Source organism: Ammospiza caudacuta, chromosome 1 (genome assembly GCF_027887145.1).
Source record: "Ammospiza caudacuta isolate bAmmCau1 chromosome 1, bAmmCau1.pri, whole genome shotgun sequence".
NCBI lineage: Eukaryota > Metazoa > Chordata > Aves > Passeriformes > Passerellidae > Ammospiza > Ammospiza caudacuta.
In genome coordinates this window covers 114,913,012-115,057,190 of record NC_080593.1, presented here as the reverse complement: position 1 = coordinate 115,057,190, position 144,179 = coordinate 114,913,012, and the positions used below count along the sequence as shown (strand labels likewise).

The following is a 144,179-nucleotide window of genomic DNA, read 5'->3' as shown; positions in this document are numbered from 1 at the left end:
GACTCTCAGTTGCATATCTAATTTTTTCTTCTAAGACTGTTGTGAAGTTGTCAAATGCCTATCGGAGTCGTGGTACACTGGAGTGATTCCATATTGATTGCAAACTTTGAAAGACAGATCAAGCTTTTGGAGACACTTGGTTCCAAATATTGATCACTTGGCTTTCTTTTTTTTTTTAAAGAAGTGGTGAGATGACTCACTCTCAATGTGAGAACTGAACTTCAAGACTGGGTTTTGAAGGAACCTTAGAGAAATCTTTTTCTTTTATTTGCAGTATTTCTGTAAAACTTCATCTAGAACAGAATTCTCCTAGCAAGTTGTAAGGCCTCCAGCTTCTCTGGTTTTTAAAAGCAAGTAAACAATTCCTAAGCTTCCCTCCCTAAAATCTACAAGATGGATGGGATTTCTTTATCAGAGGAATGTATTTCAAGTGTAAAACTGTGTCATGTGTACATATTTCAGGTCATACTCATCTAATTTTTCACTTCCTTGAATAATGAGTAAGCATTACTGGGACTCCTGCTTGATAATTACCTCCATTTTGCTCTACTGCCTTGGTAGCATGGCTGCTCCTTAGATGCTAACTTGCTAGAGACAGTTTGTCTGGAAATCCAATTTGATTTTGGCTACAGCTCAGAAAAAAAATTCAGCACTCAATAAAGTTACTAATGATAAAGTTTTGATTTTATAAGTTTCTCAATACTGTCTTTTTAGATGGAAGTGCCATTTTTCTGGCGTAAAATAGTTCATATCATCTTGTAGGTGATTTCAGCCTATAGGCTCACTACTTTCTAGGTAGATGAGATTTAATGCCCTGTGAGGCTTTTCTCTTCCCTCTGAGGAAACAGACAAAAAATAATTTATTGAGTTACCTTTCAGCGATGTTTTTTAAATGTGTTGGTAAATTTCTGCTTCCTCTTTGTATATGACAAATCCTAGTACAGTTTTTTCATAATTCTATCGGTATAAAGGGTGCCTTTAAAAAATTATCTTTGTCTTTTTTTTTCTTTTTAAATGATTTAACATTCTGTGATGTTTGAAGGATTTCTTTTATCATTCCTAATGTGACTATTTCAACAAATAAAATGGTTATTGTTGTCTTTTATAACACTTCATACTGCAGTTTTTCACTTCAGTAAGGCATATAAACTCAAAAGTACAAAGATTTCATGGGTTTTAAGTAGCACCTGATATAAAAATTATCCATTAAATTCAGAATAGAATTATAGACATGCACAAAGCAGGTCTGAGGCCTGATTAAACTGATGTTGAATCTTCAATTATTAAGATTTAAGCGTTTGGTATGTCAATTAAATTACACTGATTACATTGCTTAAAACATTTTTTCCCCAGCTATTGAGAGTGTTAAAGTCATAAAGCCTAACTGTTGGACAGCAACCATCATTTCCAGACCAGGCTAATAGAGTATCAGTAGCAGTAGTTGACACAAAACTTAAATCTGCTACAGGAACTCCAAGGTGGAAAGCTGCTGTAAGGAGCAGCAGTTCATCAGGGACTTCCAAACCTCGTGCTGTTTACTTAGAAGCTGATAAATGTGTCTCTTCAGCTCTCTCCTCTGCATGGTGTCCACCTTATTCTCCTCATCTTCCCTGCTTGGTTCACCTTCATTCAACTACAAGATAAAACTCCTGCAGACTTGATCCCAAAATGAGCCACTCTGAATTAATACCCATGATTTAAATGCAGTTCCTGAACATTTTGGTATTAAGAGTGAATGTCATGATGGAAGATTTGGTTCAATAATTACAGCCTGTTGAAGTCAGTGGGATGTCTGACGGAGCAAAAACTTACTGAGCATTATGCAAATGACCCCAAGTCATTATACAGTTATTAAATGACTACATGCACCAGGAAGGAAGAAAAACAGTTGGTGGCCATAAATGCTTATAATTAAAACTGATGGAAAGTAATGGAGCAAAGGGAAATCTGGGCTGAATGCTAGAAAAAACACTTAATGTTAAGGTCCATCAAACTGCATAAAAGTTCACTGACTAATGGAAGCAATTTTCAGTTATTACACAGAACTGGACAAAGAACTGAAATGTATTCTAGGAAAATTTTCTGACATAGTGAGCTGAATAGTGACTTTTCAGAATATGTGAATAATTATTTTCTCTAAAAATCTTGTTAGCCAGTCTGTAGGTTTGATCAGGAGCTTCCTTTCTGCTTAAAGGTTTTGTATTCTGAGTTGCAGGTGTAGGGAAACATGTAACTTTCAAAATATAATTCTGGTTGTGTGACAGGTACAAATTTCCCATTTGCCTTTAGAAAACAAAAAAAAAAAAAAAAAGAGATTTTCAGGACTTTGAGGAGAAATGTTTTGTGCAGAATTGAGAAATGGGAGAATGACCACAGGCTAGACAAAATTGTATTTAATTCTTTAATGGTTCCCACAATCACTGAATGGTTGAGGTTGGAAGGGACCTCTAGAAAGCACCTTTGACTCAAGCAGGGTGACCTAGAACTAGGATTGGGTCCAGTCAGCTCTTGATTCTCTCCAGGGATAGGCTCTACAAAACCTTCCTGATCAAAACTCCTTGGTCATCCTCACAGTCAAAAAGTATTTTTTGTTGCTCAGAAGGAACCTCCTCAGTTTCAGTTTGTGTCCATTGCCTCTAGACCCACCACTAAGAAAGCAAATTACCTGGTAGTAACTTCTTGGCTATTGGATGCTGTTTACTAAAATGGCCAAAACTGACCTGCATCATTTTTTCCCCCTTTATTAAAGTCCAATTCCACTTTCCAGCAGAGAACTCTACTTAAAAAGAGAAGTAACTCTGTAGCTGTGCTTTCAAACGGTAATTAATAACCTGATTTGTGAAAAGTGATAAAATGTAAATTGTGCACGGATTTCATATCATCTCTGTGAGGTGATGCATTGAAGCTTGAGAAGGATTCTGAAAAAGCTGAATTTGTAGCCCTGGAGTCTGAATTGTTCAACCATGTGATGTTCAGTCCTTAAGAAGCTACAAAATACACTTCACCCCACCTTAAAAAATAGACTGGTAATACCTGTACCTTCTGCTTTTATGATTAATACTTCAGTTGGAAGCATCTAACATCCCTTTCTTAGATGGTGATAAAAAGAACAAGAGGTTGGGATAAGAACTCTGCCACTACCCTAAGAAAATGCATCTTAGAAGAAGGTTTCACATGACACTGTTATTAGTATAGACCTGGCAACAGCTTGTCTTAAGTTTTTACATCTACATAGATATGTTTGTGTGCAAGAGGCCTTACATACATACTTTATCTTTACCATAGTTATCAAGAGAAAAATTAATCACCACAGAAATACCCTGAGAAATTCAGTAAGCAATAATTTCATAGCAAGCACTATATATATATAGATTCACACTTATTGGTGAATAAATATGCAGAAACAATTCCATAGAAGCTGATTTATTATTCATAACAAATAAAAGGACTTAGCAGTAATTCAAACACAGATCAATACAGAGTAACTTTTTTCCAATATCAGTGACAGATGATTTTTATCTTTAGGTGATATAAAATATTGGAACATGGTACCTAGCATATAACTGCTAAGATTTAATGGTGCTGAACAGCTTGCTTGGATGCCTTTCTAATGATTTGTAAAGTTCTGATGATTTCACAGTGATTAACTCTAGCATATGTTTTTTTGCAAAGGCCAATTTTGCCAGGCCATCAGTTTATATGCAGATTAAACTGGCAAGTATGAACAAACTTTTAGAATAAAGTCAATGTTAATTGCTTGTAACTACTTTTAGTTTTCTTATTACAATTAGAAAGTAACAAAATAAATAAGACAGGTAATAAATGAAATTCCCATTTGGTATGACAGTTGGAGTAGCAGAAAATTCTCCTGTAGTCATGGGATATAGCAACCAGTTACTTTACATATAAATCTTTTCTCTCATCTCTAGTTGGCAGGATTTCATGGCATCACCAATATTTACAGTGGCTGATTCTCTTAGAGAAAACTGAGAAATATTTTCCTTCCTCACTGCTTAAGAATCACTTGTATTTGGTACCAGAAAGAAGGCAGATTTCCAAGTAGACAACAGATGTTTTGAGCCCTGGAAATAGACAGAAACCGGCAGGTATGAATAAATACACCATGAGATTAACTCAGTTGGTTAGAGCACAGAAATAACCCCAGGATCATGGGCTTCATCCCTTTATGGGTCCATCGTTTAAGAATAGGACGTGATGATCCTTGCAGATCATTTCCATCTCAAATATTATGTGATTTAACTAGCAAGGAATATGGTTAGAGAAATCCTCCTTCTGCAGCACCCCATTGTCCAATGAGAGGATAATAAGTGTTACCTCTCTGGCCATAGAAAATAAAGTGAAACTTCTTACAAACTGGTTTGTGAGAAAATGTGAGGTGTCTGCCATAGTAGGCTTAAAACCAGGGTCCGGAATTCAGTAATCAAAAAATATGCTTCATTACTATTGTCTATAGCTCAATTAAAAAGTACACACAATCTCATATATATATATGTGTCTATATGCATCTAACAGACTTCCAATTTATAAATTGGTTGGTGGATAATCTCCTGCCTTTGTCTTGAGATCTCAATCTCTTTCTGCCAGGAAGGAAAGAACATTTTGCTCTCAGAAAACTCATGAACTGCTTATATTCACTTAGACAATAATGTTTTCCTAACTTATGAGTATGTGAAGAAGTTTTCCTGAGGAAAAAGCTGAATTCAAAGTCTTGACTGATTTCTGCTCTCAGAAATCCTTATGCTATGAAAAGGGACATGTCTAAAACAAAATCCAAGGAGAGATTTAGGTTTAGAATTTACCTGTGTTGTCAGATTGCAGAACCCTTCTAGTGTGTCAGTTCTAAGGTTTATGTAAGAGCAGACACACAGCTGAGCTTGTGGTTAAATGACAAGGGAGATAACTGCTAGACGACAAGAAAGGAGAGATCTGACACTGATACTGATGAAAGCCTGCAGCTTGTTTTATTTCTCTGAACCTATTCATTAAACCTTTGTAACTTTATTGTCTAATTCTACACGTGGAAATGAATTAGTAATATTTACTTATTCTATGTGCTTTGCAAACACTAAAGCATGTAGATAAATACTTAATAAAACTTCTAGGGATCCTAAAGGAGAACAGGGGCAGGTTCTTGTTTAGAGGAGTTAAAATATCCTGTATTTGTAATACAGCTTCTCTGTGGTGGGAATACTTCCATGTGAAAAGACCCTACAGTGACTCCCTGCTGATGGGAGAAGCCACCAGAAATCCAAGTGTTTACAGTACGTTTGTAGATATCTTCCTGCTCCTCTAGACTGGAGACACTTAGAAGAGGTACTGAAAGCATCCTGGTTTACATTAGTAGATCCTGGCACTAACTTTTATGTTCTAGCAAAAGGTTTCTATGCTGAACACGTAACACACATTCAAAATAAGGGGAAGAATAACGGTGAAAAAAGTTAGCAGGCACAACAGGTATTCAGAAGGTGAAGTTTGTTTCTGCAGGGAGAGGTGGGAAGTTCAAAGACTGAAATAGATATCACAGCTTAGAGGGGTCAAAAATTTAAATTAGGGGAGCAAATGAACGCGGAATAAGAAAGAGGAAATGAAGACCACAATTTAATGGATTGCAAGGAAATGGAAATATTAACTATAATTAAACACTTATCAGGGGGAGACAGAAAATTAAGAAAGGATGAAGGAAATAAGTGATTTACTAATCAAATCATCTAGGAGAAATCAATAAATGCATCAAGGAGGTACATCCTAGAAAGAAGAAACTGCACCATCATGAATATAAATGACTCAATAAGAAAGAAGTCTATCCATAAATATTGAGAGTCTAAATAAATAGGAGATAAATTATACCTCATTAAAGGGCAGGTGTAGGAGTACGTGGAAATACTGCCCATATTGATCATTTGAGACAATATTCCCTTCCCATGATACTGGTTAAAAAAAATCCATTACAGAATGAAATTGGACAGAGGGATGAACATGTCTCAAACTTTAAACCAGGTTAAACAATAAAATTAGAATACGTTTAATGTCAGTCCACATTTAGAGGTACATATCTTAAAGATGTAATTAATTTAGTTAAAAGCTGTAAACTCTGTTTTGTCTTAAGAAAATATGCTGTATATTGTAAGAATTTGCCACACCTCAACAACTTTTAGAGGACTGCCTTTTTTGTTTCTAAAGGTATTTTTTTCTTTGAGACCAATTCTAGGAAAAAAAATAGGTTTAGCAGACTAAAATAGATTATGAATAAATAGTAAGAATATAATTAAATTAATAAAATATGTCAGCAATTCTTTCTTTGTTGAACTACAGAAGCTTTCTTGAGGTGACCAGAAGGTGGAGGAGGAAGGTCACTAACTCTGAAGAAATCTTTATTGTATGAGGGAATTGACCAACAGAGAACAACATTTCTCTTTTGTTTCGACAGCATAAGAAAACATGAGGGTTGTGGGAAACTGAATTGCTGACCTCAAGATTTCCTTTTTACTTGTGATATCTGTCAAGGAAAATGGAAAAGTTCAAAATCCTTTGGATAGTTTTTTTACTTCCCACTATGTGTACACATGTACACAAAGAGAAGACATGACATTGGAAATGCAACAGCAAGGAATAAAGGAGGAAATAGAAAGAAAATGGCAATAAAGAAGAAAAATATATGTACCAAAATGCCAAGGCTCGTGGACATAGTAAGGAAATAATTGAATTGTATTTCACCAGTATCATTATGCTAGCCCTTGTGTTAAAAAAAAAAAAGACGTTTTAATGAATATGCTGAAATACTGCCTTTATTTTTGGTTGTCATCTTCAGAAAAAGGGTTAGAAAACTCTCCTTGTTCCCCCTTTGTCTTTCTGCCCTGCACAGGAGAGGCAACCCAAAAGCACAAGTTAATGCTTACTGTGTCCTTGTAAAGGGATACACAGGAGGAAATCTTCCATTCACACTGAGACCCACTTTGGTGGAAAATGAGTCATGAATATATAGCCTAGTGTAGCCCACAATAAATTTATCATCTGCATGGTGTTGCAAATTAATTTTAAACTAATCAGTCAGCATCTTGAGAAAGTGGATGTGTCTGAAATAAAATTCATGTAATACCTTGATTGCAGACCTAGTAGCAGGAAGTCACTTAGAGAGCCAAACACAAATGGTTAAATTAAAGGTACCTATTTTCATGCTAACCCTATGGAGACAAGACAGGTGAGATTGCTACAAAAAAGAAAAATTTTGATTCACTTTACGTTGACCCTAAATGTTTGGTGATCTGGAGGTATATTTATGAACAAGCCTCCTTATAATTTCTGATACCATGGCATGGTAGGTGGGTCTTGATGTAGAAGTTAAAACAATATCTTCCTACTGCAAAACAGGGAGATAATCTTCAAACCAGAAGCATGAATCTTGGTCTTCTCTATTTTGCAAGACCCAGATGGCTGAGGCTGGAAAGCAGTTCTGGAAACAACAGTCCAGCCCTCAGTTCAAACCAGGCCAGCCAGGGTAGGATGCTATAGGTGGATCCCTCAATCCAGAGGTTATAAAGAATGTTCAATTTCCTTCTTCAAAGCTTCAGAGCTGGAGAAAGAGTAGTGATGTGTTTTTAGAGAAAAAACATATCATGTAACCACTTTGTTTATGTGAGTGCTGGGAATCCAGGAGGTGTACCAGTAATCAGGTAGAGGAGGTAAGTGGAAATTTTTTGGATTAGTGTTCCAACAAATATGCTACAGCTTGAGGCAGGCTATTCTAGACAGAACCCTTCTGGGAGAGAAGAGATTCCCTTGTGGCTCTTGAATTTGTTTAAATATACTAATTACTTATTAAGCAATGTTATTGGTGGGTAATTCTGCACATATAGCAGAGCGGTATTTGGTGAAATTAGGAGGCAAACTCCCTCCCCCACTTCCTGCTGGGTTTTATGGAATCGTTGATTCCCCAGGATGAGAGAGCAGCTGGATGGAGGTTTCTGGGGTTATTTTGGATTCAGGGAGAAAGTTAAGTCACTCCCTTTCACTTTTAGTGCATTTTTAATTTGAGCTGGTTGCTGAAACACAGTTAGGTAGATGCCAATATAATAATCTGTAAAGTTGTTCTTTTTTGCCCTTTATAAGGACATTGACAATAGCAGATAAACTGAATTCACAAGCAATTAGAATGAGCTGTTAATTGCTCCAGTGCAACTTGCCACTCCAGCTGATTGATTTGCCCAGAGACAATCTTCTAACATTTTCTAAGGGCCCTGGGGGATGTGTGGCTGAGCACCCAGCTGACCTCCCTGCCGCCCCAGTGAACTGCAGGTTGCCTGAGTGATTTGTGAACCCACATCTCACTGCACCTTTTAAATACCTGCTCAGTTGGATTGGCCACTGGTGAAGGTGAATGAATTGAAGCTGCTGAGCCATGATCAGGGAAGCAAGGTAGAAGCATATGTTTCCACTTCTTGTCTCGCTACAAGGCTATTTCCTCAGGGGTGAGACAGAGAATTATTGTCATTTCTGAGTTGCTGAAGGACATCTTGAATCACATATATGTGTGCAGAATAAGAACAAGAATCAACTAGTAAAAGTTGAATCTGTCTCTCTTAGAAGTAAAGGGACTGAAATACTGAAGAAAGGAATGGAGTCTCCCTGTTAGTGTATCAGGTCTGAAACAGAAAGATTCAGAAATTTGAGTCCTTTCCTGCTGTTATCTAGACAGGGTTAGGAGACTTTGTTAGGGAAGAGGATGTGATGGCCTGCAGACCCCTGCAGACCAAAGTGATCCGGGACAATCACACCAAGGTCAAAGTGAGTGAAGGATCAGGGTTACATTTGTTCAAACCCCAGGGCGGCTGTGGTAACTCGGTAACAGTGAGTGGTGCCTTTTGTTATGCACTGTCCTATCAGGCAACAGGCCAGAGGTGAGGTAAGATAAAATCTCAGTGTGTGTGGCAGGAAATACATAAAATATTCCTCTTTACTCAAAGTAGAAGGCTAGGTAATAGAAATGGAATATATATAACCTTTTCTACTTTGCCACTGTTATATGATGAAAAGAATGGAAACTGTAGAGCAACAGTCAAATAGAAAGTATGGAAATGGCACAAGGATGGAATGGTTTTAACTGCAAAGAGGAGCGTTGTTATATTTCATATTTCTAAAGTCCCATACTGTTGCAATCATATTTCTAGTCTCGCACTAGAAATATTCTTGGCAATATTTCTTGGGGGCAGTTCTTCACAGCTCTGACTTCTTCTGCTTGCTGCTCCTTCTTAATCAGAACTCCTGCCAGGCTCTCCCTGACTGGCCAAGCCCAGCCCCTTTTATCTCAGTTATCTTCACGAGCCACAGCTGCCACCCAATCAAGGACATCACAGCTGCAGCCCATCAAGAACAACTGGGGTTTATCAGGGCAAGGCCTATATACAGATATTCAAATACAATACAGATATTTTACTAGGACTCCTACTATAGAGGAGAGATTTAATTAGATGTTAGGAAGAAATTCTTTACTGTGAGGGTGGTGAAACACTGACAGGAGATGCTCAGGGAAGCTGTGGCTGCCCCAGCCCTGGAAGTGGTCAAGGCCACTTTGGATGGGGTTTTAAGCAACCCGGTCTAGTGGCATCACTGCCCATAGCAGGGGAGGTGGAACGGGATGATCCTTCAAGTCCCTTCCAACCCAAACCATTCATTACCACGATTTTATGAAACATTTTGATTCAGGCTGAAAAGAAGTTTCAACACAATTTGGGGGGAGGGAGGAAGGGAAAGAAAATCATTGATTTTGGATAAATTTTGGTTTGGTTTATGTATATTTGAAAGAATTTTCTGTCCTTTTAAATTGATAATTTGAAATTGAATTTTGGAAAGATTTTTCAACCTGGATAACAACTTCCAAACCCACTTACAAATAGCCTTTTCAGAAAAGCAGAATTCTGGTTTAATGAAAAAGTGATATTCCAACTCTTGGTTTTCTTCCACAAGAAGAAGAGTAAAATCAAGAATAAACTTTATTCAAAAGCAGCCAAAAGCCTGCTATTTAGACACTCAAATACTGCATTCTGAACCAGAGAAAACATCTTCTTTCACTGCTGTTATTGTTTAAATTATAGACTTCCATAAAAAGTATTTTTAGAAATTTGATTTTTTTCAATTTCTCATACATTCATCAAAGAAGTGCCACTGTAATATAGCATAAGTTTTATTGGAAATCCTGATTATACCAGATATTCATGGAAACTAAATTTCCTGTTTTATTGGTCTATTTCTTACACACATACATAACATATTTCAGAGCACAGCAGGACTGCATAAAATAAAAGGGATGGGTACTGGTTAATATGAAAGGCTATCATTAGTGAAAATTAAATTAATTGTATTATGCCTTATGTGCTATTGGTTTTTAATGAAAATACTAGAACAAAACAGCAGGATTTCTTGAGAAGGGAAAAATTCTGTAAACAAAGCATCAAATACCTCACCAGGAAGCATTAAATTTCTGAAAACGAGAAAGAAATCAACCATAATTTCTAACCTATTGGGGAAGTTAGAACCACAGTCTCTAAAACACTGTCTGCACTTTCAATTCATATCAATGACTTTGCTTAATCTTTTTAGCCTATTGCTGGTAAATTCAGGTAGTGCTCAGAGTAACTTGTTTCATGCCACAAGAAGATTCTTCAAACTCTGGTCAAATGGATAAGACTAGATCATATTTAAAGACAATTTCCATATTTGTCATTTACTTAATTCTGCTTCAGAAATTCTTGGAATAAACTTTTAAAATTTTCCTGCTTGTCTCTGTGTGTGTAATTTTGTATTGATTACAGATATATTGAATTGATCCATGGACTTTAAGCAAGGTAATTGCTGTGATATATAGAATGTCCATTAAATAAACAGAGGTTAGTAAAACTTGCTGTTATACACCAAAATATCCATGGACTTTGAGTCATATCCCAGTTGGGTTTTTCAGTGCAAGGGCATAGATTTTGTGGATTAAATTTGTACTGTGCCAAAATGGAGCTATTAAAAGTCTTTTTAATTCATTACAAAACCTGTACTAATCTGAAGCCTGAAAGCTGCATACACCATAAATCTTTCCTGAGTATTTACAACAAAGTTGCCAGAAGGAAAATTACCTCATCTGAACACTTTTCCAAATAGAAGAGAGCCTGAAGCATCTATTAGCATTTATCAAATTTTTGGTGAAACCTTTAATCCAGTATTGATACATAATATTTACTAAAATGTGAAAGTGTAAATATCTAGGCTGTATACAATGAGGTGTTTAAATCAAATGGGTATTAAGAAAACCAGAGTACTTCATTACTGCAGTAATCTGTAACTGTTCTTTGCTTGCTTAGCTAATTTCCTTTTTCTTTACAGGTGAAAATCTATGTAAAACCATAAATTTTATTGTACTAATTTTTTCTCAGGTATTTAATTTGGTGTTTCACTATATTACCTCCTCAGCTGCAAATTGCACTGCAGATCGTTATGACACAAAACAATATATTTTAATGGAATAAGAAGATGTCCAAGAGTTGTTCAAGTGGAAGAACAAGAAATCAGTTGGAGCAGAAACAGAGAAGGATTCTGAGGAGTGGCAGTGATACTGACAGAAAAAAACAATCTGTAAAGCAAACCTTTTGACTTGCATCTGTGGAGTGAACTTGGAGTAAGAGCACTTTCCAAGACGCACTGCCTACCATGATGAAAAGTAGGACAGCTGGCCAAGGGCTTAGCTTCATGTGGGGACTGATATTTTAAAGAAAGAAAAATAAAAAAGAAAAAAGAGCCTTTTATAGAAACAGCCAAATCACTGACAAAATGTAATTAGAAAGCTTTAAATCCTACAGAATTCAATGAAATGGTTTGATTTTTTTTTCCCCCAAGTGATTCAACTGGATTGAGAGAAACAAAACTTCCAAAAGTAAAATGAAAAATATTTCTTTTTTGGAATTGATGATCACCAAAAGAGGTGTAACATAAAATACTTTTAAAAGTTTTTGAAGATTATTAGGTCTCTGGTGTTTGTAGAAATGCTTTTAAAACTGTTTTAAGGCTGATCCACCAGTGACTAACAGACTAACACAGAAAAGTAGAGATGGGATGCTGTGCCACATGGTTTTCAGAGACATCACAGCTAAAAAAGGAAAATAATACAAAACCTTGGCAAGGTCTCTGGTGTTGAGATAACCCTGAGGTGTTAGAAAGTCTCTTTTTTTCAGCTCTGAGAAGGCAGAATTCTTTGGCTCTCATTCTCAAGGTGGTTTATTTGCTTTTATCCATAACATTCTTTCTCTGACCTGCTGAGCTCTGTCTAGCATGTTGGTTCATGCACGCAGACTGCTTTGGGGCAGTGTTATCTTTTTATACTAAAAATTACATGTACATTATTTACAATAATTTTCCAATACCTATCACTTATGTTAGACAGTTTGTCTCTACTCTAAACTAATCCTTCTTGTCCTCCACCACTGCAGCAGAAGATGGAGGACAAGAAGGAGGAGGAAGACAACATGCTTAAATTCTTCTATGTTGCTTCTAGAACTCCTATTCTAAAAACCCCAAAATTCTACATTTTCACTTGGTGATAAATTCAATAACATTCTACTCAAACTCTTGCGGCTTGTAACTCCTTGCACAAAGTTGGTAATTGTTTCTAGGGGCTAAAATCAAAGGCACAGGTGTTTTTGACTCTGTGCCAAGGTCTCTGAGCCCCCTGTCAGGGACTCAAGTCCTCCAGGGCAGTCAGAGGAATTTATTGGGTTCTGACAAACCTGACAAATCTTATATCTGTTTTTAATGGATCTTTCTGGGGAAAAAAATGTTCAAACTAAATAACTAAATTCCTGCAATATCTGTTTCCTTCTGTTTTCCTTAGATTTTGTTGCTCAGGATCAAGAGACTTGTTTTTTTTTGCTTTCAGGACACTGTAAATAAAAACTTAATAGGTGATTTGAGATACGTAGGTTTAAATCAGATTTAAAAAGTTGCATTTATGCATTTAATATATTTCCAATAGTGTGCATCATATGGTAACAAACCTTCAAAAATGTGGTAGGCAGTGCTAAGCACAGCAGGATTGTTAAGCTTAAACAACATCCAATGCATCAGAGTTACCTGAAGATAAGTCAGAACTACTGACATTTTCTTTGACTTCAGTAGGTGCTAAAGAAGGGTTAGTTATGAGACTCCTCATATAATGACCCTTAATTTTAAAATTAAGGTCTATAAATGTGTATTTAAGTGGTGGCTGTGACATTCTCATTGGCAGGGAACACACAAAGTGTTGTTCCTAAGTGCTTTCTGCAAATTACCCGCCAAGCTGCCTAAAGGTGGCATCTGAGTGAAGCAGATGAGTAATAAATATCTTTTTTAAGGCTCAGAATTAAAACTGGTCTGTGAGAAGTGAATGCTGGGGCATTTTCAACATTTTCACAGGAACAGTAGGATAGAGTAACACTACTTCAGTAATATTTATTCAGACCCAGTGGGACCATTCCTTGTGGCAGATGGTAGGACACTCCCATGCACAGAAGGATGGACCCCTCAGACATCTTTGGCATTTTTCACTCCATTTCTTACCATTGTAACTCTGATATTTTTTCAGTATCTCTTAGTTTATTTTGAATTTTATTAAGCTTTTGCCTTCACTACCATTTGTGACAGTTAATGACAGCATACAAGACATTTGCTTACTCTGTGAAAATTACTGTTTCTGCTGTGAAATGTAGATTTGGTGCTTCTGGTTTCATGCGCTGGCTAAGGACTCTCACCTTGGCATTTCATGCTTATTTAGCTTTCTTTGGGTGTTTTTGAAAACTCTATGTATGTGGTTTTACAACTACCCCACATACAGGCACAGTTTGCGTATCTATACTGCCTTTGACAACTAACTTGATGTGCATCCCTAATTTGCTCCCTCTAGAGGGATTTAGTTTACAAAGCCTTTGCAAGATTCAGTCCTGAAACACTGCATGTGCTTAGGTGCACTGGATCCATGCCTAACTCAAACAATAAAAAGCAGTGGCATTGTCTTGGAAATTGCTAATGGACAAGGATCATTAAAGAAGGCAACAGTCACACAAAGGTGATTGTCACAGTACTCTTCTATTGCATTTCCATGCCTACAGAAAAGTAATTTTACAAAAAATTCAGTTACATTGAAGCACAATTTAATTTTGAAATTATATCCTCATTTGATTTTAATTAATGAAAATACAAATGCATTTACATTCAGTTTCCTTTATTATTTTTTGTGTAGATCAGAAATGCTGACTTGCCATTCCTTGTTTTTTGAGGCTGATTCTCTCCTCACGCTCATGGTGATAGCACTACACTTTTTCACAGATATAATAGTACTTGACCAGATGGATGGAAACAGATGGGCTGGTTTTATATCTTCTTTTTTTTCCACCCTTTTAGTCCCTAAATAAGCCTAAATTTCCTGCACCTAGTAAATTGCTCCTACTTTTGTAAGGGAAAAAATAATCAGATCTCTAATAAATTAATTATTTAGCCATAATTAGCAATTCATGCCTGAAAATTTAAAAAAATTCAGAAGGAAGTTCATAAAAAATTATGCAAAATCCACAAGTCAATACATTTCCTCCACTGAACTGTAAGAAACTATTCAAATGCAAATTCTTTTATTATTAACCTTTTATTTAAACTTGTGGCTTATAGTATCACTGATGCATTTAAGAAATTCAAATGAGTACTTAATTTTATTAATTCCTCTTAACAATACTCTTGAAAAGATAAGTTGTACAAAACTCTGTGAAACCTAGCACTTGTGTTGCCTTTAAATTCAGATTTGTGCCTATGAAAGTCTTCCTTGGTCCTCATTTTATTCTTCAGAGGGAAAACAAAATCGTTAACTCCTTCATCAAAGAAATTTTATGCACTAGTGAAGAGCTGACCAGGTATGTGCAGTTTCAGACATTTTTGCTGTCTGCCTCACAGGAAGCAGCATCTTCTAAAGAGAAATTTGACTGATTGTCTGCTCCAGCCAGCCCAGATATGATGTGTTTGGTACAGCGAAGATGTGGGCAGAGCTGCAGGGAAAGCAGCCACTGCCACAGGCTGCCTCTGCCATGGTCTCTCTCTGTGTGAAAATACAGTTCAGCTTCTTGTGGAACAAGCAGCTGAGCCTGAAAGAGCTGTGACCGCGGAGAAGATCTGCCTGAGGAAACAACTACATATGCAAGAAGAAGCTTTTAGTAAGGAGGCTGGAGGTAAACACAAATGGGTTTCTCTTGGTTTTGATTTGTTTCTGTTTCAACAGCAGCATGTTTGCAAGAAGCAGCAAAGTCTTGCAAAAGAATATATAGAAAGGGTTAGCAGCTACAGAAAGTAGCCACACCACAGCAATTAATAAAACACGAAGCCTTTTGGAAGATTTACAGAATCATAGAACCATAGAATGGTCTGGGTTGGAAAGGACCTTTAGATGTAATCTAGTCCAACCCCCCTGCAATGAGTGAGGACATCAATCAGGCTGCTCACAGCCTGTCCAACCTGACCTTGAAGTCTAGATTTGTTACCTCTAATGTGCTCCCTTTGGGAGAAGCACAGGGAAAAAGGCTTGGACCTGGCAGGCTTTTGTCACAGTCCTTCACTGAGGTAGCTGGACACATCTGGACAATCTCCACCTCTAGACTGAGAATCTTGTCCCTTTTTGGGTGTCAGAAGGTACTGAGAGGAAGCCAAGAGTGCACATTTGCTGTGGTATGTGGTGTTCCCCTCCAGGACGATTTCAGACCATCTGAAGCTCTGACTGGAAGGTCAGTTCTCCTGAGAAGCATTTTACAAATGCTTGAAATGAAACTGAGCCTACTCAGTCCTTGCTGAACAAGGATTTTACATTTTAATGATAATAAAAAGCCCCCCTACAACAAATCCTTTGATAACATTTTATTATCTTTTTCCTTTTGGAGAAACTTGCAAGGCATCAAACATGTCTTAATGATGGGACTAGGGAGGAGGACACTATGACTGAAATACATTTAAGAGTGTCCTGATTTCAGCCATGACAGAATTAATTTTTGGAGCAGCCAGGAGAGGACATGTCTGGGACACAAAGTTTACTCTGTACCATTTCATGTTATTTTCCAGGATGAGGGAAGGGCTACCTTCTGGGTCTTGTATTGTGGTGGAGGGGGCGGTTGGGTATTATGGGGGTTTCTGTGAGAATAATTTCCCTGTTTCTTGTACCCTGTGTCATTAGTATTGCTGTCACTGTTCTGTTTTCTTGTCTCATTGTTGGTTCCAGTAAATTGTTCTTATCTCAACCCCTGAGCTTTGTGCCTCCAATTGCCCTCTCCAGCCCATTTCAGGGAGAGAGGGAGGGGGAAGTGAGTGGCACATGGTTTGGAGAGTCTCAGTAGAAGCACTAAATTGGGGAGTACCATTCCTAAACCACAACAGCTTTATTTGAAAATTAACCCTGTCTTGGCTGGAACCAGGACAAAGATCTATTCCAACCACCCTACATAAAGATCCTGCTTTTGGCAAATGTAGTTGTGATGGTGCCAACTCTATTGAAGCTGTTGTTCAGTAGAGTTGGACTTTAGTGTTTTTAAAATATTTTAAAAATGCCATATTCTTAACCTTCCTGGGCATAATTTTCATGTATTCCTCTTTGTAACCATCAACTTTATTTGTATTTCATTGTTATAAGTTTGAATTTCTTGCCTCTATTTCCTGTGTGCTGTATATTGGACTTTTGTTTTCTCACAGTTTTCTTTCAAACTCAACAAGTACCTAGTTTTAATTAAAAGGGCTTTCCTTCTCTGGAACATGCTAAAATATTTTAAAATAATTTCCCTTTTTTTAGTCACATTTATAAAATTTTACTTTTTCTCCTCTTCAGTCTTGTATATATTCACTTCCATGGTAAATTTTAAAAAAATTACCTTTATTTGTGTCTTATCTTTCTACATTAAAAATTAACCATCTTTTCACTTATTACTGACCATATTAGAAATGAGTTTTCAGCTTCCAGACCCAGCAGCACAATGTCAACATTTGGGTATTGGACTAACATCAAGTGGTCATAATTTTGTCATGAAAATATTCAGGACAATGTAAATAATTTTTTAGAAATTATATATAAATATAAATCAGAGGGAAAACTAAAGGATTAACCCACCTGTTTACAGCTGTTAATAAAATTGTTAATTTGCTGCTTGCTCAAAAAATGAAAATCATCAGCATTTTGATCCCCACAATTTTCAGTGACAGACAAAAAATTACAGGGAAGCAAAACTTACAACAATTCTAACTTGGTTTAGTGCATATATTTATCTGTCTATCCACACTCAATTAAACAATGTGGTATGTGGCTCATCTAATTTCCTTGTTCCAGCACAAAGACACTCACCACTGAAGTTAATGGGGTTTATAAAATTTTACAGTTTATACTATTCTAGCTAAGTTGAATTAACAGGAACATTTTATTCAGTGCTGCAGTGGAGAGTCTCTTGCCAATCTCAGGGGCATTACAGCTTGGTTCACACAGAGGGTGTGCCTGGTTAAACACTTCCACACACTGATATGTGCTCAACTCATCTCATGAACACAGACAAACTGGCTGAATTGTATCGCATGATCAGAGCTCCAAGAAGCTTGGGTTAATGTCAACATTACCTTTCTTGTAATTTTCAATCTGCAGAATGAAATCACAGCTGGAGTATTTGGAAAAACATGTCTATTATTATTAATCTTTGGAAACTTATGGATTGACCACTGGTAAGGCTAAGGTTGAAATCACAACAGTTTCTTTAGGGTTTAGAAAACAACTCTTCTGAGCAACAGCTCAGGGAACTGGGGTTCTTTAGTCTGGAGAAGCAGAGGCTCAGGAGTGACCCCATTTCTCTCTACAATCACCAGAAAGGAGATTGCAGTGAGGTGGGGGTGATTCTACTCTGCCTTGTCTCAAGTGAAGGGACGACAGGAAATGGCATCAAATTGTCCCAGGGGAGGTTCAGATTACATATTAAAAAAAAAAAAATCATTGAAAGAGTCATCAGGAATTGGAATAAATTGCCCAGGGCAGTGGTGGAGTCAACATCTCTGCAGGCATCTGTGTGTGGCACTTGGGGGTATGGTCTTGGGGTGATTATGGTGATTCTGGGTTGACAGCTGGATTAGATGATCTTGAAGGTCTCTTTCAACCTTGATGATTGTGAGATTCTGGGATTCTTGCCTTGCTGTACTTTCTCCAGCATGGAGGTGTAGTTTAATTCTCAACTGTAAATTGTGAAACATTTGATGTTTATTTTTTTGGTAATTTTTAGGAATGGTACCTCAATAAAACATCTAATCTTAATGTTCTCTTGTTCAGTAGAAGCATTCTTGTTAGACCTCTTGTATTTTCCTGGATCACTTCCCATCAAAGATGAAGTAGAAAAGATACAATAGCATCTCTTCCTGAAAATAAAATTCACTTAAGCGAGCTTAGTCTGAAGTCTTAAGTTATTAACAAATAACTCATCACTGTATATCTAATAGCAGGAAAGTCTATTTTGGTCTTCTGGAAATAATAGAATTACTATTTGCTATGTATTCCTAGTCTTCAAAGATTGCATCAAAATCACAGGAAATGTGATTGCATGAAACGTGTTTAAAGAGTATATCTTCACACTAACCACACAGAAAAAAAAAGTTCTTTACTTTCACACATAATACCCAAGATACCATCCCAGGAAGATAGAGACTGGCTCTTCATAATGGCACAGGGGGAGTATGAGAGAGCACAGGTACAACATGAAACAAGAGAGGTGCTGCTTGGATATGCAGAAGAACTTTTCCCAATTAAGACATTATCCATCACTTGGATCTGGTAAAGCACATCCTGTTCAGCTGCACCATGTGAAGTAACTAAGCCTTGCATGTGGTTTATAGACATAAAATCAGGATAGGTAAAAATTCAAGCTCTCCTTTGGAGGGTTTCAGTTCTTCCTGAAGAATTCTGAAAGATTTATAAGAAAAATAGTTCAAACTCAAAAACACCTTAGGGATGCTTTAGATAGCTAAAGCACATGGAAGAGCCTGTGTGTGAACATTTTATTTAGGCATTTGGAAAGGCATCAAAAACCCCCTAATTTATTGCTCTATACTGATCATCTAAAAAGAAGAGAGACAATTCCATTTCTCTTCTTTAAGATCTTGGGTAATTTCTTTACTTAATACTCTCTCCTCTTCATTAATAATAGCAATAGTATTTCATAGGGGAAAAAATAATGGGAGAAGTATTTCAGAGTCATTTCTCTTAAGAAATGACACAAGTGTTGCATTGTACTGACCCAAAATGTAGTCTGAATTTTGTATTTTATCAATATTAATCAATATATCTAGGTCACTTGCTATTGTATTTCATGAAAATTATTGTTCATTCACACTTTCAGTCTTCAAGAGATCAACTTATCTTGCCAAGTGTTTAACACAGCTTCTCAGTGTACCATGACCTCTTCCCTCTGGGTGAGCTAGAGGAGGATTTGATGTGGAATGAAGGTAAAAGTAATTAATTTTGGAATTTTCTGCAGGATGGAATTTCTGTTTTTCAGTTCCTTTTAAATCCAGTAATTGTTTCCTCCATAATTCTCCCTTATCATGTTATGAGAGGGTAAATAATGTGATCAAGTTGCACAGACAGATCTCAAAGGATGAAAAATACTAGTGGAGAAAATTTGCAACCTGAAAACATTTTAACCAGGTTCCCAAGCAGAAGGATTGAAGCTGAATTCAAACAGCAATTTCCATGTCTTGTCCATTCCAGATGCCAAATTGTACCAAACTCCAAGTAACTACAAGTAGAGTCAAGTAATATTAAGTAATTTCTTACAATAAAAGAATGGGCTGCTTCCAATCCTGAACCCTGCTTCTGTCCCACTGTCTTGTTAATATATTGTGATCAACTGGAAGGGGAAATTCATGGCTGAAAATTAAACCAGTAGTGAAAGCAGGCTATTTTTAACTTGTCCCTGCTCCTTGCCTATCAAAAAGCTCCACAAACAAAGTGATGCAAATGAAGCAATGAACGGGAGCAATTGCTGACATGACTGTTCAAAGAAAAATAAATATAAATTCCTAATTTTCCTTCATCATGATGAGCTGGGTGTAAGTGCTTGTGAGTCTTTCCCCTTAAAAAAATATCTTTTGAGACCTGTGAACTGTGAACTAATTTTAATGAAATACTAACTCTGAAATTTAAAAATGTTAAGGTTCATCCTGCACATTGCTTTGTCACAGCTCATCCTAGCAGAAGCAGCCATTTAATGGGATCCTCTCCTGATTCTGCATTTCCATTTCAAATATTTGGAACTCAAATGTACATAAAACGCTCAGCAAAATTACCAAGAAATTCTTAGGTTCCTGTTCCCTCACTCAATTTCTTTCCAGACTTTATGGATGCATCTGTTATTGAACAACTGGAACTATGACTTTCCTAAATACACATATATGGTGAAATGGATATTAATATTGGTTCATGCTGTCTTCTCCCCTGAGCATATTTTTGTGCAAAGATTAATACTGAGTAGATATTGTGCCATCTTTTCAGAACTAGCTAACTCCTAACTGCATTCTTCTCTCTTGCTTAAAGTTATTCTTTTTTTAATCTCCTCAACTTTTCTGCATGTTTCATTTTTCTTGCTGTGTGATGTGATTATTGAATTGTCTTGAAGACAATTTATCTCAAAATAGCAGCAATCTCCTGGCACCATGTACAAGACAGACAAACAATCTAAGATGGTTTCTTTCTGCTCTCATTAACATGCAGCACTAAGGTCTTCTCAAGCCAGTAATGAAACATTCACTGAACATATTCATCAGACACTGAGAAAGCATGTGAATAACTCTCTAAAATCATATAGCATATTTTTCTCTTACAAAGACATATTTCTTATTAAATAATGTAAATGCTATTACCTAAAGGAATCCTTAAATACTTCCACTGTAAAAATTAGTTCTACTTGTAAATGGATAAAACAAAGTTTGCTTTGCAGCAGTCTTTTGTAACTCAAAAAGTCATACAACTGACTTTTTGTTGTAAAATTTAAACTTAGGTAAATGGTCAGGTTTTAAACTCTTTTAGATCAAATGCATGCAGGAGTAGGACCACAGATTTTGAGTTGGTTTTGATTTACTAATTAGTTTAGAGGGAAAGAGGTCTACTTTGCTCATACAAAATGTATGTGACCATAAATCTGTATTTAGTGATGACTTGTGAAAGTGGTGCATGCTCAGTTTATATTTCAGCCACAGCTGTACAGAGCAGTGTTGCTTCTTCCACATTTGTCATTCCTATTTGTGCTCCTTTGTGCAAAGTCTATGTTGCTACAGTATATTGCCCTTATTGCTCAAAAATTAACTTCAATTTAAGTGTTTGTTTTTAAAGAATGGATTTGAAAGTACTTTTTCAGAGCATTTCTTTGAGCCTGGAATTTCATTGAGTATAATTAGTTTTCAGTCATTTATCTTTAATAACTAGAGATATTTAAATAAATATCTGTAAGTAAATCTTCTAATAAACCCCTTAAGAAATTTGGAAGAAGAAGCTGTGCAAATATTTTATCTTTTAGTTAGAATAATCAAAGAAAGTTTTTTTAAAAATTAATTTTCTCCCTTCAACTTTTTTGTCTGTATCCCATCTGATTCACATTATATACATGGGAAGACAAAATTTTTTTAGACAACTATTTCTCACATATCCCTTATTTTGACATCTCTAAATCAACTTGAGCATGACTTTCCATACTAAGAAGTTATTTTTCACTGAGTTGAACTTCATTCACCTTTACTAGCAGCAGAGTGAATTTCTGGAGGGGAGGAAAAACATACTTTTAAATAGATTTTGTACTCAGGGATGGAAAAATGAAGAAAACAAGTTATCACAGTTACAGTACAACTTTTTCATTTCTCATGACATGGCTGCTTTTGAACCTGCAGGTTAGCTTTAGGTACTTGCATGCAGGCATCAATTTGGAAAGAATTAGCTATGGGCTTGAGTGAATTCATTAGCCTGATACCACTAGGAAGAATTTCTAGTGAATTTGCTCTAGCACCAAAACTGTTGCTGTTCCTTGTCAAAATTTTAGCTGTTTCAGTAACTCAAGCAAATTTTTCAACTTTCACATATTTTGCTAAGTCAAAACTATGGATCTAATCAGTGGAAGTGTCTTTCCTTCATAAATGCACATTGCATTACTTGGTTTTTCATTACCACAGACTCATCTCCTGCAGAAAATCAGCTTTTTCTCACTGACACAGTTCCAAGGTGCTGCTGTTTGAAGGAAGATTATTCAGGTTCCCAAACACTTGTTGCTATACCAACCCATCTGATGCACAGCCTTGTTGCTGAGCAGCTGGCTTGATACAAATTGAGGTTTTACAAGCTAAACCACAAACACATGGCTTTGTTCCAATAAATGTTTTACTAGACAATCTACAGCCCCTGAAATCTGCCTTAATACATTTGCTGAACTAAAACTCGAAGTTTTCATTTAAATAATTCAATTTCTATTCTCAGGAAAAATAAGCTGTATTTATGAAATCTAGTTAACAAAATATAATTGTTCTGTAACAAAACTTCCTACTGTCATTGATCTTTATGATCTGTTAAGACACTGAAATTAAAATTAGAGAATTTTTATATCTATAATCTGGAGAAAAATCTGATTTGCTCTTGCAAAATTCTCTGCTCTTTTATCACCCAGGAAATTATTTGATAAAGTCTCAGTACAAGAATGAGGTAGTATTTCAGAATCTCAATTAGAGCTGACTTACTCAAACAAACATAAATTTTTTTATTATCTTATTTCTTAATTAACTAGTGTGCTTTATTACCTCTATGTTATAAAGGATGTGCAGTCCCAAATAAGTCAGGAGTAGAGGTTTGGCTCTGGCTGACTGAGGATTAGCCCTGCAAAAAATGGCCTGGGAGGATGGAAGACAAGAATTTAGGTGAGGTTGTATTGTCCCCCTGTAGTGGTGGTGTGGCTGCATTAGCAAGAATGCATCAAGAAGTCGAGGGAAGTGATTATTCCTTTCTAGTCACTATTTGCAAGCATCCTCCTCCTCCCCAGCACAAAAGACAGTCTGAGGCACCAGAAAAAGTCCAGCAGAAAGATTCTAACATGGCTGTGGTGCTGTAGTGTAACATGAGGAGACACTAAAGAGGATGGCTTGTTTCAGGCTGGAGAAGACTAAAATGTAACTAGTCTTCAGCTACATAAATACAGGCTATAGAAGACTCCGATTCCAGCTTCTCTACAGTGCATAGAATGACAGGCAGTACCCTCAGGTAGTAGCAGGGGAAATTCTGACAGGTACAAGGAAAAACAAAAATAAAAATGAGAGTGGTTAAGCACTGGAATATGTTAACCAAAGATGTGATTTCTCCATCCTTGCAGATATGTAAAAGGTGACTGGACAAGGCAAGAAATCCCTTCTGGACTAAAATATTCTGTGATTCTAAGGTCAAGTTAAACAGAGAGGATATCAGCTCTTTCCCAGGACAGTAATAAATGGCTACATTTAATCACTCTGATAAGGTCAGCGAAAGCAATAAATGCCTCCCTAGAACTGCTGAAAATGGATTAAACACTGCCTTCAGCTAACCCAACATTAGAGCTATCACAATCTGTCTACTCTTTGCAGCTCATTGTCTAGTGACACAGTTTGGCAGTGATGATTTGTCAGATAAATGTATCAATTGCAGAAGTGAAAGTTCTTTTAGTGAAACTTCCCTGAACATCTCTATCATCTCATTGACGCTCCAAGTTCTAGGCTTACAATTAGTCTGCCTCAGAGATGAAAGGTTTTGTGTATCTTCTATCTTTTTACAACTATGGAAAAGGCACTACTGTACTGCATTACACTGATATTTATGAATTTAGGTCTTCATAATAATGTAATCTTGACCTTATTGAAACGAGTGGTTAATCCCCACTAATTGCAGTAAGGAATGCACACCTCTTCATGGAAATGGTGTATGGGGAACAGTCTGGAGAGAAACACCCACAATTATTTCCAGCACTTGAAATAAGGAATGAGTAATACTCTTCCCAGTCATTTATTCAACAGTAGTAGCTGCAGCAGTTTTATAAATCAGATTCAGAATGTCTCTCTGAGAATATGTGTCATAAAAATGCCACATGAGACTGTGCTTAATTATTAACCCCAAATGTATAGAAATTAAAAGTTGTTTGTCCACGCATAATAAGTTTCCTTTTCTGTCAAAATATACTTCATGCTTTTAAAAGGTTGCATAAAATTTTTTGAGTTCAGCATTATTTTATGCATTATCTATGAACCATTTCTTTTTGTGTCTAACTTGCTTCTACACCTACAACAGCATTATGTCAGGAATGCCTTAAATTTGAATCTTTTCCAAATAATGACACAAACCAGCTGGACTGTATTTCCATTTCCCAGGAATACTTCCTGACTCTGTTTAACAGTTTTATCATTTTTAAGTCTGTGAAATAAAACTTGAGCAAAAGGTTAAAAAAAAATTATTCCCAGGCAAAAATCCCTGGCACATATTATTCGCTATCCAGACAGTGACTGTGTCTGTCTGTAGCCCTGGAGCAACATCATTTCACCATTTTCAGGTTACCTCTGAATACAGAAAGACTTTTTGACATTCCTTAAGAGGACTTCTGTAAGGACTCCTCACTGACTTGCAAAATAGTATGTAGCTTGGAAAGATATCTCTGTGTTTAGTTTCACTCACTTTTCAGAGAGAAAAATATGGGGCAACACTGGTTTAGCATATTTCATTCTGCCTTAAAGTTTCCTTGACTGAAAATAGCCAGTCCTCTCTTCAGTTTTTTAGCTGCCTTTTGAAATCATAATTTTTATCAGCATTTACCATTAACCTTACATGAGTGTGACAGTAATGAAACAATTCACCCATCACTTTTGCATTATTTGTTGTGCTACAGTAAGAACTGCTTGCTGGAAATGAGAAGCTCTTTGTACTATTATGACAACCCATACTGCTCTGTTGTACTCAATATACTACTCCACTATCCTGAAACCAATTAAATCATGTGCATATTAAAAAAAAAAAGACATACTTTCACTCACATGTTGATTTAGACTCACGGAAGAAATCTAAGGTAATTCTGTTTGTCATTTGCTCTAGACCATATTTCATAAAAATCTCAATATTCTTGAAAGACATCTTGTGTGTAAATTTGTCACTTTTTAATAAGACTGGAAATAATATTTTCTAGTTTCCCCTCTACAGTCTAGATCTGCCTCTCCATCTGACTCTCATATCAAAATACTCCAAAGTTTTCTGAGACCTGGAGAAGGGGTTCTGATACAACCTCTGGAGAAGGCTTCCTTTTTAAGTGACAGCTATATGTTTGAAAAAAAGATTGTTAACTAGTATTTTCAAATTAACTTTCCAAAATATACTGTTTCCATTTTCCAAAAGGCATCAGGATTTTTAAAATTAAGTTCTGGTAGTCTTTCTCATCCATCTAAAATGCAGTGTCCCATTCTTACAGATTAATATAACTTTTCCATTTTTATTGCAAATAGCATATTTCTTTTATGTCTGCCCTATTATTTTTTCTTGTTTTCCTCTGAAACAGAAAACTGTTAACAGTTTCTTGGCTTTGCCACATGTTTAACTATTCTGACTGTTTTTATTTTGCTCCTTCCAAAGATGCTTATTAAAAAGTGTGCTTTTATTAATCTATTATTACATTGGATTTAGTATTAATAGCAGGAATAGCTCAAGGCAAGAAAAAATTGAATGAATGCTTTTTCAGACTGCAGAGTTGTGTTGCATTTGAATTCATAGATAAAGTACCTGTTTTAATCTAGTTTTCCAAGTCCTTAATGATGAGAATGCCAGTGATGCAAATTTTTTTTTCTTTCATACACAATGGAACATTTTTTTTGACCGAATAAAGAATTCAGAAGCAGACCTGAGTATACTTTACGTTTATCTCATTCTCTTAACTCTGGCTGTGAGTTGGATGCAGGAAAAAGGAAATTGGAAATGATGGAATGGTACCTTAACAAGAGTTGATGTAGACACTCAACATCTAAGATTTCGGATACTGGATTAATTTCAGAGGTGGACACTGAGTTTTAAAATGACTGTGAGCCAAAGCACAAGCTCACTTCACCCAGAAGCTGTGATTTTCAGAAATAGCCACGGGCTAAAACAAAAAAAATCTTTGGCCTTATCAAGATATGTTAATTAGAAATAAAAAGAATGTTTCTTTATTGTCCATGCAATTACTTTTATTTTTTCCTTCTATTATCAACCTCTTCTTTCAAGTCTAATATGAAATGAAAGTGCAATATGGGTCCTGTCATTCTGTTGTACTAATTCAGCTCTTAGCTGTGTCACAGGACCAGTAATCCCATTTATCTTTGAATCAAACATGCCACAACTTTCTAAGAAAAGAAATAAAATTCAAAATACTGAAACAAAAACATATTTAAGCAAAATTGACAACATCCATAATATTCCTTTTTATATGCAAAATATCTAACACCATAAATACGATCAGTGATCATAGTAGAAAAACTTACAGAATGTGTTTCCAGTTATCAGTTATCAAAATCTTGTTTGCAATTACTATCTTTCACTGTCATCTAGTGTACAAAAATATTTTCTGCAAGTGCTTGGTGAAGAAGAAGAATGCAAGAATGCACAGAAGAAACACTAATTTTCCCAACTTAATTTAAAAACTTTTTAACAGAAAGTAATTCCTAAGGTTTACTTCTGTCCATCTAGTTACTCAATCTTGAAAGGTCTATATTGCGGAACACGCATGGCCAGCAAGGAAATATGAAATGGAGAGGAAAATACAGAGCTTTAAAGACCAATACCATTACAGAACATAGTGGAGCAGGGATTTCAGTCTCAGTTGTATCAGGGCTCTAAGGGCTACAGGAAAGTACAGTCAAATTTGTCTGTCAATTTAAACAGAAGAAATAAGTACCTAGTGAAGAAAACCATTAGAATATACTGCTAAATAAAACCCCCAAGCTCCTCCACACCAACAACTAAAAATTTAATTGCCCAAACAAGCATTGAATATATTTCATATGTTCCCATGAATTGTTCATTTTTTTACATAAAATAGCAAAAAAGCAAACATGGGAGGTTTGAGTCAAGCTCTCCTAGGGCATTTGTGAGATATTTCAGTGAGGAGTGTTTCTGTTTGCACAGTGAAGAACAGAGTCATGCTCATAGCTTATATGTTTGAGCCTTACCTTTCACAAACACCCATGTTTATAATTTTAATTAGCAATATTGCACTGAAAGTATCTGATCACCTTTTCAAGGAAATACTTACAAATTTTCAAAATGAAAGATCATATGTAACTATTGCTTCTACATACACGCTCTTGCCACAGCCACATGATCAAATTCAGTTTTCACTTCACAACATTCAAAGACTGCACAAGTTATTCTGAGTAAAGTCAGGACTATATTCACACATCCAAAAGGAAATAGGTTTAAAAAATAAAGGTGTAACTTGAGATGATGTTAATCTATTCAGTCCTGGTAAAATTGGCCTCAAGGAGCCATGGCACCAGATACTTAAAATGACAAACTTAATGCAGAGCATTAATATCTGTTCTTAAGTGTAAGGTTGGTGCCAAAGGCAGTATAGTGAAGCTAAGTAACCCAAAATTACATAAGGGCAATTTATTAACATAAAAAACATTAATAAAAGGTTGATTTTTAAAAATAATATCTAAAGAAATTGCCTTTGCAACAAAAATCTCAACCCAAAAACCCACAAAACAACAAAACCCTGCCAATTATTCTTTGAGTAATAATAATGATAATTGAAGAACAGATTAAAGTTGTACTGATTTAAAGTTGTACAATAATGGATTCATATTCATCTTCTCATCCTTGCAAAGTGGCAGAAATATTATTGCAGGTTCAGCTGTAGGAATCTGAATTGGTGCCCATACAATTTAAGATTAAAAAAAAAAGTTCTCACAAAATTTCATTTTAAAATAATAATATTTGCAGTTAGTGGAAGAGTAAAGTAAACTGAACATTCTTGATTAAGGTAGATATTGAACTTAAAAGGGTAAGGAAGATAAAATTTTGAGTCTACTTAATATTACTTTTCTTAATTAATTTTTTCTTGTATTTACTATATCTAGAAATAATCAGTGGCATAGATCAGTTTTCAGTGAGCAAGAAAACACTGTTTCTATTTCTCTACTTAGTAACTAACAAAATTTCATTAGTTCAAGGTTCTGAAAGTATTTAAACTCATTTTCTGTAAAGAAAACAATTTCTTCAAATTTGAAGTGTCATTTCCTTGCATTTTTTTTTGGCTATGGTTATCTTTGAATTATGAACATGGTAATTTTTAATTGGAACATAACTTGAAATCCATTAAGCAGTTCAATCAACTTCAATCCTTTGTGAAATTAAGTACATGTATCTAGAAAAGTATCTCTGTATTAATACTTGAACATTTGATGTCACACTGCATTGGACTTCTAAATTTCTGCTTGCTGTTTTTTAGTGCATTAGAAATATTCATGGATCTAACTTTTATAAATAGTAAGAAAAGAAAAAAAAAATCAGACAACTTTGCAATTGTTTGACCATAAAAGAAATAGAATAAAGTTAAAATAACTTTCTGAAAACTCTCCTGGCCTCACAAGGGATTCTACATATGATATTCTGAATTGGAATTCAGTAGATATTCCTAATATTGTCCTATTATGAAAAATATCAAAAACTAAATGCATCCTTGCTAAATGAGAGTTTAGAAAAATACTTAAGAACAAATTAGAGAGAAATAAATAAATTGCACAAGACTGGCATGCAGGTTGCTAAGACCATTATGCTTTTTAATGTATAAATTTTCTTGTCTCTTCTGGGATGGCTGTCTTACTCCTAAAAATAATAATAATAAAAAAAATAAATATAGGAACTATTTTAAAAATTTTTCCCAAAAACTCCAAAAGGAAGTGTGAAAACTTATGAAATCATACATCAAGAATGGATATTGATACCAGACATACTCCACACCATGCATGTTTAGAAAATTTTAAAAAGTACTTCCTGTAACCAAACTGAGAGCTGCCAACACTTGCGTTCAGACAGATTAAAAATGTAAAGACCAGCAATGACCTCTAGTGTTGTGGTTTCAGTACTGCAAAATACTCCTGCTAGCAATAAACCACAGCATCCATGGAGCATCCAGGGAATTTTAGACTGCATTTTTCAGTTACTAGTGCAGCACACAAAAAGCTCCTTTAAAAAATAGAAAATGTTTTGTCTGTTACCTAAAGCTAACAGCAGCAGAAATACTTCACTATTTCTCCAGTTAAAAAAAAAAATGTAGTTTACAGTTTGAGTTGAAAGTTTTTGCATCTGATGATATAGTGGGTAATTTTCTGTACTATTCTTTGCACCTGTTTCAAGAGCAAGGATTATGTATCAGGTGAAATGTCACTCTGGCTGGTAATTATAAGCCCAGGGCAAGTAGGACAAGGGGAGCAGGGGATAGTGAATGAAATTTCAAGAGGAAGAGTAAATAAGAAGGCATTATATTTAATACTATTGCTGGACACACATATTTTAAACCATTTGCAGAGAACAGACAAAGCAGTATTGCTTTCTTAGATGACCTTCATGCCATTACTGTCCCCTCCACAGGCATATGTCCATGCTGTTGTGTATTGGTTTTATTAGCTGTGAGAGTAAACAGAAAAAGCCTTGATACACAAATGTTGTTATAAAATGACAAATGACAGTACTGGGACTTAAACCAATTGCCCACTGAGGCTTGAGAGGAAATGCACCACTTGTCTTTGGTAATACCACAGAATTATTGGCCTTACTCTTACAGCTCAGACCTTGCTTTTAGATTTTTTTTTTCACCTATTTAAGAAGCAGGACCTTTTCTTTTTTCTCTACTACATGTTGAACAAAAAACTCCACAGCTTCAGTGAAATATGAAAAATTGTTTTAGGGACAAATTGCCACAGCAGAATAGTTAAAAAGATCATACAAAATTTGCTGAGAAATCCTTGTGTGGGTTACCTGATGATTGGGGGATACATCCCAAACACAGATGAACTGAAATTACAAAGTGATCTTCCAAGGTTTTTCAGGGCTTTCTCTTGTCACCAAGCTCTGAAGAGAGTAATGTTTCTGCATTTAATTCCACTTTTGGATTTTTCTTACTCTCACCTGTGCCTCATTTTTGTCCTTCTTAATATTTTCTTATTTTTTTCTCTCTAACAACAATGTTAAACACACTGCTGAGTTGTTCCTTACAGTAAGAGTTTTCATGTGCTCTTTTTATCACTTTGGTTTTGTCTAAATGCCTCCATTTTACTGCTAATTTCTACATCAACGTGGATATGTTGTTTTTTTCAGAGCACACCTGTTCAATACTCTAGCCAGTCTTTATCTGCGATTTGAGATTATTTTTATCACAGACTTTCAGAAATGTAATCCTGTAGTTAGACACCATAGAACCTGCTGCCACAGGTTTGACTCTGCTAGCTGTAAACTGATAGCAGCACCGTGGTGCCATAGCTGCAAGAACACGGAGCTCAGGCTGGGCTGGCCCTTTGTGGATTTCTCCTTCACTCACTCAGCCTTGTCTGAGCCACACAATGTTTCCTGCACTTGTGGGCAGCAAGTTCCCCTCTGCTTTGATGGTCTGAAATCCCATATAGAGCATTAGCAGTGTGTGCTCATCCTTAGACTAGCTGCCTGCAGTAAAATCACAAAACACCCCCCTTCATGTTAGAATATACATCACAAAAAATTTAGTAAACCCAAGGACCTTAAGGCCGTGTGGGGGAAAAAAAAGGCTTTTTGAGATGGTAGTCTGGAGAATTTCTGAATTATAGATAATTGCATAAAATTCTTGAATATCTATGTGGCATTGGAGAGCATAATGCAACCCCAAATTTAGGTAGGTTCAGATTATAAGAAATATTTGGGACAGACCAAGGTTTTTCCTCTTCTGCATCCTAAGAAAACTCATAAATTGAGTTAGCATGGAGAGAAATAATAAACAAAAATTTTTATGACAGTTTCTCCAGCACTGTCTTTAAAAAATAGCCTCATAACTAAGCTGGAAAGAAAAACACCAACAATTTCTTCTTTAGATAAATCCAGATTAACTGAGTCTTTGTGACTGTTCAGTGACCACCAACAGGTTTTATGTTACATTCAAAACAGATATATTTTGTTAAGATTTAGGGACACATGTAAACTTAGCAATTACTTTTGACTAAGTTTCCAGAGATCAAAGTACTGAGAACAATTAATTGAGAGCACACATACAAATTAAAACACAGACAAAAATTGAGTATCTTAAAAAGGATTTAATAAGCAGATAAAAACCCCAAATTTTGCAATCTAGAGAGAGCTACTGCTAAGAGCTTTTCCAGATTCATCACCTACATAAAAATACAGTTCGAAATTAAACAACAGCAGTAACAAATTTAATCAGTATTATGTAACAAAATATAGAGGAAAACAGAGGAAAAGAGAAACTGATAGGAGTAATGTGAACTCGAAGCTATGAAACATGGTCCATAGCCAGTCAAGGCAGGGGTCAGTTGCTCTTTTTTTCCCTAGAGTCCTAGAACTAAACATTGAGCTTAAAAAACATGGCTGAAAGTATTAATGACATGAAAATTATCTGCTGCTAATTAAGAAAGTGACTGGACAGAGTTGGAATTTAAGGAAGTTGATCTAACTTGGGGTTTTACACTGTGGTCTCCTAATGTTATTATTAATTAAAATGTGAAAATCAAGGAAACTTCAGAAAACTGCAAGTATTAGTATTAGGGAAATGTTCAAAAAGGGCATATAGATAAAACTGCTTACTTTATAGTCTGATGTCTACAACCCACTTTTCCTTTATGCTGGCAATGGTGCAATTCAGTTACTACAGATAAAAGGATTAAGAAGAGTGTTGCTCAGAAAGGTTTTGTGAAAATAGACTCCAACCAGTAAATTTTAATTGGCTGTAATTACATATTTGAGTAGAGCACATACTGCTCACTGAAGTTAATTTCTTCCTTGTTAAATGAGAAACAATGCCAAGCTTTATGTACAAATCCAATTTTGTACCTAGAGTGCTTAAGAAAAAAAAGAAAATCAAAACTCCAAAGCAGTCTTCAAGGAAGCAGGAATATTGTGCCAGGAGCAGGGATTTTGGGCATCTCTAGCTGAAACCTCAAGTCACAAGCCAGCCAATATTGCAGCAGTCAGCCTGGAAATGTACATTACCAGGCCCTCCAGTCAGCCAGACTTGGCTCTACAGTTTTGACACAATTTTTCTTTCTTTCTTTCCTGTGCTCAAATAATTAGGCAAGTATTGATCTCTATTACCTCTAACTTGCTTATTTCAGTAAAAGAGAGTAATTTGTAATTACTAGAGATTTGCATGTGTCAGTTTCTATTTGGTTGTCCTTCATACACTGGCATAAAAATGTACTAAATGAGATAATTTTAGAAATCTATTTTATAAAGACATTAATTTAAGAGCCTTGGTATTTCTAACTGCAAAAGAGCCTACCACAATCTCCATCTATCCAAAGAATTCCCTGTCTACACAGATTTGAACAATTTATACATGCTTTTAAAATGCATAGGAAACATAAATGATGCAATCAAAGCAGAAGCCATCTGAGCTGCTGTGTTGGAAAGCTCAAGTGAAGAGCAGATTCCAAAGCTGCAAAGCTCTGAAAGAGGACTCCACCAGCACCCACGCCTGAGCTCATCAATGAATATAAAAAAGCTAACAAGAATGAGTAATGAATGCAAGTGCACTTAGGATAGTCAGATTTCTTTTTTTCTTTTTTTTTTTTTTTTAATGATTTAAAACCTAGTTTAAATCAGTCTACTCCTACAGTATCTTTTAAAATAATGTAGCTAGGTATTTAGGAATATTTGAAAGGTATAGTCTCTTCTGGAAATGCAAAGAATCACCATTTCAGTGGACTTAGATCATCATTTCAGTTTACTCTGTAAATTGAGGCCAGTGACTAATGCTTTAAATTGAGACCCTGGGAGCTGCAAAAAAAATGAAGATGGTTTTGTTTCTATTTCATTCAGAAATAAAAGTGAAAGAAAAAGGATTGAATAGTATAAGTAAGCAGAACAAAGGACAAATAGTATTCAATATGTTAACAGATTATATTTTCAGTTAGCAATTCATCTTTATGTAAGTACACAGTGGGTTTTATTTATTTGGTTTAAGGCTCTTTCTAGTTTTTTAAAATATGTTAATAAAACATATTAAACAAAGAGTTTTGGTATCATGAATTTCTAGTTTGCATTACTAGAAAGGCTGGGAAGGAGAGGGGAATTTAGATGCTCATTTTAAAAAGGCAATTAGTATTATTAAAAAAATGTAAAAAAACCCCAAATGTCTAAATTAGTGACTCAGATTAAATATAACCATACTTTTCTAGCCTCTAAAAATAGGCTGCACATTAAGAGCTAAATATAGAAGGAGTGGACATAGTCTAGAAGCATTTGAGTTTAACTCTCTGGAGTGCCTGGTGAGGTACATTTCCAGGCCAGCTGCTGTGATGCTGGCTGGCTTGTGGCTGGCTTGTGGTTTCAGCTGGAGATGCCTAAAATCCCTGCTCCTGGCCCAGCACGGCCATTTGGATCTGGATTCCCATACTGTTCCACAGGTTACAGGGAGAGACGAGTCCACTGGCATGCAGGGCTAAGGGAGAAGCTGAAGCTTCTATCCCTTGCTTTACAGATTCTGCCTTTATGGTTACCAAACCAGGAGAGGGAGTGATGTGAATGATGAAAGGATCAGAGTATGTCATCTGTGAACAGAAGATCATTAGAATGCTATTTTGTAAATGGGAACAGTATATTTTTTTCATGACTGTAAAAAGAAAAAAATACATCAAGTTTCTAGCAGTACAGGCCAAACAAATTCCTGGTATACCTTCTTCAACTGAAATATCTGCATATGTCATAATTTTTTGTTAGCAGGAATTAAACTTAAATTTTAAAAACATGATTTTATATGTGAACAAGGAGACCTGCATGGATTAACAAGGAGCTCCTGGACAAAAGCAGAAAGGGGAAGCTGACAGAGGGTGGAAGTGAGGAACCTGAGAATGCTGGCAAATTGTCCCAGCAACCAGAGATAAGGTTAGGACAAGTAAAGCCCTGAAAGAATTTAACAGTAAAAGCTTCTCTAGGTACATAAGTAGTAAAAGGAAGACTAGGGAAAATGTACATCCTCTCCAGAAGGGAATGGGGGAGCTGGTTACCCAGGATATGGAGAAGGTTGAGGTACTCAATGAATTTTTTTTTGCTTCAGTCTTCACTGGCAAGTGCTTCAGCCACACCACCTGAGTTGCAGAAGGTAAAGGCAGGGACTGGAAGAATGAACTGCCAGCTGTAGCAGAAGAGGTTTGAGACCATCTAAGGAACCTGAAGGTACACAAGTCCATGGGACCTGATAAGTTGCATCCATGAGTCTTGAGGGAACTAGCACAGAGAGCGGCTGAGCTACTTTCCATCATATTTGAGAAGTCATGGCAGTCCAGTGAAGTTCCCATTAACTCGGAAAGAGGGAGCAAATCCCTTCAAAACAGGAAAAATGGACTACAGGCCTATGACTAATACCAATTTTCTTGCTAATGTCTCCCCAACTCCAGTCCTTATTAAAGCTCTAAGATTTAAGAAAGAAGTTCTTTACAACAAAGGTTTTAAAATTATGGAATAGCCTTCCTGAGAGGTGGTAGATACCCCATGCCTGGAAACATTCAAGGTCAGGTTGAATGGAGCTCTGAGCAACCTGGTCAGGTTGAAGGTGTCCCTACACACAACAGGAGGGTTGGAAGTAGATGCTCTTTAAGGTCCCTTCCAATCCAAACCATTCTAAGATTATATGAACATTACTGCAGTGCTTTAATATAAAAAACCAAAGCTGACAGACAGTAAAGAATGGGAATTCTATTCTCAGTAACACTAAATATTCACTCATGCTTACACAGCTATAAGTTTCTATAAATATTACTAACAATATTACTGTTCTACGTAGTCTGTGCTGTAATGCTTGTTTGACCTTGTTGTACCCATTATCATCTGAGTGCTGAGGAGAAGTGGTGGTATTGGAAGGTCCCTTACACAAATGGAGCCTCTTAAATGAGAATGCACAACAAGGGATTTTTACAGGATTATTCAGGCTGCATGTTTCCCCTTGAGAGCTTTTGTCCATAACCACTTCTGAGGGTATGTCCACTCTGACTTTTAAATCTGAGATTTAAATGCCCTTTGCATATTTCTGCACAGGACCAAGGACTGATCTCGTGACCTAGATGTTAAATTGAACCTAACTATTCTCTTCCTGCAAGAAGCTCTCACAGAAAACAAGAAAAATCACTTGTGAATTCAAAACTTGTGGAGTCAGAACTACTGAAACATTGGGAAGCCACACGATGTTAAAATCACCGGTTAGGAATGATCCATAACGAGGTCAGAGGGAGTGGCATGCTTTCAAAATGGCATCAGCTGTTCTTGAGTCACTGACCATTCAAAAACAAATTAGTGATTGCTTATGGACCAGTCAGTGCTCTCAAAAAGAAGCAAGAGATGAGATAGGACTTGGTGTTTGCCATGGACTGCCAGGCTACGTGAAAGGATAACAGAAGTTCTTGAAGTCTCTGTCAAAACACGCAGGAGCACTGGTGTTGTTGGATACTGCTGTTCATTTTGCATATTCCAGGTCAGAACAGTACTTTGTCCTTGAAAAATATTGTTTTCTGAAGTGGTTGTTTAGTTGGAGGAAGACTTAAATTGAAAACAAATACTTGTTGAAAATCACTTTGTAAGATGCCACAAAGCGTCAACAGAGAAGGAAGGAACTTGGGTTTAAAGCATCAGCCTGACCTAGCAGAGGAATGAATATAGCTGTTTTCAGTATTTGAAAAGGGGGAAAAAGAAAAAACAAACAAACAAACAAAAAAAACCCCAACAAAACAAAAATCAAGGGACATTGATGAAGATAGCAATGTGTTTGGTTTTGACTGGGGCAGAGTTAATTTTCCTCTTAGTATCTGGTACAGTGCTGTGGTTTTTTAATTTAGTGTGAGAATAATGTTGATAACACACTGATGGTTTAGCTGTTGCTAAGCAGGGCTTATCCCAAGTCAAGGACTTTCCAATTTCCCATGCTCTGGCAGTGAGCAGGTGCACAAGAAGCCAGTAGGGAGAATGGCTGGGACAGCTGACCTGAATATAAACTGGGGGGAGTTGAGGCTGGGAGGGGCTGATCACAGATCAAGGCAGGGCTGGGCATCTGTCAGTGGGTGATGAGCAACTGATTTAGGCATTGCTTGTCTCTTTCAGGTTTTATTCATCTCTCTTTTTGTTGTCTCTATAATTATTATTATATTTATTTGAATTATTAAACTGTTTATATCTCAACTCACGTGTTTTACAATTATTTCCTGCTTCTCCTCCACATCTCACCACAGAGGGGAACAGTGTGAGCAAGCAGCTTTGTGGTACTTGGTGGCTGGCTGGGGTTAAACCAAGACACAGCAGTACGGGAAGCAGAAGTACACAGGGCAAATTTCTGGCAAGCAGAGCTAAAGCACATAGGAAGATGTGGGTTTTGAAGTACATTTGGAACTAAATAAATACTGACAGTATCGGTCCCTTACCAGCATGCAGATAACAATTGTACAGAAAAACAGGCACCAGAACTCACTGATTCTGTGGGATTGTGCCCCTTGTCCATGACAGTGCCCCTTGCTGTCAGCCTTGGCTCCCAGTTTGCTTTCCCTTAAAGAGCAGCCTGCTCTTTTTGCTCTCTGACTGCAGCTGCATAAATATGTAGTTTAAGAGACACGTTCTTTGGTATGCCAAATTTAGCACCCAAAATTAAAAGTGCACAGTGAAAAACCCCTTCAACCTTCTTGCTTATTTTATAGAATGTGAAAAAAAGTATAGGGGGATCCTAAACAGTATCTTGAAAGAATAATAACCTACATTTTGTACAGCACCTTGAAAAAGTGAAGAATTCTCAGTAACCCTGATTCAATGCTTTCTTTTTGTATATCCTAGAGCAAAAACTTCATAAAATGCTGCTTTTTTTTTTTTAGGATAGAATATAATGCTACATTTTAGGTTTTGTTCAGACAGGCTCATGAAAAAACCCTGTAATTAGTTGTTTGGCACGAAGTGGCTCTGGAACACTTTGAGAGGAAGCAACATAATGAAACGTTACAAGAACAAGCCAGAACGACCTGCTCTGCTAGCAGCACTTTGCTTACTCCCCAGAACTGAAGTTCCTGCTTCAGTCCTGCCTGAGCTGCCTCTCAAATCAATCAACAGTTGTCCAACACGTGCTGTAAAAACCAGAACCATGCTTAAGTGCCTGAAGCCTCACTTTATGCAATTGTTGAGAGCCTGACTGGCAGAGGTGCTTTGCCAGAAAACTACAAACCCTGTTGGCACTGCTGCTTCAGTGTTTGAAGAGGTGCTGCTGGTTCTCTTGCCAATGTCTCAGCTTCTCAAACTTCAGGAGGTCACCCGCAGTAGTTTCTCTGCAAGAGAATTTTAATGATACTTATTTGTGCTTCAGGCTTACCAAACCTCAAAATTTTGGTTTTTTTTTCTTGACTTCTGACAATAGCGTGCATGCCACTTGGTCTGTGTTATACTTCCCATTACACTACATCTATTTGAGTACTGCTGCCTTTCCTGCCCAATTTATTGTTGTAGTCTGAAGTGCCACAGGTGTCTTTCAGAATTTGTATGCATCTCCCAACAAGCTGCAGAGTTGGGGAGTACTTGTTTATGGGGTGCCACAAGGTGGCAACTGGGGGTTTGTTCTAAAAGGCCAAGAAATTCCTGCCTGGACAGGCTGTGACTATTCAACATAGTCTTTAATGTGTCAAACAGGCAGGAAGCTCTCCAACATAGCAGAGGTGGCCACTACAAGTTTACTGTGAAAACCATAAGCTTGGTCCAGCTTGTGAGCAGTACCTTAAGGTATGGAAGGCCACAATCAGGTCATCCCAAAGCCTTTTATTTTCCAGGATGAACAAAGGAAATTCCCACAGCTTTTCCTCATAGGAGAGATCCTCCATCCCTCTACTCAACCTGGTGGCCTCCTCTGGATTCTTTCCAGTATGTTGATGTCCTTCCTGTGCTTGGGACCATGACATGCAATTCTTTTTTTGCAATTCTCCTCTTATGCGCAGAGTATATTCTATATCTGAATATACCCTGGCCACAACATTATGAAAGTGTCATCTAAAACCATCTCTTTTTAAGATTTCTTTTTATAATTCCAAATGTCAGTGAAGCGTGTGAGTTTCTTCAGTATATCTCTTTACAATAAAACTCAAAACACACAGGACATATATTTAAACCTCTCTGTAGATTTCCTAAACTTTTGACTGTTTATCATCCCAGATTAAAAAGAAATTGAATAAGCCCCCCACTCGGATAAGGCCATGGGCCTGACTTCCAAATGCCAATCATGTCCTGGGTTGGATCAAAAGCAGCGCAGCCAGCAGGGCAAGGGAGGGGATTCTGCCCCACTGCTCTGGTGAGACCCCACCTGCAGTGCTGTCTCCAGCTCCGGGGTCCCACCAAGCGAAGGACATAGACCTGGTTGGGAGTCCAGAGGAGGCCGTCAAATTCATCAGAGGGACGGAGCACTGCTCCTGTGAAGAAAAGCTGAAAGAACTGGGATTGTTCAGCCTGGAAAAGAGAAGGCTTCATGGTGACCTGATTGTGGCCTCCCAGGATCTTAAGGAAAGGAAGGAGGGAGGAAACACGGGTCGGGACTCTTTACAAGGGCATGCAAGGACAGGGTGAATGTGTTTAAATTGAAAAAGAGTAGGTTTACATCAGTCACTAGGAGGAAATTCTTTAGTGCGACGCTGAGGAAGAAATGGAACTGGCTGCCCAGAGGTAAGGTGAAAAGATCTTGAACACATCCCTGGAAGTATTGAGGGTCGGGGTGGATTGAGTTCTGTGCAACCCGGTATAGCGGACAGTGTTCCTGCCGTGGGCAGAGGGGCTGGAACCGGAGCCCTCCAGGGCCCCTCCACCCCCAGACTGCCGTGGGCAGAGGGGCTGGAACCGGAGCCCTCCAGGGCCCTTTCACCCCCAGACTGCCGTGGGCAGAGGGGCTGGAACCGGAGCCCTCCGTGGCCCTTTCACCCCGGACTGCCGTGGGCAGAGGGGCTGGAACCGGAGCCCTCCAGGGCCCCTCCACCCCCAACCCCTCCCGGTTGCGCCCGCCCGGGCCCGCGCGCCGCCGCCGCTTCCGCCGCGCGGTCCCTCCCGCGCGCCGCCCCCTCCCGGCAGCCCTCGCGCCGGAAGCGGCTGACGACAACAACAAACACCGGCGGCGGCGGCGGCCGCCCCAGGCAGGGCTCCCCCGCTCCCCGCGGCCCCCAGCCCGCCCCGCCGAGCCGCCTCTCCCCGCTCGCCGCCTCTCCCCGCTCGGCCGCAGGCCCCGCCGAGGCGCTGCGCGCCCCCGCGGAGCCGCCGGGCCCGGCCGCGCGGCGCGGGGGGGGACACGCCGCCACCGGCGCAGGATGAGCGGCGCTGCCCGCGCGGGACCCGGGGGTGAGTGCCGAGCGCTGCCGGGGACGTGTGGGCTCCCCCCGCCGCCCCGTTCAGCCCCTCCCAGCCGCGGGGAAGGCGGGGACTCCTGTACCGGGAGGGCGGCCTGGCGAGGGGCGGCGGTCCCGGCGCTGGGCTGCACCCGTGGGGCGGGCGACAAAGAGCTGGGAGGCGGCGGAGCGGGGGTCGGGGAGGACCGGGATCCCGCGGCCGGAGCCGGTCCCGGGGCGGCGGAGTGAGCCCAGCTGCTGCTGTTGGGTGGGTGGGTGGGGGGGCGGTGGCTGCCCGGCGTCAGGGGGAGCAGCGCCGCGCGGGCCGGGGTGCTCCTGCCTGCCCAGGGCTCCGCTGCCAGGGCGAGCGATTCGCGGTGAAGTTACTACAAGGAATGACTCAGCCTGGCAGCGCCGCCGTGCTCGCCGTCGGCGGCGGTCGGGCGAGCTCCGTGCAGAAGCGTTGAGTGTTTACAAACGTTGTTCTGCCTCTCCCTCGGTTGTTTACTTGGTCCTGCTCCCGAGGAAGCATGTGTCCTGTAATGAATTGTCTCTTCGGTTTTTTCTTACGGCTCTGTAGTAGGCTCGCAGGATGTTCTTTGGATCAGTGCTCGCTTTTCTTTCTCACTGACCCCCAAAAGTACTGGCTGCCAGTGATCCAGAGGTAGATAGACTAATATAAATGCTGTGAGAATTAAATGAGCTGACCTTTGTAATGTTGGTGTTTCTTACTTAACATCACCTAGACATGAAACAAAAAGTCATGTCTGCTCCCGAGAAACACAGAAATGTTAGTTTAGACCTCATATGACCATAGCTTTTTTTTCTCTTTTGTCGTATGTTTTTGTCTGAAGGAATTACATGGTATGTCCTGGCCATGAGCCATTTCTTGTGGTTCATATTTTAAGCTTTCACCTTTAATTCTTTGTGGGGAAGAATGAGGAGGTTGAGGTTTGGTTCTTTTTCCTTGTATTCACATATATGTGTGTCAGAAGTAGTTTGTGCTGTTGGGTTTATGGGAGGACTTACACTTCTGGAGGTGTTTTACTGTATGGTAAAAGGTACCTCAGCAATGCTGGAGAAATGGCAAGGATGGAAAAACATGTTTCAAGCAGTTGAATTTCATACAGCCGAGAAGTATTGTGAGGAATAACACTATAAATAGAATCAGAATTATAGAATGGCCTGGGTTGGAAGGCACCTTAAAGATCATCTAGTTCCAACCTGTCTGCCATGGACAGGGACACCCTCCACTAGACCTGGTTGCTCAAAACCCCATCCAACCTGTCCCTGAAGACTTCCAGGCATGGGACATGCACAGCTTCTCTGGACAACCTGTTCTGGTGTCTCACCATCTTCACAGTAAGGAATTTCTTCCTTATGTCCAATCTAAAATTATACTCTTTCAGTTTAAAGCTATTGCTCCTTGTCTTCCATACATACCCTTCTAAAAAGTTCATCTCCATACATCATGGAAGTACTACATAATAATAGTGATAATGAAAACATGCACTATTATGATATATTTCAACTGTGAATTTTAAGAATATTTAGTATGTAGTACCTTGGGAAATTTTTAAAAGATGAAGCACATAAAGAAATTACTTTACTCTTATCTTGTGGTCTAAGACAAACTTTTGTGCCAAGAAGCAAATATTAACAAGAAAGGATTTAGATATTCTAGCATCATTAAGTTTAGATTAAAGTATGCAGAGGATGTATTTGTACTTACTCTAAATGCTGCCTGGAACTTAAAATGGCTTTATATTATTATGCTGAAAGTAGTAAAGAAAATTACTTGCTGAAGAACATGTAGTATGCCAGTTTTAGAGCAGGAAATGCAAGCAGGATCTATTGGGATAGTGGATTATTGTAAGATAGACCTAATTGTGCTTTGGAAGTCCATTATTGTTGTCCACTCTGTACAAGTAGCTGTGTCTTTTGTAGATTGTAAAATAGCAATCTATCTTAGCCACAAATTGTGTTGCTCTAGGCTCAGCACAGATTTGGGTTAGTAGTTTCTGAGATCGTGTCCAAGGGGCTGTCTCTCTCCCCATGTCAGGTTACTATATTTATAATTAGAAGTGTTTGCAGCAGACTTGTGCTCTGACTGGAGGAGAGGGCAAGGGTTATTTTGAGGTCTTTTGTGGTGTCTGTTTAAAAAATGGTGTGTCCCTGCATGTTGTCTGAACACAGCTGTTACATGGCCTTGCAGAAACTAAGGCAGAAAACAATTTCTAAACTGAAATTCAGTTATTTTGTTTAAATAGGGGACTGAGTGTATGTTGGGGATAAGGGAGTAGCACAAGTTGATTTGTTTTTGATAAGAGTGGCAGTTACAGTGGAATCACTGGAAAGAATTTTTCTTTATGTTATCAGTGTGTCCTTAAGTCTTTATTTGCTTTTAAACTAGCAGTTACTTTCTGTGACAGAGTGGTGTGAGAGTCTTGAGACTTAAATTGCACAGGATGGGTTCATTAGCATGTTGAGGTAAAGGGGAAACAAGTTCAAATGAAAAGCTATAGTGTGTGTACCCAGTTGTTACACGAGCTACTTCAGTCATTTGGACAGTGCCCAAGCAGTCATGTGTCTCCTTCTGCATTTGCAATATTGCTCAAGAAAGTTGTGCTCCTGATTTGTGGTCCACATCTCAGTGACATTATATGAACGGTTTCTGAAGATGAGGAGGGGAAAAAACAATTAATACCTTACTACTTTTAAGGAGCCTATTAGTAGGTGGCATTCTGGTGCAAAGTTGCTAATCAGTATTACTGAGTAGCAAACACTTGATTACAAGATGCCAGCTTACATAATAATATTGTATTATACTGCAGGATGTGATTGAATGCAGTGATACCAAACACACACACAAAAAAATCATTAATATGTAAATTACTAATCCAATTGCAAGAATTACAGAGTGCCGGTTTTCTAGCTGCTTTGCCAGACTAATGTTTTTGGTGTACAAGTTGAAAGATCTTCACATGAATTGCGTGTTGTAAAAGCCTATAGCACAATTAATGGTAATAAAGAAATTGCTAGCAATTATTTTTGTGACCTAATTAACATTCTGTGGTTACTGAGATGGTCACTTGTTTATTTATGAGTTAATTCATCGTGCAGATCCACTCTTTATTTCGTTTTAATTTAACTTTTAGTACTTTTAATGTAGTTCAGTTGAAAGACAAGTTGGAAGACATCATGGCCACATACCAGCTCTAAAATTTTTTCTATTTGTGAGCAGGGTTGGAAGTAGATATGCTTTGTATTTTCTAATAGGATTCATCTTGTTAGTAATACATGAATAATTTTTCAATACTGGTTATTGGAAGTTGTCAATAGACGCATCTAAACAAATTTATTGTTATCATATTTATGCTCATAGATTGAGGCAGGGCTGGTCAGGAGAAACACCAGGGCTGTCAGGGCAGTTCTTGCTACTCTTGTGTCCATCTCCAAGTGTATATTTTCCTTTAGTTCTTCAGGTTTGCTGTCCATGGTTCAGGAGGGTTCTGAGCTCAAGCAACAGCTTAGTGTAGCTTTTCATGTCCATCCAAGATGCTGACAGTTTCTTTTGGAAAGAGATTTTGCAGCTGGGCCTGCTGTCTTTATCGCATCCAGGTGAAATGCTTACGGTGTGCTATATATAAAGCTCTGGTAGTTTGTGCATCTAGAAAATAAACTGTGGTGGACTGTTTGCTATGAGTTAGTACAAATAAGTAAAAAAAAAGGCTTGTTTGGGTGCTGTATGAATTTCTTTCTGACCTGTGTAAATTACTTGTTGATGGAAAGTAAAATGTGAAACTGCTTTGTTGGCTAGCTGGGTTCCAAGTGTCCTGCGTCTGTCTTGCTGTGTAATGCTATAGGATCAATGACAAGAGTGCTGAGTGAATATTTGAGAGCAGCTTTGCCCAAGTCATGTTCTAAGGATTTTTTAACTGACTTCAGAGCGTGGATGTATTTTCTTTTTATGAAATAACTCATGTTTTCTTACCTCTTAAGACTTTCTTTTGAAACAGAATTTTTGCTTTTTCAGGAGAGTAGGAAAGCTCTGATGGCAATAGTGAAATAGTGTGATCAGTGTTTTGATTGCTTGTTGCTTTTATTTGGAGGGATTAGGTGGAATTAGTATCTGTATGATACATCAATCTTCATTATTTTTTTGAAGAAGTATTTGACAGGCCAGTATGCTGTTTTCATTTTGAACAGATTGAAAACTCTATGCATTTTAGAGGTAGAAGACAGATTGGAGAACTAATTATAGGGAGAGTTTTACTTACATCATAGATTCAAAAAAATTATACCACCCTTAGCAAAGCAAAAATATAAATTCTGTAAAAATTGCACTTTGCTGAGGTCTGATTTTTGAATGTTTGAGGTAGCTGTTTTAAAGTTCCCATTTTCTATTTTGATTTAGTTCTATGATTGAACATGTTATGCTCCTTTTGTGTTGTAGTTGTAGCTGCAGTACTTTTTGCTCTTTATCATTTGAATAGTGTTTTTTTTTCCTGATATTGCAGGGACTTTCAATGTCAGTGGTTTATCTTGAACTTTATTTCGAATTTGTTGAGGCCAAGTAGCTGTGCTGGTACATCCAAAGTGTGAAAATTTGACCCTTATTTATTGTAGTTGGCTTAGGATAAACAGGTCATACTGACAAAATGATGCTTTTGTTTATACAGTTATTCTTCCATCCTCCAGAGTGTGTATTTTTATTAAATTCAGATGAAGGGAAGATTCTTACATAAGAATATATTGTGTAACAGGACTAGAAGCTGTCTTCTAATACACTCTGCTTATGCTGTGTTGTAAGTGTTCTACTAGTAAATTCAAGATGACTTCTCTATTTAAAAATATTCTTCACAAGTACTTGTGTAGTCTGCTGATTGAAAGAAACTTGATTCTCACCCAGTGAATGGTTTGAAAAAATGACTCAAAATTCTCAGTTCTTTCTGAATGAAGGGGGGGAGGGGTAGTGTGTAAACTTTCCTTTTTAAATGAAAGGCTTGGTGGTAAAATACCTATACATTTCAAAAAGCAAATGTATTGTGACAACATTTTCGCATGCATGTATGGCTCTAAACAGCACAACCAGGGTTCAATAAGGCAGGAATATAGTTGTAATGTCTCAGTCATTGTAAGTTGTGGTTTTCTCTGGAGATTCTTTGGTGATTGTATAGTTCTTATATTGGTAAAACTACATAAGAGAATTTATTGGTGCATGTTGTTCTCTGTTATAAGCTACCAATGATTTATATTCCAGGAAGGTAAAGAAGGGCAGATGAAGATTAGAAAACACCTTCTTGAGATTAGAGGCAATTTAATATTCTGCAAACTATCCTGCAGTTTTTCTCATTTCTCAGCACATTGCTGTTATCTTCTTTCACACTGTTGCCAGTAGAGATATGAAGGTGATTTGTAAATGTGTGATATCCAAAAAGAGTTAATAAATCGATCTGAGAAGAATCTAGACATTTCTGAATATGTATACCTAGGGAGACTGGGGTTTATATCAGCTCTGCATCTTGCTGATGGTCATTTACTTTCAGATACCACTAAAAATAAAAGAACGTGGATGAATATGTATGAGGAAGTTGGTAGGTGACATATGAGTTATAAGTAACTTAAAAAAGAGAAATTTGATAAATTCTATCTTTAGATCTTGAAAGTTCATATAATGATTTTATAATTAATGTAGGATAAGAGAAGTTTGAAACAAGTTGTAAAGCAATTAAGCAGTTTACCAAGATGGTAGAGGATTTCCTTATTGCTAGAAAACTTTAATAGTTCTTTTAAAATCTGATTGCTTATGAATAGCAATTAAGGAAGAACCTGTGACTTTTATGTAGGCAGTCAGACTAAATCACAAGAATCTTTACTTGCCTTACATTTCATTATTGTCAGACTTTGACTGTCTTTTCCATCTGTAGTGTTTTCATTCCTGTGAAGTAAATGCCATTTAATCAGTCCTATGTTCTGTATTTTCATATTTTAAAGAGTTCTGGCCAAGATTTTTCTCTTTTCCATATAAAAGAAAACAAGAAATAAAAAAAAAAGTTGTAGCATCAGGATGTTGTATCTGAAGAGGGAAGAACAGGGGAAATGGCCTCTTGGACTAAATTTTGAGAAACTCTGTCTTTGGTTGCATTTATAGTAATTGCAAATTTTTAAGTTATCTTAGCCTGCTTTTTAAGAGGGTACTGGTTTGGGCTTTTTTACTAGGTTTCTAAGAAGTGGTCTATTAGTAACTGAGGATGGCAAGGGCAGTTAGAAATATGAATGATGCCTTCTGAAAATTTTTACTTGTCTTCTTGAGTGATGGTTCTGATGTTGAGTAACTGCTGTATTCATTGGCTTTTCTCCAGCCTTGGTTGAGTGTAGTTTGTGGAGTCTATGTGATGAACCAGATCATGGAACCAATTTGAGCTATCAGTATCCTGGAGAATGGTGTTTCTAACTTAGTACAGCAAAGTCATCCAGTTTATTGCACAGATATACAGGTAGTTGCACCACTGAAAGTTGATGCAGGGAAAGGAGCAGAAGAACAACTGGCTGAAGAAGGGGAAGAAGTCTGGTGCACCTTTTGTTTGTGTTCCAGAGTTGGTGTTCTTGGTTGATCAGAGAGAGTGTTAGTGGAAGCAGTGTTGGTGACTTGTCTGAGTTGGGTATAAGAAAGAATGAATTTTTTGTTGTTTGTTTCTTGCAGTATTGTTTGCAAACACTGGAAGATTTTACATGCTAATTATTTTAAAGAGTATGTACCTACAGGAAGAACCTTTGCACCACTATGGAGTCCGTCAGTAACTTGAATAAAACCACCTGAAGCTCCATGTACCTGAGAGTACCAATCTTTGCAAAGAGAATGTATTAATCTCTGTAATTCATGGGAGGCTTGCACTCCACAAATGCTCTGAAATGGCAAAGTTATACATTTAAAAAAGGAAAATCTGACAAAACCTTCAGTTAACTTTGTCAAAAGTAAGGCGCAGACAGCTGTGGAAAGACTTGTTTCCATCAATTAAAAATAAAGAAAGAGAAGGGATACTTCTGTAGGCTGTGGGCTGTTTCCTAGCAATAAGATTGTCAGAAATCCTAGGTTTGTTTTCTGGCTTGTACCTGTTGACTGAGGCACATAAGTTTCACTTTTTATCATGTAAGAGATGCAAGGTTTTGAAAAATGGGGTAAAATTGTATTTACTATTGGAAGAGGAGAGCTTTTGTCTGGTCTTTTATATGGACTGTGTTTTGGCAGCTCCTCAAATCAGTGAAAACAGCAGTGTGAATAGATGCTAATCATCAGATTTGAAGCTTTACCATCTCATCCATATGTAGTCATGACCCAGTGCCTGATCATGTGCTTGTTGTCTTATGAACATGTTTGAAACTATCGCATTCCTAAAATTCAGTGTAAGTTTTGTCTGAACTTGTGAGAAGCTGCATTGTTTTGGCCCACACTGATTTCAAAGCACTCTTTAATGCACAGTGTTTTCTTACCTGCCCAGATTTGCTTTTGATCTGCTCTTTCACCCTTGATATTGCTGAGGACTTCTGAAGGCATTGCAGCACCTACTTGGCTGAATGAGGAGCTTCCATGTAATTCAGAGTTGTAGGAGCAACTCTGAATATGATGGCCCGTATGTAACTGAAGTATTAGGGTAGTTATATATATAATGATTCATCTTAAAGGAGGGGAAGGAAGGAAGAAGCCTCTTAGACTATGAAATACTGAATTACTGACTTCTGAAATTCCTCTTTAGTGCATTGGGAAGTAGGGGTTTAGGAATGTGTCTTGGCTGCTCTGCAGGATTGCAGCCTGGCTCTTGGGTTGAGTGGAAAAGGCTCCCTGTGCTGCCCAGCAGCAGAGTGAGAGCTGTTAAGAACACAGTGACTGTTGGAGATGCTGTAATTAAGTAACCGCCTCTGTGCCTGATGCACATCTCAACATATAAATAGAGCTCCAGATGGCTGCAACCTTACAGATGTCAGGGACTGACAGCCTTTCTTTGAGACTGCAGTGTGGCTTGAACATGAGGTTTATAGGCTTTGGTACAAGATAGGATCTCCACCTTCAGTAATATGTATCTTATGATTAAATGTGGTCTTCTCATTAAATTTATTTTGAAGGAGTAGGAGAATTAAATTATTCTCTGTACCTGGGTCAGGAGGAGCCCTACTACTTATTAATCACATGGCTTAGGGGTGTTTTTTTATTTTTTAATTTTTCTTTTAAGTTCTTTTAGTGCCTTTTAAAGCATATTTCCTTTCAACAGTTGGCTATCCAGAAAATTATATGCATTTGCACTGTATTTTAGAAACATAGCCATTTCTGTTGCATAAAGCATTACTAAAGAATGTATGCCCTCACAATGAGGTCATACTTTCTATTCTTTCTATTTCTTCTTTGTGGTAGTAGTAATGTTCTGCAAAATTAAGGTATTTCTGGTTAGATGCATTAGGTTGTTTGCAGTATTGAAGAAAGGTCCTTAAAGCCTACTTTTAGAGAGGATCTTACAACTGACATTAAGAAAGGTGTTAGTTGGATTAAATTTAGCTTCAGTTTCTATTTTCATTTTCATTTGATTTATGTGCTATAAAATACTGTGCTTCTGGGGTCTGCAAGTTGAAGCAAGAGAGCATTTTTTGAGAAGGGCCCTTGGAAAAAACAAGGAAAGTGGAGGTTGAATGCAGGTTTATAGAAGAAAACAAAATGAATTGTAAGGAATATTCTGCACTGGTCTTGTATCTTTGTCTATTATAGAGTGTATTAAGTCGAGGTGAAGCAGGAAATCCTGCTCTGAAAGGTGAAATCACAGAAACTGTAGCATCTGAGAGGCAAACCTTAAGAATTGTGGTATGGAAATGAAGCACAATTTAATAACATGGTAATGTGCTCCAAAGTTGACTCAATCTTGAGAGGTAATAAAGGTATATTTGCCTTGAGGTGAGATGTTACCCAGATAAGATATTTACTGAATGATGAATAGCACTTTAGTCTTTTTAAACATGTCACGGACTTGTCAGCCTTTGCCTCAGATGAATTGCCCTTTCAACAGTCAGGAATTCTGTGGTGGTGTCCTGTGAGACTCCTGACCCTGGTAACTGGGGGTAACATTTATGACTCATGTAGGAGACACTGTTACCTGTGGTGTAGCCTCAGCGCTTCTGCAGTAAGGGAAGTGAAACTTCTTTGTCAGGCGCACACAGATGGTGATCACACAGAAATATGTCAATGTCTAGTAGCAGTGTGGAAGTGCAGGCACTGAGTGAACAGTCTTGCCTTGATCAGGTAATTCAGCTAGTTCTGTCTGCTTTCAGACTTGAGCCCATTTTGACCTGGAGATACCCACAAGGGGAAAAGAATTTGGGCCTCTTGGTTCTGTCTGACCTGGCAGATGAAGCACTGATGAGTACAACACTTAGCATACAGATGTGGAGCCACATTTCCCTTCTCTTCCCTGGCAACAAAAAGCAAGATACCCTGTACTGCTTGTGTGTTGCTGTTGTGGATGGAATTTCACAGCACTGGGTTTAAAGGAAAACCATTCCTTTGGCATAGTTCAGTTTAAATTTTATGGTGTTAAAGAAAAATTTATCAGTATCTCTGTTTGCTCAAGTTTAATTTGTAATCCATATTATAAAGGAAGTATGGAAAGTGAGATGTCAGAAGCATGAGCGTGAACAATTAAGATAATACAGGGAATTTAATGACCAAAGTGAAGTTGATTAATGTCCCATTAAACCCAAACAGCGTAAGTGTTGATTTCTGTCTTTGTCCCACTCTGAATGCCATGATTCAGTGTTTGAGTTTGTGAAGTTGGAAAGAATTGTACCATGAAACAATGGAACAGTCAACATTAGGTAATTAGAAGTAGGGATTCTGCATTTAAGGGCAGAAATGGATGGTTAATGTAGCCAGAGGATTATATGTAGGGTGGTGTGAAACCTGTGATGCCTCTGCTGTAATTACAATAAGAGTCTGTAAGCAGACATTAATTTCCTTTTAGAGATGTAACAATGAGCAAGTTCTGAACCAAAATACATCTGAATGCTTTTAAACAGCACGTGTTGAAAGTATTGATCAACACTGACTTCAAAAGCAGTTAGTTGTTGAAGAGTTTATATTATACAAGAAAAGATTGCAGTAATTGCATTGCAATATAGAGTGTAGAGCAGTGAAATACATAGGAGCCAGCACAATGTATTCATGGCTGCTTTTGCTGTTTTATTACCTAATGTGACACTGTACATATTTTCAGTTAATTGTGGAAACTTTTTATACTTTGTGCTGTTCTTCCATTCTTGTCATCTCATTGATTTTCTTTTATTAATGCCTACCATATTCTGTCTGATCTGGCAGCTGTTAAAGAAAATTTCAAATGTTCAGCTATTTTTTTTTTGATATTACTGATAATTCATGACAGTTGGTCAGACTTCTATACTATAGTGTGAAGGATCTAGTTTATATGATAGCATGAATTTAATGCTGCAAGTCACACAGTTTAAACAAATAATGTGAGTTGATTATTGTTTGTGGTTTTGTTTGATTACACAGGTAGCATCTCTGTCTTCATTAGCTGTCAAATTGTGTAGTTGTTGAACCTCTATTAAAACAAATAAAAATAATTTCAGCTATGTAACATTATAAAAGCCGTGAAACTTTTAACACTACCTAAGAGTTTAAAGCTAAAAATGAATAAATAAAGCCTGATACTCTCCTAATGGCCTGTTGTGGTAATATAAACAGAAGAAGAACAAAATGTGTGTGGATATATTCTGTTGTAACTTGATGGTGTGACTTTCACTCCATGATTATGTTAAGAACTTGTGTTGCTGCTGGATGATTCTGGAATATTGGGAACAAACTTAAAGGCTAATTTGTGATATGTAGGTGACCTTGCCTGTAACAATCAGCAATAACCTGGCCTTTGAAAGAAAAAGAAACTTAGGCAACTGTGATAGGTTTTCATGCATGCCCCCTGTAACTTTGAACACAGGGAGATGTTGTCCAGAGATGCAAGACTAGGGAGAGCTCTCAAAATTAGTTTTGTTCCAAAGCTGTGAAGACAGGCAGCTGGAGAGAGGCAGTTAACATAGTTCCTGCTGAAGGGAGGAAGGACATGCTGCAGCATGTGTTTGGACATCAGTGAATCTGCAGGAAAGGTAGCTGCTTAAGGCATGTATTCTCTGGAACTTTGCTTTACATCATTCCCCTCATCCCTGAAGTGTTCACTGAAATTTATAACAGCCTTGAGAGTAGGTAAATTTAGTGGAATTTTGTGAATTCTATCTTCTTTTTTTTTTCTTAAAGAGAAGTTTAATACAAATTTGTCCTACCTGTGTTAGTGTAGTTCTTTTCCCCCAGCATGATTTGATGAGATGTTGGGTGAAGAAACAGCACCTGTTTTTTCTGTCGTAGTGGTTGCAAAGCAATTACAAGGCAAGAGATTATTGGGTTGTATTCCTGGTTTGTGGCAGAAGTATTTCAGCAGTTTTGTGTTTATGTGCATTACTTTAACCTAAGGCAAGTATTCAGAAGTTCATTTTGCTCAAGTACAGCTACTGACTGCTGATAGCTAAACAGGAGGAGGACAGTTCAATTACAGTTTTTTTTTAATGGTAGCACTTAAGCACACTGGTTATTTCCCTTTTATTTTACCTTTGCTTCTGATAAAATGTCATGTGTGCATTTTGCATGGGTTTGAGGGAGTGGACAAAAGGGAGGAAGATAATTCTTCTATTCCATGACAATAAAATATTTTTTTCATTTATTAAGGTTTTAGAATGTAGGGTGGAGTGTTTTTGATTTATCTGTAGTAGCACAGGTTGTGTAAAATCGTTTACATGTTCTAATGGTTTTCAGGCTTCAGCAAGCCTATTTTTAGTAATGGATTATCACCCTTTATAGTGCCTGATCATCTTCTCAGAAAGCTTGCTAGGGCATTAACATGATAGAAATAATGTTTGTTTGCAGTCTGGAATTTGTGCACTTGCTTCACTGCCCTGAGCCCAACAGGTCACCCACATGTTCTTTGCCAAGGCTCCTTCTCCTTTGGTACTGCTACTTAACTGAACACAGTTAAAATGAACTAGGGTAACTTAGAAAAGGTCACCTTTGCTGATCTGGCTCATTTTGTAGTTTAAGAAGCAGTTCTGGGAGAGGAAGCCCCTGACCAAGATGTAGTGACAGTTTGGGAGTGGTAACATCTTCAGTGTATTTAAAAAAATAGAATCAATAAATCTAACACATGCTTTGAAAGTAGGTGAGTGGCTTAGCAAAATAGGTAATGTGTCAGGTAAGGAAGGTGATACTGATTCCTGAAGGAATCTGGGGGGGGCAGCTGCTAGGTAAGACTGTTCATTCAACAGCAGTAGCATGTATACCTTATAGTGCTGGATTTTCTTAGATAAATTGCATTGTTAAGACTTACTCTAGTGCTCTCAGCATCAGTATACCGGCATTCTGCATGAGTGCTGAAAATAATTTCGGTTAATGAAAAAGCAAACAGTTCTTTATAGTGAACTAAATTTCTCTCTTTGTAAACACTCAAAATTTTGATTAACAATTATTTTAAACAAAAATGATGAGCAGAAGTATTCAGACATATAGCAGATCTGGGCAGACTTGTGACTGGAGAGTATTGTTAATTAACAAAACCCCAAACAACTACCGCATAATTATTCTTCTGGCATTAACATACACTGATTTCTATATTAAATGCAATTAGGATCATAAAATCCTGACATTTTAGTAATAATTGCATTCTGAATCTTTTCTTTGCAGATCTTCTTCTCCGGCTTTGAACAGCCATGCTACTCTGTTGCCAAAAATCAAGGAAAGTGAGTGTGTGCTTGAATTTGAAGACGGTAGCTCTGTATAATGCCTGAAGGTAATTCTTTCTTTGTCAGAAGTTAAAAAGTAAGAGACTCCTGATGTATGGCAGATGCTGTCATAAATAGTGTTGGTCTTAATAATGTTTCTTCTTTCTGTGTTTTAGTTAGGTTTACTGTTGTGTTATGGATGGGTAAATGCTTGATTAAAATTCTGCTTTGTGTGTGTCTTGGACACATTCTCTCTTGAATATTGCTTTAGCTTGGGTAGCAATGTTCATGTGAAAAGTAGATACTATACAAGCCTTTGCCTTTTACTATGCTTAGATGGGAAAGAGCTTTTTTTTTTTTTTTTTTTTTTTTTTTGTCATGTGGTCTGTGCTTGGAACATTGTATTATTTAATCCTTGTTTCTAATTCTACCTGGATCACAGTCATGAATACCCTTTGGGAAAAGTGTGCATGAGACTGATAATTCTGAAACATAGTCCAAAGAATTTATTAATAGAATAAAAAACTTTTACTTTGTTCTTGGTGTTCAGCAGTTTTTACCTGTCTAATAGCATAGTTTATAGAGTATGTCCTTTTTCTGATTCAAAATGAAGTTGGTGCCACTGAGTACAGTAGAGTTCAGGTATAAGGACAACAAAACTCTCTTGAGATCAAATTATTTAACTGGTCCTTTTTTATTTGATGTGCTTCTGTTTCTGAAACCTTTTTGTAAAAATACATATTTTAACTATGTCTATAGTTAAGGCTTGAAAAGCATGAGGGTAGCTGGTCTCTTGTAAGCAAACTCTTTTGATTTTCTGGAATAAATAATCTGATAAAATCTCTCCCCCCTGCTCATATTAATGGCATGTTTGTTATTTTTCTCTGTGGTTTGTCAATTTTTCTTTGTCTAGACAAAGAGATAAATGCACATTTAGAGTAATTTTCAAGTAATATGATTAGCTGCATGGTTAGCTGTGTGTCCTATTAATATTTTAAGGAAAAAGGGATGACTTATATTACCTGTGTAGTGATTTAATCCAAAAAGTAATTTTTAGAATTATATAAAAATATTGCTTAGTGGCTAAAATTTACAGCTTAACTTTCTGTAATGCCTTCCACATAAAAATCTCAGGTCATTAGTGGCTGCAGTGCTTGTATTTCTGCAGCAGCAGCTTTGGTAGTGTGGTGGAAATTACTCATAAGCTTCCTAGCTCCTAAGGAGAAGAGAAAAAGGCTCAGGAGAGTGAAGTACTTTAGTAATAGAATCTCAAATTAAAGTTCAGTGCTTTATGAGGCAGGTTAAAGTTTTTCATCTGTCACATACACTGGAAAAACACATGCATAGAGTTACTCATCCAAGTTCTTGTAGGGCACAGGACTGAAAATATGTCTTGACCTTCTTGCTTGAATACTTCATGTTTGCTATCAGTAACAAAGAAAGAAGCTACAGTTTTAGCTAATGCTGATAATAGAAGAAAAGATTTTTAAAGCTGTTACTTATTGTAGAGAAATACAAAAAGGGATTTTGCCTTTTTTCTTTTTCTTTCCTTTTTTTTGCCAATGCTTCAATTTCTGAGGAAAAAAGTATGGATAGGGATAGCAGTTAGCAGATAGACTTAGTAGCTGTAAGTTGAGGAGTTACTAGATTGTGTTGCTGTTTGTAAAATCTAAAAAAAGATGTCTGGAAATTGCTATCTGGGGTTTTAAAAGGTATTTCATAATTGAGAAAAGCCAGGTGATGATCTGGGATGATGGCTTCTGCATTTGGAAGTCATATTTTCTTGTATTTTTCTAATTTAGTTTCTTTTATTCTTCTCAGTGTATATTCTCATGTATTCTCCTAACTGTCTGTGTATGCATATGTATGTGTATATGTTACCTTGCCTGTGTTTCTGCCTCTGTCTTTGGTAATGAATAAGGAGCTGTGGCATGTGAGCACTGATGTATTCACACACTATATATCTGAAAGAGTGTTTTTGAAAACATATGTCTGTCTTTTTCATAACTCCTGTGAAACTAACACTTGACATTTTTGTTTCAGTTTCTAAATGATTTTAGCAGTGGAAGTTAAAAACTTCAGAGACCTAAAGAAATCATCATGAAGCTATATGTATTTTTGGTCAACACTGGAACTACCCTTACATTTGATACTGAACTTGCTGTACAAAAGTAAGAGAGTAAATTAATTGTGTATTGCTTGTTTTAAATTAAGAAGTGTGTATACTTTTATATAGTAAGTATTTGAAAGATGAAGATTAGGGTTTTTTTTAATATGTCATTGTAGTTTTCTTCTAGATTTTCTGGTATTTGAGTGAATTTTGGTGTGTTTTTTCCTTAATTTTTTTTTTTTTTTTTATGATTAGCATTTTCATTGCCTTGCCAGGTGATTGTGTGTGAAAGAGTAGAGAAGTTACTTTCTGGGATAGTGGCAGAGGCTGACCTGCTCCTCACTGAGTGTGGTGTGTTTGGTGATTTTTGAAAAAACTGTCTGAATGACTTTTGATGATTTGTTCCCTTTTTTTTTGAATAATATTTTTATGTGGAATTTCTCTAGTAAAGGCTTCTTTTTTACTGTCTGACATCATAGAGGGAGTTCTGGAGGTTGTCCTTTCTCTTGTCAGTACATTCATCCTGAAGAAAATGTGTGCTCTGGAATGTTTCTAGGTGCTAAAGAATTGGCAGGATGGTTTTTGTCTCATGGCTAGATGGGTAAAAGTTGGTTTTGTGCCAAGTTGTAAGGCTCCAGACTATTTTACATGGTTTTATATGTAAACCGTGAACTTCTGAATGCCCATCTGCCTGGAGCATGATCAGTATTAGAGGATCATGGTTAAGTCCCAACAAATTTACTGTTTCTATTTTTTTTTTCACTGCATGCTAAAAGCATCTTGTAAATGTATAGATACTTTTTTAGAGAGGTTTGTATTGTATCCTTTTTCATTGTTCTCATGTGCAAGACCTTGGGGGTAGCAAGCTCACCTGCTGTCTTCATAGTTTGTTGGTTATGGATGTGTTGCAAGTAATAGGGTAAGAAAGTTTTCTACCATGGATTTTTTTTTTTAATAATTCATTGTTTCCTTTCTCTTGGATTCCTGTTTGTAATTTTCATGACTGAAAAAAGACTGTCCAGACTGTTTCTGTGTGCTCTTCTCTAAAGCCAGCTGACAGTCAGGCTATTACTGAGCATGAAATAGTGTTTCAGCCATTCTGTTTCTGCTAGGTCATTTACAGGTGTGCCCACCCCCCTGTAAGCTGTCTGATACAGTTAGACATTACATTTTTAAATCATGATAAGTGAGGTGCAGCATCTAAGCTGCCATGCCAGACTCTTAATAGTTTGCTATGGGCCCACTTTTTGCTCAGTTGAATTGTTCTTTGAGAAAGCTTTCCAACAACTGGACCATGCAAAATCAGACTCTTCAGTTGAACAGTATAACTGCTTATTCTGTATATCTGCATATATAAAATTGCATTTTCTAGTAAGACTGACTTTATTGGGTTCTTCGCCTGTCTCCTTGTACATGGACTGGCCAAGTTATCTTCCTAAAGCCCGGGGAAGTGCTAGGTGAATGGCTGCTGTAACACAGCTAGCAAGTACAAGCTTGCACTCATGAGAGGTTTGTAATGCATTTGTGAAGTCATGCTGAATCATGGTTGTTTTAAATAACAGATCTTTATGATCTTTTTCAAGTAACAGTAACACTGTTATTCTTCCTACTAGTTACATAAAAACTGTTGATGCTTATATTATTCACTTCGTATTCTGAAGCTTTTTTATACCTTTGCACAGATGCTACCACAGTGTGTTATGTTAGCTGGGGTCAGTGACTGTATCAGATTAGTGAAATCTTGTTTACTTTGCTGTTTACAAGTGTCTTAATGACAGTCTAGAACTGTCTAAAATATGCAGTAATGTTAAGATGTTGTCAGCTAGATTTAAATGTGTAAGGCTGGTGAAGGAAGACCAGAAATGGTCTATTGCTACACTGTTTCTCTGTTAAAATCTGTGATATTTATGTTAATTTGTTATATACATATTGATTGTTGAATTTCCTGTTATTGTTAAGTGCTTTATGTACAGTAAATCAGTCAGTTTATTAATTGTAATTGTGCTGTGAATAATGAAGTGTTGATAGTCTTGACTTCTAGGGCCTTAGCAAGTCAGCTGTTTGGTTGTACAGTATAAATTCAAGGAACACAATATGACTTTTACAGTTGCTATCCTAAATGCTTGGTGTGACTTAATCCAGAATTTCAGCATGCCAGCAGATCTGGGAAAAAATATTGCTGGTGATATATCAGCAATGCAGAGGCTGTTTTCTTTTAGCTGATAGCGTATTGATTGGATATCCAGAATGCAACACATCATAGCACTTATAAAATTTAGAAATATGTAATTGTGCAGAATAAAAATACTTCTTTTAAAAATGTTCTGCTTAGACACAGATAAGTCACCTGTGTCTCTTACAGAAATACGTAAAATTAGACATGAGTAATCTGATAGCGTCAACTTCTCTTCCCATTTTTTTTTCAGTGTGGCTGATCTGAAATATGCAATTCAAACAAAGTATAAGATTGCCATTCAGCACCAAGTACTGGTTGTCAGTGGAGGAGAGTGTATGGCACCAGACAGAAGAGTGTGTAGTTACAGTGCTGGAACAGTAAGTTCATGCTGCATTCTTAGCCTAAACTTTCATTTATAGGGGAAGAAAAAGAATAAATAAGGACCATGCCTTAATTTTTCTTCCATAGTTTGCTGGATTTCTTTCATTTGAGAAACAGGTGTTTATGTATTCAGCTTCTAAGTGTAGATTTTAACTTGTTCTCAAGACACATTACTCACATGAGGAAATAATTGATAATTAAACAGCAAGTTACCTTTACTCAGTGTTTGGTTTTGTTTCCTTTTTGAGTGTAGGACACCAACCCAATTTTTTTATTCAACAAAGAAATGATCTTGTGTGAACGTCCACCAGCTATCCCCAAAACCACATTTTCAGCAGAGAATGAGATGGAATTGAAAGTAGAAGAATCTCTTATGATGCCTGCAGTGTTTCATACAGTAGCATCACGAACACAGCTTGCTGTGGTAAGTAGATTGTTACTGGATTTGCACACCAAAGGAAAATATGTCAGAGGGAAAGCTTGATGTAAAACATGAAATAGTTTCTTCAAAAGGCAGTAAAAATGCTGTATTAGCGGTGATGTGCTCTTCAGAGCCTTTGTCTCAGAGTTTCAAGGTAAGTTTTGAGAGATGTGCTTGCTTCTTCAGCATGTTCAGAGCTTCTTTCAGAACTGTAGTGTGAGGCACCTTTTGAATGTGTACGTTTGCAAAAGTATTTACAAAACAAAAATGATCAGATTGCTTGGACCATGCCTTAATGCACTGCCTTATTTTCCAACAACTTTTAGTCTGCCTCAGCCTGAAATGAGAAAAGTAACTTTGGAGGCGATGTTAACTCAAGTAGAAAATTAACACTACTATTTTTAAAAGCATGTTGCCACTCTTCTGTTTTATGCTCATATTTTATGTCTAAACTGGTGAGGAATTAATAAAACAAAGCTTTTTCCCACAGTTCAGGTTGCTTATTATTGAGTACTGCCTCTTACTTGCATATTGCATATATTTACTTGCAAGTTGGTCAGAAGTGCAATTGGATTATTTCTGTGTTGTTTTGATAGGGAAAAGTGGCTCACTGCAACATGTTCAGTTAAATACTCATGTGCATGCAGTAAAAACCAGCTGCATGTTCAAGACACTGACACAATGCCTTCAGTAGTTATGTTTTATTTTTACAGATTGTTTCTGTATTAAAAACTGATCTCCTTTTCTTTACAAATTTTACGTTTAAATTTATTAAGCATTTTTCATATCTCTAAAGATTATTCCAGTTAGTGGCAGCAGGAGAATGGTTATGTGGAGTGCCTCACACAAAATGAATAGTGATATCTTTTTTGTCTTGGTAAAAAGTTTCTTAGTTTTAGTGACAACTCTAATGCAGCTAAGAAGAACATGTAGCACTTGAAGTGGCTGGGATTTAATACTACAAAGCAGAATTTAGAGAAGCTTGTTAACTGTTGTATAGAGAACAGGGATTTTGGCATCCTGGCCTGTCAGGAGGGGGAGGGTTCTCCTGAATAAAGTGAAATAATGTGACCTTGACATACTGTCTGATTTAAGGCAAGGATTGAGTCCCATAGACTCTCTTTCTCTCTCCCCCACCTCTTGACAGTTAGAGCTGACTTTGTAAGTAGGACCTTGAGTTATTAGGTGTCTGTGAGTCATATGACTGTCATAGGCAAGAGTAGATACCAATGTGAGTTCAGCTAAGGAGTAGGAGGTTTTCAGTTGTGCTCTGGTTTTACCAGCTGAAACTGAAAGTGCTTTAAAACCATTCTTTGTGAAGTATTAAGAGGAGGTTATAAAAGTAAGGAAGACTGATAGCTTCTAAATACTTCACATTGATTTGATGTGAAGGTGGGGCTGTAGTAATTGCTACAGTCTTTGTGTTTTGTTGAGGATAATGGAAGTGAAGGGTGATGATACTCAGTTTCATGTTTCTCACTGTTGTTTTATCTGGTTTCTCTGTTCTGTACCCTGTTTTTTGCTCTTAGATTCTTAATTTGGCTTTCAGTTTGGTAAAATTACTATACAACAATGGAACATATTTAGTCCCTCTGGAGTAAGCTTTTTTTATATTCCAAGGTTTTATAAAAAATACTCCTATTTAGACTTGAAAAGAATTGTTGATGCTGCCTAATATTCCCCCTTTGAGTCTGAAGACTGTATTAATACACAGTGCATGCAAGTTCATTTCAGTGTTTATGCCTTTTAAATATGTTACTTAGAAGATCTTTCTAAAGATCTAAACATATTTATAGTTGTTTCTACATTCTGGGTGCAGGTCTATAATACTATTAATATTTAGCTACAGACTGGAAACTATACAAGAGTGATCATGAGTTGATTTGCAAGGAGAAAATTAATCTTTCCATACTCAGTGTCACCTATTAGTAGTATTGCAGGACTGGAGGAAGCGGGGGCAGGAATTGTCTTTAAACAAGGGTCCAGGTAGAATTCAGGTGTTATTTTTAGCTTGCAGATTTATTTTCAGGAAGGTTATTATTTGTTCCCCACTTTTGAGAGTTCTTCCCTCCTTATAAAATGGTTATAGTGATGGTATTTGTTTTCTTATGAAAAACTTGGAAATTTATGTAAAGATTAAATAGGTAGTAATATTCTTAAATCTGACTCACCTTTACATTGACATTTTATTTTATCCAAGATTTTAAATGTTCTAAAGCCACAGGCTCTGTGTTAGGCTGTGAAAATGAATTGAGTACTTCTCTGGAATATCAGGGGACTGATAAATCCATCATGTGTAATAGAAGATTAGTAAATAGTCTGTTGTGATTTTTAGATGTACCAAGGTGTGAAACCTGTGTAAAGAAGTATTGCAGTGTTGTACTAAAGTAGTTTTTCATGATGCCTGCTTGAAGAATATTGAACAGTAATTCAGAAGAAACTGAGGGAGGACTGGGAATGTGGTTAGATCATTAATCTTCTCCAAGGTTCACCATAAGCCTCTTGCCTGGGAGGAAGAAGGAACATGGGATATTAATCCTTCTCAAAATTGATTAAGATCTGGGGAGAGCTAAAAAGGCTCTGAACCTCTGTGGTTGTGTGATTGATGCACCCAAAGTCACACTGAGAGTACTGTATGGGAGAGTTCCTACAAAATAATCCAAGCTTTGTCTTTTTATTAATTCTAGAGAAATGGTAACCTGCTTTACCAGAAAAACAGAATGGCAGTACTTGATGATGGAGAGGTTTTTGCCTGTTGTAATTAGAGCATTTTAATTAATTAAATTTGACTAAATAATATTTACTACTAATACATGTGCTATTATATGATAATGTAGTAGGGAAATAAAGGTTACATTCTAAATTATTGCTTATGAAAAAGTCTTACCTGTTTTTGTCAACAACAAGAAGCAGTGATGTATAAATATTAAAAGAAAGGAAGAATATTTGTTTCTATTTAATCTGGTATCTGCTCTGCCCAGAGACTATAGGATATGATCTTTAAAATCAGACTTGATAGGAAGTTGAAAACATAGAGTGATATATGGCCTCTAATTTTTTTTCCTCTCAGTAAAAGTAGTTCTAGGGTCTCCTTTAACAAGTATTTTTATGAATCCATGCATTGTGGCCTCTCCATCATTTTTTCTATGTCTGTTATTTTTCTGTCTGTTATTGAATTAAGTTATTTTTTTGCTTTCTGCCTTTTTTTTCTGTAATCTGTTGTTATTACTCAGGTATGGAAGTCATATTTTAGTTCATAGTGGAAGTCTTGGCATTCTTATGGCCTGTTGCATATATATATTTGTAGGATATAAGTATATGTAAAACCAGCCATTCTACCCCCCCCCCCAACAATTAACACTAATTTCTTTGAGTTACATAAAAATTAAAAAAAGCTGCATCAAAAAAGTTACAATCTTTTTTTTTGTTTCATAACTCCTAAACAAAAATTATTCCTGTGCAGAATGTATCTTGCATTTGGTTTTCCATGGTACTGTGTGTGTCAGACATCCATTTTCTGTTTCTTTGTTTTCATGATTTTAACATTTATTATGGATTTTCTTAAGTTCCTGTTCACCACCTATGATTCGTTATGTAGAATTCAAAGCATAACGATTAGGTAGCTTTAAAGAAGCTACATCTGTTCCCTTAACTAATTCCTTTACTATTTAAACTGAAATTCTAGTCACAGATTTTTACATTTGCAATATGATGTCTTTGTTCATATGGTTTTTTAAAAATCTCAGTAAAGTCAACTCTCTAAGCCTGTTTTCATTTTATGTCTTGGCATTCTGGTTTCTCCTGGGCTAAAAACTTACATTTGAGATGTCTCTGCCTGAAGGGCTCCAGGTTGCCTTTTTTGCAGCTAGCCTGGTCTCCCACCTTTCTTGCAGTTGAGCAGTTCTTGCAGTGAGCTGCAGTATGTGGACAGTGAGGTGCACACAGTGTTTGCAAAAAGTTACATGCACACCAGCTGAGAAAACAAGCTGTTCTCTACACAGAATATTGTGCAATAGGTTGTGTTGTGTCAATCTCACGGTCTTTTAACACCACTACTTAAAATAATTTCTGGTAGCATAGCCTTTAGGAAAGGATTTTTTTTTCCAAGTGATCCAACTGAAGTTTATTTTTCTGGGAGGGATATTGAACTTTTTGGGAGTGGGTATCTTTCACACTTCATGGGATGCTGCTGCTGTCATAATCAAACTGTCAATTCCTGCCAGTTCTTCTTTGAGAAGTGGAAATGAGGATGAGAAACTGTGTGGTCATTTCATTTGGTTGTGTAAAACCGCGACTGTAGTCATAGTACATAGTCATAGATCATTCTCAGTTTAGTTTCAAACACTTCAGATATTTAAGCCAAGAAGTATAGTCATGCTTCCTGAAAATTGTGGATCTACTATTTAGAGAAGTGCTCTTTTCTTCTAGAAAGTTGCTTTGAGACTCTCTGGAAATAATTATTTTAAAATATTAATGTTCTTCATGGTGTGTAGTGTTTGAAATAGTTGTGTGGCCAAGTTAATTTTGGCTAAAATATTTGTCTAATAGTCAGGGACACTTCTGGCTCCTCCTAAGAAGCCCAGATTTCTCTGTAACTCAGATCAGTCTCAATCTTTTAAAGTAATTGAGCAGGGTGTGGTAAAATGGGCTTTAGTTTATCCCAAGGTATAATGAAAGATTTACTCCAAGGCAGATCTTTCTAAATGCTACTATAGAATTTTTTTTACCTTTGTAACCAAAATTTTAGATCAAGCTTTTAAAAAATTGAAAAAAGTTGAGTGACTTGGAATCAAGCTAGTGGAAGCCAACACTTACCTTATACCATGGTTTGACTCCCTGATGTGGTGGTTTATATAATTTCTCTGTTTTTTGATGGGAAGTTCTGTCACTTGACTTCTCCAAATCTGCTTATAATATCAGAGAGAACTAGTGAAAGCATTAGTGAAGAAAGGAATTAATCTGTCACTTAGAAAATTACTTCTACTGTGCTATGCTGGTGAAATAAGTACTTTCTGAGTAGGAAATAAGTTATGAACTGTGTGGACAAATGTCCAAAGGACACAGTCATCAAAAATAACCAATATTAAAGGAGAATGGAATAAACAGCTGTCTATGGAAAGAAGTTACCATGAAATATCAGTCTCCCTCACAGTGAAGTTAACTGCTCCAATTACAGGGTTTTTTTACAACTTAAATGTTGAAGTGTACCTTAATTTAGTAGTTTCATGTTACAGCTGTGTGTGTATTAGAGATAATGGTTACTAATTTTGGTAAACAAGGTAACAATTCCTTGTTGTGAAAGCATTTATCTGCTCTTGCAGTAAGTCTGTGGAATTTTACTTTCAAGGATCATTTCTATTGGTCTGAGGTTGATTGAAACCTGTAAGGAGTCCCTTTTACAGGATTCAGACACATGGCAATAGAGGACTTTGACTTATTTCCTTCTACTACAGGGTTTTAGAAAATGGAAAGAACCCTGCATTTCCTGAGAACTTTTGTTCTTTAGAGGTAAGTCCAAATACCACTTTAGACAAAACAGACTGTTGTCCGATTTTGCTCATTCAGATGAGCAGAATTATGACAGCAGGATGCAGAGACAGTCTTGAAATACTAAACACTTCACCAGTTAATTTCTGCTTTAAATAAAACATACTTTGTTGATTCTACTGATTTTTGGTTGAAACCTAGGAAAAAGAATTCATTATAAGAAGATTCTTCATCAGAAGAATCACCTACATTTAATTTGTGATTCTCAAAGGAAATAGTTCAGCTACACTCTCTGTTACAACACCTAGCCGAAGATTAAATGCATTCTGGTGGCCCTGTGGATTTCTTGAATAATTTGGTAATGAAGATGTCATTATTTCCTCTTCAAATAACAGCACGTAGGGATTAGTCTGGGTCTTGGTATTCATGTTCTGCTAGTAGTTCTCTTTTAGGTTCTCATTCCAGTGGTGCAGTGAGGCAATTGCTGTTCTAGACATGCTGCTGTACCTCTGTAGGATGATTGTAGCCCTACAAGGCAACTGAAGTTAACTTTTGTGCTCTGTGAAGCATTGGGTGTCTGCCAGTAAGACTTGAGTGTGTCTGTGAATAGTCAATGACAAAAGCAAGCCTGTTGTTAGGCAGGCTTCCTTTTCTGTGCTGGAGCTGGCAACCTTACTGAGAAGCATTAAAACATATGTTGGATTGCAGGCCTTTATTTCTGTGCTTGATATAATTCAGTTTTTAGACTTCATTTAGCAGAGAGCTGCTTAATTCTTTCTTGTATAGAGCTATACAGTTATATAAAATAAATTGGTCTAGTGCCTTTTAAAGTAGCTTGAGATGTCTCACAAAAATGTTGTCTATGGAAGTAGACAGCATGTAGGAAGAACAAGCCACATCACCTGAAGGTTTATTTCAGAAGTGATGGCAAGATAAGAAAGGTACATTTGTGTAGCTTTTAATTTCATAGCTTCAAAGAAAATAGCTAAATTGCATAGATACTCCAAATGATGCAAAACAACTTCTCTGCTGTGTTTTCTTGCTGTGTGCTTTCACATTTTGAAAGCAGGATGACTAAAACAAAACAAATGAAATATTCGTTTAACATAGTGTTCTTCTTGTATGCACTAGTATCTGCTTAGTATAGTCAAAGTCTGAAACAGTTCTGGCATGTGCACAAATAGTTACTCCATGTGGTTTGACCTTCATTAGAGCCATCTGTTTGGACCCTCCTGAATTCAGAGTAATATTCTTTACTATTTAATGTAATGAGCTTATTTCATGATATAGCTTGAGAAACCAACATCAAAAGCACTGAAGGCACTGCTGTGTTTCTGTGGACTCTAATTGCATGCCATGCTGACATAATTCTCCTGTTTGCCTCCTACCACCTAGACAGAATTTCTTTGGCACATGTAAAAACAACTTTGAGGGGATGATAATATGGGGTGCTGTTGTAATACCTTGCATGTGTGCCCTGAAACATGTCTGTTCATTTGTACAGTCTGATTTGCAGTCTATTAGCATATGGATAACTTTGAATACATTTTACTTGAAATAAACTTTTCCAATGAATTTTGATCTCAGAGTTAGCAAAAAAAAAAATCTTTTGCCTGTGAGAGACTTAGTATGTCTCAATGCTTATGATTGAGATGATTTATGAGCAATATTAATGATGGCTTTCATAAGAGGATTTCCACTTCTCCTGTGTATACATTAAGAAGCTGCAGCTCATCTGACAACGAATACCTGGTTGCATGCTTAGATGGCCTTGGAGTATTTTTATATTATAGTTCCTTTGGGCTTGTATCTGTTTCTTTGAGAGATTCTGACACTTAGTAGAAGTCCTCCTGTTACAAGGTTTCTGAAAAATTAACAAGTATTAATTTGCTACTCTGGGAAATACTGTTCACCCTTGCTTTTCTAGGAACCGGACTGCTGGGATAGGAGCTCCTGTTTGGGTTAACTTTTAAATTGCCACCGGGTAGACTTTTAGATACAAAGTGTCAGTGCTGGTTTTCAGTTGTGTACCAAGTGGTCTCAATTGTGAGGATTTTTTTTCTACTTGTAACTTCCGTTTTGTGTTTGAAAGTGTTTTGCTGGGGAAACAAGCTTGTTAAAATGAAAATATTAAATTTGCAACACTTAGGTTCTGAAACGACTATCAAAAATGACATATAATAAAGCTTCATAGAGCAGCTCTGACTTGTAACTTTTGACTTCTGTTGTGAACACAATAAATTGATCTAGCTGAAAAATCAAACATTACCCACTAGTTAAGAATATGTCCCAAGGGGGAAAGTGGGGTCATATGAAGCCTGATGCATACTTTAACGTGTTAAACACATGAGCTGTGCTGTGCTAAGTGAGCTTGTCCAAAGGAAAATAGAACTGGCAAAAACGACTACACAGGGCATTTAAAGGAGCAGCTGAGCCCAGTCTTTACTTTGCTTGATACTCATTTGGAGGAACTGCATAAAAAGACTTCATGATTAGCTTTGATTTTGTAGGTGGCTTATATTGATTTAAACTGTTTAAAACTAATGTGTGTTTTTGTATATTCTCTCACTTCTGGGACTGTGGCTCATAGTGGTTTGGAGAGGTATGGCTCCTCATTTGACAGAAGGTTGACTTTGAGAGAGAATAATTTTTGTGAGTTGAAAGTAAAATGTTTGTGTACATATTCAGGATGTACATTAGAATTCAGCAGAGGCATTCAGTTACCTTTTCAGCTTCATATTATTGGTATAAATTTTTGTATATCTTAGGGTAAAACAGCCTGTTCTTTTGGTTCTTAACATGATAACTGAGGAAGCAGTAATTCAGCTTTTTTTTATATGCTTTGCAATTTGCCTTTGTACTTGTATACAAAGTCAATTTAAGACAGTAAAAAAATGTTCAAATGTTCAAGTCAATATTACATTAGTCAGCTTATGTACATTTAAATTTTACAACCAAACATGGGATAGTTGGAGAAAATGACTTGCAGATTTCAGCATTGTCTGGATACCATCCCAGTTGTGTTATTGGTTGATTTTTGACTTAGGAAGCAAGAGTTCCTGGAGCAATTAAAATAACCATTCTTTTCAAACTGGAAATCATCATTCTCACATGCACAGGAAGCTGCCAAAATTCAGAAAACAAGAAGAGAAATGCCACCTTTACTACAAAGTGATAGGAATTTGTATTGACAACCTAGGATTTTCTTGGAGTTGCATATATGGCTTTTTTGAATATTCATCATTCATCTGCTGATAGCTCAGGTATCAGTGATTTGAAGGACAGTAGAATTTTGTCATGTTGCTTGAAACACGGCTTGGACTTCTGAAACAGGGAGGATGATCATAACTTTCAGTATGATTGTAGAATGTTTGTTTAAAATGCCATGCAGTTTTGTGGTTTATTTCAGAATGTAAATGGTGTTGGTCCCTAAATTTTTTTGAGTGTGCATATGTGCTGCTAACCATGTGTTCAGCAGCAAATGCATTCTGAAATACACGGATGTGTTAGGTTTTTAACACTGCTTTCTCACTGTGTTTTGTATAACTTGTTTTTCCATGCATGGTTTTCTCACATGTATGATGGCACAGGGGAGTTGTGTTCAGTCCTGATTTAACAGCATGCTCAACCTGCAAAAAGTGAAAAGACCTTTTTCTTGTAGGTTAGATAGATACTAAAACCTAAAGTACAGGTGTGTGCAGGAAAGTATTTTCCAAAGAGTCTGCAACTGGTAATGTTCTGAGCTGAAGGATTTATTCTATACCTTTTTATTACTTTTTGATGTCTTGATAGGCTCTTTGAGGGGAATAGCCTTTTTCTTAAATTGCCAAATTTAAAGTAGTTTCTCTTCCTACTAGTTGAAACTTCGGAATTGATTATAATGGGCATTGCTGTTAGTACACTTTTATTAAGATCTGGTAATTGCCATATGTAGACCTCTGTTTTAATTTTGCCAAGTGGGGCAGTAAATTCTCACTCTATTATGGCAGCAAAATGCCTCTCTGTCACCCAGTGCTTTAACAGAAAACTTTACTTCCACATTGGTTTGCAGATGCCAAGTTTCAGGATATGTTTTAGAGCTTTGTGAACACTGTACTGCTTCTTATCATGTTGCATTTGGTTTATTAATCAATGAAAGACTTAAATTATTTGCCCTTCTGTTTCCTCATGCATCTGTTCTTGCACCTGATCCACCTGTGCTTTTTGCTGGCTGATTATGCTTTTTATTGTCTTGTTCGGAGCTTCTGCTTGGCTCATCAAAAATGAGCCTCATTGGACCTTGATTGCCAGTTTTTTGTACCATATTATTAGTATGAGGGTTATTATTCATGTGTGTGTACCCTGAATATTTCATATTATCAGCATTTGATTCATTTTGTAAGGTGGTTTTGGAGCTACAGTTTTCATCTTTCTGTTTTGAAGAGTTCTCAGTAAATAGTACATACTTTTTTGTCATCTAATTAACTTCCTTTATTCTTAATTCTTTAAAAAGTGTTATTTTTATGAAGTTTTAAGGTGTACAACTTCCTAGCTGTCTGAATTTCATGCTTTTATGTTAATATCTTAAATAAAGCTACAACAACAGCCTGATTAGTATTTTATTGATTGTTTTTTCAGGAAATGTATGAGGTTGCCAAGAAGCTTTGCTCCTTTTGTGAAGGTCTTGTACATGATGAACATCTACAGCATCAAGGCTGGGCTGCTATAATGGCTAATTTGGAGGATTGTACAAACTCTTACCAAAAGCTGCTTTGCAAGTTTGAAAATGTGTATTCAAGCTATTTGCAGTCCATAGATGATATCAAATTGAAACTTACACAGTAGGTTTGCTGTTAAATTCATTCTCAGTTTCCAAATTTACTCAATTTTAAACTTAGTTTGTTCAAGTGTTTTATGTCTGGTGCTTATTCTGATTAATCAAAAATGTCTTTCTTTGATTATGTGTCATGGAGAACATTCTTTTTGTTCTATGCTAGTGACTTTTTTTAACTGACATTTTCCCCTGTATTTGTCAGCACAAAGAAACCTGTATTGAATTATGTGGAAGATAAGCTCGTTAATGAACAGCTGCTTAAGAGCTGGAGTCATTCCAAATGTCCACAACAAAAAGCTGGATAACAAATTTAGACATCAGCATCTTTAAATAACTATTTACACTTTTGAATTAATTGGTTTTTAACAGCTTGAACTGATATTTAGACTTACAATCTGTGTTGAAAGTATGAAGTCATAGCATAAACTTTGAGTGGATTTGTACACTTTTGAAAGGGATGGGGGTCATGTATGTAGATACATATCTGTTGTTTGTGTGTGTGTCTGTACTTGTGTCCTGCAAACTCCAGGTGTTACTTCAAAGAAAATCTTTTATATATTTGTATCCACTGTAGTATTGTGGTATTTCTATGAGTGCTTTGCTTAACAGAATATAAATGGATATTGGATCCTTAAAAAAATGTTTTTAAATATGTTTTGTCTTAAAAACAAAAGTTCAGCTTCATAGCTTTTACCAAATAGAAACTATTCAAACTCTGCAGAAGTAGTCAGACAGAGGACACTCAAAGCTCTGATAAGAACTGTTGATATCCATGCATATGGGACACATAAGTCCCAGTTGTGCATTTAAACAAAGAAGTGGGTGTCTCTGTTTATCACTTTTTTTCATTCAGTATAAGCAAAAACTTTGACTTCTTTAACTGTCCTTCCATGATGTTGATAGTCAGCACAGCAGTTTTAAAGGGTAGTAGCAAAATAATTATGAAATCTGCTTCAATTCTAAAATGAATAACAATTCATGTTGTGGGTGATTTTTAACTAAGATTTCATATCATGTTGGTTTCTAGATACTGATGGTTTTTTCTTTTCACTTTTTTAAAAAAGCTTGGGTTCTGCTGTTTCTATCATGGCCAAGATACCACTGCTGGAGTGCCTAACAAGACATAGTTACAGAGAGTGTTTAGGAAGGCTGGAGTCTTCACCTGAACATGGAGGAGCAGAAAGTGAAGAAACTGAGGATGGGAAATCTCCTGAATTGGTGCTTTATCCTGATATATCTAAAGTGAACAGTAAATCAATGTTAGCATCATTTTGCAAGTCAGTTGAACATTCAGCTTTGGAAGGCACAGATCCTGAAAATGTAAAAGATGATAAAGAATCTGGTCAAAATGCTACTGTCCAGGACAATGAAATGTCAGTAGAATTGAAAGATGATGATCAGCCTTCCTTCAATGTGTCTTTGTTAGACTGGATAAATGTTCAAGATAGACCTAATGATGTTGAATCCCTGGTCAGAAAATGTTTTGATTCCATGAGCAGGGTAAGTTAATGATTTTTTTAAAAATCAAATTGCATTGCATTGAAGGCTGCAACTTTTTTTTCCCCACATGCAGGTGCTTTTGAAGTGACTGACTCATCTCTTTTGTGGCTTGTTTCTCGGATAACTTCCTGAATGAAAGCCAAAGCAGAGACTGGGGGGGATAAGTGTGGGGAAGGTGTTTTATGAGTTTGAATGTTAAGAATTTGATCTTTAGGAAGATGTATAATTTTATGAATGCTTGTTGTCTTGCTTTTTCAAATAGCCATTTCTTTTTGAAAGCCAAAAGCTTCTTGTAGCGTACAAGCAAAGTGACACTACTATTATTTCTTTGTCTTTTTTATAGAAGCTACATTTATAATAAAAAGATTTTCCTGGACCAAATTAATGTTTAGTTCAAAATAGTCAAGTCTTTATTAAAATATAAAAAAATATGTGGTTAATTGTGATAAATTTATAATTTATATCTTGAACTTCTTTATTACCTGATACAGAGTTGCTCAGAAGGGCCCAGTCAGCCAGTTTGTATTTCTGCTGCTGGAATTATACAACAGTGCTTGCTTTACTTTCAAAATTAATATTTTAATCAGTGAGCATTATAACCTTTTAAATTTTTTTTGCCTATAATTTTTCTTCTCTCTTTGCTTTCACTGTAGCTGATATTTCTTACATTGTCTAGCCTTGTTTGCATAGGTATAATATACTATTACAACACAACATAGCTGGAACAAAGAAAACATTTTCTGTTGTCTTTGACACTTTATTTCCTCTGTAAGGTAGGACTGGAAGACTGAATCAGTGATTTCTAAAACTCATTTGTTGTAAGGAACATCATGGTATGGTCAGTTCTGTGCATTGATATTTTGATTCTTTCTTAAAATTAATTGGAGAATTTGGCTTAATTTTAAGGGCTAAGATTTTAGTAGTGCAGAAAAGGCTAAGGAAAAGATTGGGCGTTATAAGTTTGGTTTTTTTCTTCAACAAAAACAATAATTAATTTTGTGTGCTAAAGACTTCCTATTGGCTGAAGCCTGAGACAGTTCTCCATGCTGTTTTTCAGTAAGGCTGTAAGGTGCTTTCTACTATTATAAAGCAAGAGTAACAGAACCCGCTAGATGCGTTGTGAGACAATAAATTCCATTTCTACATAATATTAACGGTACACAGATGTGTTCTAAAAGTTTTAAAAATCAGTATTGATGAGATGGATATTAAACAATTGCTTCCAAATAAATTATAGCATTCCAAAAGAAACAAAAATGCTAAGAACACTGTGGTTAAGTACATACTCTACCTTTTTTGATCAGCTTGTAGTCTTATCTGACACATATCATGTGTTTTAGAGGCTCTGTCTTGTACTTGGTTTTTCTGTCCTTGTCTTATTGAAGATTAGGCAGAAATCCTTTATTTTGACTATTGTAATTGTTTTTTAACTGCAGTCAATTTTTATGGGAAAAAGTTGTGATTGAACCTGCAAAAAATGCAGTTTCTTTTTGTATTTGTGGCATAAGCAGAATTGGCAGGTAGGGAAGGTGTTTCAGTCTGAGTATTCTGGCCATCACCAGAGCAGTTGTGATTGATCAGTCCCAATTCATCTTGGTTCATGAAAACTCCCAGAGCTTTGAAGTAATGCGTTCCCGATTCTCCATAGGAAAACATTGATTTACTTTGTTTGGATAGCAGCAAAAGCAGACAAAACATTGAATCTTTGCTTACCATTGGTTTAGAATTAGTTGAAAACAGAAGTGGCTTGCAGCTGAAAATGAAAAAAAAATCCTAAATAAATATCTTGCAACATAATTTTTCTTTTAATATTCATTTGTGGTGACACTTTAATATAAAAAAAAAAATAGAATAATAGAATAAAATGGCACTAGCTTTTTAAAATTGTTTTGCTGTTCTGCCTGCATTCTCCCCGTGCCCTTTCCTTCTTAGAAATATGAGCCATACAAATGGTTTGTAATTGCAATTCTTATTTCAAAAACTGAATTCAGGTAAGATTTTCCTGAAAGCTTAAAGCACAAGAGTAAGAGGTAGTCTTGACATAATTGGTGTGTTGCACAGAGTGCTGCTAAGTTTCTGATGCTTCTAGCCTATAAATGTTTCTACGAAATGGCACTTCTACTTCTTGGCTGCAGTAAAAGCACTGGGTAAGTAGGAGCTAACCAGATGTTTTTGTTAAGTGCTGTTATAGCCTCTTAAGTAAGAGGCTAGAAATGGAAGTTACTTTAAAGTGATGAAAAGAGCAGTATTATCTGCCAGTGAAAGTAGAGATGGATGCTTCAGGTGCAGTTAGGGTAAAGATGGGATAAAAAGAGTGGATGGAAGAAATAGGTAAGAAAGGAATGAGAGGAATAGCCACTCTTTGTAAAAAGAGATATCACAGCATAAGTTTAAGAACATAAAAAGAAAAAAAACCCACTATATTGTTCTTTAGTATTTTGTTTTTAAGAAACTTCTCTGGATTCTGCAGTGGACTAATTCAGGATGTCTTAGGGAGTAATCTTGAATAGGATGGCAGTGAAGATGATCCTGTAAAATCAATCTGGTTAAATACTTCTGTTACTGTTTCTCGATGATGGACAAGTGACTTGAGAAAAGACTAAGATTCAGAAGACATTGCATATGAAAAATTAACCTTTGATTGCAGAGAGTTTGCATGTATTTTGTCACATTAATAACAGCACTTGGTGTTTATTCTAAGGAGTTCTGGGCTATTACTAGGTTTTGGTACTTTCCCATTAAGTTCTTGGTTGGCTGTTTTGGTTTTTTGTTTGTTTCTTTGTTTGTTTGAAGTGAATGCAAGACCTATTCTTTATAGTCGCTCCTTAATTTTTAATGTTTTTCCTCTCCAGATTGCTCTCTCTAGCCCCTCCAGAAGGTTGTTTCCAGGATGAAGTGTTGTGTGTGAAAACTTTGGTTAAATAGTTGATTGAGGGGGAAATACACTTTTACTTATGCTACTGAGTCAAATAATTGCTTTTTTTTTGAGGGTGGGGTTCATTTGTATGCTCTGTAAGTGGCATAAAGCCTGCATGTTGATGAAAGAAACCAGTGCTGTAACAGCCAGTGTGACCTCACAAATGGCATCCTTTTCACTAGATTCTCATGAAAGAGATAGCATACCATAACCATTTTGGATAAATTTGGGCAAATTTGTTCATCTTCTGCTATCACCTAATGGTTTTAACTATATTCTTAACTAATGTATTTCAGGTTTACGCTAAACTCTGACCTTCATAGGAAGCAGCAATTGCCTATGTTGTTTCTAGAACTGTTATTTTAATTCACTACTCTTACAGTGAAGTGTAAAGAGTCACCCTTAATATATGTAGATATTGGTAGACTCTTAATGTTTCCAATACTTCTTTTTTTTTCTCATATATTATGAAACAACTTCAAAAACATGTTTCTGTTCGGAAAAAAACCTCTAGCTAAAAGTATGACAAATATGCTCTTTTTCCATTAGGTCTTTTCCAGTTGCTTAGAAATTATCTGCTTTAAGTAGTCAATTAAAACACTCATTTAGTGGGAAAAGATTTGCAGTTCTTGCAGCTTTTTCTGACTACCCTCTCTTTTTCATTTTCCATTGAGCCACAGTCATGATGGGTTTTCATTGTAGCTGTGTAGAGTCTGTCACAGGTCAGACTGTCCATTAGCTACAAAGTGCCTCTTCCATCTGCACCTCACCTTGTCCCAGTGTTCCTTCTCTTTATAAGGATCCACATTGCTCTGATGGTCTGGTTGGAATACTTCAGAAAAATTCATGCTGTGATACAGAATCCACATACTCATTTACTCAGAATTCTGAAACAGATGATAGATGTAGTCATACATTAGATTAAAAAAATTAAAAAGGAAAATATTTGAGGTTAAAAAAACCTCATTTGGCTAACTTAAATCACCTTTCAGTGTGTCAAATACTAATAAATTTCTTTTTTTAGCTTGATCCAAGGATCATCCAACCCTTTCTGGCAGAATGTCACCAAACTATCACCAAACTAGATAATCAGAACATGAAGGCTATTAAAGGTCTTGAGGATAGACTCTATGCATTGGACCAGATGATAGCAAGCTGCAGCAGACTGGTGAATGAACAAAAGGAACTTGCTCAGGTAATATACAGTTGTGTGTGCAGCATGGAAAGATGGTGGGCTTTTCATATGTGTATGATGTTAAAGTTACAATGAACCAGTTGCATGTCTTTCTGCAGGGTAGTTTTCAACATATCACACAGGGTAAATATGGTGCTATTTCATTATAATGACATTTAAATATTAGCAATTTTTACATCTTGTCATGTTTTTGTGTGGTCTAAAGCTACAGCTAGAAAATCAGAACTTCAGTTAGAGATAGGTGTTAAGTGTTAAGTAGATCAGTTTTAATTTTGAAAGGAGGTATTGAATCCTTGGTAATTTATCACTCAGTCATACAGGATCAGGGAATAGGTTGATTGTTGATCATCAGTGTTATAGTAAGAAAAAGTAGTATGCCTTCACTGGACAGTGTCATTTTAAGTGATAAGAAATTTAGTTAAATACTAAATATAAAATATGTAGCTCCTATTTTTAATGAACACTTCAGTATCATATGAAAGTTATTTTATTAAATTGAGTTCCTGTAAAAAGCTTGTTGTCTTGATAATTAGGATTGTTCTTTAATGTCTTGTTTGCTACTGAAAGTAAATAAAAGTCTATTTGGCAATACATGATGATGTTCAGATTTTCACCATGACCTTGTAGTTGACTCTGAAAAAAGGCATGAGTTTCTTACTCCTGCTTACACACTGATATATTATTGGTAGGGATAAATGAACAATCTTGCCTCTCTATTTTGAGGGAGCTTAGAGGCCTCTTTTGAGGAGGGCAGTGCTGGGCTGAAAATTGTGTAGGACCATGCTCCCTGTTGCCTCTTTGGTCTGGTATATGAAGGTGGATACAACCAGTACTTCTGGCAGCATTGTTTAAAAGTGGAGCCTCTCTCCCAGTAAATTCAATGAGTAAGTTTAGAAGCAAATGCTGAATCTCAGTCTTGTGGAATTTATATTGTAGGCCAGTACTAAACTCAAGTAAATTTAGCATGATGGCTAAGCTAGTCTTCCCATCCCTATGCTTGGTTGCCCTTTATTGTGAGTGGTGCTTTTTAGCTATTTTTTCCTTCTTCACTTGGATGAAGAGCCTGCCTCAAATTTGAATCCCACTTTGGAGTAAGAAGCGTTACAGTCAGCTGGAAAGAGACTTTGTCACCTTGTTTAAATGCTACTGTAAATTTAGAATTTGTACCTTTTCAAGACTTGGCAGAGACTTCAGCTTTCAAACCTCCTTCCTTGACATTTCCTTTTATAAATTGTCTATTCCTTTACTTATGATGTAAGTGTACAGTTTGCATGCAGATAAGATGTGTTGTGCTTGATTTTGGCTCTTGAGAAGAATTAGTTTCATGTGGGAATTTCTTTATGCAAGAAATAGAAATTCTTTAGCCCACGGTAGTATTGAACATGCTCCAAGTTGATGTTTAATCTTTCAAATGCCAGAAGTGGGAGGAAGGTTGTTAGCAGAAGTTAGAATGATGGTTGATCCCCTCCATCCTAGTAGCTATGTTTCTGCTGATTAAGTTTTGTGGTCTTTCACTGGTGTTGGTTAGTTATGTGAAGTTCTGTTAGGGTTGTGTTGGTAGCTGTTTGGTAGGGAAATACGGAACAAAATTGATTGGACTTGATTATAGAACTGAAAGAAAGCAGCTCTGACACTTGCTTTCTCTATGTATCATTCTGTTATACTTCTCAATGGTTACAGTAAGTTTGTTAAAATTCTTGGATTCTTTGTTCTCAAAGATGTATCACTTTCACACTTCTTGATTGTCACAAAGCTTGTGTAACAATGTCTCTCTTCCTCTAGGGATTTTTGGCTAATCAGAAGAGAGCTGAGAACTTGAAAGATCCTTCTGTGCTGCCTGATTTGTGTTTGAGTCATGCAAATCAGCTGATGATTATGTTAACTAATCACAGAAAACTGTTAGATATTAAACAGAAATGTACCACTGCCAAACAGGAGCTTGCAAATAATCTGCAAGTCAGACTGAAGTAAGTTAAAACTTCTCAACTTTATAGTACTTCCACTTGCAGCAAGTCAGTTTAAGGAATGTGTGTCTGAAGGAAATCATTACTATGAAAAGGTCAAGAGTGCAAATCTTGTAGTGTCTCTGTTAGTATGTATTCCTAATTGTTTTCTGTTAGTATATATTCCTGATTGCTTGATGTTGACTTGTTTGTATTTGTTGTTTCACTTTTGCTTCAGTTCTGTCAGTAAAAGCAATTCTATGTTTTTTGTTACTTGTGGCATATACTTCCACCTTAAGTCTTTTCTGGTGGCAAAGTTGCTGTAATATTTCTCCTCAAGCACACCAGTTGATCACCTTTCCAATAGTTATCCTGTGGTTTAGTTATATTGATGTCTGTGCTTGAAATTTTTGTATTTATTATATGATTAAAGGAATTGAAGATGGGGTTACAAAATGTGAGAATTTGTTACAGTGGCTGTTGCTTGTAGTGTGTGAGTACATTGTGTGGACTTCCCAAAGAGTGTTATGTTCTTATTTCTTTGATAGCATTCTAATCTTTAATACCTTTTGCTAAAGCTTTTCAGTAAGTATTTTTAAGATCTATAAACAAGAAGTAGTCTCTTTTTTTTTTTGCCCAGGATGTATCAGCGGTTTTTAATTCTACTGGAGAAAGTTGCATTAGTACTACTCCTAAAGTTATTTATGCTAATAACTTGAATGTCTTACCAAGACATTCAAAAACAATGACTTAACTCAAATGGTGGTAGATATATGTTTTAGGTGTCTGGATATTCTGTGTGAGAAATTAATAGGACACTGCAAGGTGACTACTGAATTCTGTACAGCTTGGTACTGTTGTTAGCCTGTTGTTGTCCCATGTGAAATGATGACATTGTTTATTTCATCCAGACATGTTGCTCATCTAATTTAAATGAAAAAAAAAATTGGCAAGATGTGATCTTCTAAAGTGTAATCTACTTTTGTAGGTGGTGTTGTTTTGTAATGCTTCATGCTGACCAAGATGGAGAGAAACTACAAGCACTGCTTCGTCTTGTAACAGAGCTCCTAGAAAGGGTCAAAGTTGTGGAGGCTCTCAGCACTGTTCCTCAGATGTACTGTTTAGCTGTTGTTGAAGTTGTGAGGAGAAAAATGTTCATAAAACACTACAGGGAGGTAAGTGAATAAAACTTTGAGACCAAACCTTTATATCAGCATATAAATTAACAAGTAACTATGTATTTTCCCCTTTCACAGTGGGCAGGTGCTTTAATAAAAGATGGGAAACATCTATATGAAGCTGAAAAGGCAAAAAGGGAATCTTTTGGTAAACTCTTTAGTAAGTACTTTCTCTTCGGTGAAGTTGAATTGTGTTAAAGTATGTCTCTTGTCTTTGTAGTTAAAATAATTTTCATCATATTCTTATTTCAAGACTTGAACATTTTCTTTTATTTAAATAGGAAGTGCATGCTGGTCATATTATTAAAAGAAAATATTTTTCCATTGATCAAATCAATTAACTAGTTCATAGAGATTAATCAAAAATAATGTGAAAGTTGTAAAATTATTATAAAAGATATGGTTTCTCATTATCACACTTAAATGCAGTTTGTGCTTAAACATGCCTTGTGAGCTTTTATGAGCCTTATTGTTCTTTTAAATAACACTTCTAAAACCATTACTGAATATTTGGGTACTGCTATGACTTTCTCTGTACTACTCCAGGAAAATCCAAAAACTAAGGCCCATGTCTAATGACCTTCACCATAAGTTTTAGGAACATAATTAAAAATAAAGATTCTACACAAAGAGTTTTGATTACTTTTTCTGCAAAGTCTGCCACTTGTGTTCTGAATAAACAGCTAAAATAAGAAAATCTAATGAAAGTTTATAAATTTTTTTTGGAAAGGAAATGAGGAAGATTACAGTGAAAATTTCAAAAATAAGTTAAGGCTTTTGCCTATGTGTACATTAAGCAAAAAGAGACTTCTGTGAAGGGAGTTCTGCTTGAATGGTGGGTTTTGTGTGATGTTCTGTGGTTGTTTGCGGTTTTATGTGGACATCAATATAAGTAGTAATGCTTCCAAATGTAGGTCAGCTACTAAACTGCAATAACTTCAGTTGATTTCTCTTGAGATGTTGCACTTCTTCCTTTAAATGAGTTATTTGTTTGGGTTTTTTCTTCAGGGAAGTCTTTTCTAAGGAATCGTTTGTTTAGAGGACTTGACTCCTGGCCTCCATCCTTTTGTGTATGTATTCATATTTTTGGGTTTATTTCATTTCTAAATGGTTTTATAAATTAAAAACCTGGGCTTTTCATTGAAGCTATATGCCCTTTGCATTGCTGTGACACATGAAGAAACTGGGAGCTAGTGTTCTCTGCCATTTCAAGTGACCTATATTAACATTGGCTTGTAACTTGCAGTGCAGTGGGAGAGGAAATGTCAGCTCTCCTTTTTAGTAGTGCAGTCCTTTTTTAGTCTGTGATATTGAAAAAAAATTAATCGTAATGATCAGAAAAAAGAAGCCAGGAGGAATAATTTGATTATCTAATTGTCTTGTGAATAATAGAGCAATAAAATTAATTGGATGGTAAAAGCAAGTAAAAGTTTTCCATGTAATCAGTGGATGAGTGGAAAAGCATTTTTGCCTCCTCATTAGCTGATAACATGAGGGCACTGTAATTAAGTATTGCCTGTTAGCTTTGATTTCATACAGCTTGGTTAATTGAAGTAAGCTAACTCCTTGATTCTAATGTTGCCATCTCACTTTGCCTTTTTAACCTTTTCAGCTTCTCCTTTTGAGCCTTTTTTGTAATTTAAAGGATACTTGGGAAATAAGAATTTTACTCACTTCAGTATCTCAAATACCAAACTGAATTAATATTTGTATGTGTAGCAGCACAATAAATAAAGCTTCAGTGCCATTTCATATCCCTTAACTTCTAAACACATCTATAGTGTTTATGAAGCTTGGTAATAGGGAGGAATTTGGACTAGATGCTCATTGTAGATCCCTTCCAGCTGGAATACTCTATTCTACTGCTGCCCAAGTACTATGCATAATTAATCATTACAAGTGTAAGGAGTGTTTTTTAGGGGCAAAGGACCAGACATGATTTCTTAAAAATTAAAATCTTTTTAAGATTTTTAAGAGGAAGAGATCAGTTTACTGCTGACTTTTCCGTGTTATTTATTAAGCTCTTCTTGATCCTTCTTTAGTCATCTGATACTTTACAGCAGTGTGTAAATTAATATCTTCTTTACAGACACGAAAACCTCGCAGATTTGACAGTGAGCTTCCAGATATCTCGTTGAGTGACTTGCAGTTTTTGCAGTCTTTCTGTCCTTCAGAAGTACAGCCATTACTCAGGTAAGGCACCTCTTTACACTTTGTGTGTTACAGAAATAGGTTTCCTGGGGGTCCTATCCTCATCAGTTTTCCACCCCCTTAGGTCATTTTCCATAAAAAACAAGCAAGGATTTTCTGATCTTATTACCATTCTTAAGCAATGATCTTCACTGACTTAATGCAGATACATATGTATTCAAGTTCTGATGGTTTGAACATATCTATTCTGTATTGAGATGTAAAGGATTTTAGGTGTTCCTTTGATCTGCCTAAAGCTAAAGACCAAAAAAATTGCTATCAGTTTTAAACTGAAATAAACTCATAACTATGTTTTGTCAGATCAGAATGAGATTTGATACTTTTTTCTTTGTGTGGTATTCTGTAGGAAATAAAATAAATGTCTTTAGCTCAGCATGAGATCATAGAGATCTCCTATATTCAATTACTACTTTTTCTCCAATTTTATTAGACTGAATTTGCTAAAAAGTGTATTTTCTTAAGTGCCTCTGCTGTCAATGGAAATCCATCATTTTGAGTAGAAGCTCTATTTCTATGTTTTTTACTTCCCAACAGTGAGGCAGACATGCATATGTAGACAGGAAAGGTACTGGTTTGTCTCAAAAGCAGTTTATGGGATTAGTTCCTTATCTAGAACTTGGAGATATCTTAGTGAAAAAGATGACTGCTAGTGTGAGCTTCCAAACTCAGAGCAGTCAAGGTGGAGAAATGCCAACCAAGATAACGGGCCAGAAATGGGTAACAACAAGTTGTGTGTAAGGTCCTGCCTAGGAGGAGAGCTATCAGTATGACCACATTCAGATCATCATCCTCTTCCTAAAAGAGATCTGCAGTTAGAGATTTGAGATTTGCTGTGATTCCTCTTTTTTAGTTTTTTATTTGTTTGTTTGTTTTGGATTTTTTTAGCCCCAAGGCCACAGTCCCACAAAACTGGGATTGCATTTACAAGGGTAAATGCAAGAGGAGGATGCTTCACTGCCATTTGTCAGGTCCACCAACAGTGTCAACCTAATACCTGTTATTGGTGCATAAGGCAGGAGCTGGATTCACAGCCTTTGTTCACCTGTCTTTTGGACTGGCATTCTTTTTGATTTAGAATTCCTGGCTATCTGTAGGGTAGCGTTGGTGGAGTTAGCGAATGTAGTGAGCTTAGTCACCATCATAGTGGATTTGCCATAAGTAATTTTATAGCTGATGTACCCTTTTAATTTATCGTGTTCTGCTCCTTGGGTTGCTCCTCATCAATTTTGTGGGGAAAAAAGTGCAAATATAGGATCTTATTCCTAATGTTTACCTGATTTTTTTAATCTGCAAGAATTTTACAATCTTCCTGGAAGTTTATACTGAGTTCAGGAAGAATTTTGCCCTGCTATTGTCAGAAAAGCAATCACTGACTTAAGACGTGTCATTTGGTTTGAATTGTAGTGACATAGCTTTCCACTTGATGGCAATAGAGGTGGGATTATGTCATTCCTCCTGGTTTCTGGGCTCATGGTTGCATTTGGTGAAAAATATAGAGGATAGTGTTGAGCTTTAAACTTATGTGGGTAAAAGCTGTCACACACCTTGGGTTGATGCTGATCTTCAGAAGAAACTTGAGAGCAGTACTTTATTTGGTGTTTTCATTTTACATGTAAAGAGTAAGCAATAAGCAAAACTGAGACCCAGCACAAAGTCTTTTTCTATCAGCACTGAACCTCTCAGCAGCATAATTAAAATGATGTTTTAATTTACTTACAGTGCTTCTGTCTTCTGAAATTGTGTTTGAGCAATGATTGAAATCTTAATTCTGCAAAAATACACTTAATGCCACTTGCCCTATATATTGAATAGAGAATGCAGAATACATTGAAGTGTAATCTGCTTTTACTATATTGTTAGTCTAGATGAACTGTTGCTTCATATTTTCAGCTTATCTTGCCACACTTGAAATGTGATCAGGATGCATTAATTTTAGGTTACCTGTCATGAAAATAAAACAGTAGAGAATTAATTGCTTGTTCAGAGGAAGAGCTGGATTGGAGAGCATCCAACTGGAGACAAAATATAGTCATTTGCAAACACAAGTGCTTCAATTAGATATCTAATCACATCTGTTACTGTCATTGGAACTCTAGGTACTACTGGCAAATGCTTTCCTTGGGAGGAAAGACTGGAATTACTTGGTCATTACTGTGTTTATTGTTATGGACTCCTTAAAAGTGCCTAAGTTTTAAATTTTAAACAAAAATACCAGGGAGTCTTCATAGACTTTTTTTTTCATATAAAATAGATGAAATTAAGAAAATACAGACCTTATAGAGAGGCAAGCTTAGTATTGTTGAAATATACACATAATAATTTAGTAAACAGTGTGGAAAAAAGTAATCCTGTACTGTTTTTAAGGGTTCCCATACTTTGTGACTTTGAACCTCTTCACCAGCATGTACGTGCTCTACATAACCTGGTCAAGGCAGCACAGAGTTTGGATGAAATGTCACAAACTATTACAGACCTGCTGAATGAGCAAAAGGTATTTTTGCTTTTCTTTATCAATAAAAAAGAGAATATTAAATTTAATACAGTAGAATATTTTCGTAACATTGTTTTATCAAACACTTTACAATGCATCTTTTTTCTTGATGTGAAGATTAACTGCATAAGTTTTCTTTCTAATCATGAAGTAGTAAATATTCTGAGAATATTTTATAGATGTTTGTATTCCACAGAAGTTGTAGGGGTAGAGTTGCTCTGTTTATATTTTTGTTTTCTGTCACTTTCAAATCTTCTGTCTGCAGAATGCATTGCTTTAGTTTGTATTCAGTGAATTTGTTACTTCTCTGGATTTCTGCGTTGTTTCTTCTTCTAACTCCTTTTGGCACAAGCAGTTAAGGAGATTTTAGGACTTTGGTTGGCTGTTGTGCAGTCTTTCTCTTTGAGTGCAGAAGGAACAGATGGGAAAAAAGATCCCTTCCTAGTTTCGCTCTGCCTGTCAAGCGGATTCCTTCCCCTAGAAACTGTGTTTCTGCCAATCACTTCTGCTTCTGTGCATGCAGCCTCTAAATTCCATAGTACACCCAATAGGTTCCTTTTAGCTTCTGACTGTGGCCTTTCTCAGGGAAACACTGGGTGAATTTAGCAATGCTTAAGATTTTTTTTGTGAAGTTAACTGCTTCAAACTGGGTTTCTTTTGCTGTAGAAAATCAGTAGGTTTTTCCAGGGTCTGTGTTATTGTCTGCATTGTAAATTCTTGTATGCACTTGGCTAACTGGGAAGCATCTTATATAACAGATAAAGCTATGGTCATGTTTAATTTTGAATAACAATTTCCTGCTTAAACCAAGTGACATGAAGTTCTCTGGGATTTGAACAGGATATTTATTGAAAGTCTTTTATTTATGTAAAATATGAAATCTGGGCTGCTTTTTGGTCTGTAGTATTGAAAAGGTGTATTACTTAAATATTATTTCCCAGCTATTTTCTCTTTTTATGAAGATTGTTTTTCAAATGAAGAGCCATTAAGAATAAGGCTATTAGGGCCTGAACACTGTGACAGACATTGAAATTGCTGGAAGTGAAATTCTGTGAAATTTTGGTGTTTTCTGAACATGCCCTTACAACAGACCTTGCTCTAGAATATAGGCATTCACTCCCAATATGGAGTCCCAAATCCTGAAATTTATCTCATAAGAAATTAGGATAGTAACAGTTGTTCTAATAAATTAATTTTTTCACAAAGACTTGCAGTGTCAGAAGAATGTGAAATTTAGGTTTTAATTCAAAATATACACAAATACATTAGAAAGATAAGCAGGAAATATACCTGAATTTGTGAAGTTTATAATTTCCCCTTCTTTCTTCAGACTTACTTATCTGAAAAAAAATTCTAAGTATCTGGCTGTACTGAAAAAAGTGTTTGCCAAATCAGGAAAATACACTCTCTTATTTTGCTTTTGTTTGACTAATTTGGATTCTTCAGCCACACAGAAATTTCAGGTGCTTAGACAGATTTGGATAATTGTCTCTTTCCTTGGAATAAATTGCATTGCACAATCAGAGCTGGGCCATTCATGATGTCAGCTTGAAAATGCCCATCTCTGTGTGTCATTTCAGTGATTCATTTGAACTCTTTTTGGAATTGAAGCAAACAGATTTGTCAGAGATTTTTTTTACTTTTCAAATGTTCTTTTTTGCTACTTGATGAAAGACACAAGGTCTTTCTCTGTGTTGATTTGCTCTGCAGCTAATATAGAAGTGTTTTTTTAAATTATACTACTTTTGCCTGTGTAGAATTACTGAAGTAATTTTTAAAATGCTCCTTTTTATATCTTCAATATTGCTGAGAATTCACACTAAATAATTAGAAGACTAAATAAACATTTGATAATTGTCATGAAGATACCTACATCTTCAAGCATCCACTTTTTCTGGTGGTGAACTGTCCCAGCTTGGTGCAGAGTTGGCTGTGCAGGTGTTGAATGCTGCCCATATTATTATTCTCATACTCTACAAAAGAGACACTGGCATTTCCCTTTTCATACTAGTGGCAGCAGAAGCTTTGTTCTTCAGATTTGACTGGGATACTTTCCCTGGCTTGTTGGTAGTACAGCAGTTTAATTCTGTCTGGATCAAGTGGAAGTTCATCCTACTGCATCAGCCACAGCAACTGTTCTTTGATAGTTGCTTTAGGCAGGAGGGAAATGTTGTGGCTGCAGACAAGGGAATAAAGAGCAAGTCAGAGGAGATTGAATTACTTACTGGGGGTGTTGAGAGTATTTCTTTTCAAGTGTCTCCATAGCTCTTATTATTTCAGTTTTCAAGTTCATAGAACATCAATGATAATTTTTTACTTTAGTATTACATCGGAGTAGTTAAATGACATTTTTGTGGATATTTGTTTAATTTGTTAATACTTTGAAATCTGTTTTCATTTTTAAGACCTTCTGCTTGTTCTTTGTAATTTAATAGCCTCAAAGATGTTGCTGTGCCCTCTTATTTCCATAATACAAAGTTTAAGCAGGTCAGCAGTTGGGTTAAAGGTGTCCAGGAAAAGCTAAGGTGCCCATGGGTAAGGTGATTAAGGTGTCTTCTCGGTGATTAGTAGGTAATTAACATATGCAGTCCTTTGGTATTAAAAGTTTTTGTTATAAGGGAAGCTGGCTTTTCAAATCAGATCATAAATGTACCATTTCTTCTAGTTGAGTTTGGAATTTAAACACTGCTTGTAATCTTCCTGAGAATTGGAGCATCCCTGGTTATTTTTTTTTTGTAGTAACATAATTAGAGCAAGGCACGTAGTCTTGCAATGCCTGAGAACTTGGAAATTAATTCTGGTTTTCTATCTCTATTTTTTTGTTGTTTGCTCTTGACTCCTCTTCCTTTGTCATTACAAAAATTAGTCTATGACATGTGCATACATTGCTGCCTGTAGATTGTAAACAGAGTAGATGGCAGGCTCAGGCTCCTCAGTAAATAAAGTCTTCATAGAGTTTCAGATACTCCAAATGTGAGGTTTAACTCTTCTCTAAGCAGTAATCTGGTGCTCTTACTCGACTCCCAACTCACCAAAGCCACTGCTGAGGCATGTAGTGTGCTACAGACCCAGGTCATGAGGAAACAGAGTTCATCATTGCTCCACAGAGTGACTATTTTTTTTCTTCTTTATGCTAAGTCCTTACTCTTTATCTTCTAGGATGATTCTGCAGGGTTGTCAAAAGCAGATACTATCATTCCTTTGCATGTGGGTTTCTGTAAGACTTTCCCATATTCAAAGTCTTTGAATTGCTTTTTTTAGTGTGTGGTTGATACCTGTGATGATAGTTTTTGTTACTGTTTCTGGTATATTAATGGTAGATATTTGTCACCTAAAGTATGCTTTGAACCTAGATTAATGAGCATACACAGTACCCTTCAACATATATTATTGTAAGTTTTCTTAGATAAACAACAAGCTGAAATGAAGTCCAAGGGAAATGCCTAAACATGGGCTAACAGAATAATTCAAAAAGGAGCATTTCCTTTTCATTTTTTTTTGTCTCATGTCCTGTTCACTTTTTGTAAATACAGTATTCTGTATGCAATGATCACAAGGATTTTTTACAATGTATTTAAAAATCATTGTATGATTTAGATTCATAAAGATGCAAAGCTAAGAGAGCTGAGGTGCAAATTCAACTCTGCTAAATAGATGAGCATTGAAACTGCAAATAGATTCTTCTTAAATCACAGCTGAAAATTGTTAAACATGCTATATCTCCTTTAAGGAATATTTCCTTGGTGCAGAGGAGGGTAAGGTCCCTTTTTGAGTAACAATCATTTGTACAAGATAGAAACAGCAAAAAATGGCTATTTATACAACAGCAGATCAATGTCTGTCACTTTCTGGGATTTTTGCTGTTGCTGAACATGTATTGCTGAGCTCCACTAACTGTTGCCAGTCAAGTAGCTGAATTCAGTGGATGGCAGAGGTTTTTCAGTAATAGCTAACATAGTAAATAACACCAGACGTGCATTCTAATTGCATTGAGGCAGTGTAGATGGTTTGGGAAAGAGGCATGAGCAAGATCACAATTATCAGCTGGAGGCAGTGTTGGAGTGTTGAAGAGCACCCCCAGATTTCCAGCACTTTGAGACTGAACATTTTATGGGAATTTTCTGCTAGAAAAATTCCCATGAGTTTTTCTTCAGGAACTATTTCTTTTCAAGGTTGTTACATTTCTTAAATGAATAAAATCAAGCAAGTTCTTAGTGATGAAGGATGGAAGAGCAAGGAGGTAATAGTTGAGCTATGGTGTTACAGAGAATGCATCTGGGATCTTCCAGAGCACTGATATGTTCAGAAAGCTTTGCATCTCTTCCAGTTTGTGATCCTGATGATCCTGTGCATACCCCTCAATTGTGTGTCACACTACTTGCCATATGTATTTTAACTGTGTGTGTTTCACTATAATTTTCCTAGGAAAAATGGCTTCTCTATCCATCCTATTACAGACTTTTTCAGGAATGTGTCCTTGGTGGATACTGAGGCTGTACATTGCTTTTTGGCTTACACTGGAAAGTGTTCTGCACTTGCTGAAGCTGAAGTTTTATATTTTTTTCTTAAGAATCTATAGATGTATCGTTGGCTTTAGGGCTTCCATATTCCATGTTGTGTATAATAGTTAATAGCATAAAGGAGTTTTTAATTACAATATTGGCAATAATAGAATAAAAATATTTTACTAATGAAATTATTAGGAAAACTGAAATACGTAGGCTGTAAAGAACCAGTGCCTATTTCTGACTGGTAAGATACAGTTGACCATGCTCTACATAGGACTTTGGGGTAGGTGAACATTTAGTATTTATGTGTTTACAAATGATGCTTTTCTGAAACTTAATGGAAGATCTCCTTGATTTTTCTGCAATTTTTGCTTAAGTTTTAGTAGTACATATTTTGAATCCTTACAAATAATAAGGCTGATTTTTTTTAAGTTCTTGTTTTGCCTTGTGATTTTGAATTAATTTTTAATATTAACAGTTCTGGTTATCATTTGATATTTATTTCTTGTTTTATAACTTGTAGGCCTCTAATAGTCAAGCATCGCCACAATCTGCTACCACGCCAAGGACGGAAAGTGCTACAGGAACCGCAATTGCTACCTCTTCAAGAACTCCTCCATCACTCAGTCTTCAGGGTCCCCTGTGTCCTCCTGTGTGTCCCCCAGCTCCATTGGAAGAATTGTCTCCAGACAGCATTGATGCTCACACGTTCGATTTTGAAACTATTGCCCATCCAAACTTGGAGCAAGCTCTTAAGCAAGGATCATTAGACTTGGATTCATTGGCAGAGAGCCCAGAATCTGACTTTATGTCAGCAGTAAATGAATTTGTAATAGAAGAAAATCTAGTGTCTCCTAATGTCGTAAGTGACCCACAAAGCCCAGAAATGATGGTGGAATCTCTTTATTCTTCAGTTATCAATGCAATAGACAGTAGGCGTATGCAAGATACAAGTTCTTGTGTAAAGGATGTTTCAGTAGAAAATGCTTCTCTCAGTGTTTGTGTGGAGAAGTGTAGAGTTATTGCACAAGACTCAAAGGTACATTTAAGAGGTATAAAAGAAGATCTTTGCCATTTCAAAACACTTGTACAAAGAGAACAGTGTGACTTTTCTAATTCTTTAAAATGTACTTCCTTAGAAATAGTAAATACGATTGAAAAGGTAAAGCTTTCACTTGAGAAAACACTAAATGATAAACATCAAAATGAATTACAGTCTTTGAGAAGTGAGTATGAATCTAAAATTAACAAATTACTGGAGGATGGTGAAGAAAGTAAAAAGAAAATCAAAAAGTTAAAAGGTGACCTGTTAGGTCTTGAGGAAGTTCTTCAGAATAAGAATGATGAATTTGCAATAGTAAAGAATGAGAAAGAAGCTGTGGTTTGCCTTCAGAATGAAAAAGACCAGAAATTACTTGAATTGGAATGCCAAATGGAGACACAAAATTCTGAAATCAAGGAGCTGAGGCAGTCACGTGAAATTGTACTTGAAGACTTGAAAAAACTTCATGTTGAAAACAACGAGAAACTACAACTCCTGAGGGCAGAACTTGAGAGTTTAGAGCAAAGCCATTTAAAAGAACTGGAAAGCAACCTACAAGCCAGGCATTTACAGGAATTTGAGAAGGTCCTAGCTGAGCACAAGGACTGTTTGGATAAGTTAAAAAAAGAGAACGAGCATAGACTTGAACAAATGCAGGAATCTCATGAGGTAGTTATGAAAGAGAAACAACAACAAGTAGAAGAGTTACAACTGAAGGTTTCAGATCTGTCTGATTTGCGGTGCAAACTAGAAGTTGAACTTGCCCTGAAAGAGGCAGAAACTGATGAAATGAAGCTTCTTTTGGAAGAAAGCAGAAATCAGCAACAAGAGACCTTAAGATCTCAGGTTGACAAGGAAACTGAAAGCTTAAGAAAGGAGATAGATAAATTAAACAATAAAATACAAATCAGCAGTGATGAACATCAAGTGGGCTTATCAGAACTAAGGACTCTGATGACAATTGAGAAAGATCAGTGTATTTCTGAGCTAGTAAATAGGTATGAAGAAGAATCAAATTTGCTTAGAACTGAGTTAAATAAAGTAACGCTTCTTCATCAAAAAACTGCTGAGGCAGAAAAAAGACTTTCAGAGCAAATAACAGAACTGCAAAGTAAGTTAGAGTTGGAAATGACTGCCCTAGAGAAGGAAAAAACAGAAAAATTGTCTCTCTGTGAGCAGCAGGAAAAATATGAAGCTATTATCCATAAGCTAAAGGAAGAGAAAGAACTGTTAATATCTAACCAAGAACAAGACAGGCAGTTGCTCATTCAGAAGCTCAATTGTGAAAAAGAGGATGCAGTACAAACTGCTTGTAAAGAGTTGGAATTACAGAGGGAAGCTGCTGAAAAAGGACTTTTGGAAAAAATACTGCAACTTGAGATGCAAGTGAATCAGAGGTACTGTAAGAATTAAGTTACTGTGTTTTCCTAGTATTTTAATCAATATGGTATATTTATTACATGCTGTGCAGTAACTAAGATTGTTGTATTTGTAATAGTGTTTATCTGTATTGGTTTCTATATTCACATTTCAAAATATTTGTAGGTAGTGGTGTTCTCATTTCTGTAGTTCATTTCAAGGACTGTAAAATATGTTACACAGGAATATTTCAAGACAGCAACGAAGGTTTTATATTTCAGTCATGTTGAAGGAGTGTTTTCACAGTAGCAAATTGCAATTTTGATGGTCTCAGCCCCTCTCTTTTCCCATCCTTGCTCTGCTAGCACTGTGGGAGCATGCAGCGGCTGGCTTTTGGGTAGCCTGATAACTTTCCTCATTGGCTAACTGTACACCAGCTTGGTGATAATGGGGCATGAAAACTTGTGTGGGAGTTTATACAGGATTGACTGAGAGCTGTCCCATGGCCACATGCACTTCCAATGACCTTTGCTGCCCCACTTACCTATTTCAGTGTCTTCAGTTTGAGTTTCATAATGAAACACAAAGGTGCAACATATTCTTAAAAAACATCCTAACATCACCATTTTTCTTTGTTAATTTCTGGAGAGATTTTTCCATTTTAAAAATATGTTTTTCTCTAGCCAAGAATGCGTAGAATTACTCTTTCTATTGTATCTTACATACTTATGAGTTTGTAATGCCTGCCAGCAGCCTACATTATGTTATAGAATGGAAATAGTAGAATTTTTCCATGTGACTAAGGCTAAGGCTTAGCAACAGTATTTTTTTTAAATGCTAGCATTTTATCATTTATGTTTGTGTGGTGTGAATCAATGCAGCAGATCAATCTTGTTTGTAAAATATCTTAATAGAGAAATTTTTTCCCAGGTATTAGGCTATACCAAGTATGTGAAATGGGAAAAGACCAATAAAATGGACAGAATTGACATAAAAGCAAGAATATTGCAAAAAATTAGTACAGACTTAAGTTAGCTTTTAAATTTTTAGTATCAAGGTACTGTTAAAAGAAAAAAAGATAGGAGAGGGGAGGTCATGCAGAGTCCAACAGCATAGTCATAGTCCAAGGGAAATGAGAATATCTGCTTCACTGGAATTGTCTGCTACCTCAGGATTTTCATGTGCAAGCAAGTGCATGATTATGTGATGTTGTGTTAGTGCCTGTGTTTGCTTGTCAGTGTATAAAGAAATGCATCAAGATAATATTGCTTCTTTGAATTAAGTTTGGGATAATGAAATCTAAGGACAGCCCGTCTTAATTGAAGAAAATATTCTCTTAATGAAATATGGTGTGATGAGAACAAAAAAAGATAAATTCTGCATTCTTTTCATTTTCTGTGTATTTATGCATTGTAGAAATTTGAAGAACTTGACTCAACAGGAAAAAGATGTAGCTGTGTCATCAGACTTTTTTAAAAATCCACCTACACTTAACTTTCAACTTGTGATTACAGCTGTGTGTATTCTTATCCAAACTGGATAAAACAGATAATGTATTTCAAAGAAATATTATCTGTTTCAATCAAAAGAAGTGCTGTTAGTTTGTTAGAAAGTTCTGTAAAGTAATTTAAGTTTTAGTGTGACATTGAAATATATTTTGCCTCCTCAGGCTTCTTTTTATGCCTTTGTTCTGCTGTTATTTTTTTTTTTCTCTAGGAATCAAGATATATACTATGTTTTTATCTCCAGAGTGGTTATATGTTGAGTAAATCTGTCCTAAGATTTCAAAGTCACTATTTACTTGTTTGATTTTTGAATTCTTAAAACCCCAAGCTATGTCAATAACTCAGGTTGATTTGTTATTCTCACTCATTGTTTAGCAGTTGTAATGGTAGAAAACAACTTTTATTTGGCATGTGACTATACGTTTGTTGTTTCCTGCACGAGTAATGTTATGTAAGCCATTCAGAAGGTACAGATGAAGAGACATATTGTTAAATTTTACCTGGGTACTGTACTGGTGTCAGGAATTTAGGGTTTTCCATGGAAATTAACAAAAATATTAAGAGGCAACAAAGGAATGTTTGCTATCCATGCATTACCACAGTATAAAAATTAACATAGTTTGGTGTGTCTGAAAATCAAGTCATTTTGATTAAGAAAGATAGTAAACCTGCAAGGCATTTGTGGTTTCATTTCCTCTTTCTGCACTATGTAGTAGTGTAAAACAGTAGAGAAAACCACAATATCTTTAATGACTTGTTGTTAAGCATTTTGAAGCAGGTTTCTGGTTAGTTAAAATATCTATAATACTCTAAAGAATGTTAAAAGTAGAATAGGAATCCCAACTGCTTTAAAGATGGAATTACTGCTTTGGTATGTTGCAGTCTTAGTATTGCCCAGCCGCTTCTGTCACACCACCATATGTAGTGGAGCTTCACAGAGTGCATGTCCTCTCTCTCCTAGCTAGGCTTCCCTCAGAAATAAATTGAAATTTAATCAAGCATGAAAATCTTTACTTGGTGGCACAAAAAAATATTTGCCTGAGTGTTTCATGACTTTGTTTTCTCTGCTTATTTTACTTCTGACTTCTAGAATGTCAGAGGCTGTTTAGCTACTCTTGAGAACTTCAGTTGGCTTTTAGAGCTCTTTTATTTAGAGCTTCTTATGGGCTTTTTGAGGGCTTAGCTGCTGCATAATAGTTTGTATATTCACTATATCCCCATGTGGTAAAACAAGTAACAGTGTTGTTAAGTACATTCATCTTAGAGCAATGCAAGTGTTTGCTTGCAAAGAAACCCCACATATCTCAAGATATGTGCTTTTGGTATCTTGAAAATAATAAAGTTAGCCATTGTCACTGTTGCTGTAGTTGACAAGACCTTTTCAGAGTAAGTATTTAAACCTACTGCCTGGTAGAGTGATGAGGTATGAGAACTGGTAATGTGCTAGCATCCTTTGCAGAGCAGCAATATCTTTTACTTGGCTGTCATTTGCAAGCAGTAGTGCAGGCAATCCATCTGAGAGGCAGATGATTTCTGCTTTGGTTTAGTTCAGCTAAGAGCTTTGGGTTTAAATATTATTTGTTGTAATATCAATATGGTTTTAATATGATTCTGGTGCAGATGAATAATAGAAACTTAAAATAATACAATTTTTCACAATTGTTGCCCAACAACAGGGTTTCTCTATTCTAAAGTTCTTCAGAGGCATTCTTGATAACTCAGGCCAAAGCACAGAAGAGTGTAGTTAGTTTTGCTTCAGTGGTGAGAAATACTTGGCTTATGTAACATTGTGTCAAAAGCCATTTAAGGTCATTATCCTGCCTTTGTGACTGTTGATGGTTTCCTTCTTTTATGATCATCACTGCTGTCCTCCAGATTCTGCAATCCGGAGTTTTGAGTTTCAGATCTGGATTCCTTAGCATCAGATTTCCGCTGAATTATTTTCCTTATGTGATATTTCTGAAGGCTTTGCATTTTGACATACTAAGTATTTTTGTGAAGTTGATAGTTTCTTTTTACCACTTTCCTGACTTCGTTACATTACTAAAAATATAAACAAAAGTCCTCCCCCACCACAAAACTTCAAAATTAGAGCCAGCATGCTATGCTAAAAACAGAGAAAACTCGAGTAAGAATTGGTGAGATGCTCATGATTAAAAAGTAGAACTGAAGTTAGTGATGGTTTATTTATAATATAGTATTTATTAAATATTTCAGAAATAATGTCTCAAAATGAACGTCTGACTTTTTGTGTGTATGTTTATTTCATGTATTGTGGGGCTTGGTATGTGCTGCACATTTAAAGCCTAAACATTTTCTTTTAAGTCCTCCTGCTGAATCATCTGCTGAATCAAACTTAGTTGCTGAACTTCAGGAGAAGCTTCAGGAAGAAAAAATGAAATTCTTAGAGCAACTTGAAGAACAAGAGAAAAGAAAAAATGAAGAAATGCAGAACATCAGAACATCACTCACTGCAGAGCAGCAGGTAAAGCTGAATTTTTTAAAAATTATTTTTGCTTCCAGGACAATTGTGTTCTTTTGCTGCTTTGAAGTTAGAGTATGGTTTTCTCTTTTGCTCTGTAACACTTGCACATTCTAAACTTGTGTGATTATCTGAAGCCAGGATATGATGTGTTAATGTAATCAAACATTTAAGCATTAAGGAAAAAAATACAACAAAGAAACAAACAAAAACACTCCACTAGAAAAAAAAAAACAAAACCAGAAGGCAAAACCAATTACCAAACAACTGGCAATCCAGATTCAATTTTTGTGACTTCTTTTGCTGAAGTGCTTGGAATCTATATTCATTCATTTCTTTAACTGCAGAAAGAGACCAGGTATTAAAAAATTTGTGGACAACACAAAATTTACTATTTGAAATACTAACTGATCTGGAATCAATTAGTATTTCACTAGCTTTTAAAGTATATTACCATGGACAGGTGGTGTTTTGAGGTTCAGAGCATAAACATATTGTATTTTGAGGTTCAAGCAATGTATGTTGCATTTTATGTAATAAACTTAAAGCCACTGTGTAGTCCTTATCTTGATAAAAATCACATTGCACTGGATTATTATTTTACATCTGAATCCACACATTTTTTCCTTTCAAAACATCTTGGGGTTCTTAGTTTCTGTAGAGGAGTCTCAAGTTCTTAAATTAAATCTGTTAGTAACAGCTATTATCTGCAGCTTTGTTGCATTTAAACACTGAGAAAGGATTTTCTGTTTTAAGCACTTCTCCCTACTGTAGCTGTGGTAGGATCACATAAGGACATAGAGACAAGGGTGGTGATCAGCCAGCTTGGTGAATGAATGCAATTAATCACTTGATACAGGGAGTAGGGAACACAAAATTGCAGATGACTGTAAAGAAAGGGGTCTTACTGCAATTGGACTACAAGCATTAATGCTGAAGTTAGCCTTACATAGTAGATCTAATAGGAAATTTTTTCCTAGATTGGTAATAATTTGATTTATTTTTCCAATATTCCTTAGTATTCCATTTTCCTCATTATCTAACAGTATTCTTCATTTCTTGAACAGAGCGTGGAAGGGAAGGTTCTGAGGCATTGGCAGCAAATTCCAGGGAAAGCTGGATCTTTTTAAAAAAAACAACAAACAATGAACAACCCCAAAAGAGACCCCAACCAAAGCAAACAAACACTCCAAACCCAGAAAAAGGGTGTATCAGTCAGTGCTGACAGTTTACTTCACTGCCTCTGCTGATTACTGAATACTTTGTCTATTTAGTCTTGCCTTTGTCTTTTTTGAGTTTTGTTTTTTTTTTTTTCCTCTGGGAAGTTTCCTCAGAGGTGTCACTTATGCTTTTGTTATGTAGACATATAACAAAGTTATATATATGTATAGATGTTATATATATGTATATAACAGAGTTATGTTATGCAGACATCTAAAAAAGGCTGCTGTGCCCTATGTAAGTTGTGTAGCCCACCAAATAGTTTGCATTTTAAGAGTTGATAGGCATATATCAAGAGAATCTTCAAAGTCACAGAAGAATTAAAAGTAATTTGAAATATCCTTTTAGTAGATAGTTTTTAGTAGGTTTTGTCTGTCTCTTCAGCAGCACCCTAAGAGTTAAAGGGCACAATGATCAGTAGAAGTACTGAAGAACTGGAAAGATTTGTTAGACTGGTACTGAAGGCTATGCTGGCCACTTCTTATGTTCACCTATTCAAGCTATTAACCAGGATTCCTGTGTATCTTTTGCAATAATTAATTGTTCACTGAAGAATTAATGCATGACTTGAAATGTATTTTTATTTCAGTTTATAGTGTATTCATAAGAGTATTTTTTCTTTTTCATTTTATGTAACATATCTGGATGCAGTTCAGCTTTATCTTAATAATTTGAACCCTTCAAGTAACTGTTTTAAATATAGAATGCTCAAGTAATTTACATTAACTGGAATAAAAAGTATTAAAGAAAAATCAACAACTTATGGTTTTAAAAAATTATTTGTTGCTGTACTGCTTGAATGTATCAGGCTTGAGGGAATGAGAGGGTTAAAAATAAAATTAATTACTAAAAAATTTTAAAGAAAAACATAAAAATAAAATGTACTGATATTTCTTCACCAAAGCAATAAGTAAAAAAGTTTTGATTTCTTCTTTTATTGTAGAAAACTGAAATGCATGCTGTCTTTTTGTACTATCTTGCATTACATTCTTACAGTATGTTCCTTATTTCAGTAATACTTCCTCTCTGTTTTCAGACCAACTTTAACACTGTTCTGGCAAGAGAGAAAATGAAAAAAGAAAACATAATTAATGATCTTAGTGACAAATTAAAAGTGCTTACACAACAGCAAGAAAAAGATAAGGGTAAGCAAAGTTCTGAGGAAGTTTCATCCTTTCTAATAGAACTGTTCCATTCCATTTGCAGATTGGCTTTGATCCTTGGTGTTGCTGTAATTAAAAGAAATTCTGTTTGTTTATGTCATAGATTTGATTGAAACACTTTCTGAAGATAGAGCTCGCTTACTTGAGGAGAAGAAGAAACTTGAAGAAGAAGTTAATAAACTGAGAAGCAGTAATTTTTCTCCATCAACCTACTTGGCAGCAGCATCAGAAGCTTGTGGAGCCTGTGCAGCTGATGTGCCCACAGACACAGAGAGATTGGTTGCTGACTTTGGGGCTGAGGGGAGAATGGATTCCACGATGGAAACCAGTATGATGGCTGTGCAGTAAGTATGGAGCATAAGAGCAGAAATAAAGCATGCTCTTATTCTGGAAATGTGTGCTCTTGGGCAGTGTGAAGTACAGATGAGCGTGTTTAACTCTCCTGCCTTTGGTGCTCTTCCTGAAAATATTCTTTTAAACATACATGTACATACAGTTGTGGTGTCACAATCATTAGGCATGTGTGGGTTTGATGACTTTCAAGTATGCAGCTTCAAGGTGGAACTTGGCCCCACAATCATGATGTAAAAGAATATACCTAAGTATTCAAAACTTAAGTCAAACAGAAGGAAAATTGTAATGGTGAATGAACTGGGAGGCTGCATTTTACTGACATATCTTTTGAACAGTGTCTCACTTTCGTGCCACTAGCATTGTAAAGAACCCCAGGCTTCTCCTCCATACCTTTCACAGAACTAAGAAACCTGACTGGCAGCCACACAAGAGGAGCAAGGTTTTTATCAGAGGACAAGAGCAAAATAGTTAGATGTACTTACATTGACTTTAGTCAGTGTGCATCACAACCAATGCTGCCTAACCCAGAATCACATACCCAGAGCACTTAACAGCTTTGTAGAAGTAAAGATGAAAACTTGTCCTTGCCAAGCTAGACTTGCTCTGATAATAAAACCAGGAAGTACCCCATATTTTAAAAAAGAGCTCTTTCTTATAGTAATCATTATAGCCCTGCACTTTCAAAACAGATGTACAGAAAAAAATTTAGGGTGAGCTTGTGAACAAAAAAATTATGACCCAATGTATGATTAGACAGAAACTTTCACAGGTTTCTGTTGACTGCTTCCTATTGCATGAGAGCTAAACAGCCTTTTAACTGAAATGAAGTAATGATTAGTATGGTTTGTTTATTTCTAATCTGTTAGTTCTCTGATAATTTTGATTGGATTTATAGCATGTTTCATCCCAAAACTTGTCTGTTTTCTCAACCAAATCGGTTTGGACTACAAAATCGTTGTTTCTTCCCTATTTAAACTGCTTTTAAAGTACATTATAACTGTTTTAGGAATTACTGTTTATGTTCTTAAGCAATTACTTGGGCTGTTAGCATTTATTTTATCATGCTCCAGTACTCAGTTTATCCCACAGATGAAAGGCAACAAGTAGCAAGTTCACATTAGTGTCTCTACCAGAGAGTACCAGGGCACTTCGGAATACTCCCCAGTAGCTTTTTAGCTACAGACCAGGAAGGTGGGACATGATAGAGCTGAACTGCAATATCAGGGATTAACTGTCAGAGCATGTGGGGCTGTATCTTTCATCCTGGTCTCTTGAAAACAATGCAAAATACGAAGAATTGCCCTGATGTAGGTTGATAAACTAATCAGTGGCTGAAAATTCACTGGCTTGTTGTGACAAAGAACCTCTTTGGTTTAAAGAGAAGGAAGAAAAAAATCCAAAACCCCATCCAGAAATATCGATGCTGATTCCTAAGTGTCTTTCTATGATGTTTCTTCTGTGCTAGCAAATATATAACGCTCTCCACTGAGTGAAGATAACAGGTCAGTGTGGAAAAGACAATTTTTGATTATTAAAAAAAGGTTAGTTTTTAACCTGTCCATTTTCTTTCTCTTTTAGTGAAAATGTTCATATGTCTGAAGAAAAGCAGAGGATAATGTTGCTAGAAAGAGTGAGTAGATTGTTTGTTTGTGAGGTTAAGTACTTCTGACTAAGTATTTAAAAGTATGTACATGTGAAGTTGTGCTGTGGTCCATTATATGCTCTGATGCATCATATTGTCTGCAGAGATTATCAATATGATTTCAGGGAATCTTTTTTCATTGTACTTTTGGATCACTGTAATTCACTGAAATAATTCAAGATAACTATTAAAACATTGCTCTTGGCCTATCCTTGTTATGTTTATGTGGGCTTTGGTACAAGTGACTGATCTGTCACTCTTTTTAGGAATGACAGATCATTGATACAGAGAATTTATAGAGAAAAAAAGTTAGAACTCCTTTTCCTAATTAAGAAATACAAAACAGCTGGACAGGATTTAAGATTGATTTGCCACTTTCTCATAAAAATGGGTAATTTTTCCTCATAGGCTGTCTTCTTGGTAAAATGTGAGATTATCCTCTAGTAGTTATGCTGGAGTATTTCAGATTCTAGTAATTTTTAACTGGCCAGTCATATCTAACTTCATCTCAGTTGTCTTTGAAGTTGACTTTTTTTTTTTTTTAAAAAAAAAGGTGTCATTAGCTTCCAACTTTTTAGGATCACTTGGACTGAAAACTGGAACCAAATAAAGAACAGGAATGCTTTCTGTTAATGGATTGTGACACTGTATGAAGCAACTGCCTGGGTGTTTCTGACTATGAGCATGTACATGCTTTTTTCTGTCATTTGATTGCAAAGGATTTGTCATGGGTAGAACCTATAACATCATAATATATTACATTTCGTTTGCTGTTCTATCATTTACATGTTTTTCTAACTGAAAGAGAAGTATGACTATGCAGGTACAATCATAGCATGAAGGTTTGTAGCACTAGGATAATTCCTAGACTTCAAGGGGTTTTTTGCATGTCTTTGTTCAAAAGATGCTTTGATAATTGTTTTAGAACTGAAGGATGTAGTATTGTACAAGTAGTTGGTCTCTAGTCATATTAGAACTTTAAAAAAAAAGTTTGTACTACATGAAGTATAATATCCAGTTAATCAGATTAAGTTTTTCTTTTAGACTTTGCAGTTGAAAGAAGAGGAAAATAAGAGATTGAATCAAAGATTGGTAAGTATTTGTGCAATCCATTTTTTAAGCCTCATGAAAAAGTAAGAAAAGCTTAAAAATGTTAAGTTTGTTAATATCTAACTTTTTTTATTAATTTAAAAATATTTAAAGTGTTAAGGCAAGTGGTGGATAGGGAACCTGATAACCTTTGAGAGATTACATGAGCTTAGTCTTCTCATGGAAAAAGATTCACAGGACTGAGAAGTGACTTCTTCCCAAAGAGCACAGACCATCCAGAGTTGGGGTAGTGGGGTGGTAATTTCCAGGGCACCATGACTCAGCTTTCAGCAGCAGTAGATTCAAGGCCAGTTTACATGAATATAAATATGCCTCCACTTTAAGCATAATTGGGAGTGTTAACAATAACTTACAGATTGTTTTGGGAAAACTGCACCTGCCACCTTAGTAAGGTGTGAAACTGTAATTCTGCCTAGTAGCTGGAAATGCAGGCAGGCACCATATAAAATGCTACAGTAAATGCCTATGGAAGGAAAAATAATTTAGTGACAGAGTGCCCTTGATTCCTGTAGTATAAATTCTTCTTCTTTTATTTATTCCCTCTTTGTCCATGCTAGCAGGTCTCAATTTTAAGTCTTAAAAAAATTCCTGTGTGTATAGGAAACAGGCACATTCTTTGGTTGGACTGGCCATGGAGATCACACTTTCTTTAAGTGACTGGTGATACCAAAAGTTTGGTAGGAACTGATACCTCTATAGTGGGAAGTTAGACTTCATACCAGGTGTAGGGAAAGATTGCAAGACATCTAAAAGTATAATTTTTCAAGGATAATTTTTAATTCAGAATGTCAGTGAAATACACAGAATTTATTTAAGTGTAATTTTTACAATAAAAACTCTAAATACACCCAGACAGTTTTGTAAACCTCTCTGTAGATATCTTGTCATATTAGAGTAAAATAAAATGGAAGAAACACTGTGTATGAGACAACTAGAGGATTATTCTTGTTATGATTAATAGAAAGGCATGTAGGAGAAATTGGTGGTTCTTTGGTCTCTAAGGCAATTCAAATTTGATTTTTAAATGGAACTTCATGGCTTTTTAATTCCTTACTTATAAAGTGAGTTTTTACATAGTGAGTTTTTATCATTTATCTCTTCATCCTTCTTTCCCTCTCCCCCTCCTTTTAAATGCACTTCTAAAATTGAGATATGCATCAACACTTCAATATCCATGTTTATTTCTATTGAGGTACTTCAGATAAGGAGCTCAGAAGGCATTATGTGTGAAAAAGAAAATCTTCATAGGTCATTGGCTTTTGCAGAAGAACTTGTAGGTTACTTCTACAAGGAACAAAAAGGAGCTCCTTTTAATACATGGAATGTTATTACAGGATTTTTGTTATAGTAAATGAGTTATTGAGAAAGGGAACAATTTTTTCTATATAAAGGCTATTACAATTGTATTAATAAAATATTATTTACTAGGTTTTAATGTAATTATTCTCAACATTCTAGTTTGTTCTGTTTTTCTTGAAGTTAGAAGTTAAGGAAAACTACAGAAATCAAGCTATTTTCATTTAACGCTTATTCCAGTTTGAAAAAACAACAAGAAAATATCTGGTCTGTATATCTGAGGAGAACTCTCAAACTCTTCTGTGAACAATCTAAACAAATATGACAAATTTCATGCTAGCTGTGACTTTTTCAAGAAAGAAAGGTAGCCTCTAAAACTTTTTTTAAAATAAAAAAAAATAAATTAAAAACAAAATTCTTAAGTTGGATCCTGTAAATAAAACTGTTGAAAGTGTCATCAGAATTTGAGAGCATTCTGTGATGCACTGCATTCAATTTGGACCTATTCTTTGAAGAAATGAAGAAAATGAGCTGTGGATAGGCTTCAGGCTCATACGAAAACAGGCTGGTACTGCCTCTGGGGAAGGCAGGGGGCAAGATTGACAATAGGAAGGAAATTCGCTATAGGGAACAATATCTGAGTTACAGCTGAAAAATCACATGCTGAACTTCAAGTGGGAGCAATCTAGATTTGAATAACATTTATGAATGATCCAGGCCGTAGGAATGGGTGGAAAAACTGCAGGACCTACCTCTAGTCAGAGTTTCTGTGGAATAATTATGAATTATCTGTTGTAAGGAGGTTACCAGAGGGTAATGGAACTGATACATTTATGTCTGAGCAGCTTCCCCAGCTACTTGCCTGCCCAGGGGATAGGTGTTCCCTTGGAGATAGAAGTAGCATTAATTACCCATTGTCATTTCTTGTCACAGTTCTCATAGAAACTTTGTGTGCACTTATGTTTATTTTTAGGTCTAGGTTGTCCTATTGAAGTTGTTCCATGTGCCAGTATTTTATTAATTTAAACAGAATTAAAAGAAAATATACATGTAGGAGATAACCTTACAGAATTGAACCTTGGTTTGGTCTTAGTAAATCTGACTCCAGTTTTGTTCCAGGGAGTGCTGCCCTGTTGATTACAATAAACTTGAGATTTTATGACTGTAGAAAAACTGAGAGACTATCTTAAGCTCAACATCTAGAGTTTAATTGTAATAAACATGTTTAATCTATGGTGTTCTGCCATCAGCCTTTTCTGGTGCCAGTGACTTCTCTGTTAGAATAACACATTTATGATAAGTCTTGTGTATGCCCAGAGTAAATCTTCACTGGCACTGATATGAAAAGTTCTTCCCAGTTTTAAATAATGAGGAAGAAGTTAGTTATGCTGGAACATTTATAATCAAAGGTAGCCATTAAAAAAAAGTACAATAATAAAAACCAAAACCGAACCACAAGTAACCAAACCCACTACAGAACAGGATCACAAAAGTATGGTGGGTTTTCTGAGTGAGTATAAAATCTGCAAGGCAGTGTTTGAAATCAATGAAAAATCATCTTGCCGTGCTCTTACCTGCAATGTACATTTCATCATAGCTTGCTTAATAGGAAGTATGTACTTAATAGCTTAATAGCTATTCTCTTTTTACTTAATAGCTTTTCTCTTTTTATAGATGTCTCAAAGCATGTCATCAGTATCCTCAAGACATTCTGAAAAAATAGCAATTAGAGAGTAAGTACATGTTAATTTTCATATACATAGATGGATATGCTTGCAATAACATAAGTGTATAGTTAATGTTATACTTCTACTGTTCTTGCTTTGTGGTGAAAGGATGCACAGATCACTGTAATTTAGCCATCAGCTATTGAACAGTCCCAGTTGAGCATAAATCAAATTTTATAAAACCTTTTTATAAACAATGAAATGGCCTTTTTGAATTCTCTGTCAGTGACTTTCTTGAATTCCATACTCCGTAGGATTTCTAGCATTCTCTGAGGCTTTTTTTTAGATTACTTTTTTGTTTGCTAAAACATAATGATGCTATAGCATCAATCTGTTAGCAGCTGCATTTAGAATTGTTGCTGGAAAAAGAAGTATTCTTGTAAAATGTGAAAGCTTCAGACAACTTTCAATTAATATTAGGCTTATATATTTCTTGAATAATATGAAAATAATCTTTGGAGAAAGAGAGAATCTGCACAGATTTTTCTATTAATGTTTTGTGAATTACACCAGTTTTCATTTTTGATGTAACAAGATCAGGATGTGAAGAATAATTTTTTTCCCTGTAGCATCTGAAAATTGTCCCAAGTGTCTTGGTAGATTTTGAGGAGGAAAATGGTATGACAGAAGAATTCATCTGTCCAGTAGAGATGTTTTTAAGTCAATATAGCTTGTCTTCATAGTAAGTCTAGGCAGAAAAGTTTGGAGTATTGTTCATTTAATCCAAAAATGAACTTTAAAGATTATGACCTAAATTTCTCTAGATTTACTCATTTGATTGTCTTTATATCTGTAGTCTCCTTCTATGGAGAGGTTTTTCACTTTCTTTGCACTTCCTCCCTTATCCTCAGAGGAGTAGTAATATTTATTCCTAGAGCTCCCTTGTGATCTAATGCTTAATTTGTAGCTAATTTAGATTTCATTTCATTAATGGGTAAATAATTTACTCACAACACTTTACACTGTGGAACAAGAAGTTTGGAGACAGAAGTTGCTCTCTGAATTCTGTAGTTGAAACTTTGCATGAGAACTTGGTTTTTGTGTTCCCTAGTGTCAGAAAAGCGGAATTTTAAAATGTTTTATGTACAGTTGCCACAGTGTTTCTTTGGTTTTTCATCATTTTATCAAAGGTAAACACTTAATTCCTTACTTGTCTTGTGTGCTTAGAATTTTAAGATTGGAAGCTGCATAAATGTTCTTGCTGTATTTTTCTGTGTTCATATTTTTTTCAGTTTAAAACAACAAAAAAATGTTTGTAAACACCACTACAGTGATGATTACCTTAATTACCAGTGGAAAAAAAATAGTACAAAATTGAAACACTGGCATTTAGTTAGGTATTTCTGATTGTGTTTTAAAGAAAAAATGAAAGTTATTTTGAGAAAAAGAATCTGAGCTGATGGGTGTAGAACGTTTCAAAAACACTTTTTAAAGGTAGCCTGCTTTTGTTGTCCTCAGAAAATAGGAAATGTATATGAGTTGGCATAGCACGTGGAACTGTCTGCTGCTCTTCAGCCTAGTCGGTCTCATGCAATACATGGGGAACAAATGTAGCTTTAGGCTTCTGTGCTGTTTGTTTAGTTAAGTTTCTGTGATTTTCTTTTTTTCCCTAGTTTTCAGGTTGGCGATTTGGTACTCATTATCTTGGATGAAAGGCATGACAACTACGTGTTGTTTACTGTTAGTCCAACCTTGTATTTCTTGCACTCAGAGTCCCTTGCTGCACTGGATCTCAAACCAGGTGAGTGTGGTAAGTGTCAGATTTTTTTCTAATTATTATCTCCTCTTACAACTAACAGTCTTAACTTTCTAACACTAAGTGATTTTTATATGTATGTGATAAATACAAGAAGCATGTAATAGTTGTCCGCTATCTTTGTAGCTTTTGCTACTTGTTCTGGTGCAAAATATTTTTCAAAGCAGAACATTTTTAATTAAAAATTTATATAGATGTTAATATCTTGGAAAATTGGGAAAAAATATCTGCATCTTCAAAGTAAGCTGTGGGGGAAAAAAAAAACCAGGGAGAATATGCCTATTTGGTACACACAGAGTATGTTAACATTCCCATCAGGCTGCTTTACCTACTCAGCATAAATAATAAATAAAAACATGTAGGCAACAGTATATGGGAGTTTGCAATCAATATTTTTGCTCATATTACCAAATTAAAGTGGTATTTATTATAATATTTTCAGAGAAGACTTCGAGTATTTCTTTATGTTCAAGTTGATGACACATTTACTTTTTTTGTCCCATAATTTTGAAGGGTTTTTGTTCACTTTTTTTTGGCAGCTATCTAAACTTAGCAAAATTGAAATTTTTTTAAATGAGGAAAAATAACAATGCTTTGCACTAAACCATGGGCTCCAATGAATTAATGGAATGTCTTTAAACAGTCGTGTTTTTTTGCAAACCCACCTGTGCTCCCAGCTTTGTAAAAACATCTTAGAATATGCATCAAAAGAAAGTTTGTATTAATCCCAACTTACCAGTGAAAGTTTCTGTGTTATTGCATGTCACAAACTGTGAAATAATTTCCCTGAGCAGACTCTCTGTAGATTGCAGTTATGATGAAAGATGATAGATCTTGAATAACTGTGTATTCTCCAGAAGACCACTAAGCCCTAACTGGATTGTGAGTCTGCTGTCATCTGTGAAACCTGAGGGGAAAATGCCTGTCTTACTTCCAGACATTCTGACCCATGGCATTAGTAATGCATATATAGCTGTGTGAAATATGGTAGACTTTTCTTACTGGGTCTTGACATACATGAGATAAAAGCCATGTCAGTTTGTATGTTACTGTGAGTACTTAATTCACTGACCTGTTTTCAAATTGACTTGGCTTGCTCTGGTCCTTACCAGTTGCTGAATAGAGTTAATCACAAATCTAAGAAAACTGCAGATAAAATAAATATCAAGACCTAACAACTGCCTGAGGGACACATTTGTCTCTGTCTCATTGCTTCAGGAAACTGTCTTGATTCTATTTCTGCATCAGGGAAGTGAGAAAGTGAAATATCAGAACACTTGTGATAGGTTGTATTTGTGATAGGTTAAAATTGGTGTTGACCTAGGTACTGCAAGTTATTCTTCTAAGGGCCACCAAAATGTTGCATTTAAATCTGATCTTACTTAATGTTTATTTATTTAAACTGTTAAAAAAATCTGCTTTTAATGAAAAGATAATGTAATATCCTGGTACCTGTAGTTGCTTATCCAAAATATTGCATACATTTTCTCTTTAGCATCGGGTGCATCTAGGAGACCGTGGGTGCTAGGAAAAGTGATGGAAAAGGAGTATTGCCAGGCAAAAAAGGTAAGAAAATAGTAATGAGAAATCATCTGTGATTAATAGAGAAAAACGTATATTTTAGTATTTTTAACAGTTATGACAGATTCTCTCTGCATAAGAAGTTGGATGAAAATTGTCCTAAGTTCTGCTATTCCTGCTTTTCTTTTGAGTCAGTGAATAGCAAGAGTAGGGGAACCAGAAGAGTTGAGTGAGCAGTGGGTTGGATATTGGCATCCACACTGTCCAGAGCCTTGCCAGACTCCTAAGGGTCTCCTGAATACTGAGTAGTGGGAATCAGTTTGAGCTTACAAGTACAAAAACCAGTAGAATAATTCCACATTTTAATTTTTTTATTCTTTTTTTGTAGGCACAAAACAGATTCAAAGTTCCTTTGGGTACAAAATTCTACAGAGTGAAAGCAGTACCATGGAACAAGAAAGTATAACACAACAAAGTTTTAGTTCATTCTGTCTCCATTCTTTTTTGACTTGTCCTTCAGTGCTCGTTCATCGCTCCAAATACCAGGCCATCTTTTTATACTGAGGTCATGTGACAAGATACGTCATTGATGTACTGCTTTTACTTTTTAACAGGTGACATTTTAGAAATTCATCAAAAACTCTGGCCCTAACTGCTTCGATTTTTTTACCCAGATAACTTTAAGAGTGTGGACCAAATGAGTTCATTTTCTCTAAGGGCAACCACATGAAACATGGTTTGTTTGCCATGTTAATTGCCTGTTAAATATACTTTAGCTTGTATTTAGATGTTAAATGTTAGTTACCATTATTACCAGCATATGTCCTTTTGTGAAGTCATTATCAAAGTACTTGCACTCTTTAACAGATTCTTTATATGTGTAAAATTCATCAACTATTTAAAGAGGGTGTTCATTGCATGCAGATAATCATATAATTTTTCTTCAACATGAGTTTGCCTCAGTAGATGAATAAAAATAACTACTGCAGCTTGTTTCATTACATGAAAATACTCTTCAATGTTAAAAAACCCTTGTAATTTGATGCACTGATTTTGAAAATCAGTCACAGTTAGATCTGCAATCTTCAAAAGCACTTTCGATGGATTGATCACACAGATTCTGAAGGGAAGACACCTGTGCTGCTTATTCAAGGTGAAGCACTTGTTCTTCCCAACAAAACAGAAGTCTTGTATTAATCTATTTAGAAAAATCATATTGATGAAATTGTATTTCATGGTTGAGTTTCAGGAAAAAACTCATTGTACATTAACCATACAAGAGTCATTTAAGTAACAAATTATTGTAATTGTAAAAGACATGTAGAATTTTAAAACAATAAAGATTTGAAACTGTATGTGTTTGAAGTATTTGTGTGCCTTTTAAATACTATCTCTAGTATTTATTTCATGTTAATCTGTTGCATCTTCTCTGTGGTTTCTCTGGCAGTTTCATTACATAGAAATACCCAAATTTTCTGAGAGGTAGTAATTTTCAAAAGCATTTGGGAATTACAAGAATTACCTTTTAATCATAAAAATGAATTTAAGTAGACAGAAATTTTAATTTTGCCAGCATATTAAATGCATAAATGACATTTTTAGTAGTTATACTGCCTACATTTTTTAAATGTAGTCTTATTTTTAATAACAGTATAAAAGGTTATACTATAAATATGTAACCAATGGGAAGGGAATATATGAGTTCGGCTATGAGCTCATGCCTAGGATTCAGTCCATGGAGTTATTCAGCTGTGATTTATCTTCAGGTGTGGAGTGGAAGAGGAAGAGGTAAAGAAATGATCACATGAAAATCTCAATGCTTCTGCTCATACGTTTCAAATAATATTTCTCTATACTAACCAGTCCAGTTGAATACCCAGGAACATCTGTATATGCTTTATTTAAAATTTTATTCCATAAAAAATTTAAGTTCAGATTTTATTAAATGCATGGGCTTGTAACTGTATCATATCTTTGATTAAATAAATCTAAGACAATTGATCTGTGGAAAACAGAATGTCATTTCGTCAAGTTGCCTTCTTACCTGGTTGTTAAATTTACTAGTTGATGTACTGACTTTTTAAAATTAGTTTTCTAATGTGCCTTGTTCGTCAAGAATAGTATTACCATAGTTGAGTACTACCCAGTGTCAAATATGTAAAAAACATAGATCTATAGGACAGGTTTAATGCAGAGAAACAACCCATGATGCAATTTTTTTTTTAACCATTGAATTTTTCACCTTCAGCTAAATTGGAATTCAGGTCTGTCTGCAATTAAGTGCAGTCTTGTTCCTTAAGTCAACTTAGTCACAAGTGATTTAAGAAGTTGCACACATAGTGTAACTCATTTCTTTAATTATGCCAAATGTTTAGAAGCCTTGATGTCTTTTACCCATTGACAAAACTTTCCCAGCCTCAGATACTACTGCTGTGAATATTATAAGTCTTGCAGGGATTAGTTGGAAGCCATCAGGCTTTGCTAAGAGGCAGTGAATCTCCTTCCATTTCTGGGAGGGCAGTCATTCCTTGAGTAGCAGCAGTGAATCTGTGTGGCAAGGGGCAATCCAGTGCTATAACGTAAGACCCCACTCTTGTTATTGAATAATCTACTTCAAAGGTAAATAAAATGTTGCCTAGAAATTTCTCAGTGGAGGAAAGGATGTGTTGTCAATCAAGTCCTTGCAAGTTGGATAAAATTGCTGGTTTGATGATGGCCCTGCATAACAGAGCACCTACAAGGGGCACTCCTTTTAGGGCATACAAAAATACAGATTTTTCTTACACTGTGAATCATTAATCACTAAGGTTTGTGTATCTTTCTGCTTTGTGTTGATGACATACCGTGAAGTTCATTTGTTGTAGGCTCTGAGATGGTGCCCTGAGTGCTGAAGTGAGGTGAGTACAGAACTCGTGCTGAAAATTAGCTTCCTCACCAAAAAACCTCAGAAATTCCTTATTTTTGTCTATAAAAACATCTAAACTTTCTAGTCTTGTTTTACTGTTGCTTAGATTAAAAATACATACTTTTAAGCTTATATATGGACAGTAGCAGCAATGATTTATGATACTATGAAAGTTGGCTTGATTTCTAGTTTAAGATAAAAAGTCATGACTGAGGTTTATATAACTCAGAAACACATGAGCAATATATGAAAGTGAACTTGGGAAGCACCTAAATAAATTGATTAAAATAAATTGCTGTAATGCAAACTATGAGGGAAGAAAAACTTCTTCCCTGCTGATATCTGCCGCTTTATAGAATGCCAGGATGTATCTGTTATTGTTACATGACATAATATTTTAAAAATATAAATAAACAGCAGTGCCTTTGGGTTTTAGGAATATTTGTCATGTGTTTCATTTTATAATCTTTATGTATATTCAAAATGGAAATTCTGTCAAACAAACTCCCAATGTATTCAGTAATGATTCTGAACAGTCATTGAGAAAAATGTAGTTTACATATTTTTGTATGTCACAGCCCTACTAGTTCTTGAAAGTATGTTCGTTATGTACCACCTATGTGCTTCGTCTTGCACCATAATAAAAATTTGTATATGGCTATATGATTTGGAAGAGGAGCATGGTCAGAAGAGATGGGAGAGAAGTGGGAGGATAAATTTGATGATCTCAAATTTCTCTAATTCTTTTCTGGAGCAGCATGTTGGAAACATAACAGATACTAAAAATAAAAGCCTCTTGTGCTACTGCTAATACATGTTTATTCCAAAGTCTGGCTTTAGAGAGAGGAAATTTATTTTTCTGAACTGCAGAAGGCAAAATGAATGGTAGAAAAAGTTGATTGAAAGCAAATGCTGTCCTGCAGACTTAACACAGAAGGGATGTGATAATTTAAAAGGGATTTTTTCCAGTGTTCTTGGAAAGCTGTATCCATTTGAATACTCTGAGAAGCATATTAGTTTTTGCACTGCTCTGCAGTCAGTCTCTTGTCAGGAGCTTGTGCTGTTTAGAATTCAGCTGTGTTGCATTTGAATCTTAAGATGATCTGAGTAGGACCATTTTTACTGAAGTATACACTTTTCCCAAAGTTACTTATGTTATATAGTAGAACTGGGAAATCTGCCCTCTGCAAAATTATTCTGTGCCTTTTTGCAGCACTAGTTTTCTTTGTGACCTACATTGCAGCCTTATTTTGTGGAGTTTAGCTAGAAGGCAGATTGGCTGTGAGCAGGTACAGCTAAAATTGATTAGTACTTTGGAGTGCTGTATAGTTCCTATATTTTTTAATTAATAAATTGTAATTTAATTATTATTTTAATTATAGCTTATTATAGTTAATATTATAATAAATTATTATTAATTAATAATTTTTAAATCAATAAGTGCAGGCAATTACTGCTTAGTGTCAAATTAATAATTCAGAAATAGAGCATTCTCCATATAAGAGCTCCTTTTCCTTCTCAAGCCTTTTAAACTTCAGTGATCTATCTCAGTGCTGCATTTTAAGGTCACTGATTTCTTTATCTCACTTTACAGCCATTCTGCAGTCCTGAAGCAGTGATGATAAATGGGAAAGGGTAAACAGTTACTTCCTATAGCACTAGCTCTTTTAACAATCACTCATATTAACAACATCCACATAAAATACTGAGGAGCATGGGAAAGTCTAGTCCCCAGACTCCAAATACTGACTAAGAATTGAGTTCAATATTGGTGCTCTCAAGCAGCATCAGATTTAGAGAACAGTTGAGGTTGTAAAGAACCTCCTGAGGTTGTATTGCCCAACTCTCTGCTGGGACTGAAATCCTGTAATGTTTTTAGTAAGGGTCTTCAGTTTGCAACTGATTTGGCAATTTAATGTTTTCAACATTCAATTTAGCCCTTTGTTTTGAAGCCTGGATTGAAACTGCTGTTGTAATTTGAATAATTTTTAAATTCTTCCTTATTTCTGGCTCAATTTTCTGAAATTAATCATCGCTGGCATCCTTGCTTTCCTTTTCTTGACTTTTGCTTCTTTGGACTTAAATTCACTGTGGGTTTGACTTTTTAGGCAAAATTATTTAGTAAGTAGCAGATTTTTTTTTCTGCACTGAGAAGAGCTATTTTCTTACCTCCTAGTCAAAAATTGGTACTGTTTGCAAAAGGGTGTTAATGAAGAACCATGCTCAGAACAGTAAGTCCTGTTTCTGCCCCAGATCTCTACATGAGATCTATCTGTTCTGAACACAGGGCTGCATGCTTGTGCACACAACACAAGCTCCTGTGTTGGTTGCATTAAAGGTGCAGAAAAGATTGATAAGTAATGCCTCATTTTTATTTTTTAATGAAGATTAGGTACAGAGCTATGAGTTACATACAACCAAAATATTCTGTGTTGGAATTTTATAGTTATGAGTTTACACATTTTATAGTCATTATCAAGGACATAAAAATGTTTATATGTCAGTTATCAAGGAGGGACCAAAAAAATGGCCTGAAGATGCTGGATCCTTAAGGGTAGCAGTCAGTTTTAAGTACCAGTCCATCTCTGAGCCAGTTAATTTAAGCAGTTGAAATGTCAGCTCTTAATGTCTAATATAATCAAAGTGCTTGCGTGGAGACTGCTAAGTTGTGCTTCTTGTGGGGTGCTGGTCAGCATTAATTGTCTGCCATGTCTCTTGTGAATGGTGGGGTGTATTTTTAGCAATGATTTAATAATGATTGAAATGGTAGAATAAGGTTGTACTTATATTGAATACAGTGCAGAATACTGCAAATAACAAGTGATAGTTTTGTAGACAATTGATAGCTTTTTAAGCTTCAGAAGAGACATTTATTTTATGTAACTATACAGAAAAAAACCAGGTATTTATTTTCAGTTCAAATCAGCTGACTAAAACCAACTGTCTGCTTTTAAAAGGCTGTAAAATAGAAATAGCCTTTTTTGGTATATACTAAGATTTCTTAAATTAGGCTGAAGTAATTTTTCAGAGGCTGTATTTTTTAAAATCAACAAAACAGCTAAGAAGTAAAATATTTTTATTTTAATTTTAGACCATGTAATACTAATAATATTTCTATTCCTTATGTTTGTAGCTCTTACTTATAAGTATATTTTTGGAAGCTAAAATAATTTGCCCCAGCTATGATACATGCAGTTAAATATGCTTCTGTTGACTTTCTAACAGGGCATTGTAGAGTTTGAAGAAATATTTCCATATTACCAGTAGAATGTAAGCATATATTCAGTGTTGTTGCTACTCTGGAACACCAGAGTTCCACTAGAGCTTTTGAACATAGGTATAGGATAGGGTGATTGGTAATGGTTTTAAATGAAAAGAGGGTAGATTCAAACCAGATAAAAACAATTCTTTACTATGAGGGTGGTGGAACACTGGGATAGGTTGCCCAGGGAGGTGGTGTGTGCCTAATCCCTGGAAACATTCAGTGTCAGACTGGATGGGGCTCTAAGCAACTTGATCTAGTTGAAGATGTCCATTCAGATTAGTGGGAGTTGGACTAGATATTCTTTAGAAAAGCCCTGCCAATCCAGAATGTTCCCCAATTCTGTGTATGATTACAGAATGTGTTTATATACTGTGATGGCATATGCTTCTATTTTGGCAGTTTTAAAGCACTGAAAAATTGAGAAATGTCAGCTTATGACTGCTTGTCAAACTTGGATTTTATATGCCTGAGGATGCGCTTTTCAATTAGCTAATTAGGTGCTCTTTTCCTGTGCTTGTGCTTCCACATCTGTTCCCAGTTATGCATAAAAACCTTTACTTGAACATATGATTACATTCTTGTCCTTTTTATGGTGGCAATTTCTGAGCAGAATGCTTGCTATGTATCTCTTACGTAAGACCTGAGTTTCTCCAGATAATTTACTTATTTTTGGTACCTGACAACCAGGGTGACCAATTTCAGATACTTGGGCTGCTCTTTCATACCACAGCAGTTTTATATCTTCAAATCCTGTGCTCTCACCATTTTGTTCTCTCCATTATGTAAGAAAGTAGGTAAAGCAGTGTGCTCAAAGGCATGTGACGCTTCAAGTAAAACTTACAGCCTTGTTCCATGCTCTGATACTTGTGATTCTCAGGCACCTCTGGAAACTGTTGGTATCTGTGTGGGTCAGTTCTTACTCTGTAAACCAGTTCTCCATATTAATGCAAGATGCACTGTTGTAGTGTGGCGTGTGTGTTAAATCACATACTTATTGCTTTTCTTTGACTGAGACCTAATACAGCAAAAAATCAATTTTTTACAATTTTTTACTTGAAAATGTTAATTTATTTTTAGTGGACTTCTATAGGTTTCAATTTCTGTCTAGAGATCTTCTGCATTTTTCAGCTTTATATTAGACTTCCTTAATTTATTCAAAAAAAGGAAGAAAAAAATCAATCTTGGCATTTCTCCATCTGCCAAATTATTTCTTTGCCAAGCTACAAGTGTCATCTTGAACTTTCAGACTTTTTGTTCATATAGTCACCTAGAAATCATCTTGAGAAATTTTGTTTAAGTTATGACCCAGTACTGCACAGGAAACAGGATGAGCCGTGATTCTTACATGGTGCCTTTGGACTGTGTATTTTAATCTTTCTTCCTAAACCTTTTTAGTGTCACATGTCCTCTTCCCAGTTCTTCAGTGAGCTCAGAATCAGGAACTTAACATTGGCAACTCAAGTCCATTCCCTATATCCCTGTATGGTTAAATGAAGCAAATGTTTGTCTCATTGAATAGATGAATCACATTTTCCATTGCACACAGGTAATTTAACCTACTCATTGGTGACAAAAAAACAAGTTGGGCAGAAACTTTGATGTGCTGGAGCTGATTGGTTAGTGTGTAGTACAAAGATCTTTTTTGGGAAATCTGCACTCTTAGGATCTTGAAAAGTTCCATGGATGGAAATGGAAGCTGCTGTGAGTAGAGATGCCACAGTGTGGTCTGGCATGAAAGGGGCCATGTGGCTCTTGAGGGAAGACACCTCACTTCTAACTGCTGGGCCAATGATCAAATAGCTTTCTCCAAGGAGGCTTGGTGTTTGGAGTTTGGTTGGGTTTCTTTGTTTTTTTTTTTTTTCTCTTTAACTCCAAGAGTTAAGCATCAAAACTGCAATGCTTTCTGTGAAGAGGAATAGCTGTTTAGTATGCATTGGTAGCACCAGTCTCCTGACTACAAAACATTCATATAATCAAGTGTTCTAATGGATACATTAAGAAACAATGAGAAGGGTAGATATTAAAATGATTTTATTTTCTGTAACTATTAAAAAAATAAGTATTTTAAACTTTTTCAACTTTTTTACCATAAGTGTATTTTCATACTTTTTTCCTTATTTTGTTATGTTGTGTTCCTTTATCCATCTCACAGTGACTTATTTATTGGTTTTGTGTTTCTCAAGCAACTGAAATCAATACATCTGTTAGCTTATCTTTTGTTTTAAACAGCAGGCTACAACAGTTTATTCTGCAGGAACATCTTAGGATGCCACAGACTCTCAGCCTAGCTTAGATAATTCTGTAATTTCACTGGCAATCAAATTTTGAGACAAAAACCAACATTTTAGAGATGGCAATGTCTATTCCCTTCTTGCTTCCTATGACAGCTATAGAAGATGAAGTCATAAACCTATTCAGGTGTTCAGTGCATAATTTGATTTTTTCCTAAATACAGAATTTTTTGTTCAAGCATCCTCAATATTGATATAGAGAACTAAAATTATACTAGGAAATATTTTTTTATTGTGAGGAAAATAAATATGTAAAGTATGTCTTGTACTTCTAAGCATAAATTAATATAAATAAGAAGGAAATGTAACGAGGGAGTTGTTTAGTCATTACCCAGTAGATTTCTTGGACACTTGATTTAGGTGAGAAAAATGACAAATCTGCTGCTGTTGTGCTGATGGCTGCATTTCTCATTTGCCAAACTTTGCATGTTGACCATTGAGAGAAGAATATCCTTAAGAGTTTATGATAACCATCTTCACTGGTGACATTTTGCCTTCTCCTTGCACAGAATTTAGATCATCTTCCATAAATACTCCTCACCTCCCCTTCATGATTTTAGTTGCTCCAAATTTGTTATGTTTAACTTGTTGAATTGTTTCCCTGGGTTGGTGGGATTTTAATCTCTTTTTCCCTTGTGGGATTTCTGCAGAAACTTGAGTTTCTTTGCAATGGGCTGGATGTTGTTTTGCTGTATGGCACACGTTCAGGAAATGTGGCACAAGGGAGGGAGTGGATGTTGGATGTGTGCTCAGGAGCACTGGACCCCAGTGGGATCAGAGCTCTGATGCTGGCAGTGGCCTGTGGTCATACAGCACAGGGTCACAGGCAGGTTCTGTAGGATGCTGATTTGCTGCAGGTCTCTTCTTGCATTGATCCAAGCTTCTGTGGCTGTTCTGACCCTGGGTGTAGGGCTGAGGAAAATGACATCAGGAAGAGGAGGGGGTTGAAACAGCTGTGCCAGAGGCATCCTGTGATTCCTCTTAACATTAACCCCAGAAACTGGTACTAACATAGAAAAGCCATTTTAGCACAAGTTTTAGAGTCTTGACCAGGGGAACTAAAAGTAATTTCTGAAACTGTTCTTGAAGTTTAACCCTGAAGCATGTCCTCTGCAGGATCGCTGGTAAAGTAATTCTGCACATGTTGTTCTGAAAGAAAGGAATCCCAGGACACTGTTTAAAGCTCACTCCCTTTTATAGAGTGTGATGTTGCAAGAGGTAGAGACTTATGGGTCCCCTCAAAAATGCAGTTGGCTGCTCTACAAGCTCTGACGTTTCCCAATCACAAATATTCAGTTCCAGTGACTTGTGGTTGTGGCATTTCCATCCTTAACACACCTCCAGAAGGTACAGTCTCCACGTTTTTACCTTCCTGAAATAGATGGATAATTTCAACAGGATGATGTCTGTCACTGTTGCATAACCTCTGTTGAGTTCTTTCCGAGAGAATATTTTTTTAAGTCTATGAGCAGAGTTATTAGATAAATGACAGAGCAATAGTTACTCCTTTTTAAACAAGCATGTGACTATGCTTCCACATGAAAGTGGAAGAGGTTGATTTAGTAGTTATTTTCATTTGAAAGGCTTTCTAGATGTGGAAAAATAAAAGGAAATTCCAACTCAGGGATGGTCTATTATTAAATTTTTGAATGCATAATATGAATTGTGCTAAGTTACTATTTTAAATGTGTCCCAAGAATCCAGAATTCTTTATATAACACAAAATCTGTGGGTTACTAAAATGAAAAGCAAAAAAATAAAAGCACACTATTATTCTCATGCAATTCTTTGACATAAGTAATGTTTAAGTTTATAGAATTAGGTGCTTTCTTATTTTAAAATCATATTAAAAAATAAAATTCTCTTTTATTGAACTGCATCCAATTATGTATGGTGGATAGTTAAGGAGTTTTGTGGGTTTGAGACAATTTCTGGTTGTTTTTGGTGATCAGTAAAAGTAGAGAATAAATGTGAAAATCCCTTCAATGGAATTGCGCGCTTTCTTCCTTCTGTGCTTCATCCTTTCACTAAGGCAATATGCCTGAGCTGTGACTTCAACATATATTTCTATATAGGTTGTGTAGCATAGAAACAGCATTGCTGTTACTCTGTGATACTGATGAAAAGCTGTGTGACTCTGTGATGTTTTGAATGTGCTTAATGTAACGCTGATAATTCCCTTTGTCTGTTTCTGTCTGACTTGATATTAGTCCTTTCATTAGACCAACTTCCTCTAGGCCTGCTTTTAAAAGTTGCATGTGTTGGAGATGGACATGAAAAAAGAGTAATTTCCTGCAAGGAATTAGTTTAGCCTCTGTTTTCTCTCTTTCCACCAAGTTCTAATTTTGACTCGTAAGTGAAAATATATTCTACTTAAAAAGTTACATGAAATGAATTGTAAGGCAAGAATGAGTTTACACAGTCTTTGTGCTTTGTAAGAAACAAAACCCACAGCTTTTTGAGAAATATGAATTTTGGAGCAAATCCCAAGGGGAGAACTACAGATAATGGATAAAATAATGTGCTGACTAGCCACAAGAAAATACTTTCCTAAGAATAAGTAACAATATTTTAATATAGAGGATACTTTCTTTAGGATAAGTAACACTGATTTACTATACTGTAGTTTCACTCCTTAAGAGCTGTTACTCATAATTTCAGTCACTCCTCTGTATCACTTTTTGGTAGGTGGAAATAAGGGTCTCAATTGAGTTGTTTGTCCAGGTCCCTGTTTCATATAAATCAGGCCTTAAAAGTCTGCAACAGCTTGGCGTATTTTTCCTATTCTCCCGTTTGAGATTTTTTTCTACCTTCTTAGCCTTCATTTTTTTTCCTTATCTCATGATTTCTAATCACTATTATTTGATTCTGTGAGAGAATATATATTGATTTTTTTTCTTTTACCTTGAAGAATTGTATCCTTTGCTACCCTGAAATGCTGAACTGTGAAAGAAGAAAAACAATCAGTGCCCTGGCAGGCAGCTAAGGTCATCTTGCTGATGGTTTGCTTCTGATCTGAAGACTACACACTTTGAGTGACTCTTTGATGGCAAATTAAAAGAGAAAAGGCCTGCTTGCATTTCAGGAAGGTTTTGAAGCTATGAAGAGGCAAGAAAAAAATTGTTTTCTTCAGAGTAAAAGTGAAAATAGATTATTTGTGGCATTAGCTATTTGGAAAAGCTGCAGTATTTCTAAGGAATACCAAAATGGAAATTATGCTGTTCAGGTTTGAGGTAAACATTAGCAATGTGATACACATTCTAGAATGGTCCTGGAATTTCACAGATTAGATATTTCTGTGACAGAAATAGCTTTCACTTTGAAGGAGGAAGGAAATTTTTTCTGACGGCTCCCAGGTGCTTCACTGAGTATTCCAACAGGTCCTCATTTTCCCAGTGTCTCTGGTTTTCTGGCATGGAAGAAGGTTCCCATAATCCTCCCTGTTCCTAAGATGTAAATACATGGAGTAGTTCATAAAGACATCTGATCCTGCATGGGGTGGTATTTCCAGAGCAGAGTGACATTTCCTCACGTGTTACGGAAAAACACATTAAAATAATATGTGGAAGTCTCTGACCATTTCAGAGTTTGAGGAGCCCGTTCCAAATTCAGCTTTGGCTAGAAATCCTGAAGAAATGCTCAAGGTTCTGCTGCACATGTTAAAAATAAAGATCAAGACAAGCAAGAAAACCCCAGGCTGGTGGCTTAGGAAAGAAGGAAAGACCAATGTTATGCTGACTGGTTTGTGGGGAAAAAATAGACCCTTGCCTTACAATTGACCTTTGAGTTCTTGCACCATTACCCTTGTTTAGCCTTTGGTGCAGTGAGTACCTACTACAGAAAAACCTCACAAGGACTTCAGATGAAGGGTAGTCTAATGTTTGCAATGAGTCACAGTTTGAGCATGAAGTGCAGGACTTTGCAGAGAAGTTCAGGCTTAGATATATGATTCCTTTAGGATTCCTCATCCCAAAGCAATGGGAGGGAAGAAAATTTCCATAGCATACAAAGATCTAGGATCTGTACCCTCGAGTTGTTTTTATTTTTTTGCCATTTTCTGATTTCTTAAAAGAGAAATCCCGAGTAAAAATGTTAGAAAACCATCTGCCATTCATCTCACACTGAAGTGTCAAAGCATGCAGTGCTTAAAAATTAAAAAAATGGATCAATCAATCCTTTGTGTTTTAGGATGCCAGGAGCTGACACTGTGGCAGCAGCATGAGAGATGCAGAGAGAAAGGTGGTGCTTTCTGATAACAATGTTTACAAAAAAGTTACCTTCATTTCCTTACAAGATTATCTTCTGAGAAGGGCAAATAGAGAATTAAATTACTTCAAGACACACAAGAAAGTGAATTAAAAATGCCAGATCTTTCTGTCCTGCTGAAGGAAAGCATCTCTCTTGCTTTGAGGCCCAGTGATGCCAAATGAAATTAATGTAATGTCTCCTGATGGCAGAGCAGTACTATTTAAAGAAAGACCCACAAATCCTGGCAACAGCAAAACATCACCTATAAACTGAATTTAGAAGAATGATCCTAACAATCCTAAGTTTGGAATGTTTTTTGTCAATTTTTAGGAGACATGGATTTATCTTTTTTCTTTTTTTTCTTTTTTTGGTCTCTTTTTTGCCTATAGTAGGAATTTGTAAGTTTACACAACTCTTTCTTTATTAGTGGAGGAAAGGGATAGAGATTATTCTTTGGGAAAGCAGACACAACTGGATGGACATCTGTGAGAAAAACAAGGTTTTTTTGTTGCTTTATAGGTCTGAATATTGCAACCACCATAGTGGGAAATTCCCATGAAAATTCCCATGAATTTTCCCATTAGGAGACTAATAAAAAACTGCTGTTGCTTTGAAATACTGTTTTCCAAATTAGGAAAAAGTTGTCTGTGACAGGAAATACGAGCCAAGAGACAACTGATTAAATTGACTTTGATTTCTTTTTTTCATAATTCATGAGAAGCCTTATCTTTAGTAAGAATGGTTTCTATTACTGTCTTGCTGAGATGAACATTTGACTGCTCTAACATCTGTAATGCCATGGACAAGGTTGTCTGTTAACTGCCGTGGAGTGTTCTGCAAGAATTCAAGCACTCCTGGATATTAAACACACCATGGAAGATGTTGCAAGATCATGAAGCTTGGTCAGAAAAATGGTGCAGCAGCCTTTCTCCAACATCTTTAAAATAATGAGGAAATCAACAACCTTCTACAACGAAATAGATGCACCAAAATAAAATACTCTTGTTAAGAAAGGCTGCCTTTCAGAATTCTACTAAAGCTGTCTATCTGTTTTACCTAATTTAATGTTTGTGTTTTCAAAATTAAAAAAAAATCTAATCTCATTTCTGAAAAAGAATTTTAAATTTGCTCCAAATATGTTCTTAGAAATCACCCTGCACATCTGATACTTGAAGAAAGGTATTGAAGGAGAAAAAAAAAAAAAAGAAGAGGGGAAAAAAGCTGATGATAATTTATCTTGGGAAAAATAAAACAGTCATGTAAAAATCTTGGCATTATGTTCTGAGACTAAACAAGTGTGCATTCATTATAATGATCTTAAACATCTAGATAACTATTTTGGAAGCTGACCCTTTAGAGCAGTCTTCCACTACAAGATAATTACATGAAGTGCCTTCAGAGACAAAAACAGCCATTGAGCAGTGAACATTAGCTAGAATTTATGTTCTTAGATTAATCTTTGGGGTGATGAAGTGTCTCAATTATGGATAAATACGAATCAATTTTTAGAAATTCAATAGAAGACCTTGTGTTAAAAAGTAAATAATGAAAAACATTAATAATAGTTTTTCTTTAGATGGATCTATTTCTATGGTATTAAAGAAAGGTTTTAGAGTAACTGTCTTCAGCTAGCATGAGGAATTCTTCCATCTGCCAGAAAAGAATGGGATAGCTTCTTTTGCTGCTGCTCTAATGAGTTATTTCATAATTAATTATGTTTTTTTATTTATTTTATAGCATGTAAGTCAGAAAACTGATTAGATCACTTAATTTGGCTTTAGTTTGGCACTCTACAGGCCATTATATTTTTTTCTCTATTCAGGTCAGGACAGAACTGAACTCAACTTGCCAAAATAAAAATAGCTTAAAACATGAGTCTGTCTTCCACAAGGACACTCGGTCTTGATGTCAAGACTCCCACTAATTCATAAGTATTTGTAACAGTGGTTAATCTTACCTTCTAAAAATAAGGAAAAAAAAAAAAGGGCCTGACTTCTAAATCCAATGCATGTGGCTTGTTTTCCAGCTCATGTTCTAGTTTTGCTGGTTGCTGGCCCAGGATACTTCAGAGAGGGCCTGGAGGGTGTGTTGTGCTCAGAAAATGGTTGAGTGAGCCTGTGCCTGCTGGCCTATGTAGAGCAGGAGAGCATCTTCTCTTCCAGAAGGTCTTTGTGTCGTATTCCTGTTTTTTGACTGGCTTGCACAGTTTGATCTCTAGAAGTATGTAAGATGTTGCTGGTTTGTGTTTGTTTGGGTTTTTTTTTCTGTCTGGAAATCTAAGGTCCATTCACAAAAATCTACCAGCCTGATTATTACTCTATGTAGATGCACCTCCAAGGGCAGAGATGCTCCATCTCTCAGGAGGGACAAGTGGTGCAGTTCCTGTGTCTGCTCTGTGTGTCTTTGCCCACGCTCCTTCAGTGCTTGTACAGTCTCCAGCTCTGTCACTAGAAGTCCCAGAGCAGACTGCCAGTCCTGAGGGTGGATTTCAAACAATCTCTAGGGCAGATCTTCATTGGCTCAGTGCTCTGTTGCCAGGGAAGAAAATAGCTGGATGTGCTCTCATTGTGTTCAATGTGTAGCCATCATACATAAGTACTTACTTAGAAATTTTAGAAATTAGGACATGTTTACAATTAGTCTCTGTTAAATTCAAAAGCAATAACTGATGTGTTGAGAGCAAGTTGAATACTGACAAAAAGTGACTCTGTCAGTGCTCACATGACCGACAAACCTCCCAAGAGATGATTCCCCCCCCAAGTCCCATTAGATGTGGTGGCAAAATAATTTTTCAGTCTCCTCATGCTGGCCTTCTTGAAACATGATGAACATGATAAGCTGGGTTTATTGTTTGGGTTTCCTTCCCCTTAACTATATTTGAAGCTATATTTAGCCTTTTGATGTTTCTCTGATTGGTTTTGTTAAGTAAAATGATTGCCTAATGATTGTGATAGTATAGGTAACATTCAGGAATCATTTAAATAGAGATGATGGGCTTCTTGACAGCAAATGAATGGCAAAGGTTCCTACACCTTGGGATTTGAGTCTTTGAGGAACACAGTGCTGGTTCTGGGAAGGAGCAGTTGAGTGGGAGGTAGTGTGCTCCTCCTCTGTGAGCATCTTTGTTGCTGCTGCTGTAGATTCCAGATGTGCTGAGATCTCCAAACAGGCTGCATCTCCTGTGAGACTCATGCTGTGGGAGGTGGAAAACATCCAGTACGGTGTGAAAGGTTCTTAGAAGCCATGAAAGATAAAAAGTACACCTTTAAAAAAGAAAAGGGAAAAAGGTTTTCTCAGATATTAGTCCATCCAGAGAATTTGTCACTGGGATAGCAACAGCCCTATTTAGCAAGATATAAACTTCCCTTTTTCCTAAACATCACAGGCATTATGGAATTTGCAGCTTAAACAGCTGAAAGGAGCAGCTGAGGTATTTGAGGAACTGCATTGCATAGACAAGTAGGGTCATAACTTATTAAAACATTTGCAAAACACATTCCAGTGAGATGAAGTTAAACAGTTAGAGCATCTTCCCCCAGAATGGGTCATCATGGAAATAGGCTGCTCAGACACATTCCTTGGATTGTTGAACTCACTTTTGGTACCTCTGAGCTCACTGTCACTAGCTTTCAGGACAAATTCAATTGGTATTACAGGAGGTGATGCTGGAGCTTATGTAAGAAATTCTTTCCCCCCTATCACAGTATTTCTAAGCTGTGTCTGGTTGTAGGCTGCCTTGAAAGCATATGTTTTGGTCAGAAATAGACCAGTGTGCAACATACACTTCCTGAACATCCTGCATATAAATAGCACAGGTGGGAAAGATGAACTCAGTTGTCCTCTAGTTCAATGGCAGCTTGAAAACTGGTCTGGCTGGCCTAGTGCAGTGATGTAACATTGGCAATGGCAAGCAGGAGCAGAGCCAGAGATTTCAAGGTAGTGCACAGAGCTCCAAGGCTGCTTCCCTGTGCCCCATCCCATGCACAGTCAGTGCAGCAGGAGGTTGTGGCTCTCTCCCCTTCCATCCCTGTTAGCTGTGGCATTTTGAAGGGCTAGAACAGTGGATGGTGTATCCTCCAAAGAAGAGGCAGAATGGGAGGATTCTCTTCAACATTTCCTAAGTAAACTATGCAGCTGCCTGTAGTGAAAGTGCCTGCCCTGAAATGGCAAATGGCAAATGTAATGTTCACAGTGGTGCAGAAATGTGTCCTGTTGGGGAAGATGAAAGTGAGAAGTTCTCTATGCACTCTCAGAGGTGTTTGGTGAGCTGGAAACACAAATCTCCAGAAAGCTGCAGGCACTGTTCTGAGGGCATGTTAGATAGATTTTGTTTATTTGTCTCGTGTCACAAAGTTGTTCTGAGTATTAAACGATAATCAATGCCATACACAGAATATATTCAGACTCTATACTCTTCACACTTAACCATTTAGCCACCTTAAATTTATTTAATCACCTCACTTCCTATCTGCAGAATTCAAGTGCATCATCACTGCTTGAATGCTTAGTTGAATAATGCTTGAACACAATAATGAGTAAATAAATCAATGAATACTGTGACTGAAAGTGAACAAAAAAAGCAGAGATCCTGGTTGTCATTGGCCAGCTCCTTAAGATGTGCAGAGTTAGGATTAGTTACTCTTAAATCAGCAGAGCACTTTCTGCAAGGCTGGCTGCTGATAAGCGTCACATGTTGTTGTATTAAGTGTAAAAAATTGATTGTTTTTCTGGCTCTAAGGCTAATTGCTATTAGGCCAAATGAGCTATCAAGGTGATAAGATAAAGGCCCTGTTGAATATTTATACAGAATTAAATTAAATACGGATGTGCCACTAGCTCTACAAAGAGCATAAGGGAAAATATGACTAATACATAGGAGCAAAGATTAGTTTACTTCTCAGTTTGTGATCATGATATAGATGGAATTTCCTTCCATAAAAACAGCATGACAAAGAGTTCATGAATATTTTCATCAGTAGCTAATGTTTCCATTCCCAGAGGAGAGCTCTAGGCCCACAAACAAGAAAGGCTGCTGCATTTGTGATTCAAGGGAATGTCATCACAAAATGTAAACTGTCTGTAAGAAACTTCCAGCTTTGATAGTTTTACCTCATTAGAGACAAGTGCATCCCAGCTGTGAAGTGCTTCAGAGCACAGCCTTGACCTGTATTTATGAAAACCTTAGGCTAATACAGCATTTTGTTATACTGGAAATCTGAGCTGTGCTCCTGTGCTACGGAGAGCAATGAGAGTTTGTAGGTGGGGGCAGTATTTTGTTTGCATTTTGTTACCATTTTCCTGTGAAAGGTGCTGCTTCTACACTGCTACAAGTGAGAGGACATATTTTCAGAGGAAGGCATAATGAAATTTCATGCATTTACTGTCTGACATTTAGGTTTTCTCATAAATGTAAGAGATTCAATTGTAAGAGAGTATATAATATGTAGGTGCAACATACATACATTTTGATTCTGACTGTCATGAAAATAATTGATCTGGTTTAGTAGTTTAAAGTAATTCTCTCCTATAATAATGATAGTTCTCATAAGTAAATATGAATTAGTTAATTACTATCTGACTTTGAAGCCTTGTGGAAACAGTTTATGCACTGAGCTGGTTTGAAATAACATTATCAAGTATTTGGTGCTCTGTTAGCTTCTGCCAAAACTATACCTGTGTATTATTTTGATCATTCTTGTGTATTTTTCCCAGAAATATTTTTCTCAAAATATTTCTTGGAAATATTTTGTCGCTAGATATTTTATCTCTTCCTCTTGAAACTGGAAGGGATAGGCAAATAAAATTGGAAAGAATTTATCCAAATATGGGTAATAAATAGTGCTGCAGTTGATCTGCAGAAACTAGCCCATAAGTGACAGCAGCCTAAATAGTAAATGAAGAAGAAAGGTGAGGGTAAAGTTGGAACAATATTCTTAAAAGTGGATGTTTAGCAGAATGAGTTAGAGATGACACAGGTGGGGAGAACAGTTTTACAAAATGTATTATGGGAAAAGGCTGGCAGCCTTCAAAATGTGATGAGAAATTATCAAGTTTCTGTAAAGGGAAAACATCCACAACCACCTAGAAATATTTTTATTTTCAGTTGAGTGCTGTGACATCTTTTCCACAGAAGGAGTATAGAAATTGAGGAAGTTCTTATTATAACTGCTGAGCAAACCCAAATGGGCAAACACTTACTTTTTTCCAAATACATGTAAGTTCTCTGCAAAAACCAAAATTCTAAGAAAATTAGATAATTAAGTTACAGGATCACAGACATTTAGTTCTAAGGAAGTCTTATAGGGCATTGTGCTACATTTCCATTTTTTTGTATTTCAACATCTCTACTGAAGAGACAGCTGGCCTGTGTCTGCAGACCACGTTGATACACAGTCTGTTACTATTCTGTTCCACATAGAGTGTGGTCCCAGAAGCAGCCAGGATGTATCTGGAGTGGGATCAGGAGTGGTGCATCCAGAAAAAGCAGGGGGTCTCTGGGCTGCCCTGATGATGCTCCGTGCTGAGGGACACTTGGAGGCAGCTCCTGCACCGAGTCCCAGGGTGAGCCCACGCTCCCAGGTGTGTGCACTCCGTGCACTGCACTGCGCCTGGGCACTCCTGCCCCTGATGCCCTCTGAACATCTGCCCCACCCATTTCTCCTGCCTTTTTGCACAGGATTCCCAAAAATTCATGAAAAATAACAGTCATGATGGGGAATAACAACCATGAGCAGAATGACAATCTCTGGGCTCTGCTGGCTGGGTTGCTGGACACCAGTTGAAAACTATTTTCTCTGTCTCAGCTTGGAAAGATTTTGTTGCTAAATGTTGCCCTGTGTTAGTGAGCAGCAAGACCCAAAACCAGAGTGTGAAGGAATAGAGCAGAATCACATCAATACAATTAGCATGCATTAATACATCATACATTATCTTGCTCAAAGTAAAATAATTGTAGTGGATTTAATTGCATGCAATTAATGGCCACTTGAGGCCTAAAACATTGATTTTTTTTTTTTTTAAATATATATGAGAAAGATGCAGCTCTTTGCCCTTTCGAGCAGCAATTTTCTAGATCCATATCAGTTTGGTTGGCTTTGTAAACCCTGGGTACATGCACTGGAAGTACACTTTTCTTTGCAGAATCTATATCTTTGAAGCATCTACTGAGAAAAAGCAGAAACTAGCTCTGAATGCCTTTTCTGCACTGCATAGCCTAAACACACAGACTGTTGTCTTCGCTGAGCAACAACATCTGTTAGTCTGGGAAAACAGATGTGTGAAGTATATTAGCAGTTGGGAAGTATCAAAAAAGGTGAAGATAAGGCTTCAGCAGCTTCAGAAGCAGCAAAGAAACCGGGGCAGATGAACAAGGCATGAAAAAGAGAAAAAAATACTGTGTGAATTGGTTAATTTTGAATGAGAAAGGAAAGTTCTAGGAAGAAAAGCACGACATTGTGAGGCCTTGCTTATGTTTTGTTATCTTCAATCACATTCGATGTTTTTAACAGTTGATGACTTAGAGGTTTCCCAGGAATTCTGTCATAGTTCTGGGTGCTGATTTGTGCTGAACTCAAGGGTTTGCTATGAAGGGGATGTTGGATTAGTTGAACAATAGCTAGGTATAATTCTTGGCCATGTTATAACAGTCCGTGAGATGAAAGTCTGGCTCCAGGAGATCAAATAGTAGCTTGATAGTTTTATTTGCTATCAGGATTTGCTCTGTTTTTTTGTTTTTTTCACAGCTTGATCAGAGAAGAGGAAAAAAAGAAAAAAGTGCAGGTATGCTGAATGTTTATAGTGTCATTAGAACTGAGAACTGCCAGCCCTTGTCATTTTGTGGTTACTTAAAAAAAAAATCCCAAAACATTTAACCATGGAATTTAATGCTTTATGGGTATTTGTAAACCTGGAAAATTAGCTTGACCAAGTTTTTTAATTTCAGATTAGTAGATTGAAATTTAATTATTAAGAAGAAATTATTACGCTTTTAAGTGTATGAAGGGATGCTGACCCATAGTACTGGAATGCTTGGAAAAGACAGTCTTGGATCTCTCCAGGCTTCTCAAACCCAGATGTCTTTCAAAACAGCCTTCTTGGTGATGCAAAAGTTGACTAGAGGTCTTTGCCATTTCTACCCAAATCCAGCATGAAAATCTCAGATTTCAGAAAAAATATTAAATCAGTAAGTATAGCTCAGACAGCACATTTGAACTTCTAAAAGTTTTGATCTGTTCTCTGTTTTCCCTGAATATTTGATTCTCACTTTGCAGTTCTTAAAATTATGAAAACTGGGAGATATTTTGATACATTTTTTTCCTTGGGGTGAGGATTCCTGACTCTTAAATGTTGCACTGGTTCTTTGTGTGTCTTCAAGGCAGTTTTGGTCTCAAGGCTGCAAGTTAAAACAAATGCTGGCAATAGTTTCTCTGCTTCTGGGCACCCTAGAGGGGCTTGGCAGAAAAGCTAAACGTAGAATTGAGCTGGCATAGAGGAAATACATCTTGCATTAGGTCCAGACCTCACCTAATCCCATACCATGTCTCCAGCAATGATTAGTGTCATATACATCAGTAGAAAATGGGATTACGTGGTCTTGGCTAATACGCAGACATTTGAAGGCTTATTCTGAGTTGTAATCATTTGAAATTTGCTTAAATCCTGAAGGCTGTGGTTTAACGTCACTTGTCCTGAATCAGTTCTAATGAGTGATGCTGTGGAAGTTCCTGTCATCTGCAGAAATGACCACTCTCTCCTCAAACTTTGTTGATGTCTTGATCCCAACAGTTTTTCATTTAATCCATACCCCAATTGCTCTTGGGGTGAAAGCAGTTTTGGAAGTCTGCTTTGTCCTGTCTTAATTGTGAAGGAGCAGAGAAATTTCCTGACTACATGCTCTAGAGCACTGGTTATTTCTGTGATAGTCATTGTGTATGCTGTTATAATGGCACCAAATTTTCCTCTTGTTTTTAGGGTATTTTTGGCCTGTTGAGCTTATCTATGCTAAATTGCCTAAACGGGTTTGCATTAAAATACAAACAGCAGTAAAGACTGAAACCATTTCCAACCACAGTCAAATCTCTGTTGCCTACTTTTTGTATAGTAGCTGCAGCTGAGGGCTGGTTTTGTCTGTAACAATATTTCAGCCTCTTTCAAAGAATCACATGTGGGCGCCTGGGATATCTGAAATTGGTTTTCAGACCATGTACAGTTGTTTGAGTAATTTCTTTACTCTTTCACAGTAGGAAGATGCAGTTCTCAGCAGTCCATGTGCTGTGCCCAAAATACTTGTCAGGCCTGTCACATGAGGGTCACTGCAATTCTCCTTGCTTTGCAAACCACTGTAACCAGCCAGGTGGGTGACCTTGCTGGCCACTCTTGTGATGCTGTGGTACATCTGAGGGTAGCAGAAACCTTTCTCTGAGGCTGCCATAAAGCTACATTAAAGCAACAATTATTCACTGGGTTTCTTGATACAAAAAGTGGGGTAACCACATGCAATTCGTAGGCAGCAAATGTAAAGTGAAAGCAAGTATGTTTTTTTTAAATAAAGCCTAGTAAAATTGTGTTGCTTAATACAGTGAGATATGTCTGTACATAAAGGTGTCAACACAACTGCTCCTTGGGGTGCTGGAAATTGGGCACAGACTGTGCTCATACTTAAATTCCTTCTCTTCTCTTTTGCTACTAACCATCATGAGAACTAACTGGGCAAAGCACCTGAGCTAAGGACCTTTGTCTGGACCTTATGGTCACTCCTAGTTGCTTAGCTTGATGAAGTGGAGCTTTGCAGGAGTTTAATTGTTTCACACGCAATCATTTAAGAATTATTATTGGCTTCTTTGTCTTTTCCACAAGTGTTTCACCAGACAAATGCTTGTGATTCCATGTAAAGTAAGTTAAATGAAGCCAAAGAAACCAACCTACCAACCCCCTTCCCCAAAGTACCTCCAAACCAACCTGGGGTTGCAACTTTACATTAAATATCTTCTCACTTGTGTTGTAGTGATGCTATGGGCAGAGAAGCAGCTGCTCACCTGACAGTTCAGGATCCAACAGTGTTTTCAAAATGTCAAAGCACCTGCAAATAATAAAGGTGAAAACTGCCCACATAAATTTTGTATTTTTTCTAGGTACCCGGTGAGGTGTCATGCTTTATCTGGAAGCAACTCAGTAACAAGTATTTTAAAGAGGAACCTTTTTCTCACTTCAGTATACTTTTAAAAAAAGAAAGGAAAAAAAGGAGAAATTTTAAAAACACTAAATTAAAACGAAGCGTTGTGGGTTTTTTCTCTGATTTATTGCTCTCACAGCTTTTTTCAGATCATTCTCAGTGTGAAAATTACTGTATCCATATACTTATCAAATGTCTTGCTCTTTCTTCAGTGTCACTCCTGGGGCAATGAGATGGGCTGGGTTTATGTCTATCCGGTGAAACCAGTCTAGGTCAAAGGTTCTCAGACATCACCTGAGGAATCCTTGAAGTTCCCATTGCATGTGACCATTTTCCATAAATCTTTAAGGAAAGACAGTCACACAAGCGATGACTAAAACATCATCAGCCCTGTTAGGAGATGGGTCTGTGTTAGTGACCTTCTGGTTTCTCTGCAGGTTCTACTGAACTCAATTCTGGACCAAAAGGGGCCCACGAGGAAAAGGCATTTGAATAGGCTTTCCTAGCTTTGGTCTATGTGTGTATTTCTATCTAGATTATGGACCAGTTTATGCAAATAAAATAAATTGAGAAATCAATATGTGCCAGAGACTATTAAAATCTTAGGGAGTTAGCAATATCTGTAAGAATGCTCACATTTTTATACTGTGTCGCCAGTATTATAAACCTAAATTTTGTGATAACTTGATAAAACCAAGCTCTGTCTTTTCACCTCCAGGCTTTAACACAGAGCAAAATGTTCCCATGAGCGAGCCCAACTTTTTTTAAAGATCAACACAAATGGAAGGAACTGTAATTGTGTGAGATCTGAAATACAGCCTGTTTGATAAAGTGTTTAATATCCTTCCTTAGCTGATTTCCTGTTTACTTGCTGTGATACTGCATCTTCTGTGGGGCTGTTAAAGCTCTAAAACTCAATTCTAGTCCTACACACAGTTCTAAATCTAATTCTAATAAATACAGTTTAGATCCAGTTCTTAAGCCTTAAGGTTTATGGATGGACTGGTGAAACAAGGAGTAGAAACCTACTGCCTTCTGGGCACTGCAGCTGGGGTTTCAGAAGCTTGGTGACTTTTTGGTGCTCACCTTAAGTGGTGACTTTAGACTTTATACAGAAGTAAAAATTAAACTTCTGCTAGTTCAAAACTTTGAAGTGTTTTTCAACTGTAATAGAAATAGGCAGTACAGGTTAAAACACAGCTGCTTAATCTGAATTGAATAAAAATCACTTTTCCAGTTTCAATAGATATTTTGCTGCTGTAGAAATCACCTCCTTCTAACCACCTCTAACTGTTCTAAGACAATTCAAATATTCATTGATATTTTTAACAGAAATTGCTATAATTAAATTGGGAGGAGCAAAATTCTTCAAAATATTGGGTTTTTATGTACAAGTTATAAAAACATTCAAACAGAAACTTATAATTTAGAGAAAAAATAGTAAATTGTGAATGATTAAAGGAGATTTAGTAGGAGTGATTCCTGATGAGCTTTGTGCTCTTGTACTTCATTAAAAAGACATCCTTTCCTAGGCAATCCTTCACTATTAAATTCTTTTATGTGTCTTATAAATCATAATGAACTAGGTAATTTCCTGCCATGGTCTTATGGTAAAAGCTTCTGAGTTCTCTGACTGTTAACTGAAGCAATCACACACTTAAAATTAATGGCTGAACTGACTAAATTGACATGTAGAAAATAAGTCTGTCTTTTCATAATGATTTTTCGCAAGGATGTTCTTAAATTTGTGTTTCTTTGAAGACACTTAAAATATTACAAGAACAGAAAATCGAAAACACTGCATTTTCAGTATAGGAAAAAATGTCACTTTTCACATGCAAATTAACAGGAGGGTTCTTCTTTGCTGTCCATGGTGTTATTTGGCTTGGTACTACAGAAATCTGTTTACTGTCTCTAAGGGTACTCATATTCTAAAACTACCATATTCCATTCAAAATTCAAATATTCTTTGACAAGCAAAAAATTTTGGTGAAACTTCTGTTTTGGCATCTTCATCAGGAAATTAGATTTTATTCACACCACTTTTATTTTAACATTTGGTCCCCTTTTGGATGAGTATGTTGGATAGTGTGAGTTTGGAATTAAGGGACTGCAAAGTTTACCATTTGAGGTATTTAGTATATAAATCAGAGGTATTTGGAGGTTACATTCTGCCTTAATTACAAAGATGGTAAAATGGTACTTTTTTGCTTGCCCTGAGAGCTCTAAATTCTATAGGAAACTCTTTCCAGGTTGATGACCTTTTTTTCTCTTTGCTATTGGGATGTAGCCAAATGTCTGAATTTCAGTTTATTGAAGGCAACCCAATCTGTTCTGGAAAGAGTCCACAGCCCGCCCTGCTCCCCGTTTCCAATGTAAAGACATACATTAGTCCTGCTGGAAAAATAACAGAAAGGAACTTCTGAATTCTGGAAGGTGCTGTCTATTTAGGGAGCAGGTATGACAGGGAAGAGTTTTGCAGACTTCCTCCAGGTTATCTTTAGAGGGTGGCTCAGGCCCTGTGCGATGCAGTCGGTGCTTGGCCTCAAAGCATCCAGGGGTTCCATTTCCTCTTAGACAGTCCATCCTGTGGGGCAAAAACTATGTCACTATTCTGCCTTATCACTTGAAAATTTAACTGATCACCAAATTCCCCCCACTTTTATGGGTTTTGGCCATTAAAAATATGGATTTAATTAACTTTGTCTGTACCCATACAGCCTCATATGCTGGTTTGAACTGATTATGCCATTTCCAAAATTCTTTTTCAAAACTCTATCTGATGACACCACTTTAGAGGTACTTTTGTTTGAAGCTCAAACTTCCTCTCAAAGAAGCTCTAAAATTTATACTGGTGCCTTGTTCCTGAAGGCCTCCATTAAGCCAAAGCTTTTGGTGACTGTAGAGAGCATGAGTAGCTCCAGCACAGACAGCAGGACTGTGAATTTTCAGGGCATTTTGTGCTTTGAAGGCTGGAGTGATTTGCTGGCACTAATGCACATTAATATGTCTGACTTTAAAGATTTTACAGTTCCATTTGACCAGTGAGGTAGAGGAAGTTTAAGGTTCCTAAAGCTGTTTTCTCTCCTCTATTCAACTGGGCTGATTCCTTGTCCCCCAATTGTCTTAGACCAGAATGGGTTGCTGTCAACTCACCAGGCAGGCCTGAGTTGGTCCTGCTTTGTATTTTTGTAAGGAGCAAGTCCTTCCCCCCTGAATTTAGTTGCTGCTGGACTCATCTTTTTCACACTAACTCAATAAACAGCATTGCAGAACAAACAAAAATTCTTTTATTTCAAAGGACATGATTGTTAAAGTTAATAAGGGGTAGTGATTTGGATGCTCACTGACAAAGACTGCTCTTCCAAGGTAAATGAAAGCTTTGTTTTTAAAGTTTAGCTATCTTTTATTGGCTTTTTACTCCATACTCACACTGTGGTAAAAGTAAACAAAGTCAGTTTCTGGGGAATTATCGATGCAGGGAGCCCCCAGCCAGGGAATAATGTGCTCTGACTCCATGATTCAGAAGGCTGAACAATTGCTCTATTGAGCTATGTTTGTTACACTAATACTGTATTATATTAAAGAGATACTATACTAAAATGCTACTAAAGAAAAACCCGGGACTGTCTGAGACGGCCAGGACACAGCTTTGACCCAATTAGCCAAGGAATCAAAACAACCTTCACAAATTAACAAATTGCTTTGGGTAAACAATCTCCGTAACACATTCCACATGTGCAAAACAACAGGTGCAGTGAATAGAGATAAGAATTGTTTTCTCTTGTTCTCTGAGGTTCTCACTTCTTTCCCCAGAAAAATCCTTGGAGAATTTGTGCCTGCTACTCTCTGTGAAGAGAGCTGTAGCCACAGGGAATGATAAATCCTTTAGAAAACTTATTTTCTAGAAAAAAAAAATGTCTATTAGAGAAACAAAACCCAAATGAAGCTATTAGTAGCTCTCCATTTGTAAGACCAATCATGGTCAGAAAGAACAAATGTTGATGCTTTATTTTGCTTTTATTGTTGCAAAAACTGGAATAGAATAGGATGCTATCTTCTCTACTTATCATTAGAAAAATTTCTGATGAATTTCTGAAGAAAATTTTCTGTTGATCTGAGCCCTGCACTGAAGAGGAGAAAAGTGGGCCCAGCTGAAGAGTCTTAAAGAAACTGATTGGACTTCTAGCTGTCACGGGCTGTGCACTTTTTTTTTGAGAATTTCTTTGTAGTGTCAGGAGCCAGGAGGAGCTGCTGGGATGCTTTCTGTAATAGGGCCAGGCCATTTGGTGTATTTGCTTGACGAAAGGAAGCATTTACTGTCATTCATCTGACATGGAAATAGAAGGAGGTAAAGAAGAGAAAGAAAAGGTAGTTTAACCTAGGTATGAGAAACAACTAGAATTTCTATAAATTTTGAGTCTGTGAAGATTCCATGGTATTTTATGAGATTCAGACCCGGAAAAAAAGCCTTTTCCGCACTTTCAGAGCCACATGTGTTTTGTTACATTTATTTTCAGTAGCTTCTAATCTGACTAACAATTATTTTTTAATCAAAGTGATGTGGTTTCAACAGTGAGAAGATCACACATTTTGAGCTGTTTTGCCATAACTTTCTGTCCAACAGAGCATTTTGCAAGGAAGTTTGCAGTGTGATGAACTCTGAGGAGCTTTTCTATCTGTTCATTTGCAGGTGTCTGCCACAGAAAGAATGAGAGCATTTCTCAGAGGATGCCCTTCAGACATGTTATCCACAGATGTGGGTAAAATTGCTATGTAAAAGGTTCCATGTGGAGGAAAAGAGATCAGACCAAAGCATCAGTACTTGAATAGTTAGCTCAGTAATCAGTGTATTCCTCACAACAAAATTTGCTATATTGTTACAAAAGAAGAATTTGAAAAATTTAAGTATTTTACCTTAACAAGATAGGTACTCTAGGACTGTTAAAAGCTGTGTAAAAAGGTTGATGTATTTAAAGATCTCAGTTTTATTTATCAGCACTGGAAACAAAATGCTACTTTGCTACGATCAAGATTTTGCATATAAAGATTATAATGATAAAAAATAGATTAGACTTGTTATCAGAAAAGTATCACTTTTTGTGATTTTAGTGAAGTGGATGACAGTTAATCTCTGGTAGTGTAAAGTATCCTCAGATACTTTACTGTGTAAAGTATCTGAGCATGCTTTACACACATATTAGGCTACGTCTTCAAAGGTGAATTCAAAGATGAGCCTAATTGAGAATGTGGGTACTGAAAATTTAAGAGACGACTGGCCTATGGCATAGCTGGGGGCACTCTGTCCCCAGTCCTTGTTTGCTGCTGAGCTAAACAATTCATGGTTTTAATTCGGTTCACTTTTTCGCAGTTTTTAAACTTATTAGCAGTTATGGCTGAATCTATGTGTAGATACCCAAGATGCCTGGTAGCCCATGTGTGATTTAGGCAACACTTCTCTTTGTCATAGGTGTGGAAATCTCCTCTCGTCTGGCACCCCCATTGCTGGGGACGTCTGTGATTACCAGGACCCGGGGAATGAAGTCGGTGTCCTCCTGCCCAGGCTCTCAGTAACCCAGAGAAAACTGGGGAGTGACTGAGATATTCCCATCTTGCAGTTCTCAGCTCCGTGAGGAAATGGTGATGCAGACTGCTCTGGGGTTTCACTGACCCCTTAGGGGAGCTGGGTGCTGCAGGCTCAGGCAGCTCAGGAAGAGCAGGTGTAAGTCTGGCTGCTTCCATGGGGACAAGGGAGGAGATGGGCAGAGATTTCTTCTTCCTATCACTATTCAAGTGAGCAAACATGTACAGATATGGACATGTCAGTGTCACAAATTAATTACATGCTTAGAGTCACAGAGGCTAACCTGTGGTGGCCTACACCTTTCAGAGCATGGCCCTCATCAATCAAGGACAACAGAAACGCCCTTCAACAAGTGAGCAGCCACTTTCTTCTGGGAAGAATGCCACAATCCAATTAGGGGTATTGTAAACAACCCTGGGTTTATGTGTTTGACATCAATGCTAATACTCAAAAAAGATTTTCCATTTTTTCTATTTAATTTCAGCTGCTTATGTTGTTCTTTCTGAAGTGTGTCACTGATATCTGTATGTTGCTGACAAAACAAACTGAATTTATGTTGCTGAAATCATCACAATGAGTCATTAAGATCATTAAAATGAGTCAATAATATGAGTCATCAAGTGAGAGAGCTACATCTGCAACCAGCTCCTGTCCCTATGTTATGCAATTAAATTTTTGATGATGGGCTTAAAACTTATGGCTGTCACATTGAAGTGTTTCCTAACAGCTCATACTGCCACTGGAGTTACAATATTTAGTGCCGCTGAATGAGTCTTTGTGATTGAATTAAACTGTTAGTCACAGAAAATAGAACCTGCCACACAAAGGGAACCTCGATGCTCCAAGTGAAGTGTTCTTTTGAAAAAGTTGTAACAAGCCCGTGCTTGGGCAGAGATTATTGATATATCAGAGCTGGTGTACAAAACTAATGTATATTATGAAGATATACCCTGCTTTATAGATTTTAGTTGTATTTACACTTTTATTCTTGCACTACTAAACTTTGTTATTAATGTGAATTAAAATGGTTTCACTTTTTTGGGGAGGGAAATTATATTGAGAATTATAAATTGTATATATTTGTGTCATATAAACGAAGCACTTGAGCTTTTTAAGGAAGGGGATGACACCTTACAGGTGTCTATAAAATGCCTGCAATACCTCTTTCTCACTCTTACAGTTGTTGCCTTATTAATTAAAAAAATAAAATATTATCCTTATTTTTTATGTGTTGGGCATTATTTGCCAAATACTGAATATCAGAAGTTACAAAACTTCTAATGAATGAAGATGCATCATTTATTTTAACAAAAATCTGTTCTGTGTGTTATTGGAGCTTTTTTTCCGACCATTGGATGCAATTTTTAAAACCTCAAATTTTTAAACTTTCTTATGTAAATACTGACAAATTATTTTCCTCTTTGTATATTTTTTTTAATATTTTGCTTGATTTCAGGGACTTAAACACAGATTTTGTTTTCCACTTTTACAAAGCCAATCATGAAAAATTTGGCTTTAGGTATTGGCATCAGGTTTTGGAAAGGTTAGACTACAAGAAAAAGAACTGTTCAATCATTGTTTTTTATTATTCAAGTAGTCTCTTTCCAGATTTTCCCTGTTAGTACTCTGAGATACAAACAAGCTTGTAAGAAAAAAACATATTTCTAATTCTTAGCTGATTAATAAAAGGAAAATTAAAACTGAAAAAGACGAAAAAGCTCAGTGGATCAAGGTGTTCTTTTAAAAAAGTTTGGGCTGTTTCATAAGTGGTTTAAGATGGTGGGGAGGGAATCTCCATCTTTCTTGTTCCTGCCCAGTGCTCTTTCTTGAGTGGCTTTAAGAAGTTCACTGAGGAATTAGGTAGCTTTAGCCTTTCCTGCAGTTTTTTCAGCGGAAATTTACACCATGCTACAAAATGTCTTTTCTAGACAGATTACACATTGGTTCTGTGAGTCTATTTCATAGTCTGTCAGATCACAGAGAGGTACCAATGGGGACTGCCTTTTCTTCTGTGCTAAGCTTCTATTTTAAAAGTGATTTACAATTCCTAGACAGAAAATCAGAGCACTAGAGCTACAAAATTTATGATTGTGATCATATCACTTTTCTCGGTGGACTTCTGAGTATTTAGTAAGTAAAAGAGAGAAAATCAATATTTCATGGGTAGTATATAATCTCCACAGAGGTGACAATCTTTCATTTTACTTTGTCTTGAATGAACAGGGGGATAGCATTGCTATGGGAAAATCTCTATCAGGTGGAGACATCATTTGGAGCTTTCTAGAGCAAACACTGTGTTTTAGTTTGTTTTTACCAGTCACATACCATGAAGCAGAATAGTGTTTTGGCCACTAAGTAATGATCTTTTCCTCCATATCTGTTTGCTACTCAAGTACACTGTTTGTAGATGGACATGTCATGAAAGTCGTGCTTTGGATAAACATCTAATACATCTTGGACAGAAAAGCGAAGGAGAAAAAAGGGGATTTTGAGGAAACTAAGTTTTGGAGGAACCCTTTCAATAAGGCTCTTTGTGCAGCTAGAGTCATATTTGCTAAGCTGAGGCAAAGCAACACTAGCTAGTGCCCCAGATCTGTGAAAATGCTGATGCTTTTACATTAAATTCCCTTTCTCTTCTAACTGCTACTGTCAGAATATTCCAAGTAAATACATCTTCCAAAAATAATGCCTCCAGCTGAATTCTCTGCCTTGCTTTATATTTGCTTTCAAGTTAAATAACGCAAGACCAAAATCAAGACCACTTTTATTCCTATTCTTTTCTCAGTCTCAATGTTCCAAAAGTCTTAAGGGAAATTCTCAAATGACTCTAATTGGCAATTTCAGTAATACAGCAATGTTATAGATTCTTGGCTTTTCTGTAAGGTGGACAATGATTTAAGAGACAGATATTTTTTTATTTGCCTTAGTCTTCTATTAAGGGGTTTCTGCCTTCCTGGAAAAATGCTTATTTCTATCATTGATTGATGTCTTCAGTGAATCACAGTTTAAAACATGGTTCAAGGGTTAGGTAATTCTTAGTGATATGATTTAATATTTCTAGACCGTAATATTTGCCTTTAAAATCTAAAATATTTTTATATTTTGGGAGTTGGTGCAGGTTTTGTTGTTTTACTAGCCACAACAAGAGCCAAGCCTGCAGTAATATTCATGGGAATTTTTTTGCATAAAAAACCCCCAAACAATAAAAAGGCAGAAAGCTTTTCCTGGATTCTTATTATGTCAGGAAAAAGAAAAACAATCACAGTCACTTGTCCTCCACAAGGATGACTGTTACTTAAGGGAAGAGAAGACTCGAGGAAGATTTGATAATAGTCTTCAGTTTTGTTAAAGGTAGATGTGGAAGAGTAAGCACTCACCCTGTTTTAATTGGGAATAGTAATAAAAGATTAAAATGATAATAAGTGACAATAAATTATGTAGAGTAAAACTTTCTTACAACATTGAAGTAGTTTGCTTTTAGAGATGATAGAATCTCCCAGCACTGTAGGCTCTTCAGAGTAGACTGTGCAAGAATCCATCAAAAATGCCAGTGCTGTGTTTTGGAGAAGGCTGAGACCAGATATAATGTGATAAGCACTTCCAGCCCTACTTTCCTGTGAGAAGCGGGAACTCAAGAGCTGCATGTAGAAAGAGTAACACTCTTCTAGAAGAGGAGAGTGGAGAGTGTGCTTCCCATGGTGCCAGTGCTAGACCATCAACCCATACGTAAGGCAAGTGGGAGAGCAGCATTATGATCCATAATGGAAGGATGAGGATGAGGACGAGGAAGGCAGTGCCATTTCTCTATTGTGCCTGCAGGCACTAAGCTCCCTCTGCTTTCATCTGTGCTAATGGAAGAGGAAGCATTTGCCAGCTGCAGGCTGTCTCCAGAGGAGGCACTGACACAATTCCTGTGCCATCCCTGCAGGCACCAGGCTCTGAGAGCTCAGCTGCTGCTTCTGGCCCCCAGCAGTTGTGGCTCAGCCGAGCACGGCACAGCCACATTTACACAAAGTCTCTGCTCAGGAGCTCAGGGTGCTACTCAAGCAATTTCGCCCCATTTTACAGAGAAAGGAAGTGGCTCATGGAGTGCCTGAGTGACAGCTCAAAACCACACAAAAGCAGGCAGGTGCTCACTCCCTGTCAGCCTTGGGTAAAACACAGGAATTTGCTCTGCAGTTTTTACCTGAATGAAGCCCTGTTGGTGAAGGAACCAGCGTGTATCCCCAGAGGACCCTCAAAGAAATTTGTTGAGACTTCTTCAAGTCTAAGCCTTCCTTACATGTGTTGATTAATTCCAGCCTCAATAAATGCAGAACAGTGAAATAATGTCTTCTCCCCAGAGGTCTTTAAAAGACTTGTGGATGTGTCAGTTGAGAACATGGTTTAGGGATGATCATGGTTGTGCTGAGTTAAAGGCTCAACCCAATTATCTCAGAGGTATTTTCCAACCCTTACAGTTCCATGAGTCTCTATGACTAAACATAATGCCAAACTAGGAGGATTCTTTTAACATGTTTAAAACGGCAATGGAGGTACAACAAAAATTAAATAAAATGGATGATTTTAAGTACATTTTACTGATGGTAGTGATGTTGCTATAATTTTGAGAGACTAAATTTGTGCAAAAATATTTCAAAACCAGGCTTTTCCCCTTGTATATCCCATCAGTGCCTTGGGGTTTACATTCCCTGTGGTGGACTCCAGTAAAACATGTCAAATTTAAACTAGAGCTACATTAAAATTTTGGTGAAATTGAAAACTAAGAAGCCTACAGGAAAGTTCACTCTGCAAACCCAGTCTGAAGTTCAATTGGCACAATTCCCATTTTTCCCTTGGATGTTACTGCTGATCCCTTCCTTTATGAGATGAATGAACCTTTGTCTCTTTAAGTACCTGTTGCTTGTGCTATCTCTGTGCCTCACAGTCAGGACAACAAGTAGTTAAATGTTTGTAAACCTTTCCTGATCCTGAATTTACAATTCTACTAACTATGATGGGTGACTGCAGAGAAGATCTGTCACAGGTCCCTTTGAAAGAAAAGTGGCAAGAGAAGTGAGTCAGGGGGGATGGATGTGAAAGTTATCTTCCTACCATCTCTTTTCTGAAATAAAGACCATCTGACTCGACCATCCTCTTGACCAGACTTGATCAGAGCTCAAAAGGAAGTAGATCAGAGATGTTTTGTCTCAAAGGCAATAGATGTATTGCCTACTAGGGAATTACTTTTTCTCCCAGAGTCCTATTTAGGGCATTTGGATTCTCAAGTGAATGTTGGTATGTAAGCCATGTAAACCTTTTTTTTTTTTTTTTTGTCATCCAGTTGTATATCCCTACGGTCTGTGGCTGTAATATTACTGTTTTGATTACCTTTTTTCCATTTGCAGCCGCTTGTACTCTCAATAACTTGGTCAACTCTAGATCGAATATTTTCAAAATTTATTTAGAGATTTTAACTAATTATTTTCCCAGATGATAATTTTGTTTTAGTAGTGTGATCTTTATTGCATTTACCCTTACTAAACTTTGTAGGTTAGAACTGTGCATAGTGTTTTAATAGAAGGTATTGTGAGATTTTAGCCTCTATTTATATGCCTGAGAATGTGTTTATTCTAAGATTTAATTGCTGTTTCTGAAGATGTTGTGTTGTGTTTTCATATTAATGGGTTAATATGAAATGTTTGCAGTTCACAAATGAGATTTTTATAATCAGAGCCATAGCAAGTTGGTCAGAAACCAAGAGAGAAATAATAACATACATATCTGTAATGATCAAACAAATCTATGTCATTATCACCAAGATAATTGTTCTAGAACAGATTTAATATAACAGTTACAAATTTTGGGTGAAATATTAAAGTGCATTTTTTGTTTTATGGTGTGTTGAATTTGATGTTCTATTTTAACATAGCCATTCCATTGAAATGAGTAGATTTAAACCTAGCCCCAAGTCTTTTGTAAACTTTATTCTAACTTAGAACACACAAGAGGAAAGGAATCTTTAAAAAGCTACCGAAGGAGCTAAACCACCTACAGTTAACAGGGTGAGCATCCACTGGAACTTCTCTGAGTGACCTGGAAGTGATCCTGACTGTCAAGTTGTGATAGCATCGGTCCCAGGTTGTATCACTTTGCCTTCCCTCCCGTCCTGGTGCATTTGGTAAAAGACTCTTCTATATTAACTCAACTAATGTTACAATTAGGTATTTTTCCAATTCAAGTACAACCTCTGTTGTAAACCAGGGATGAACAGAGGAGCTCTGATTTTTGAAAACCTTGAAATGGTTCACTTTTCTAAAGAGATACCAACCAATGACCAAAATACATTTCTGTCAGTGTCTACGTATTCTGGGTTGATTTTCCCTTTTAAAAGCCTGTGTGTTATGCATGGGACCTCATCAAATAGGAGCTGTTCCTCACCCAAATATAGATCATATATATATATATTGCTGGGCTGCTGTTGTGTTCTCTCTTCACTGAATCAAGGACTGTATGATTAGAGCAAACAGATTGTTTGACATCTGTTCTCAATTGCCAATCTTAGTTTACTAATCTTTATTATGAATGGTTTGGTTCTAAAATATTAAGTGCATTGCGATATATGGTTTTTATAGAACTCAATATAGAATTAAATATCTAATAATGTGTTCCTACTTTTCCAAGAATTCAAAATTTTAAAAATGTTTTTTCAGACTCTTAATGACTTCTTTTCCATTCAGATTTATCTTAGATCACAACAACAAATCTGGCACTCGGATCTTGAAGTCAGTAAAACCATAACAGTTCTTCTGAAGCCAATTAGATGAAGAGCATGTATGTTTCAGAGCTACTGTATCAGATCAAAAAAATGAGGTAAATCCTTAGGTTTCTGCCTAAACAAAACAAAGCAAAAATCCCTCAGGCGGATTTAAAGCATGCAATAACGACTCTGGAATTATTCAGAGGTGAATGAGAAACCAATGGAATTCATAAATAAACAGAAGTATTGCTGTTCTGGCAACTCTTCTGGCACAGTCTGGAGACTCAAAATATCATCAAGGCAATCTTTAGCTGGACTTTAAGAGTGAGAAGTCTGAATTCCTTTCTAAAAAGGTCAAAGAAAAATTGTTGACACTAATCAAAGCTCAAATGAGAAAAAAGGATTCTGAACTGAGAAAACTTCCTGGCATCTTGTCTTGATGGTTTAAGCTCTGTGTCATAAATTACATTATTTATGGATGTCATACACTGAGTCAGCTGTGGAAGTCTGGGCCACAGATAAGTTAAAATTTTACACTGGAATAAAGTCCAGTAAAACACATGTCAAAACTATGATCTATGATTCTGGCTGATTCTTCAGACTCAATGCAGAGAAGAAGTGTACTGAGAAATTAAACGCAGATGTATATGAAGAGAAATTAGGCAATATATGTACACTCATTAAAAGCTTCATGGCTGATTAGTTTTGAAAGCTAAGGCAGAAGGGCAGAGAAAATTCAACTAATTTTCTTTGTTTTCTGTTTCAGATTCTCTCCCTTCTTTTCTATTCTCTTCTTTTGAATAGTGTTGAAAGGGGAATGATGCTGAATATTATTGGTATCAACTATGAAACAGGTGCAATAAAGGAATGAGATGTTATAGAGGATATTAGATACAAGTTCTGTGGTTTGGATTCCAATTTTGTCCAATTCTGCTGAACCTGTTATGTTGGAGACATCCTGAAAATACAGTGGATTATTTTTTATTTTTCTTTTGTCTTTCATGAGCTGCTTGTACCATGATAGTTATTAGTTTTCCTGGGCATACTGAGACTGGATTATTTTACATGGGAAGTAGTATTGGAACACATCTGTTTCTACCAGACCAGATGAGCATGTGACTGCAAATATTGAAATAGTTTGGTCTTGGTGATATATCAGATCTAAATGAAAAACCTACTGTATCAGCTGAGTCATTACTGAGTCACAGAGAGAAAATTACCATATATGTGTTTGCATTAATGTATTAGAAGCTTGGTAGATGAGAAATGCCTGTTCATCCCTACCATGATCCATCTTAAATCCCCGAGATATTCCCACTCTAAGACACCAAATGTGGTAAGCAGTTCTCCTCATGTACATACTGGTTCATGCTAATCAGTACTACAGATGAGACCTGGAGAAGCTATTTCTTTGATTAGAAGAGACCTTTGTGACTAGGGAATGTGTGCTGGATCCAAATTCAGTCAGGTGTACTAGAAATTAAACAGAAACTCAAGTTGGTACTTGCAGTACTATAGGTACACATCCCTTTTTTATTTCTGTAAGTCTTGGACATGGATATTCAGCCACCATTACTTCCTCTAGGAAGTCTGACATTTATCTCAAGGCTGGAAAATAGGTATTTCTTTTTATGATGTTCATATCCATGACGTTTGTGCTGTAGTTACGAAAACAGTAATGCAGTACAAACAGTGGTAGGGAAGAGAAAAGGGGTATTGAAATAATGAGTGAATGGCTTGGGTAATTTTTAGAAAGGAGGAAAAGTGTGCTCACCTCCTGTGAATTCCTGTGAATTTGGAGCTGTACAGATTAGAGCAGCTGTCAAATTTCAAAGCTTTTTATTTTCAAGCAGGAAAGGAAGCTAGCTTTGATTTTCTTCATTCCAAGTAAATTTTTAACCACAGTATTAATAAGCAAAAATATGCTGCCATTGTTGCTTCTGTTTTGCTGATGTGTGTACAAATATTGTTCTGAGGACAGTCTCATCCAACTTGGAAGAGAAGCTCTTAATTTGTTAATTTTGCTGGAACTCTGGTGCAGTGAAAATGTCTGGCTGATCATCAAATATATAAAGACTCTGTAAAACCAAAAGTGGCTTCAGACTACAGATGGAACCATGATTAGGTGATAGATAAGTGTGGCACTTTGAGGATCTAGAGATTTGACTTAGGTATTTAAAGGAGAAGTAAAATGTCTAAGTCCCTTAATGGATCTGTGGTGATTAGTCTATGCAAAGGCTCCTGAAGTCTCAAGAAATGTTTGGGAAGGGTTCATTTTCCTCTAACACAGTGGAAAGAAAACAACTGAGAGTGGAAGTAGTTAAAACAAAGAAAGCAGTTAACTCCTTTACCAAAGCTATGAGATGTTTTGATGTGGACCGAAATAAGCTGTGAGAAGACGCATCTGTCAGAGATAATATTTGAGCTGAAGTCACCTTGTGTCTTGGCAAGCTGTGCAACTGCTGAAACAGAAAATTTTGAATGTGCTGCATATTTCACCATTTGCATACTCAGACCCTTCAGGAGGCTGTCTGAACTTTGTAAAAGAGTGAATATTTGTGTGCTCTGAGTCACACAAAGAAAACACATCCATACTGCTGAGACCTACACGGGATTCAAGCACAGTAGGTACCATCTGGATCAGAAAAAACCCCACCAGTGAATTGGTGAGGATTTGCTGTTCTCTTCTCTTGCTTTCATGCTGATGTCACAGCAATCCCAGCTGATTTCTGTTTTGCTTACAGGAAGTGAGTGAAAGGGGAAATTTTGAATCTATTTCATATGCCAGATGAGGAGATCCTTTGCACCACCAGTGACACAAACAATTCAGGTAATTCACTATCCTCAAACCCCAAAGCTTCCTGTCCATCAGGTCTGCTTTTGACTGTACCTTTCCAAAGAGAGTGGCCAGTGGCTGCTGAGCTGCCCTTGGCAGCTGCCCATTAAGCAAGAAGGACATGTCAGAAAGCAGAAAGGGAAGACTGCAGGGAAGAGGTGCCTAAAAACCATAGGGTATGAGCTAGCAAAGGAAGAACACCTGCCCATGTGTCTCCTGAGGAGGGAGGAGCAGTGTACTGGGAGGGCTTCAGCTCAGCCTGACACCAGGCCATGAAATTGGCTTCAAAGGAAGCACCAAAAGAGGTTTCCTCAATCCAAGGACTACCTGATGTTGGAAGACATGAAAGTAAGGAAATGTTCTGGTTAAACTCCCAACAGTAGTAACTTCAGGATTTATAGAAGGATCTGCCTGAATACCTACCCATCTCCCAACATTTAATTTGTAACAGAATTTTTATTCCTGCAGGAAACTGAGTGATCACTGCCATCTATTGGCAACAAATAAGCTAACATTACTATCCCACTGAGAAAATACGCTAGAAATTACACAATTGACCTGAAATTGAACGTGCTGCTGTTAAAGTTTTTTGTTTTTCCTTTTTTTCTTTTAATGACAATATTACTCCATGTGAAATGTGCACTTCTTATGCTAGTTTTCTTTGCCTTAGTTGGATGTTTTTGTCTCTTAAAACACAAATATCCATTTATATGATTTGCATGAGATTGTGCTCCTGTTTCCAGCAAACGTATGGCTAGGACATCTTCGTGAGATTGAAAAATTGAAATTTCCAAGTATGAGATAACTTGGTTGCTTGAGGGAAAAAATTCATGCTCATGACACAAATCTTGTGAGAAGAAACACCATAAGATCTTCTCAAAGAAGGCACTGAGCACCACATTCAGTTCCTTGCTCATGGCACAAATCTTATGAGAAGAAACACCACAACATCTTCTAAAAGAAATGCACTGATTGTCACATTTTGTTCGTTATTAGTACACTGGTCTTAAGAGCAAAGAAAGGAAAAGGCTTGCAACATGGGAGTTCTACTAATTTAAACATGTAAAGGAGAACTGTCCCTACCAGAAGCTATGAAATTAATCACAGGCAAAACAAAGTAAATGATAAACCCCTTATTAATATCTTAAATATTTTCTTTGATATCTGAATATTTAGGGGTACTAATTGTACAGAGCTTACAAGTGTAATAATGCACTAAGTAATGTTTTTCAACACTTTTATTTTGAATGTTCAGTGTTTACAAGATTTTCATACCTGTATATAAATAATTCAAAGCTAATTTTAGACACATCCTCTATGGCTCAATGTCACTAACTTTATTAGAAGTTGGAGCTATTTGTTCTAGAAAGACATAATATAAATTTACCATGAGTGATGCCATTGCTGCAGTTGTGTTGCAACTAACACAAATATAAGTTTTTCTGTTGTGTGTAAATTTATACTTCAGTGGCATTATTGTGACTATAGATTTAGGAATTAGTCAAAACAAATTTGGAAGAAGGAAGTTTTTTTCCAATTTGTTGTCAATAGTGTATAGACCTTGCTAAACACATTCAAGGTTGTTAGTTTCTCTTGAAAATTAACAGATGGATTTTTTCAGAAGCCCCAAATTTCCTCCATATTTGTGTTCCAATTATAGATTGCAATTACTTCAGCTGACATCCTTTCCCCTAAACGGCCACTGCACATTCACCAAGTAAGAATGCCAACTGATGCAAAAGCAGAATGGTGATTCAAATAGCCTAAAATTTCATTTCTCATTCATTTAAGATGAATGTTTTTCAGGTGTTTGGAGCAGTAAAGAAAACTTTGTCAACTTGAACCATAAATTAAAATAAAATGGAAGATTACTAGCTTGTAGGAGGAAACTGCTCAGCATAGACTAAGGATTTCAGGGTCTTGTGCTACGGAAATACAAGGCAAGTAAAGCTGCCTAACAAGCTTTATGAATGGCTGTTTGAATTCTGTAAGAGAAAATTTTCATATAGTTGTAATCCTTTTATCTTGAAAGATTTGCTGCTTAAATTACTGTTAACAAAATCAAGAGTGGGAGGCAACAGAGGCCTGCCAGTATTAAGGGGATCAAAGCATGCTGGCATCAATGGATATATTTATGTTGCAGGTTTACTGTATTAAATTATTGAGGTGTTTCAGAAGAGAAGAAAAATTCACTATCAAT

The 144,179-nt window shown here is 36.5% G+C and overlaps 1 protein-coding gene across 2 annotated transcripts; it reads left to right on the top strand.

The window, feature by feature from the left end:
• Nucleotides 1-39,483: 39,483 nt before the first annotated feature.
• Nucleotides 39,484-105,295, top strand: RB1CC1 (RB1 inducible coiled-coil 1). Of its 2 annotated transcripts, none has more exons than XM_058801385.1 (24): nt 39,484-39,625; nt 52,394-52,499; nt 54,475-54,602; nt 56,968-57,094; nt 57,352-57,522; nt 67,624-67,826; nt 68,884-69,319; nt 73,261-73,431; nt 75,214-75,398; nt 76,363-76,549; nt 76,631-76,712; nt 77,561-77,622; nt 78,642-78,745; nt 81,128-81,254; nt 86,286-88,201; nt 91,994-92,153; nt 94,408-94,516; nt 94,638-94,878; nt 96,467-96,518; nt 97,575-97,622; nt 100,611-100,669; nt 102,277-102,404; nt 103,915-103,985; nt 104,329-105,295. In XM_058801385.1, exons 3-24 carry the CDS (start codon nt 54,532-54,534, stop codon nt 104,404-104,406), a joined length of 4,788 nt encoding a protein of 1,595 aa, XP_058657368.1. In that variant the 5' UTR covers nt 39,484-39,625; nt 52,394-52,499; nt 54,475-54,531; the 3' UTR covers nt 104,407-105,295. The 2 variants fall into 2 exon arrangements, with proteins under 2 accessions (XP_058657368.1, XP_058657357.1); XM_058801374.1 differs by having other exon boundaries at nt 102,277-102,413.
• Nucleotides 105,296-144,179: the final 38,884 nt, after the last annotated feature.

What these genes read in the sequence shown, in the direction of transcription:
- RB1CC1 (XM_058801374.1), top strand. Translation starts at nt 54,532, where the DNA reads ATGAAGCTATATGTATTTTTGGTCAACACTGGAACTACCCTTACATTT. An exon ending in GAAAAAATAGCAATTAGAGA is followed by an intron (nt 100,670 to 102,276) that starts GTAAGTACATGT and finishes TTTTTTCCCTAG; the next exon opens with TTTTCAGGTTGGCGATTTGG. An exon ending in TCTCAAACCAGGTGAGTGTG is followed by an intron (nt 102,414 to 103,914) that starts GTAAGTGTCAGA and finishes TTTTCTCTTTAG; the next exon opens with CATCGGGTGCATCTAGGAGA.